The sequence below is a fragment of the Henckelia pumila genome, chromosome 4 (genome assembly GCF_033568475.1).
Source record: "Henckelia pumila isolate YLH828 chromosome 4, ASM3356847v2, whole genome shotgun sequence".
Lineage (NCBI taxonomy): Eukaryota > Viridiplantae > Streptophyta > Magnoliopsida > Lamiales > Gesneriaceae > Henckelia > Henckelia pumila.
In genome coordinates, this window is record NC_133123.1 from 4657803 (window position 1) to 4801981 (window position 144179).

General features: G+C 35.7%; 11 protein-coding genes across 18 annotated transcripts; 8 read left to right on the plus strand and 3 right to left on the minus strand.

Moving 5' to 3' along the window:
• The first annotated feature begins 443 nt into the window (after positions 1 to 443).
• On the plus strand, positions 444 to 14249 carry LOC140863756 (uncharacterized). 3 transcript variants are annotated; one of them, XM_073267396.1, is made up of 20 exons: positions 444 to 593; positions 903 to 1160; positions 4104 to 4160; positions 5155 to 5182; positions 5270 to 5392; positions 5924 to 6035; positions 6611 to 6648; positions 6729 to 6782; positions 7450 to 7518; positions 7657 to 7842; positions 8825 to 8904; positions 9184 to 9306; positions 9372 to 9639; positions 10149 to 10235; positions 10332 to 10499; positions 11046 to 11173; positions 11313 to 11451; positions 12774 to 12898; positions 13001 to 13174; positions 13936 to 14249. In XM_073267396.1, the coding sequence occupies exons 2-20, from the start codon at positions 1066 to 1068 to the stop codon at positions 13970 to 13972; spliced, it is 2091 nt and encodes a 696-aa protein (XP_073123497.1). In that variant the 5' UTR covers positions 444 to 593; positions 903 to 1065; the 3' UTR covers positions 13973 to 14249. The 3 variants fall into 3 exon arrangements, with proteins under 3 accessions (XP_073123497.1, XP_073123499.1, XP_073123498.1); XM_073267398.1 differs by having other exon boundaries at positions 976 to 1160; XM_073267397.1 differs by having other exon boundaries at positions 991 to 1160.
• A 546-nt stretch (positions 14250 to 14795) lies between these two features.
• Positions 14796 to 18576, plus strand: LOC140863471 (uncharacterized). Of its 4 annotated transcripts, XM_073266926.1 has the most exons (10): positions 14796 to 15099; positions 15190 to 15273; positions 15458 to 15598; positions 16001 to 16066; positions 16173 to 16340; positions 16454 to 16771; positions 16880 to 16979; positions 17103 to 17190; positions 18277 to 18388; positions 18455 to 18576. In XM_073266926.1, exons 1-9 carry the CDS (start codon positions 14809 to 14811, stop codon positions 18368 to 18370), a joined length of 1350 nt encoding a protein of 449 aa, XP_073123027.1. In that variant the 5' UTR covers positions 14796 to 14808; the 3' UTR covers positions 18371 to 18388; positions 18455 to 18576. The 4 variants fall into 4 exon arrangements, with proteins under 4 accessions (XP_073123027.1, XP_073123026.1, XP_073123028.1 ...); XM_073266925.1 differs by having other exon boundaries at positions 18277 to 18563; XM_073266927.1 differs by lacking the exons at positions 18277 to 18388; positions 18455 to 18576 and having other exon boundaries at positions 16880 to 16984; positions 17107 to 17180.
• On the minus strand, positions 16987 to 18568 carry LOC140863472 (protein yippee-like At5g53940). Its single transcript, XM_073266929.1, has 5 exons — positions 18448 to 18568; positions 18332 to 18375; positions 17581 to 17689; positions 17447 to 17502; positions 16987 to 17331 (listed from the first exon to the last, which is right to left on the minus strand). The coding sequence occupies exons 1-5, from the start codon at positions 18547 to 18549 to the stop codon at positions 17253 to 17255; spliced, it is 390 nt and encodes a 129-aa protein (XP_073123030.1). The 5' UTR covers positions 18550 to 18568; the 3' UTR covers positions 16987 to 17252.
• Positions 18577 to 21190: 2614 nt separating the features above from the next.
• LOC140866399 (protein CUP-SHAPED COTYLEDON 2) lies at positions 21191 to 23523 on the minus strand. The gene is made up of 3 exons (XM_073271380.1): positions 22769 to 23523; positions 22371 to 22654; positions 21191 to 21867 (listed from the first exon to the last, which is right to left on the minus strand). Exons 1-3 carry the CDS (start codon positions 22953 to 22955, stop codon positions 21301 to 21303), a joined length of 1038 nt encoding a protein of 345 aa, XP_073127481.1. The 5' UTR covers positions 22956 to 23523; the 3' UTR covers positions 21191 to 21300.
• Positions 23524 to 31719: 8196 nt separating this feature from the next.
• On the plus strand, positions 31720 to 34600 carry LOC140865914 (probable aminotransferase TAT2). Of its 2 annotated transcripts, XM_073270754.1 has the most exons (7): positions 31721 to 32191; positions 32856 to 33195; positions 33298 to 33516; positions 33646 to 33705; positions 33872 to 34027; positions 34132 to 34225; positions 34386 to 34600. In XM_073270754.1, the coding sequence occupies exons 1-7, from the start codon at positions 31932 to 31934 to the stop codon at positions 34511 to 34513; spliced, it is 1257 nt and encodes a 418-aa protein (XP_073126855.1). In that variant the 5' UTR covers positions 31721 to 31931; the 3' UTR covers positions 34514 to 34600. The 2 variants fall into 2 exon arrangements, with proteins under 2 accessions (XP_073126856.1, XP_073126855.1); XM_073270755.1 differs by lacking the exon at positions 33872 to 34027 and having other exon boundaries at positions 31720 to 32191.
• Positions 34601 to 35470: 870 nt separating this feature from the next.
• On the plus strand, positions 35471 to 37473 carry LOC140866250 (D-amino-acid transaminase, chloroplastic-like). The gene is made up of 5 exons (XM_073271197.1): positions 35471 to 35800; positions 35880 to 35932; positions 36211 to 36383; positions 36495 to 37168; positions 37246 to 37473. Exons 1-5 carry the CDS (start codon positions 35764 to 35766, stop codon positions 37341 to 37343), a joined length of 1035 nt encoding a protein of 344 aa, XP_073127298.1. The 5' UTR covers positions 35471 to 35763; the 3' UTR covers positions 37344 to 37473.
• Positions 37474 to 41708: 4235 nt separating this feature from the next.
• Positions 41709 to 42619, plus strand: LOC140867132 (homeobox-leucine zipper protein ATHB-52). Its single transcript, XM_073272205.1, has one exon. It carries the CDS (start codon positions 41816 to 41818, stop codon positions 42404 to 42406), a length of 591 nt encoding a protein of 196 aa, XP_073128306.1. The 5' UTR covers positions 41709 to 41815; the 3' UTR covers positions 42407 to 42619.
• Positions 42620 to 52372: 9753 nt separating this feature from the next.
• LOC140866187 (uncharacterized exonuclease domain-containing protein At3g15140) lies at positions 52373 to 56346 on the plus strand. Its single transcript, XM_073271099.1, has 6 exons — positions 52373 to 52636; positions 52766 to 52959; positions 53794 to 53874; positions 55145 to 55270; positions 55626 to 55749; positions 55922 to 56346. Exons 1-6 carry the CDS (start codon positions 52397 to 52399, stop codon positions 56120 to 56122), a joined length of 966 nt encoding a protein of 321 aa, XP_073127200.1. The 5' UTR covers positions 52373 to 52396; the 3' UTR covers positions 56123 to 56346.
• A 2324-nt stretch (positions 56347 to 58670) lies between these two features.
• Positions 58671 to 68426, plus strand: LOC140862797 (uncharacterized). Of its 2 annotated transcripts, XM_073265833.1 has the most exons (7): positions 58671 to 58885; positions 59269 to 60374; positions 62225 to 62365; positions 62559 to 64320; positions 65879 to 66138; positions 66214 to 67022; positions 67102 to 68426. In XM_073265833.1, the coding sequence occupies exons 1-7, from the start codon at positions 58867 to 58869 to the stop codon at positions 68156 to 68158; spliced, it is 5154 nt and encodes a 1717-aa protein (XP_073121934.1). In that variant the 5' UTR covers positions 58671 to 58866; the 3' UTR covers positions 68159 to 68426. The 2 variants fall into 2 exon arrangements, with proteins under 2 accessions (XP_073121934.1, XP_073121933.1); XM_073265832.1 differs by having other exon boundaries at positions 58671 to 60374.
• An 8097-nt stretch (positions 68427 to 76523) lies between these two features.
• Positions 76524 to 78483, minus strand: LOC140894538 (uncharacterized). Its single transcript, XM_073303066.1, has 3 exons — positions 78133 to 78483; positions 77471 to 78044; positions 76524 to 77137 (listed from the first exon to the last, which is right to left on the minus strand). Exons 1-3 carry the CDS (start codon positions 78481 to 78483, stop codon positions 76524 to 76526), a joined length of 1539 nt encoding a protein of 512 aa, XP_073159167.1.
• Positions 78484 to 79690: 1207 nt separating this feature from the next.
• LOC140866302 (anthocyanidin 3-O-glucoside 2'''-O-xylosyltransferase-like) lies at positions 79691 to 81389 on the plus strand. The gene has a single exon (XM_073271272.1). It carries the CDS (start codon positions 79701 to 79703, stop codon positions 81072 to 81074), a length of 1374 nt encoding a protein of 457 aa, XP_073127373.1. The 5' UTR covers positions 79691 to 79700; the 3' UTR covers positions 81075 to 81389.
• The last annotated feature ends 62790 nt before the right edge of the window (positions 81390 to 144179 follow it).

The window sequence follows — 144179 nt, forward strand, 5'->3', positions numbered from 1 at the left end:
TTTTATTATATTTTAATTTCTTATAAACCCGATCATATTACTCAAATCAAACAATATAAAAGTTTTTTTTTTTCAAAAAATAAACAATAATATATATATATATATATATCTATGAAAAATATTATGATAAATACCCGGTTTCCTAAATCACGATCTTTTGAAAAGTTATGTTCTTTTAATCATTAAGAAATCATTATTTTATTCTTTTTAATTTATTTCTGCCCATAATATTAATTTAACTGATTTATTTACTAACGTGTATAAATTAATAATACCATTTTTAAAATAAAATTTTTATATTATAAAAATATAATTTTAAGAAATTTTTCTTATCAAAAAAGTAAAAAAAGATCCCGGCTTTGTTTCGAAATCACGGTCCCTTGGAAAATTTTGTTAAATTTTTTTAATAATTATATAATATTATTTAATCAGAAAGACCTCGATGCTTTTTTTTCTCTGCGGAAACCGCAGGGGAAGAAGATCGTTCACATACATTTGTATATATTTTCAAAGATCTGTAATTGATTTCAATCGATTGATTGGTAGTACTCTGCCGAAAGCTGTGAATCTTGGCTTAAATCGGCATTATTAAGGTCTAGTTCCTCTTATTCTTGTATTGAAATGACCAATTTTATACACCAAGTTAAAGTCGTTGTTCGCTTATTTTTTTGGCGATCTCTCTGTTTTTTTGGAATACAAGAATTGTATTTGTAAGAGAATTTTGATGAAATATGTTGGGCCGTCACTTTAGCATCCCCACTTCACCTAACTAGTGTTATATATAAGAGAGTCCCATTGCATTACAAGGTTACATTCTGAATTTTAGAATTTTTTGTAAATTGGATCTCAAGAGTTGGTTTGGACTTGCTGATTCTAGTTGATCAATGGCTTTTTTTCCCCAGATTTTACGAGCTTATAAGAATTAGAAGAGTCAAATTCAGTTGGCCCACATTGTGATTTTTGCTAAACCATCAGGTTTGGGGTTGCCAGGGTTATTTGGTTGGAAGCTTGGTTGTTTCCTTCGAGTATCTGAAGGCGAAGGGAATTTGTTGAGACGTATGCATAATGGCTGATGCAGCTGCTCTTATAGAGGCATCAGGATCCAGATTTTGTGATTTGGAGCTCATTGGAAGAGGTTCTTTCGGGGATGTGTACAAAGGGTAAGATTTTGAATTAATTTTTTTTCATTCTGTTCCTTTCAAGTTTAATTGCAATGGTTGACACATTCAGCTGGTGTTATCACAACATAATGCATTTATGAGGGTTCTTCGCCTAATTCGAATGCAAAATTCCATTAAACGCGTAAATATTTATGAGGTCTATCAATGTGTTAAGATCGTACGAGCTTGGAACATTTAATAACTTGTAACTTTTGCGAGGACCGGAAGAGAGATAGATCGGATCATTTAACTGTAGTTGCCAAAATCGCAAGGCACATTAAAGTGCTCAAGTGTCCTAGGGCTTTAAGCGCAAAGTGTAAGCTCCACGGAAGTAAAGTGCAATAAATAAATATTAAAAAAACTAAAAATAAATTAATACTTTTTAAAAATTATGAAACATAAGATATCAAATATTGAAATCATCATCTTTCAAATATCAAATATTAAGATGCAAGGGTAAAGGGCTGACGTGTCGCAATGGGCAGAGACGATTGGGGGGAAAAACGACACGATGTTGAGGTTTTTTTGTGTTGTTACGGTAAACATAAGAGAGATCGCACTTTAAAAGGCAAAATTTCACCTCTATCAGATATATATATATTTTTTTGGAAAAAAAATATGTTTTCCTCCCAAGCACGCTTTAATGCGAAGCACAATGAAGCTCAAGCAATGCACTTCTTGCGCTTTTGACAACTATGCATTTAACCGCTATTGACTTTAACGAGGACTGGAGGGGAGTGAAACTTTTGCTCTCTCTCTACTTGCTTGTCAACATGTGTTTCACACATACACGAACACAAGTCCGATGCTACCGATGATTTGATTAAAGTTACGGTGTCTGGTTGCTTGAACAAGGATAGATTAGAAGTTAAATGAACATTTTGGGAGTTCCAATAATTTCTTTTGACATTGTCGTTATCAGTCAAAACAAGATAACTAAGTCAAAGAGCGATTGACAGATCTTCTGCTAATGTGCCAATTGTAAAGCGTCCTTTTTTAAAACTGGATATTTATGTTTCAATAATGCTGACTCTTAGGTTCCAAAAATTATTGGAGTGCAAAATTCATGTGTAACATATCAGGTTATCTGCAAGAAGTTTTTGATGCATTGATTTTATCTTTTTTTGGGATAATAATGTGATTCTCTCAAGTGCTCTGGTGGCGACAATATTTTGAAATTCTGTAATTAGATTGTCGAATTGGTTATTGTAGTTCACCAACATGTTAGAAACTGAAAGTGTATCAAGAGAGTAACATGCTATTATTGCCCATGTACTTGGCGTGGTAGTTTTTTGGAAATTTTCTTCATGATGATTTATTTGACGAAAAAATGGTCTGTAGTTGATTAAACAGAATAAACAGAATAGCATGCTAATTAGTCAAAGCAATTCAGTACGAGGTGTATTTAGTCGAGTGGCTTAATGATCTTTAAGAGTATTGTTGTTTTATTGTCTATTGACATACTCGGGTTCAAGCAAGTCATGCTTGGTCTTCAGAGTTCTAATTATTGTCCAACCTATGTACTTTACCATTTGCATAGTTGCGTGCACTTCACATTCCAACCCGCAACGTGAATCAATTTTAGTTGAATGTATTGCAATTTTTTCTGAAGACAAAGTCTCTATATTTCTTTATAGATTTTCTCTTCTTGTGGTTGTTCTAATGCTAATGGCGGATTATCTGATGTTGACCATTTGAGAATTGCGTGTTTGGAAACTCATGAATAGTATCAAAATGGTGGGATATTTGGCCAAGTACGAGAAGCTAAGAAGCACATGAGTGATCTGCTGGTTGTTTGTAGAGGTCCATTTACAAGATCCAAGTCTATGAGATTTAAAGAGTAGCCTAATGGAATGATTTAATAGTTGGAGGACCAAGCAAACAACATAGGCCAATTTAAGGAGTAAGTGTTGAAGTGAACCAACTAAATTTATGTTCATGACAAGAAAACTTAATTATAAGCTCGATTCATTTGGAACCCAGCATAATGTTTCTACATTTTGAATAGCTTGAAATTGACTGGAAAATGATTTTCATTGATCTCAAATTCATCCAACTGGTGAGCAAAACAGGCATTGGATTTCCCTTAATTATTTTGTTCATGGATCATTGTGAGGATCACAACAAATACATATCTTATATTAGCGATAGTTTTGACCATAGAATTAGGTAACATGTGTTAAGATGTTGTCAGGAGGCAAGCAGGTTACGGCTCTTGTGCATTTGTCTCATTGCCTCCTACTGACTTATACTGATGCGAAGGGAAACATGACACAACATATCAATATATCATGTGGGGAGGAGGAAAAACATTAGCTATGAGTTGTGATGAAATCTAAATTTTAGCCACATTTAGTGTAACCTCTAATTAGAAATCTTGCAAATGTATGATCTACCAATAAAATGAAAAAGTACGTCGTTCTATAAAAGTTTGGAACAAGAGAATTTAGGGTGAGCCTTTCTCATTTTTCTGACCTGAAGTGAAATTTTTTGTACGCTTTGAGAAAAGGGGAAATGATAAAAATGGCAAGAATCAAAGCAAAGAACCTACTCTGTGATGTTCATTCTTTGAATTTTCTTTAAACATGTACCCAGGTCATTGTGATTTGGGCATTCATTTTGATGTAGCAAAGTGAGATGACGCTGAGTTAATGGAATTTAAAAAATTTTGCCTTTGCTTCTATCTGTGATAGTAGCTTGGTTTTGTTCTTGAGTTGTTGGATTGTATATTGATTGCTTTAGTTTTTATTATATAAGAGTAGAAGCTAAGTGGGATATTTAACACATCGTCTTGTTTGGAATCAAACAAAGTGAAGGATAGCAGCAATTATGGAGGCTAACTGATTTTTCATATTGTGGTGGTCTTGATTATTTTCTCATTGCAATTCTGTGGTTTCAAAGTGTGCTTTATAAATGAATCTTTTCTTGGTTATTCCTTTTCAGGTTTGACAAGGAACTGAACAAAGAGGTTGCCCTAAAGGTCATTGATTTAGAAGAATCGTGAGTACATATTGGACTTACATTTGCTAGTATAAGATGTTTGATGTGACTTTTGTTTTTGTTTTTTTGTGTTTTTACTTTGATATGATTTGAGAGAATGAAATTTGCTTATTTGAGAATTTATATTTTTAAGATTTCATTAGCAGGAGATGATCTGACTGTCACTTGTTGCATTGCATCCACCTGTTTGTTCATCTTTCCTTCTCTGCCATCATGAAAGAAATTGTCTGCACTTTCATGTGCCATGTAGGGGGAATACTAGGGTGAAGTGAAATTTGTAACTATAAATTATATATCTTAAGAGAAAAGAAACTATATCATAGATAAGATTACCATCTCCTCTATTTATGGGCATTTGCTAGTTCTCAAAAGGATTAGGCACGCTTTTTAAGAAATGTGAATCTGCGAAGCATAACTTAGAATCAGGATTGTACTGGATCCCCTGAACCCAGATGCAAATGGCACTAATGCTATTGTGTGAGTTGCGTATGTTATACTAGCTGTTGGGATCATTACGTGTATTGTTACATTGGAGATTGTATAATCTCTAAGTTTTTGCTTCTTGAGATGATCCTAAGAGTTGGGCTGCAAAGACCTTTGTTGAGCAGTTGGGATGATAGTAGGTATAAAATACCGGATGCTTCATGAAGGTTATTTCGGGTACGGAAATAAACATTTATTATTTTGAGAAACTTTTCTGAAAAGCTACATCACTGGTTTTGTGTAACTGCTGTCAACTTTATGTACAACAGTAACTTATCCCTTGAGTCTGTTTATAGTGGTGTGCTTTGAACTCTAGCCTGAGACAAGGTTTAAGTTTCATATACCATGTAGCAGCAAAACATGTCAATTCACCCACACTTTAAGAATTCAACACATTGATGATTGGATACTTCTATTAAATGCCTTATTAATTCCTCTCTTAAGTCTTTCATTCATGTTCTCCGCGATGATTTTTTCCTGGAGTATCATCTATTTTCTTCTTCTCGTCCAGGGAAGACGAAATAGAAGACATCCAAAAGGTACCTTCAACATCTCTGCAAGGGATTTGTGAATTGAAATTTAACACTGAGTGAGTTGCTTTTTTATTTCTTTTTCTTTGTTGACAGGAAATTGCTGTTCTTTCAGAATGTCGGTCTCCTTATATTACTGAGTATTATGGGTCTTTCCTGAATCACACTAAGCTGTGGATTATAATGGAATACATGGCTGGTGGTTCTGTTGCTGATCTGGTGAGTCGCTAACATGTTCTTTTATATTTTCCATTAGTTTGTCTTCTGAAAGGTTTTCACTCCAGTTTAGATATGCAGTACCGATTTAATGTTGGCAGGATGGCAATGTTAGATGCCAAGTTGACTTACTGTAGTTAACCCCGAACCTTTTTTCTACGTTTCTATTTTTCATCGAGGGATGGTCATATTTTTTCGATGCCCTCTTCTGAGAGAGGCGTCCAATTGTATTGAACCTAAAAGCTGTATACTCTATGAGCTGTGATAAGCAGCAGTCTCTGATGCAGTGGTCAATTGGGTACTTACTACTTGCATACAAGGCCAGCCACTTTATATGCTTATGCCATGCTTTTACTTTGTGTAGACCCTCTTAAGGTGTGGGTATTTTTATTTCCCTGAATAACCATAAAAACGGAATGTAAATTGCCTCAAAACGGCACATGATGTGTTCTAAACTTTAACTTGCGTCATGAAAAAGGAATGTCACACTAGTCACTGTTCGCAGGTTACTAATACCATAATATTCCTCTGCAGATTCAGCCTAACCAGCCACTTGATGAAGTTTCGATTGCTTGGATTTTACGTGATTTGCTTCATGCAATTGAATATCTCCACAATGAGGGGAAAATTCATCGAGATATTAAAGGTAGATTGGTAGGAGCAATCACTTTGTGCGGCCACGTTGGATCATTACAGTCTTTTGAACATATTAATTTTTAAAAGTCATTATTTGGACTGAATTTTTGCAGGTTTTCAGTGAATGGGTCATAAATTGGCCAAGTTGAAATGAGTTATATATCATCTTGTTGGATTGGGTCTAATTCATTTCATCCCTATGTCTCGGTGATTTAATAATTTTTTTGTAATGGCCAACCACCTTTTCTGGCTAGAGTCACGACCTTTTTCCACCCCGGTTCTAACTCAAGATTCTTGGGACATATTACCCATTATTTGTGGAGGAAATACTTCTTGTTCCAGTTTGCAACTCCTAATCATATGTTCGATGTATTTATAATTTATACACCTGCAACCGTTTATTGTTTCCTAACCTATAAATACGACATTTATGATGCCTACAGTATACCATTCTATTGCTTCCAATCTATCTTCAATTTTTGTATCAGTGTCTTTCCTTCTCATCATTCTATTTGAATTTTATTAAGTCCTTTCCCATCGTATGTGAATTTTTCTAATGATAAGTTTTATAAAACATTTTGACAGCGGCAAACATTTTGTTGACAGAGAATGGTGATGTCAAGGTATTATCCATGGTTATTAAAATTTTTAAATATTGGCTAATGTAGATGCACAAAGTTGATTTGTCTATTTATATGAAAAGGTTGCAGATTTTGGTGTTTCTGCTCAATTGACAAGGACAATTTCAAGGAGAAAGGTGTCGGTTTCTTAATTTTAGTTTTTCTTCTTCTTGCCTTTTATTTTGTTACATATGACCCTTTTTACCCTATATATGTTCCCAGGTTGTTCTTCTTGGCTCTATGTATGTATATTGATTTCTTTGAAAGTGAGCCTAATTGTCATGATTTCGAATAGTAGAATCTGACACAAGATGTCAAATTCAATTTTTTATCATTCAATTATACACGTTCTTGATAGAAATTAAAATGGAAAAATTAAGAGTAAGAAGATTACATGCCTTCGGTTTCCCATAAAAGGTTCTCAAAACAATTTATGCCAACCTTAGCTCGTAAACTATTAAATTGTTAATTTGTTTCTTGATTGACCTATCCACGAAGTATGACACCAAAAATTATAGTGTTACTGTTTTTCAATATTAAAATTGAGAAAAGGATAAAATGATGACTATGTTGACGTGAACTCCTTCGCATTTAATGTGCCACACGATTTGTATGCTTTGACTTGTACTGGCATTGACAGCATCGAATGACCTCTCACCACATTCACATCTCTACCTACATGCCATGATGTTTTTCTCATTTCCACATAATCATGAACATGTAGTCTATAGTCCTACATTCCTTTTTTACTCGAGGTCTGAGGACTGGTGGCTCCTCTATCGGATGTAACTAATAACATTGCAGACTTTTGTAGGAACACCATTTTGGATGGCTCCAGAGGTAATTCAGAACTCTGAAGGATACAACGAGAAGGTATACCCATGCCAACCATAACTTTTCCCTAACCCTGTTTATGTGAGTTTTATAACTTCAATTATAATTTTTTTGACACAATTGGCGCTATACTTCTTTCCTTTTTATTATAATGTGGGAAACTTTGGCTTCAAGCAGGCAGATATTTGGTCTTTAGGGATAACGGCAATCGAGATGGCAAAAGGAGAACCTCCACTTGCAGATCTCCATCCTATGAGAGTTCTTTTTATCATTCCTAGAGAAAACCCTCCACAGCTAGACGAACACTTTTCTCGTCCACTTAAAGAATTTGTTGCCCTCTGTCTGAAGAAGAATCCGGCAGAGGTAGCTTCTTTAGCCCAGTCTTTCCCTCCCAGAGATCTGTCTGTGTGCTTGTGAGTGTGGTGGGAGAACTTTAAATTTTAGGAGATGACTGTTGTAAAATCATGGAATCGATTTTATGTCTTCAAAACAGATTATTTCTGTATCCTTGAACAATATAAGATTTTTTAGAATGTCTGAAGGAACTTACTTTGCTCGCTTTATACATTTGGGGAATCTCCTATTCATTTTAATAATCGTAGTGGTCATGGGTGTTTAAGTTTTCCTGTCATGGGTGGTTTTTTCTCTTGAAGAGTCGAATCTGGTAATTGCAATAATTGACCTGGGATTATCCTGGCATCTCCATGAAATGCTGCTGCCTGTTAATGAATGAATTTCTTTACCATCTGAATGTCACGCTTCATGTAATCCTACCACTTGTCTGTGGATTCTTTCTTGAAATAGATATAGATATTTTGTCGTGGAAGTTGTTGACAGTTAATTTTTTCATTTATCTCTATCAAATATTTGATAACAAGCTGGTCAGTCTCTAGGAATTTGTGCCTTATTCGCTAGTCTTGATCGTCAATGGATCTGCATATCAATCTTTGAACACTTGTTACTTGTGGATGCTTGATGGTTTCTTTGCCTAAGGGTATTAGGGGGAAAATAACAGAAACAGATGCTAGTATTCTTTTTCGTGATTGTTTCTTGTATCAGATTGGATTTGACATATATGACCTTTTAGTATGAACTTTAAATCTCTCTTCATCTGTATGGTTCATCAAGCCTATTGTTTGATACCCTTCTTTGTCTGTTTATTTGTTCTCCGTATCCTTGATCAATCTAACACCCTGCATGCTGCTGACTAAATTTGAAACTATCTGGTTGAGAACTGTTTCATTTGCCTTTGATGCTATTTGATGTTTATAGCTCTCTCTCTCTCTCTCTCTCTCTCTCTCTCTCTCTCTCTCTCTCTCTCTCTCTCTCTCTCTCTCTCTCACAGAGGACAAGTGCCAAGGAACTACTGAAACACCGATTTATCAGAAATGCCAGGAGGAGCCCGAAGCTTTTGGATAGAATCAGGTATATTGATCCATTGTGAGTTTGTTACTGGACACGGATATTGTTTAATAAAGTGTAAGGTGTCTGCTTGCTTTTCTTTCCCTGCATATAATACTGAATTACATTTTTCAATTAGTTAAATCATAAATGGTGGATTTAAATTTGGTGGAACGTGTTATTACAATTGGTGCTATTTGATAACACCAGAAAACTAGAGACGTGCCAAGATCCTTGCATTAACTTCCAAATTTCGCACTGTTATTTCAGTGATTTATGAACTCTAAATTCTTTATTATGTAGAGACCGTCCTAGGTTTCAAATAGACGGAGAAACTCCAAAAAATGGTCCAACTGTGTCAGAGGAGGTTTCTGGAACTGTGAAGGTGGCTAGAGATTCTGGGTTTGAAGACACAATTCGTTCCAGGTCAGTTGAAAATGTTAATATCATTTATGTAACTCTTTGTTGTGCTGACTGGTGTTAAATAACAGTAGTCAGGCATGGGGGGTGAGAAATACTGGATGGGATTTTAGTATTGGTGGATCGACGAGCACTGGAACTATTCGGAGTGCAGTAAAACCACCTCAGGTGAGAGATAGGAAAACTGATTCCCCATTAACTCAATCCTCCTCTAGAAAAATCTCAGACAATAGCAACCAGCGGGCTACTCCTTCTGGAAGTATTCTTCATTCATCAGCGGAGGTCTCTGTGGAGAAAGATGCTAATAATCTTGGGAAACAAGAAAACTATCTTGAAGAAGTATGGCATTTCTATCCCTTTCTGTAGGTCATGTGCTTTTTTAGGTTATTTATTCCTTATTGTTAAACTTGGTCTAAAGCTCAAGAGCTGGATATTTGAATTTACTAAAGCTCAATCTAAATGTTCACGGCATTGACAAAGTAAATAATAAACTTTAGGTCTGCTCTAGGATAAGTATTCTATCCCATCTGAGGGACATCTGATAGCGAACTCTTGCAATCATCAGAACATCGCCCTGATACTCATTGCTGGGGTTGACCTATGCTTTTTATATTGAGTTTTAGGATGAGCTTTAAGATTAATCAATCAAGTTTTCTAACGCAACTTTTCACCTGTGACATATCATTAGGATGGAGACTATGCATTGATGGGCATGTTGTCATTGGTTGCTGGAACCTTTAGTCTCCTCGTTTCACGATTTCACCAAATAATTATGATCAATGCTATCCAAGACTTGTTATGTTTACCAGGATCCCATTAGTCTCCAACTTTTTGTTTTCTCCTTGCAGGATGATGCAAGCGGCACAGGAACTATCATTGTACGATCTCCTAGGGGAAATCAGATGTCTTATATGTTCAGCAACCAAAGTTCCTTGGTTTGATTATGGATTATTTGACATACAAAAGTACTTATTTTCTGTTGCTTCACTCATCTAAATCGAGGCTTCTCTGTTTTTTCTTTTAATTTCCAGTCTAGCAGCACTTATGCCTCTACAGAAGACACTTCCATCAGCGGCACTGTCGTTTATCGTGGTCAACATGATGATTCGGATTCTCCTCGAACTCCAAAATCTAGACTTGGGCTTCAAGAGAGAACTTTTAGTGCGGCTCTTGAAGATAGTGAGACAAACCTTTCCGAGGTTAACATACTTCAATTAACTTCGAACCATTTTATGTCATTAACCACGCTGGAGTGTAGGTTCTGTGGATATTCTTACTCAAAGGTTATATTCCCGGCAGACTAATGGAGATTCATATTCACATACTATGAAGGAAAATCACAATTTTGGTCATTTATATTTGTGTCTTTTTATCTTTAGTCCTCCATATTTTCAAATTTCATTTTTAGACTTTTAGTCCACTATCAATATTTTTCTTTTCATTTCAATTTTAGTATTTTTTCCAATTTGGTGTCAATGCAACTCTAGCATGACGTTAATGTGCTCCCGTGAAGAAAGAACAAAATTGTAAAAAATTTGAAAGTATAATATTAAACCTGATACTTGTCAACACAGAGGATGAAATTTGCGAAGAAGCAAACATATAGGATCGAAACTGCAGTTTTCTCCATCCTATAAATTATATCAGTACTAAGTGATGTAGTAGCATGGAAGTAAAAAATGGCTTTCAGTGTGTTGATGGAATCAGTGTTTTCTAGCGTAACCCTAAACTACTATTTCATTCAGGCCAAGGCCGCAATGCAAGGAGGAAGAAAAGGCAACTTTAGAGATAGATCTGCATTGAGCAAGGCCAACCGAGATGTGCAAGAGAGCAGAAGAACATCACAACCAACAACAAGCTCTGATTCATCACGGTAAGTATTATTCCCGATCAAATGCAACTTCTTGAAGATGAAGGTTGCCTGGAAACTTTCCTCTTGGATAAGTGCATTTTTCCTCTACAATTTTCCAAGTTCTATTTATAGTAATGAAATCTGAAATTCTCCTGTCCAGACATTCTCGCGATTATTTTGATGCACAAAAAGCATTTACAAGATCACGCCCTTCAAGCGATGACGAAGACAATTCCAGGAGTTCTGCAGCAGCTTTGCCTGGCCCATTATCAGTCCTTTTAATACCTGCACTTAAAGATGTAAGCAACAAAATTATTAGTAGTGGTTGTTTCTTGACATTCTTCCCCAACTGAATGTTATTTTCCCGAAATGATTTTTGTTTCACTGTTATCTTACCTCATTACATGCAAGTTTCGAGTTAAATGCACTATGTTGAACTGAAAATTTAGCTTATGAAAGGATTTGGTCATATAATGTTTACTATAGAAGCTGATGATGGAGAAAAAGTATTTCAAGATAGTGCTAAGCTCCTGTCAGCTGAGATGTTTCAAGTTCTGGTTTAGGCATGAACTTGGGATTGTCAAATATTAGAATATCCTGGCATGCATACATGAACATGGTGATGATTTGTGAAACGAGACTTTCTCAAATAATACAGTGAATAGCTATTTCGAGGGGTTTGCATTTTTATTTTAGCTTCGTTTGGAAACTGAATTCAGAAAATTTTCATAAGCAGCTCATGCACATGCTAGCAAATTAAAAGCCTGATAGATAATAAGACTTCTGGGATAGGCTTTATTTACCCTTGCAACAAGATTGGCTTAGCAGGCTCGAAAGATTTCAATCTATGAATATTTGCGTGATTAAATTAGTATTTTAATGGTAAACTCGATTGGAAATTTTATAAAGCATTACTTAGGGTGGTGCAGAGGAGATACTGTAGGATAGGGCAATGGACGATGCAGTGATAGAATTCAAACAAAAGCTGCTCAAAAGGGTTCAAAGTTGTTTTTAAGCATTGATTTTGTGTTTTCGTAAATTCTTTTCCAACATAATAATATCTTATGGAGTTAGATATATATGCTGCAAACGAGTCACTTTTCCAGCACAATTCCATTTTGTGTGTGTATCTGCATCCTATGCTGATCTGATGAATTTAACTTCATATTCACCTAATTTAAAAATTGTATTTTGAGTGAGCGTTGTATTAAGACTCTGTCACTCCATATCTCCTGATTTTGTTGGCCAGGTAAACTGCAAATCATTTACTTTCAACTTAGTTAAGATGTAGTGACTTGTTGAATTATATATCATGGATTCCACTTTTAGTCAGGAAGCCAGGGTCCTTTTTTCGTGATTCTTAAATTCATGGCCGTTGCTTTATCTTTAACTTTCTTATCCCAGAGAAGTGTTGATTCTTGGCGGTCAGTCCTCAAAATCACGTTTGTTGTCCTTGTATCCAAGAGAAGTGTTGATTCTTTGCTGTCAGAACTCATAGTCACTTTTCTTGTTCCATCAAATCCGACAAATTTTTTACCATTTTACAGGAAACACTTCTCTTTGCGAAACAATTGATTAGGTTCCTCCATAACTCTCTTTGTTCCATTTATGTACAATGTAGGTGATCACTGATGATTCAGGAGGATCAGTCTTCCAGAAAGTATCGAACTCTTTGATGGACATGGAGCGTGTTAAACCTGGGTCTTCCGAACTACTTGTCACCAAGTTACTTCAGCGACTGTCTAGGTTTATTTATATTTTAACTTCTAATTGCCGTTTCGGAACAAGTTAGACTTGTGAGATAACATTCATCATAGTATTCATTCTGAATTGAAATTAATTTTCTAGTTCAAAGGAGAATTCTCTGAAAGACCTGCAAGAGCTATCAGCTCGGATATTTGGGAAGGATAATGCTGAATTACCGGCTACGAGTACAGAAGGCGATGGCAAGAAAAAGCAGCAGAGCAAGGAGCTTCCCTCAAATGCCAACATGAGCCCTCTTGCGAGGTTTTTGCTCTCGAGGTTTGTCATTTTTTAACTTGCATTTAAATGTTACAAGCGAAATTCTTGTGTATTGCAGATTCAATTATGAATTTAAAAAGTTATATTTATTACACCATAAAACCAATGTGATAAAGATTAATTGTTTTCCTTGAAAGGGTATCCTGAATACGGTTTAAGTACTGATAAAATTAGAATTAAATGTATTTCTCTTTGTTACCATCAATATGTAACCTTTTAAATAACCTTTTATATTATCTCCTAACCTCTAATAATTAATTTTTAAACGTTGTTCTTTGTTTTATTCTTGGTGGCTGCATTGTTAAAATAAGCCTGTTATTTCTGAACAAAATTGTGTATCACGTGAACCAGAATGCTAGCATCTAAAGTGTTTAAAAAATATAACTGCTGCAACAACGTGAATTTTGTTTAGTGTAACACTTTCAATCAACTTGGGTATTGAACCTCTGGAGAGATTTTTTCAGCTTTTGGTTATGACATGAAAGGTTTGTACATTATTGGTCTGTGTACGTTATTGCTGCGTCGAGAAACTAGTTATTAGAAAACTAGCCAGCCGTCTGTGTTGGAAATTCTGTTCTGCATTTGGAAAGGACGCCTTTTTTCAATGAAGAATGCCCCTTTGTTTACAAGAAACTAATGTATCCTAACTCTTATATATGTATATTTCACGACATAATGCTATGGCCCATTTTATTCCTGAAATTCGATTATTTTGTATCTCCCATATTCTAATGTATACATATTAACCTCTGTACATGCAGATGGCAAGGCAATGCTTCTCGAGATCTAAATACTTGAAAAACGAGGTCAGGGTCATATTTTTTGGTGGATTCCTGTCTTGTTTTTTAGAGTTACATGTACATATCATTCAAGGAAAGCTATTAGGAACGAACGCCTTGGTAATTTTTGTTGGCTATTTTGTTTTGCGATTTTCATCTTCTTTTCTTGCAAGACATCGATCATAATTAGTTTAAAATTTGCTATTTATTGTAAGAGTGGAAGAAGGAGCACATTGTATGCATCAAGATGTTTGTGATAGGAATTTGAATGTTGTTGATTAATTAAAATTTCTCGAGCTCGGGAGTTTTATTACTGATGCGACAATTTGTCAATCTTTTCCGTGCTATGATTGGAGATTTGAACCCTATGATCTGTATTCTGTATCATTATAATTTATAACCATTTCTCCCGGCTGCATTTTATCTGTAGATTTGATCGAAGGAAAAAAGAAAAAAACATAGAAAATGGAGAAAGAGCTTCTCAAGATTTTCTCTTTTCTAAAACGAAATTTCTTTTACGATGTTTTGAAAAGTGAGATGATGCGAGATTAAGCTTTTAAATCAGAATATATATTTTTGAAAATTGTTGTTCGAATATAAACTAAAGGAGAACATTTTGTTAATATGATTCAAAAATCAACCTTAGTCCCTCCATAAATCACTATTTATTTTACCATCCTGAAATAAATAGATGCTTATAATAGTTCACAATTTACAAAATTCATTTAAAATGTATATTATAATACAACAGTTCCCATGTTTTTTATTTTTGAAAAAATATATATAAAATTAAAAATTGAATTTGGGGGAGCAAAAATATATTCAGCACCTGCGAACGAGATTGAAAAGCATAAGATGTCAGTTGCGCTGTCTTCTCTTCGAGGTCATTTCTTCAAGCACCTTACATCCCGCCGGCCCATAACCGCCTTCTCCTCCTTCCGCCGCCGCACCTCAAGCCTCGCTCCGCCCGACCGCCTCTCATCCATCTGGTCAGCTAAACCGCTGCTCCAGAAGCAACGACGGGGCCGCAATTTCACCGCCATTAGTTATTCTACTCTTTCGTCGGCTGGTAGCAGCATTACTGGCGACGATTCACTCACTTCTCCTTACCTTTCAGTCCGAATTTTCTGCCCCAGTCACGCCGCTGTAAGCCTGCTTCATGTACCTCTCGCATTTGCCATGGTTTTCTGTAGTCTGCATTACTTTTGATACGTGGAGGTTATTTTTTATCGCTAGGACGCACTATCGGAATGTCTTATGTGTTTCGGAGCTGGTTCGACTACCATTGATTTTCGAGATGACCACGACTCGGATAAAGAGGTAGCAAATAGCCATATACTCCTGATTGAGGACTTTACTTGTTCTGTCCTGATGGATATATCACAAATTAGAGCTTGTTTCATTGCAGCACAATCTCATTGTTCAATTATACTGTTACTGTGGAGGAGAAGTTTAAACATGCCGGCGGTTAACTGACATAGGACTTCCCACTTTCAATCTACAGATATGGATCTCTAGTATATTTAATGTGAGCCAGGATGTGAAAAGCTGCATTTCGTTGGCTGCAGACTCTGTTGGATTGAAAGAAATACCAAATTACGTAGTTGAGATGCACGATCATACTGACTGGATCAAGCAAACCCAGGTTTATGGGCGGCCCATTCGTTGGTTTTTCTTTTACTCCGTCTTGAATCGTGTATCAAAATCTTCGGGTTCTGTTTCTTGTCATTTAGCGTTCTTAGAAATTTTCATGATTTAATGATGCGTAAATTCAGTCTAAAGCTATCACCTGAGAGAGGATTTTTAAAATAATTATTGATCGGAAGCATGGGTTGGGATGAATATAAATATAATCATGATAGATTGAAGCAGTGTATTTCATTTGTCTAGATTTTACTTGATCTTTTTTTTTTAATTGCACCAAGTCACTTCTAAAGAATATTTGGAATTCACCGAGTATTCTTGCTTTGTGAATTATATAGGTGCATGAATGTTTTTAAATCAACATTAGCTGATAATGTTTTTCATCTACCGTTATTAATTCCAGGAATCTTTTCATCCGGTTGAAATTACAGAGGGAATCTGGATTGTGCCTGAGTGGAGAAGTCCTCCAGTAATATTCCATTATGAGCTCAAGTTGTGCATAGCTTTTTGTTTCCGTTATTTAATTAGTAACTATATGAAATTTCAATATTCTGATGTTCATCACCGCCTTGCAGAATCCCCGGGCAATAAACGTAATTTTGAATCCAGGTTTGGCATTTGGAACTGGGGAGCATCCCACAACAAAATTGTGCCTGCTGCTGCTGCATCGTTCGATAAAAGGAGCAGAATCTTTTCTTGACTATGGTACAGGTTCGGGTATTCTTGCAATTGCTGCACTGAAGGTACTTTCATTTGAACACAAAAGCATTATAAAATTTTGACGAAGTCTGCTGCTTCGATGCTATCAAATGTTTCATCTACTCCTTTTCCAACTTCATGTTGTTGTTTGGTGTAGTTCGGTGCGGATCTATCAGTTGGGTTTGACATCGAAGCGCAAGCAATTACATCTGCAAAGCATAATGCTGCTCTGAACGACATAGGGCCAGATAAATTGCGGCTGAGTCTTGTTCCAAGCCAAAATAATCCTCACTTTGAGAATGAATTTCAGAATGAAAATTCAACTGAGCATGATTCAATTATTTTTGCCAAAGAGAAGTATGATGTGGTTATTGCAAATATACTACTCTATCCTCTTCTGGATTTGGCAGATCGAATTGTCTCATACGCAATGCCGGGAGCTATTGTGGGCGTCTCTGGTATCATATCCGAACAGGTATATTTATGAAACTGATCGATCACTTTCTTATGTGGTGAAATCCTTCGGATTGTCAATCGTAGGATAAGAGTTGTTTTTAACATTTTATCTTCAATTCTTGCACAGGTTCCATGTGTAATTGAACGTTATTCCCAGTTCCTGGATAACATCACGGTATCAACAATGGAAGACTGGGCTTGCATAAGTGGTTCAAAGAAAAGCACTAGTTAGGTTTTATGTTATCATTTCCTTGCTGTGAACACGAGCACCGTGCTTAGTGTTCTGCTGCCATTTTTCTAGTGTCATAAATATTGCATTAGGTAATTATGCTGACGATATTGCACAACAGGCAGACATTCAGCTGGCTTCAAGAGAAACTCTCATGGTCTCAATATTCCTGGGAGGCCAACATCTCATGTAGATTGCTCTAAAAACAGGTAATTTTGATGGTGTACAAGTACGTAAACATTTACATAGTTTTAAATAGCAGAAGATAAATCTATGCATCTTTGGTCTCACTCGTAGCGGAATGAGCATTAGCATTCAATTCCGAGTCTACTCCATCTGTAATACTCACTCTGGTTCCAAAAGAAATTTTTTTTGACAATGTCAAACCAGGAGATTTCAGGTGTTAATTCATTTGAGAGAAAGCAAATGTGGTAGTGTGTACAAATTATACAGATAGAAAGTAACCTTTCAAGAACAAATTTTCCTTCTTTATATTTCTGGGTCTCATGATCTACGGCTTCCTGGAAAGGTTTAGAAGAAATTTGAATTAATCCAAACATTAAGAGGTGCAGATAAAAGAAAATAGCGTTGGAGATTACGTATTTCCACCCAAGAATTTGTCCGCAACAACAACATGATATATCTGCCACTGTATGCATTCCGGAAATCATCATCCTCTTCTCATGATCTCCGACATTTATGTTCATTCTTGGAGCAGAATTTGCAAAGTTATAAGGATACTTGAATTTGCACAAGTAGTTATCTAACACAAGTTCAATGTGGAGTTTTTTTTTTTTTTTTTTCATAAGAATGAGATTTTTGCCTTCGGCTGTATACCACTAGCCTATGAAAGTAGTAATAGTTGGAGATGAAGTTGATCGTTCGGATTCTTGGCTTGTTACCGCACAATTAAAAGCATATCAATACAGCCAGTGCGTCAAGCTCCTATGTGCAATGAGTTTTTGAGCTAAAGATAAGAAAGTGAGTTTCTTGATGAATGTTAATTCATGTAGTTTCCAAATTTACCCAATCAATTAATTTGAGTACACGTAATAATGATTATGATATATTTTTCAAACACGCTGAAGAACATGAATATTAGTTTGGAATCTATTCTTAAATCAAATAACAAATCTCTCCACCAAATTAAATCCATCTTTCACACTGCAGCCTCGACTTACACACACCAAGCACAAGTATTATCTCCAGTTCAAATAAGTTCCTATGATTCAAGAATTTCTAATTAAATGGTTCTTGATTATAAAACGGAATGGTTTTCAATCTATATCGTGCAGAAAAGTTGAATTCGTCGGATGTTTGATGTTTCATCCCCTGGCCGCAGAAACTTACACGGTATGGAAAAGGTATGCCTGTCCCCGGCTCGTATGAAACGCCTGCGACGATATTGTGTGCTGTTAAAATCAAAATATAGATGAGAATTTATCCAAACACATATAAAATTGGACCCGAGAGACGATATCAGTAGCCAAAGCCAAATGGGTCTTGCAAGATTTGCATTTGTAAGCTTCTCCTTCCAGCTCAATTATATTTATCTCCCTCTTATTCATGTCACCCGATCCCGATGGACTTCTTCTAGCTGCTTTATTTGGGGAGTGACTCCACCATGATTAGCACTACTTTATTCTTGATTTGGTGCAATAATGTTTTCACAGGAAACAGACAAAGTAACCTTTCTTTTTCCCGATCGACGACAAAATAAAAGCTTCGATCAATACAATGTCTCTGCGTGTGCGACCCCACGATGAATGAGTTGAGGAGATATGGACAAAAGTTTTCGAGAAATTTTTTTTAAAAAAAAACATCGAAAATAATGACAATATTTCTTTTTCAAGTGGACAAAAAACATATATGAGATAGTCAGGGAACTTGCATGACTACGTATCTATATTCAAATTTTATTTACTGATTTTCATAGGTTGTATTTAAATGGAAATGTTTTAGCTTAGAGAAAATGATTTGAGTCAAATATTTCAAATGACTCCATTTCATAAGATTTGAAATCCATTGTATTAGATTAGTCGATAATAAGCATGTAAAAATGTACATTCGTTATTATGATTCTGAAACACTTAGTTTCAAATTCATCGATTCAAAGTAACCAAAATAATTTGGATCCGTAAGTATATATATATATATATATATATATATATATATATATATTTATAATATACTTGCTAGGTGACCTAATAATGGAATGTGTTACTTGGGTCGAGTGGATGGTCCTAGGCTCGAGTACTACACTACAATTTTGGGCAATCAATGTTATCCGGGGTCCAAACTAGTTCAAAAAGTTGGCTATTTTTCAAAGAAAGGTGTCGAGTGGTTTCTATTTTGTAGGCCGCGGACTCGCATGAAGCCTTCTAAATTGTCAATCATTTCTTGGTACTTTGAACAGTTGATTGTGGCAAACAAACAGCCCCCACCAACTCCCAAAAACTTTATGTACAAGGAAAAAAAAAGAAGAAAAATCTAGGTAATGTTATTTTTACATATATATTTGCGTTGTATGTTTCCTTTTTTTCAAAAAAAAATATTGTATTAAATGTTAATCATCTATTTAGTTTTATGGGGTTGAATATTGTGAAATTACATATTTCTAGCGATGATAGTATACGAACGTAATCCAAATTTAGGATCATATATACAGTTAAGCCTCGGGAACACATGCAACTTCCCGTTCCTATCATTTCACATTAATTAATTACTTTATTTTAAGTGTTTTTCAGACTCTATTTACAATTTTCTAACATTCAATTGCCTAAAAGCTTAAAACATTTAAAATAAACTCTTGCACACAACACACACTACTTAAATGTTTTGTCCTAGCTCACAACATGTAACAATGTGCTGAAAAATGATGAATTTAATTAATAAGAGAATTTCACTTTCACTTTATATATATATGAAAAGGTAAAACAAGTGAAAATTAGTGATATTTAATCATGAACCTTTACAAATTCTGAATCTGGGGATATACATATATATATGCAAAGATTTGATATCATTGTCACAATGAAATTCCAAAAAACTTGCACTAATATGGCAGTTGGCGTGCCGCAGTTAAATCCGTGCATTCGATAGTCTCCCCATTTACTCCCCAACCCTTCCGTACACCTACCTCCTTTTTTTTAACTCATCTATCAACACTTTATTTTTTTCCCATTTTATCAAATATCTCGAGTTCAACTTTACCATTATAGATTTTATGGCCACATTATCCTTTTTGTCAAAAAAATATATATGTACATGCAAGTGTACGCGATACATCAACGACGACCATTAAATTTGCAGCGACCGATGTAACGACATGTGATATTAGACAAAAAAAACTATCATATCGACGGTAGAACGTTGTTAAGCACATCTCTTCACCTCCGCCGCATACGATAAACAGAAACTAGTCATGTACTAAACCAATTAAACAAATCGCACGTATTATAAAATATTGAGGAACAGAATATTACAATTAAATTCGAATGGCCAAAGGGGGGGAAAGAAAAAACAGTAGGTACTTTTGTCTCTTCGCCTTAAAGTAATTGGTTCCCATTATCACAATTTTCCGACATGCCAAGTAGTAAGGACCAGATCGGATGGTGATGTTATGAAATAGTACCGTGTACTATTCTCAACATAATAATTACACCCATAAATATTCGTTAGATATCAAACATGTGACCAAAGAGTTTTGAAACCAGATTTTTTAAAACACTAAAATCAAATTTAAATTAAACTAAAATTACGTTTTATCAGTAATATTTTGATTAGAAAAGAAAATGAAGTAATGAAATTGCTATTAATATAAAAATCTTGGCTCAAATCTATACATTTATGTTACATATATATACAAACTAAACGTGTGAACTTCGAATTTAAAAATTAAATAACATAAGTTTTATTAAAGCTCGAAAACAATAAATTAATTAAAAAATAACAATAATTTAATTGAAAACATGCGACATGTAAGATAATTATTATTGAACTTTCAGGCATCCTTAAAACATCAAAATTTTATCTCTATTACGCCTCACTGTGATAAACAGCTGCAAGATAAATAACGAATTGCGTGTCAAAAACTCGAAAATCAAATACATATTAAAGTGTTTTAACAAAAACAATTAAAAACAGACATATAATAATTAATAATAATATATCCAGTACAACAATAAGATAGATAAAACCTAGAGAAATTGAGAGTTCGCTACATAAATGAACTACAAGATTACATAATCACGCATGCAAACATTAATACTAATAATTCAGATAAAGCTTCAACACTTAATTTGGATTATGCTAATTAGTTAAAAACTCCACATGCAATCGAGCTCTGTGGCGCCAATCTTCTGATTCTGCGGCGGAGCAAATTGGGAAAGAGACACATATCCAGAAGTCGGATCAACGCCGCCGCCGCCGCCAAGCATGGACGGTGCAGCAATGCCGGAGAACAAGTGAGGCAGCTGAAGGTTTTCTTGAAGGGCCCTCAGGCTCGGAAATGCGGAAGCTCCGAGGCCGTGCCTCGGAGGAAAATGGGGAGTAGAAGACGAAGAACACAGATCATGCATGAGTGATGAGTTAAGCGGCGGAGGCGGCGGGAACTCGAAGAGGGAATTGTGGTTGAAACTCGGCGGTGCGGTGGTGGAGAAACAGGGCACGTGCTCCTTCGATTTGCCGTCGGCGCCATTGTAGGAGCAGCTGTCGTGGTCGGTAGAGGTCGCCGACAGTTCGAGCAGCGGCGGCAGCGAAACGGAAGACGGGGAGCTGACTTCTGGATTCACTTGAATGGCGGGCCTCTTCTTTCCTCCGCCTCCGCCGCCGCCGCCTCCGGCGGCGCCACTCTTCTGAAAAACCCTCGAAATCACCCACTCATCCTACAAGCGAAAAATTCCAATCTTGATAGCTTTCAAAGTCAAGTACAATCATATCACACATCAAAGGTCACTTCCCACAAATGATCGGTTCAATCGAAGTCATTAACTTTGATATGATGATTCAAAAGTTTATTTTTTTAAAAAAAAACTCCAAATTCATCAAATTTCCAACAATCCCATCAGCGTCAAGACAGCTAAGCCATTCATACGAATCTCACATATCAACACACCAATGCAAAAACAAATGAAAAAGGCTGAATGTGAATATATCGTTCCATCGTATTCATCATGTGAAATGTAACCTGTCATCATGTACTTGACAGACAAGTAAGACTCTCCGATTCAATAACCCAAATCCGAAAGCTAAGAAAGATTTAATCTTGAACAACTTAACACATAATCATCTCTAATGAGTGGATTACTGCATCACGCATTCCAAAATCATCATCATTAACCAATGATTAATTAATTAACAAGAAAAAGAAAGACGAATGGAAGCGTACTTTGGAGTTTCTAGATAGATAATGATACGCAAGCTTCCCTTCGAGACGATATTCATGCATGACCCAGTTGCTTTTCTCCCCTTTAGGAGCCCTGCCCAAGTAGAAAACTAGGGTTTTCTTCATGCCCACGAGCGAGCAAGTCTTGGAACTGTAGATTTCCCGGTCTTTTCCAGTGGCTTTCCAGTATCCGGCTTCTGTAGCCCGGTTGGTCCTCAACCCGGTCGGGTACTTGCGGTCACGTAGGCTGAAAAAGTACCATTCTTTCTCTCCCAACTTCGCTCTCCCTACACACGCAGACATCAAATTGTAAAGAAACCATGCAAAATTTAGTTCAATATTTTTGCACAACGTAATTATTTACAAGGGAAGAAGAAGAAGAAGAAGAAGAATGTACGTACCGGGGAGATGCCACGGCTCGCACTTGTTGAGATCAACTTCAGCAATGGCTCTGCTGGTGAAATTGCAGTCGAGCACCTTCTTCAACAAGTAGTACGTTATCAGCTCTTCATCAAGCGGGTGAAATCTGAACCCCGGAGGCAAATGCGATTCATGGTGGCTTTCATGGAAGGCCCGGAAATCATCCATTTCAGACAATCTAATCCCCCAATCCAAGAAACCCACAAAATAAAAAACGGATATAGAATTCAAAGAAGTGAAAAGATCCCACTTTTACAAGACACTCATACACATCCTAGGCATGGGGATGCAAATACTCTGAGCCATGAGGCACTGTTATGCGCGCTTTTGTAGTTGAGGGAACAGAGGATTTTTAAGCTTGGGGAAAAGAGATGGAAGGAGTGTAACAAGGGGGGCGTAGTAGTGAATTCATGGGGATTTGATGAAATCGAGTTGCAGGAATAAAGGCAAAATAATAAGGTATGATATGATATGGCTGGAAAAAAAATAAAAAATCTGCACTTCTGGGCTGTCCTCTTCTGAAACCCCCCTCTGCACTCTCTGCACCCCTTATCACATCCATACCATACACCTAGCTAGCTAGGGGGTGTAGACTGTATGTATCATGTATGTATTTTATGTATAGGGTGTGTGTATATATACACACAAGAAGACAGTTTACAGTATGCGTGCGTGTGCAGGTATTTCCTATGTCAGTGAAGAAAAAGAAAGGGATGAAACAGAAAGTAGTTTAAAAAGTAAGGGTTGGGGGGAGAAAATGAGAGAGATTGAATTCACCATTGTCGATAAAGCTGATTCATATATCTCTTGTGTCAGCGCAGTACAACACCCACCTCCCCACCCCCACACCATTAATTAATTTTTTTAATTAATAATTATGGGACAATTTATTTATTTATTTATTTATTTAATTTCCACCATTTTTCACCTTCTTCTTCTGTGATTTTCACTCGTCATCACATCACATGTTATGCACCCTCCCAATTCTTGATTTGTCCTAGCATGTATATTCTAGCTATACTCGGTTTTCTAAAATTCATTTATTCGAGCTTAATTTGATTAATCTCAAAAACCAACTCAAGAAAATAAGTTGTTTGAACTGATGGGAGACAATCAACAGCATCGTACAAAGCATGTAGTGAAAAAAAAATATAGACAATATGTTGAATTATATTTCTATTCGTGTACTTATTTCGAAAACCATGCATAAATGATGATTGATGATAAACTCGAGGTTTCGTTTGGAATTAATAATGCTTTTAAGATTTTCGTTTTTTTTATTTTAAAAAATGGAAATTTTAGAATGACATGAAGAGAATATTAAGATAATTCACAAATTTTGATTTGTTGTTTAATTAATTGGATTAATTATTAATGCTCAAAAAACAAATTTGAATATTATTATTATTATTATTATTATTATTATTATTAGTATTATTATTATTATTATTATATATGTGGCAGTATAGTCATATCATTGTTGACTTTTCACTCCGTCACCCTAACATCACATCTCCTTCCTACTCTATCCTACTCATTTTTTTCCTCCATTCCACAAAATATTGCATCCTAATATCCTATGATCGCAAATATTACATCCTTTTTTTATTTTATTTGGAATATATGATATTTTGTTTGTATCACTCCAATAAAAATTAAGGCATATATATATGTCCCGAAATAATGCATTACATCGAAAATTCGATCTTATTTTGAAACACTTAATCATGATTTGAACCTTCTTAATTATTAACAAGTAAAGCTAAATTAATCGCATACATGGCTAAACTGGTTTGAAGTCTGTCTTATCTCATAGCTTATCTCGTGCATATTGAAAGGTAAAAGATTTGAACAATCTCATTAGTTGGTTAGGATAGTTTAATTTATTGCGTTTGCTCATAATTTATATCCTGCATATTGAAAGATAACCGTAAAAAAAATGACAAATTTTGATAATATTTGCAGTTGGTTACTATGAGTGGCATTACTATTTTCACTGAACAGAGCTAACATTTCACTGCGATTCAGTGGCAGTGTAAAATGTGCATTTTACACTGGAATAGTAAATAAAAAGCTGGAAAATATGGCTGTTAACAATTGCTTTCCGCAATTAATATTATTACAGTTACATCTGATACTTAATTATGTATATACTCCTTGATTTCCATGACGAATTCGAGTGAATTACAATTAAATGCAAAACCAACTTTCCCATCTATCGAAAATCATAAATGTCAACTTAATTTTGGCGCATTAATTAATTCTTTCAGCCAACCTTTTTTAAAAATAAAAATATAGGAAATAATGCTGATCATTGCATATTACAATTACACAAATGAATCTAATTAATTTTGTGATATAAATATTTTATTTTAGTCACTTATTAACATATATTAATTTTTATGCAACAAATACGTATTATTTTTAATTATAAATATGGGTTATGTTCACACGTCTCACGGATAAAGATCCGTGAAAATTTCATTACACTCTTACCGTTTGGTTACTTTATTAGTAATCTCGGTATTACCGTATTAGTTATCTTGTTCAATCTCGCGTTCTTCTCGTCATATTATTTATCTTTTTATTAATTATTTATTTTACATCAATCAAATCATTAATTATTTATCTAACATCGATTCAATCCTTGAATTTAAATTACTATATTATCCCTTATAAATAATATTATTCATATTTTATTTATTGTTAAAAAAATAAAATGGTAATTTATCATTTTTATATAAAATTTAATCAATCAAATCAAACAAACTATAATCCATCAATCAAATCAAATATTATATTAATTATTATTTTATATTTTTTTATTACATTACATTACTTATCCATATATTATTTATCCTATTACCCGAAACAAACGGTTTAATATATGCGTATCTAAAAGCGAATTTTTATATATTTCTTTACAATTTAAACATTTGAACATATCTGTCAAAAAAACATTTGAACCTAGCATTATTTATTTCTATTTGATTTTTTAATCATATGTTAGAACTTGGGACAAAATAGATGTTGAAAATTTCATAACACCCTTTGATTAAGATGCATTCTTATTCATGACAATGTCAGTAGAGTATCTCATCATCTCCTCAATACATTCTTAAATTATATAATTTGTCTTATCCAAATTTATTGTATTAATTAAAATTAAACATTGTACAGCAACTGACGTTTTGATATATGAAATTGAAACTTTATTTTATTCGAAAAAAAAAATTTCTTTTTAACAACTCAGCTTCAGAACTTATATTTTTATTTGCAACTTATTTTTCCCTTAAAATTTTAATTTAAAAATTTGACACATTCCAAAAAAAAAAAAAATGCGACACTCCGTTATATATATAAATATATAACTATATTATAGATCATCTAATAATATATTAAAACCTCAAATGAAATTCACCTGAAGTCCACTGATTCACAAAATATTAATACATTCGGTGGACCATAGAACTTATCAGATGATCCATAATATAGTTTTGTCATATGTATCTGTAAAATATAATATTTTCTAGGAGTTGTTTTGAAGACGAAAAATAAAATCAGAGAGGAAGGAAATAAAAAAAATTTGGAAGATTAATAATGTTAGTAATATTGGAGTATGGCATGCATGTATCTCATCACCAATCCCATCCAAAGAAGTCAGATTGATTGATGCTTTTACATTTTGACGCGTCATTCTCCCCCTCCCATTTTCAGATACCAACCCCCCAAGCTTTTACATCAAATCAAATCATTCCTCCCCAAATATTATTATTTTTTATTTTATAAATAAATACATTATGATATAATATCTTAAATGGAAGTTGAAAAGGCCCCCCCTTTCCCAAATTTCTTCAGGGTTTGAAAACGAGACTGCCTTTAATACTTTTAACAAAATAGGCCAAAAATCTCCACCAAACTGTCTCCTATTTTTGGCTTCTTTGTAGTATTATTTTCATTTTTAAAAAAATTAAAAAAAAAAGACACAGAATCTCCCTGTACTGTTTTTAATTTTGGCATTATTTGTAACCTGCTTTAGCTAATTGTAGCCTCCACAGTCCCAAGCAGACAGTGAAATCTTATATTAAAATTGTATGCAATAAGAGTTTTTTCTACGTATAATTTTATTTTATAAAAAAGATGAGTAATGCTATATATACAATTAAATTTGTACAACAATTTTTACATCACAAAAAATTCAATACAAAATTTTAATTTATCAAATCTCACAATACATTGAATGCAAAATCTCACGATATCATATCAAAATCTCACGCGATAATAACAAAATATCACGACATAATTGTTGTAAATATCGTTGTACGATATATTGGTTGTACCTTTAGCATTATCAAAAAAAAATTTGCTAATAAACTTTTGATTCTTTGATTTACTAAATATGGATTCACAAATCGACCTTCCCCACCTATTATTCCTCTGTCATTGTCAAGTAAGCAAACAATGAAGAATTTGATTTGCAGGGTACTTGAAAATTACAATTTAGGATCAATTTGTCTAGAATCGAAAAATCGGAAACTCACTTCCCTAAATTGAAAATCAAAATGATTTTTACTTTGGCTTCGGACTTCGGTCGTGTTTAGATGGACAGATTTCAAATCCCCTTTTTTCGAATTCTACGACTTAGTTTGGCCGACAAAATTCAAGTAAATTTCAATTATTCAATTTGATCAAAAATTACGACATATTTTCAAAATATTGTCACACAAATCACAATACATGTAATTTGAAATTCATATTAGACGATTTTCGTTTGGCATGCAATGCAAGTGTGTGTGTGTGTGTTAGAAAAAGAGGAAAGGAACAAAAGATGATTTTATTGCACGTGACGACAAGCTGAAGTAAGCCGCCGCCCTCCACCTTCGGCGCATCGTAGTACGAGCCATTGGCCCCAGGTGTGAAAACTAATACCATTTCTTTAGCGTGAGCATTTGGTTAACCCACCTGGTGCGCAGTGTGCACACTGCACACAGTTTCCAGTAACTCATCGTGTATGGTCCATGTGTACCAGCCTACAGTTGCCGGATGGACAGGACCACCTCTGAATTTAATGGGCTCCAAATTGGGCCTATTTTATACAATTGGGCTCAAAAACCCATCCAATACACCCACACACAACCTATGTGATTAAAGGGGTACGTAGTTCAGAGAACCAAAAAAGTAGGCTTGTAAAGTCTACAATTGTTCCAAATGGGCTTTTGTCCCATTTTGTGAGCATATTATTGTCGCAGAATCGGAACTTCCAAAAATGAAAATCTGACTTGTATTTCTTTCGAATAAAATATACTAAATTTACATTAAGATATCATTTACTCATACTTCTTAATAAATTGGGCTAAGTTTACCGATGAGATATTATTTATTTATATTTATTGATGTAGCCAAATAAAATCGTTGAACCACGTAAATTCATGATATATCGGATCTCGGTACGTCAACGTCGCTCTTACAAATCTTGAGAAAGAAATGGTGGATCGTCACTTCCACATGAAGAGAACGTAAAAAGTGTCGAAGAAAACCCGACGAAAACCATCCCACGCTCAAATCCACTCTATCCAAAATTAGGGAGAATAAGAAAAGCTGGCAAGATGTCGAAATGAGAGCTTACCTTCAAATGAGGGAAGATGACCTCATTAACGTTTATAGATTCCTTGATGGACTTGAAGGGTATGGACTAATTATTGGGCGTATGACTTGTAATTGGGCTTGATAGGACTTTTATTGGGACTAAACTTAATTTTGGGTTATTACCCAAATTTATTATCCAAAAAATTAAGTTGTAAAAATATTGGCGCATATATTATGTGTTTCAAGGTGGATTTGTTCAAAATAAATTCGTTAGCTACATTTTTAGGTGTACTTTCTTAATAAATTGATTCATATTTATTTTTAAGATATTATTGTTCTTATTTATTTTCATAAATTAATATATACAATTATAATGTTATATTTTATATGGATTCGAAATTACTTTCCCTTTTTTTGTTTATATGATCTGCGAATGAAAATTTTACATGCAAATTATATTTTTTTTACAAATTAATAGTCCAAATTGAAATGAGCAACCGCCAACCGACGTGTGAAGCAAATCTCCCACTCTTGGAAACATCCAACAACGTTGCCATACAAAAACTAGTAACGCTTTATGTGAGTTGGTAAGATCTGAGGTGATGTGAGAAGAAATTTCTCAGTGTTGTGAGTTCGATTTTCGTGTGAAGCATATTTTCTGCTGAAATATTGTGGGATGTGCTATGAGGGTTTGCCATGTTGCTCTCTCCCTCAGGTCTCTGTCAGGGGCGTACTCAGAAATTTTTTTCAGGGGGGCGCAATTAAGAGCGGAGCCACGTGTTGCTCCATCGGGTGCTAGCTTAGGTGACCACTTTGTTTTCTCTATTTTGTATACATTAAATTTAGTTTATTTTGTCAATATATGTGTTAACAATTTTAAAAATAAAAAGATACAAGCTAAACACATTAAAAAAATTGAGATATAAAAAAAATGCAATACATGTAAAAATAAAAATCTAACTATGTTAAACGATACAATTCATAAAAAAATCGCGAATGCATAATTTATATCATTAAATGACAAACAAAAAATTTAAAATAATGTCATCAATACGTAATAATTTATTATATTATTTGATAAGTTCCTAAATAATTTTATTTTTCAATATATAACACAAATATGAATTAAAATTGATATGTATTATATTATATTTTATTAAATAAATAATACAAATATATAATAAAAAAAATTATGAAAAATTGAGGAGGGGGGGGACCTCGACCCTATATGGGTCCGCCCTTGGTCTCTGTCACTATTCACTCGTGCACATCTATCGATTTAATTTGCATGAGTCAATAAGCCTTTGATTCATATGGAATGGAGTCAACCTGTTTTTAAATACAAATACTAGTAACAAATCAACCACACAAATTAATGCCAAAGTTTACACGCAACTTGTTTTTTAATCAACTTTAATTTTTTTTTAGAAAGAAAGCAAAAAACAAAATTTATCCAAATGATGACACTTATTCTTACTCCATCCGCATAATTTCGCGATATTCAACACAACACACGTCTATTATTTGTAAGTGGATAAGAATTATTATTATCATTATTATTATTATTATTATTTATCGTACTTTTCCGTTACGAAATTGTAAACCACCAAGTCGCAATTTACTGGGGCTCGACTCGGGAGCTGTTGCTTATACTGTACACAGTATCATATTCCTATAAAGAAGAGCTTTTACAAATCATTTTTTAGTTTTTCATTAATAAAATATTTTTAAGAAGTTATCTCAAATATTACCTTAATTTGTACAAGAATTTCTATGTCCTTTTCGGAAATATATTTCGCAGACAACATACATTTTGTAATAAACGATCTTTTAACTTACGACAACGGAGGTATTTACAATCCTTAACCTCTATAATATATAACAGAAGCATTTACATTGATCTAATTTATTATTAACATAATTATGGACTTAAATATTCATAAAGTACATCGTAGATGTGTGCAACCTTTACGTATTAATAATAATTAGTCCACCGTACATATTGTGTGTGTAATGTTATATATAAATATTATGTTTGGTGTGTATATAATATAATTTTTTTTTTCAAGTATTTGATTTGATTTTTTTTTTTTGCAATTTGATAATTTTTTGGGTTTTTTTTAAAAAAATAAAAATAAATATTAGCATATCAAGCTAGTGCATCATTGTGCGGATATGCATGGATTTGGGGATCAACACGATCGATGATTAATCGATAGACATAAAATGTGAATAAAACTTATGAATTTATAAACCAATCTAAAGCAATATTAGTTGATAGCAAATATGAGTAATTGCTCTGAGCACCTAAAACTTTGAGGTGTTACAAATATAATCCAAATACGGAATCTTCTATTATTTTATTAATTGTTTTTTGTGTCTTTGTTATTTTTTTTTTTCCAATGTTTTTTCTTTTGTACCTCACATTCTCTCTCCAAATCTATCTTTTATCCGGTTGTGTCAATGTTGCCCACAGGATAGTGCTTTGCGGGTAACGTGACGACTCATGATTGGTTAAAATCAGTGGATCCCACGCGAGACCCACTAATTTTGACCAATCATGGAGTTACACGTCACCCGCAGGATAGTGCCCTGCGGACGGTATGTACTAAACCCTCTTATCCACTTCTTCTCAAAATTTTCTCTCATCCCTTTTTTTATCTTTTCGTCTCTCATCAATTTATTTTGAAACTGAATTTCATTCACAACTTTTAAATTTTATAGATTTGAAATATATATATATATATAACACAAAAAATGATAAACCAAGTACTTTAATTTTTTTTAAAAATACAATATATTATATTTATATATTATGATTCACACATGCAACGCGTGTACTCCATGGCTAATATGAATAAAATATACGTTAACGTGATTTTAAATAACATGGGTTTGTTTGGACAAGTTCTTTAAAAATATTTTAATTTTTTTTAAAATAAAAATGCTTAAATATGTGTTTGGACAAAATTTTTGAAAAATATTTTTTAAAGATATTTTTAAAAATATTATCCAAATATACTTTTTAAAGAATAATTGAAATTTGCTTTTTTCATATTTCCAGAATCAAAGTAAATATTACAAATCTCAAAACATAAGTGTAAAAACGTTTTTACATAATTATTATCTAAACACATATTTATTGTTAAATAATTTGTAAAAATATTTTATAAAGTAATTTGATAATTACTTGTTCAAATGAAGTCACCTTATCCACCAATTAAAGTATATTTTTAGCATAGAGAGGAAATATTTTAAGCGCGTGGATGTGTCTCTGCCACAACGAGAGTCGTGAAATACAGTCTTTCTCGTATTCCTAGTAGCCTATTAGGATTCTTCTGAATTCCATTCAATTCAAAGATCCGTTTAACAGCACCCAAACCCGGATTCGTTGATTCCGGATAATAGCGTCCCATGCAAAATCTGCAAAACACCAAAAAAGTTCCCAACACTTACAATCTCGTGGCTTTAGATTCACAAACCTCAAAAACACACACACACAAAGAACAGGAAAGACCCAGAAAATCTGTTACTCGAATAATTAACCGACATTGATATATGGATGCTCAAAATTGGGGCGTGGGCCAAGAAATCGAAGTGCCACATAATGTTACAATCAAAGGGATTCTTGATTTGTTGATGGGCAGCATAGATTCCAACAACGACGGTAAAAAGGTGATTTCTTTGGGCATTGGGGACCCGACTGCCTACTCTTGTTTTTACACAACTTCATCTGCACAAGAAGCCGTTGTGGAATCGCTGCGTTCTGCTAAATTCAATGGATACGCTCCCACTTCGGGCCTTCCTCAAACCAGAAGGTAATTTTTTGTATAATTGATAGCGTAGGCGAAGAAATTACTCTTGCATGCAATGTTTGTGTTCGGGATTCGCATTGATTTGGGTGGTATCTGCTTCTTTTTAGGCGTTTCTTGAGGAATTTCCTTCGAGATATATGTGTTACAGTTTTGTTTTTGTTTTTGTTTTTTTGGGGCAGATCGAGTGCCACGTTTTCGATTAGATTTTCAATTGTAGATTTGATTTCTTGATCGTTTGTAATTCTGATTTTAGTTTTTATTCAAACAGTTAATTTCATATTGGGCTCCTATCATATTGTTGCAATGTGGGAGTTTTATATTTACAAGTCCATTCATTTTTGCTGTCAACTTGAAGATGACATAAATTATGATGGGTCCACTGTTAGATATATAATATAAGGAAGAACATGTTGAAATGTTGTGTTGTTGAGATTTGAGACTAAGAACTTTCACCAAACTTCTTGAGTAATAAGATTTTGGTGCTCCTGTTCAAAAAATAAAAAAAAAATAAACAAACAAAGGGGATGGTTATATGTTGTCGAGCTAGTGCCTGTTTGATTTGGTTTATGTTATAGTTTTCTTACGGGGCGATCTTTTTCAATAGCTCATATGGATTCAGTAGGCGTATTTACCAATTCTGACCTATGTTATTCTTATTCCCTAACAGAGCACTCGCAGAATATTTGTCCCGCGATCTTCCATACAAGTTATCGCTTGATGATGTTTATGTCACGTCAGGTTGTACACAAGCGATTGAAATAGCTCTGTCAATCTTAACTCGCCCCGGTGCTAATATATTGCTTCCAAGACCATGCTTTCCGATTTATGAACTTTGTGCTGTGTTTAGAAATATTGAAATTCGGCATTTCGATCTTCTCCCTGAGAAGGGCTGGGAAGTTGATCTTAAGGCAGTTGAAGATTTGGCCGATCATAATACCGTTGCAATGGTAATCATAAATCCTGGGAATCCATGTGGAAATGTATATACTTATCAACAACTTAAGAAGGTATGTACATAATTTTTAATCAATTGATCGTCTGTTTTTTTCAATGCTTTACTACATAATTATATGGTCCCTTATTGATGATATCACATGAATTGAAATTAGATTGCCGAAGTTGCAAAGAGGCTAAGAATAGCCGTAATTGCTGATGAAGTTTACGGGCATCTTGCTTTTGGGGCTAATCCTTTTGTGCCCATGGGAGTTTTTGGATCTATTGCACCAGTTCTTACTCTTGGATCACTTTCAAAGAGATGGTTAGTACCTGGTTGGCGTCTCGGTTGGTTGGTTACAAATGATCCAGATGGCATTTTAAAGAGCCCTAAGGTTTGTTTTCCCCAGTATAGTTCATGCATGCTTATATTCTAAATGCAACATTTGCATCGCAAACACCAAATTTCGAGTGTTGGTTCGTCGACCATAGCTTAAACATGCCATTTTTCTTCATCTTTTCAGTTTGTTGAACGGCTCAAGAAGTACTGCGACATTTGTGGAGGTCCTGCTACTTTCATGCAGGTCATAGCATCACTGTATTGATGATGTTCTGTTTTTCGAACAAGAACTTGATTAATATATGTGCGTGTGTATGCATATATAATAAACACACACATATACATATTATGTCGAGATGTTTTATTAGTTTCCTTAAAGCTCATCACCACTTCCTTTTTCAATGTTTCAGGCAGCAGTGCCAACAATTATTAAGGAAACTCAAGAGCTTTTCTTCAAGAAAACTATAAATATGCTGAAGCAAACTTCGGATATTTGTTACAACAAGATTAAAGAGATCAGTTGCCTTAGTTGTCCTCATAAACCAGAAGGATCAATGGCTTTTATGGTGAGCATTCAACATCTTGAGGATTTTATCAGCGAAATCGAATTTTTGGCATGCGACAAATTCTTTTCTTAGTTACTTTGTGTAATGTATGTTCTATCATGTAGGTGAAACTGAATATTTCACTTCTAAAAGATATTAGTGATGAACTCGACTTCTGTTTTAAGCTGGCCAAAGAGGAATCTGTCATAGTTCTTCCAGGTAATTTTATAACTGGTAATTTGGCTCCACGTCCCGAATTTTTTCGACATCCTGAACAGCTCGATGATTGTTCAGGAAGAACATATTTTTAAAAGCATCACACTTTAATATTTGACTACACAACTCTTGACTTTTGAGAATACCGTGTTGTGTGTTTCAGGGTTAGCTGTGGGTCTCAAAAATTGGGTCCGAATCACGTTCGCAGTCGAGCCATCTGCGCTGGAAGAAGCATTGGAGAGGGTCAAGTGTTTCTGTGAACGTCATTCCTCTCTACAAAATGGATACTGATGATGGAAACATCCTTACATTATTGTTTTTGTAATTAGTTTATTTTAATATAACTTGTGACATAACAGATCATAATTATAAATGCCATTATCCAATGAAATAGAAATTTGTTTTTATCAAATATCTAATTACAACTCTCTGTGCCGAGAAAAAAAATTATATCTTGTCTTTTTATTGTACATATGTTATTGTACAATCAGATTACTTATATTAACTTTAATAACATAAATAATAATAAAAAAAGAAAAAAAGCCGGAGAGGATACGAGATGTTAGAAGACAAACAAATGACAAATCACTAACCAACAAAAGTTATGCAAAAAGAGAAATGCACTAGCTCCGAGTAGGTGAGCGTTTGTGCTTGATTTTTTTTACAACATTTCTTTCGAACAAATTTGTCACACAAAGTTTGTTAAGAATGTGGTTATTTGACTAAAATGGTTTACATTTTGCTGAGTTAGACTAACTTGGTTTATAAACCATTGAGTTAACGACAAGGTTTATCCAAAGCAATACACCCCGTTTGATTTCAAAAGCCAAATCAGAAAAGCATATTTTTTTTTTAAAAAAAAGTGTTTTTTTTATTAACAAAGTGTTTGGGTGACCATTTAAATGTTTAAAAAAAAATTCACTTAAAATTATAGCTTTTTCAAAAGCTAAAAATCGTAACTTAAAAAAGTACTTTTTTTTAAAACCAAATAAAAACTGAACAAACTTGCATTTGGAAATAACAATCGTTGTTCAGAGTTCAAGTTCCACAATGGCCGCAGCAATAAACAAGTGAGAAGAAAAAGGTCTCAATTAGGTAATTGAGCGTATATAATAGTCAAATCAGTTTTTTTTTCCCAAGGAAAGATCCAACTTTTGATTCAAGAAAATACAAATAAATACAGTCATAAAAGAAAAGAACAAAAACTGAAATAGAATCGTATATTTATAATCAAGATCAGAAATATTCAGTTTCACCGGCTTTTGGCTTTCTCTATGGACTTACATACACCCACCTAATCCTGGAAAATGGAATTTCGCGCATCATTGGATCATCATTCTTGGCTTTGAGTGACGACCCGTTTCTGCTTTTTTGTGTCCTTTTCAGTATATTATAATAATTAAAACAAATTATCAAAGGCGCCGGCTTGTATCACGATTCGTTTTTTTCTTACTTGAAAAGTGCACCACTTTGGTCCTTTCTTAGTGAATCGCCATACCCATATCTCTTTTTGCGGAATTCTTAGCTTTTTTTTTTGTGCTATGGCATCTCCCATTTCTGTTTCGGATGAGAAATCTGGTACATTCTTTTTATTTCTTGGATTGGATTTTCTTGAGTGTTATGTGATTATTTTCTCTTCTTCTTCTCTGAGATGCAGCTATTGAGAATGGCGGAGATTTCAAAGTTCATGTGTTTTCATCGGCAGAAGAGGTTAGTGAGGCGCCTTTGCAGCTTCAAACTGAATTCTTTGAGTTGCATATTTAATTTGTCTTTGTATTGGTTTACGTTTCACATCAAATGTTTCGCACATCACAAAAGTGGGATCACTAGGATTTACCTGTTCTTGAATTACTGGTTTATTGATGTTTCATGTTACTATGTTAGTGTTGAATCTATTCCATATCCCCTATGCATTTTCTCTGATTTTGGGGTATATATTGAAAACTTCTAGCTTGATTTCATTTTGTTGGTTTTGTTATCATAATTAGTTGCTTGCAAAGAGGCAAGAGGAATTGCTGGAAAAGCCAAAGCAATATCCAGCTATGTATTCTAGCATATTTGGTGGAATTATTCTTGATCCTGCGATGATGGTTATCCCCATGGATGATCACTTGGTTCATCGAGGGCACGGTGTCTTTGACACCGCCATTATACTTGATGGGTATGGAACATGGCCAATTACTCTGCTTTCGAATTCTGAATTTTGTATCAAAGATTTATGATCGATGTTTTCGAATGCTGAACTTGAATGGTAAATCATTGCTACTCGCAGACACCTCTATGAACTAGACGTCCACCTAGCCCGTTTTCTTAGATCAGCAGCAAAAGCGAAAGTTGTCTCGCCCTTCCCTCAATCTACTCTTAAAAACATTCTTATTAAGCTCACAGCAGCATCGAATTGCCGAAAAGGAACTCTGAGATACTGGTTAAGTGCCGGGCCTGGGGACTTTCTGCTCTCTCCTGCCGGATGCCCGAAATCTGCATTCTATGCAATCGTCATTGATCATAACTTTTCTCAATGTAAAGAAGGAGTCAAAGTAATTACATCTACGATCCCCATGAAATCTCCCCTTTTTGCTACAATGAAAAATGTGAACTACCTCCCAAATGTTCTTTCGCAAATGGAAGCTGAGGAGAAGGGGGCATCTGCCTCTATATGGGTAGATGAGGAGGGATATATCGCCGAAGGTCCTAATGTGAATGTGGCATTCATTACTCATGAAAAAGAACTAATCTTGCCGTTCTTTGACAAGATTTTAAGTGGATGCACCGCGTTAAGGCTTCTTGAACTAGCACCTAAGTTAGTCGAACAAGGGCGCTTGAAGGATATCAGAACCGGAAACTTGACTGTGGCAGAGGCCAAAGGGGCTGCTGAGATGATGTACGTCGGAAGCACGCTTCCAATCTTGCCAATCATCTCGTGGGACGATGAGCCTATTGGAGATGGTAACTCACTTACTCTAAACTTTTTAGCCTCGGTTGTTAAACTTGGCATTGAAATTTGATTTATGTGCTTGAAACAGGTAATGTGGGAGAACTTACTATGGCCCTCTCGGATTTGCTTTGGGAAGATATGGTTTCTGGTCCGGAAACGCAAAGGTTCCCGGTCCCTTATGTGTAAGGATTCGAGTTTTCTTTGGGGATTGAAAGATGGTAGTGCTTGTTTCTGAATGTATGTTCCATTGTGCAAACCAGATTCAGTAATGTACTGATGTTCAATGGAAATGAGAGTAAATAAGCAGTTTGCAATATGTTTTTGTGATCATGGGAAGACAAAAATTATTCATCTTTCGAAAACGAAAAAAGAACAATTTTTCAAAAAAACCGGCAAATATAACATACAATGGTTTAACATTTTCATAACGAAGACGGGTCTAATATTTTTAATTGAAAAAACATTGATTCCAAAATACACTTCACAAAAATATTTTCAAGTATCCTTTAAATTTTATCTTTCAAAATACCTCAATGTTTTTATTGAAACTTGTCGTTAACAATGCTTTTGAGCCATTATTTAATTTAATTCGTATCCAACGACATATATCAAATTTGAGTGAATACAAACATATTTGAATATATTTCAGCTTGAAATTTGGCACAAGCCTAAATGTAGATCAATTTGAGAACGTATCAATGCATTTATTTTTCTAGATAATTGGAGTCTCACTTCATAAAATTGGTGCTTATATAAAATCTTCGACAGATTTCATATGTTGTCAACCCAATCCACAAACTTACAAACGATCCATTCCAATTAGAATCCATCTTAGCTAAGTGATCCGGTTAGAGTTATGGATCACTAAGGACGTGTTTGTAACATAAAAAAATAAATAACTATAGATTTTTTAAATACATTAGTTAAGAAAAAAAATTATAATAATTTATTTTTAATTGTTGCAAACAGTATCTGATTCAATTAGTTGGGAAAGTACGTAATTGTCTATAGGAAAAACTATAATTTTATTCTTATATGTTTGTCACTTTGCGATTTCGATCATCTATGTTTTAATTATCAGTTTTAGTCATATATGTTCCTATTTTTGACAATTTTAGTCATTTTTTTTTTCGAAAATGCTTACGTTTACTATACATGTCAGCTCCACAGCAGCACTACATTGGTGTCATATCAGCGCCACATCGAAAAAATGACTAAACTTGCCAAAAAAACAAAGATAACAGAGTAAAACTAAAATCTGAAAATATAAATGACCGAAATCGCAAAGTGACAAACATACTTGACCAAAAAAATAATTTTCTCTTGTCCATATGATTTCCAATAAATGAAATGCTAATGCTTTTATATATCTTGTTTATGCTTAATAATAATTATTGCATATTCAATAAGAAACAACTCGGTAAGTTCCTTTTGTTTTTCCAACTTCAATAATGCTAAATTATGTAATTATTTGGTGCTAGTTGGCACTCAGGTGCATGAACTAATTATTACTAAATGTTACGCAACAGTGGGGAATACTTGGCTCTCCCCAACTGCATGCAATGTTGACATTAATTGAAATTAAATGCAGCATCGAAGGTTCTATACATACATACGTACACACACATGTGTGTGTGTGTGTGATTTGAGGTCAATTAAGGTAGACAATATACATGTTCTTCAGAATTGTCGATTTCACGAAGCTTCCCAACGGTGGTTACCGATTCACAAGTTGTCGACGGCCGCGAAAGATCTCGACTTATCAATCTTAAGAATTATAAAAATTGTGGTACCAAAAAAAAAGTGCAAAAACATTTTTGGCACTGTACATGGTTAGCAACAATGGACTAACATTATATTATGGATTACGGGGCAAGCATTTGCATTTATGAGACGGATGTTATTGATTTTTTTAATATAGCCAATACAGTGGAGTTTTTTTTTTTTTTTTTTAATTTGATTTTGTATTAATATATGGGGTCGGATTTTATTTTGTGAAAATGCATTTGATCTTTGGTATTTAAAGAAAACAACAAAATGTTCTTGCCTCGATCGCACAGCCGAGAAGTTTCCAATGTACTTATACTGAGATGGTGACATTTTTGTTTTGGGGGGGACACACACAATAAGCCGTCAAAAGACCAACAAATTGAAATTCAAATGCATACTGTTAGTCTCCAGTCTTGAAAATATGCCACTCCTTTTCACTTTACGCTATTGAAAATAATATTTAAAAAATGTAGATTTTTATGAACTTTAAAAAATGCAGATTGGTGTATCCCATTCCCATTCACGAGGAAATGGGATTTACACGAATTTTATTTTGTTAACTAGAAACAATAAACTGTTGAAGAATTTCTAAAATATTATAAAGGATTTTGATGAACTTTAAGGCATGTTTTAAATGCTGTCTTTTAAGAGAAGTTTTTACGATCTTTCTCATGATAAAATGGAGGTAATAAGCTGATTCAAGACATACCATTGAATCTGATAATGCACATATTTATAGAAATGAAGAGACGGTGTCGAAAAATTGCGATTATTATTTCTTAGTGAGACCCGTTCACGAACCAAAGCATTCACTCGTGAACAGTCATGAGGTTTCTGAAGAACTTTCGGGGGCGTTGCCCCCCGAGTCATCAGGTCGATCCCCGTAATTTTCGCTGCGGAGATCATTATTCATCATCGATAACAAAATTTTTGAAAATATTAAATGAATTCGAAAAATTATTCTAACAATACTAAGGCTTTTGTCCACACGAGTTTTGATCAAATATTAGTTTCTGTATGTTACCTTTTGATTTTTTGCTATTTTGTCTCGACTGATGAGTGGCGTGGAATCGAATATGTCAACAATTTCCGATGTCGTTACGTTTTCACTTCAATAAAATAGGACTGACAGTGCCAAAAAAAAAAAAACAAATTAAATGCATCCAAATTAAATTTAAACCTCAAAATAGAAAAAAGTTAATGAAGGGAAAAAATATTTTAAAAAAATAGAGCTAGATATGATTTGAGATTTGTTCCGCGGCTCCCCGGGCAAGCCGTGGATTGTTTTGATGTAAGGATGGATTAAATAATTAATAATTGTGGTGCTTATCTAATGTTGTAGGAGATGAGAAATAAAATATACTTGGCATATGGATAAAATGATGAAGCATAAAAAAAAAAATAGCTTATCTTGAGTTAGCATAAAACGAGGACATTATTTAATGGCTTAATATGATCCAAAGGAGGAATCGAAACATAACCAGATTCATGCTCCAAATGTAGAGCTTATTGTACCATGTTATTTTAAGGTCATTATTGGAGTTAATCCATAAACAGATAAAGTTTTTAAATCAGAAAACTACTTTCCCCACCAAATAAGACTATTTCTAGACTTCACTTTGTAGGACCAAACCCACGTGAACACACTTGTTCATGCATGACAAGTCACCCTCTACACTCTAATTCATTTTATATAAATTTCACTAAATAAGAGGGACATTTTTTATTAAAAAAAAAAAAAGCCCAAATAAAAGAAAAACTCGTAAATGACACCTATCTTGATATATATCTATATACATATAGATATATATATATTTTTAAAAAAATGAAATTATCAAGCCAAATCATGACACTTACAAATAAAATTTTGGCAATATGTACATATATCTCCAAGCTATTGTGGTTTCACACTTGTTCAAAAGTAAATTATGAAGTGTAACGCTTGAAAATTCTCACATCAAAACTCCGATACATGATTTCAAACCATAGCGTTTTGACGAGCGTTTTTCAATAATATTGTTAAAAGTATGTCCAATATCATATACATGCCACATGAAATTTTTTGATATAATAGCAACATGTCAAAATCATAAGTCATAACTAACTAATTTTCACTTACTCATATTATTGAAATAGTTATTTCAAATACTCAAACTAGGAAAACGTTTATATATATAGTACTGTTTAGTTTACCGGCTATTATATTTATACCCAGTTCACCCAATTGAACGCTCAAAGTGTAGTTATTATTTGGGTTAAAAAAAATGTAGACAACATCTTAAATTCAAGGTTTGGCCGATGCTGCATCGATAAATTTTATATAAAATGTTCGCACAAACATCTCATTTAAAAATATAAAATTATTAATGAATATATATTTGCGCGAAGATCTTGTACGAAAATACATGTATCTAATTATTCTTTTTGTGACGTGGGAACCCGCAGCTGCTATCTTCGGTGCGTACTGGGTAAACCCCGAACTAACGCAATAGCCTGCAAACTACGTTAGCCAGGTAAACCACACTAGGCAAGCCTTGTGTGACAATCTAGTCCAAGAAGATGTTGATAGGGAAAATCAAACTCCTGACATTTAGCCAAAAGTTCACCTACTCCACAAACTTAAACATCCTTAGGGGCTTGTATCTCATAATAACACTCCTTGCATCCATATCACCCAAAAAATTTGATTGTCAACCGGTGGCCCCCATTTGGGCCCAGCTGATCTCTATAAATAAAACACAAACAGAATTCCACTAACCACCATCATTGCTTTCAAAAGACCCAAAAAAAAATATATATATACACCGTCATTTCATATCATTAAGCAAATCTTGTCAAAGAAAATATTGAACAAATTCAATTAATACAGAAAAGGATTTTGGAACAAGATGAGTCTCTCAACGAGTAACCCCAAAAACAGCTCATTGATCAAACATGCGAAGAAGAGGCTGAACCAACAGCAAGTGCAGCTCCTCGAGTCCAGCTTCGACGCAAGCAAGAAGCTCGACCCGGAGCGCAAGTTCCAGTTGGCGCGGGAACTCGGCGTGCCCCCGAGACAGATCGCCATTTGGTACCAGAACAAAAGGGCCCGCTGGAAGAGCCAGAGCCTGGAGCTCGACTACAGCTCGCTCGAGTTCCGGCTCCAAGCCGCGTTAGCCGAGAATAAACAACTGGAGAAACAAGTGTCCAATCTCCGTGGAGAGCTGAAACGGGCTCAACAAATGCTGTCGGCTTCCTGCACGCCTCAACTACTCAATCAAGCTTGGAATATTAATCCTCCGGTTTCTTCTCTGCAGTCCAGTTGCTGCGACGAAGGCGGCGGAAGCTCGAGCCTGAATGACGATGTTGTCTGGTCGGGGAACTGGGCCGCCGCCGATCCAGCTAATCTGCAGTACGAAGAAGAACTTTATGCATGTTTGATGATGAGTAGTGGCAAGGACTCAAATGAATGGGATCATGAAAACGATTTCTGGGTATAGAATTAATTAAGGAAACTCGATTATATATGCATTTTTAATTAATTTCTGGAAATTGTTGATTTTTTAGTATTAGTGTTTTTTTTTTTTTTGTTGAAATTCGTTATAAATCATTAGCGTTAGCGATTTCAGTCCAATAATATGGGATCGATGCTTATAATTAACAGTGTTTAAAAACTTGTACGTATACGTTATACCCATCATTCGTTATAAATGATTTTCTCTTTAGTGTTATTATTTCGATTTCCAAGAGGAATTCTTTTTTCGTAAATGTGTGTGTATTATAAGTAGGAGTGAGTTTTCGATATGTTGTACCAAAAATATTGACATAAAAAAAATTCATATCAGTAACCATATCAAAATTTTGATATGAAAAAAATTCATACTGATATGAGTGATACTGTGATACCGTATAAATACTGAAAAAAAAAATTCGATATATCGAAAAAATGTTTGTATATCGAAAAATTTTCGGTATAATATCTCGATAATTTGGTATTTTGGTACGGTATGTCAGTCATAATTATTGACAACGGTTAATGATTTTTTTGCTTGTAAGTGAATTTGAATCTGTTAATCTTGATCTGTCGATGAGAAGAGATTTAGTTTTGAAATCCTTATCCATAATACATAACTAGTTATTGGTTTTTATAAAATAGGTAGGTCCGTAAAATGGATAAATATGATTCTTATATAGAGCGAAAAATAATATTTTCTATATTAAAAATAATATTTTTTCGTGGATCAAGAGTTTTTGTGTTGTAAATTATATTAGTTTAATTTGATATATGATACATAACTTATAATTAATAATTAAATTCTCAAATTGATTACTTTTATTAAATACATTTCCTTATGTGCCATGAAAATATATATTTATGATGTAAATTCACGAAGAAATGTTATTTTCATGTTACCTTGAATTAATTTGTGAGAATATTCTTCATGTATGTATTATATTCATTGTGTTGAAAATAATAATAATAAAAACTAATAATTGATGAGGAATTTAATTTATTGAAAACCCTATTAAAGAATGTATAACCTGTGAATGGATTACGATTATATTTAACAAAAAACCTTGTTCCTGTAAATGTAAATTTGTGTTTTTGTTGGCTATATATTATTAAAATATATATGATTGATCATCATCTGCCTATATTAATAATAACATGTGTCAAAATTGAATTTTTTATTTGAAATATGTATCAATTAAATAATTAGAAATAGTACTCTCATCCACCAATTTGATTATTTATCAGTAGTTATGATACTAAAATATTTTTTACTCATGACAATTCTATTTTTAAAACAAATAAAAACAAAATTTCACAGTAGGATATATCATACGTGTGCAACCATTAAATTACAGCAGTGTTAATACTTAGCAATATCAAATGCGATACAGTAGACATATTAATTAGTAGGTAGCATATCGTCATCGAATTAGATGTCTACATTTTATTTAATTAGATATCTACGTTTTATTTATCTTTCTCTATATGAAAACATTGTCGTTAAAAAAATTATATAATCGCACGTTTAAATTAGTCGATACCCACCACTACATAACGTTCGAACGAAAGATTGATTTCATATAATTAAATTTATCAGTTTTTTTTAGATTCCATTAATAAATCAAAATTTTTGTGAAAAATAACTTGTATTTGACAAAAGCTTTTAAGTGATTGAAGATAGCGCCAACATGCACGTATGAGGAATCTGCCATGAAATTTCATGTGCTAGACATTATGAGACCACATCTATTGAAATTTTCAAAAATTGTCGCGACTTATAAAATTACAAATATCTATTTACTGATAATATGTCTTCATAAATAAACAACTATACCACCACATCAGAGTTAAAAATTAGTCTAAGATTAAATAGAAGAAAGATTCATATAGTTTTTCTTTAATATAATAATTATCTTTGTTATAAAAGCGATTGAACCGTGATATTAGTTGTTCGACGGTTTAAAAAATTAGAGTTGCATGATTACTCATAACTGTTGGTAAAACGACAAATTTACGGTCTTATAATTAAAAAAAATCAAAATCAATATCGCGAGTTTGATTGATGGGGATTGCAAGATATGTAGTAAATGAGATAGGGATTGTTGGTAGAGGTGTCAAAATGGGCTAGGTCCGTTGGATTGATCCGCTCCGTCATACAAAATAGTTGGGTTGAGTTGAAAATTTCTCAACCGGACTAAAAAGTGGGCCGGTTCGCCCTGCCTAATGGTAGGTTGCGGGTTGGTCCGCCAAAACTCGTCAAATTACACATAGGTATGTCGGGTTGGCTCGTTCCGTCACCTAAAATAGGTGGGTTGGGTTTGTGTTTTCTCAACCCGCCTAAAAGATGCAAAGACCGGCCCGACCCGCCTAATGATGGGTTGTGACGGATTGTGGTTGGCCCGTCTTGCTAGTTCGTTTGGACACCTCTAATTGTTTTTAACAATTGCGTCTGTTAGGAAATCGATCGAACTTTGATGCTTTGACTATTATATGAATTAAAATTAAAGATTAAAATTATATTGTTATCATCATTTATAGCTTTTGATAAAGTGACAAATGCTCAACTTTTGAAAAAACAAATTGCTATAACTTTTAAGAAAATTACAAACGCTCAATTCTGATGTAAGCATGAAATAAGATATATATATATATATATATGTATATGTATCCCTTCTTGATCCCCAACTTGCTAGAATCAAGTCGTACCCAAATATTGATGTATTGTATCTGTCGTTGTTGTTTACTTTCTTTAACGCTTCTTGTCAAGTTTTGGTATGCCAAGTTGGAAAATATTTCTGGCGCCGCCTATCAATTCCCTATATATGTATATATTGTTTGCTATTATTGTATATCAAATCTCGATAAAGTATAAGACAAGATCATTAAAATCGTCTTCTATTCATTGCTTAAGCGTGGGACAACTTTATGTTATGGTGTCGTTTTCATTTCAATGTCACGCAATTAATTTATGACATATAATTCATACTCTATTAAAAACCTTTCATTAATCAAATCACAATTAAAAATTCTTACCCTTTCCATAAATCCGGGCCAAGATGAAAAGTGATTCTTCGTTTTTTCACTTTCTTTAAAAATCAAATTTATTTTTTGGTATTTCCTAAAGCCAGTTAGAATACAGATGTATTTTATTTTAAAAAGTGTTTTTTAAGTTGGATTTTAAAATAATTTTATAAGTAAAAGTTGTAATAATTTTGTGTTTGGATAAATAGATTGAAAGCATTTTTTTTAAGTTGAGTTATAAAAAAAAATTGAAAATTTATAAATATGAGATTTTGAAAAACATGTAAAAATTATTTTGGCTTGGTTAATTGCTTTTAAAAGTACTACAAATATATTCAAACACATTTGAAATAATTAAAAAACTTTTAAAAAAACACATTTTTTTTCCTTTTTGACTTCTTAATTCAAACGCACTGATCTTAATCCTAATTTTGTTTATTTTCAGTTTAATTATTTCAAATCATGAAGTTGATTTCATGTTAATTTTTATTTTTCAAATTCAAATCGAGAAGCCAGTTTCATGTTGATTTTAATTCTTCTGAAGTGATTACGATGTTTTGGTAAATGAATGAAAACCTTTTGAGACACTCTTACCACCAGTATTTTTATCAAGCACAAAATACCACTAAAATCAGATACAAGATTAAAAAATATTAGTCTCAGTTAATGTTTGGTATTTTTTTTAAAAAAAAAAAAAACAGTGTTACAAACATTATATGCTTCTGATTTTTTCAAACTTCTTTATCATGTATAAATTTAATCATTACTTGAAAGTATAATATATTACAAACAAAAAACTAAAAGCTAATTGTAGAACTACCGAGGTGCTGACTTTTTTTGTATTTTATTTTTATCTTTGCATTTTATTTTTCATTTTATAGGGGCTGACTTTTTTTCTATATATCGACTTTGATGACTTTTACCCTTGCACAATAATATATCGCTACCTATTATCAATTTTCAAACAAAGAAATTAATTTCCTAGATCAACACCTGCCAAATGTATAACACTCAAATTTAGCAACCATAAATTCATAAGTACGACCATTTAATAAATTGATGTGCTTCAAACATGCATGTTTTCCTTTTGTTATTAATCTCTGTATGCTTATAAATAAATAAATAATTCTAAATTTGCAGTATTTTTGTCATTCTGTATTGTATTGTCAACTATGTTAAATGCTACGTGCAAAGCGTGGTAGTTCATTTTCCACGATTCATTAATTATCGGACCAATAAACATAAACATTTTTTTTAATTTAAAAATGGGATATCGATTTTTTACTGTAAAATCGATTTATTTATCATTATATTCAATATATTGGCCGGGTGAATTGTTACTAATAAATTTTTTTTTTTTTTTTTTTTGTAGGTTATTGCGTTAGTCCAGGGGTTTACCCAGTGTACACCAAAGGTAGCGACTGCAGGTTTTCACGTCACAAAAAAAATAATTTTTTTAAAAAAATCATATACTATTTTATCTATCAAAATTTTAACAAAATTGAATATTTTTCAAAATTTCAGATTTTTATCATCAATTAAATGAATAAGTTTTGATTGAAAATTTTGATTATTTTTTAATGCATGTTAAAATTATTATATTAAAGTTTTGATTAAATAATATAATAATAATAATATCAATTTATGGACAGTTAATATACTCCAAAGTCACTCATTTATGTTATATTTTTTTTCGTCCATTCCAAATATGTAGTCCATTTTTCATATTTAATTTTATATCTTATATATTTACCCATATTAAATTTATATCATTAACTACTTGTATAATTATTTTATTCTATTAAATTTTCATTAAATAAGGATAAAATGAAAAATTGATTCATAAAATTTACTTTATCAATTTTTTAATTTGTGTGAAAACACACATTTGCCTATTAATGAGAAAGAGGGGTACAAAAAAAAATTAACGATGACAACCGTCATTAAAAGGTTGGAGAACATACTAAATATGAAATTTTAATGTTTTATTTAACATTTTAAAAAACCGTGGGAATTAAATATATAAAAATAATATATAATAACTCAAAACCATAATCGAGATTAAAAGAAGACGTTATAATCAATTCAAATACTTAAATATTGTGGTTTAAATATAATTTCAAGGGCATCAGATTCAAAACTAAATTTTATAAAAAGGAAATGGAAAAGACTTAACATTTAATCACATGTTTATTTGCTATTTGTTTCGAATATTTAATACGGTATGCTTAAACATTTGTCTTGATAATTCTTTATTTTTATAAAATTGTCATTTTGACGATAATTTGTTTTCTTCACAAGACAACTTTACTTTTATATATATATATATATATATATATATATATATATATATTTATTGTAACATTTATATTATTTTATATATTAATTATTTGTTGACATTTTTGCATTAACTTTATCGCCCAAAAGCAGACATTTATATTATTTTATATATTAATTATTTGTCGACATTTTTGCATTAACTTTATCGCCCAAAAGCACCACCTGTCACATAGATATTGTCCAATGTGATTTCTGACTAACTATTACGTTAGTTCGTAGAGATTTATCCAATACAAAAAGATAACGACTGTGGATTCTCACATTATAAAAAAAAACCATTAATCTCGTAGGGGTGCCCTCAATTTAAAAAGCAACCGTATTCGGGTAGTCTACATCTTTTAGATACCAAATCAAAGTATATATTCAAAATCTTAAGAAATATATATACTAATTAAGTTCATTTAGAGAAACGCCGCCACAAATCAAGATATTTGTGTGAAAGGCGGACTGAGTGTCATGTGAGAAAATAAAAACCGAATTAATTAATAATATCCCCATATCGCTTATTCGCTTTTGTTGTAAATCCAAGTCCAACAACTCACTAGAAGCCGTTATTATTTATTTATTTTACATGTGAGCTCATTTGTTGCCCATGAGAGAATATATATTTGGCTCATTATGGATAATTTATTTACAAATATAGTATTTTTTGACGTAAATTTACAATTATAGTATCACCATCTCGTTGTAACATACTATTTTATGCTTTACAATTTACATCATTGGTTTACTGAGAAAAACGTGACATAAGAATTTAATCTCACTGTATATATACATATACAATCAACTTACTGATAAAACGTGACACGATAATTCATCCCGTATTTAAAAAAAAAAATGTAATTTACGACGTTCAATAAACACTTATTATATTCGATCGTTTTCTGTCGTATATGTATTTGTGATTCAATATACTACAAAGTTTTATGTATTATATATATATGTGTGTGTATATGTGTTACGTCTTACACGCATACAAATCTCGTGTAATGAGATTAATGTTTTTAATGCATTAAAAATTCTCATAATTAAATTGTTTTGATGATTACAAAACTCGGTTAAATTATTATTAACAGTTTCAAGTGAGAAATTTGCAGATTATAATACTTTTGAGTATAGACAATATTGGAAGCAAGAACCGATAATCAAAAATTGGGAATAAAAATTCAATGGTTCGAATCTGCCCAGGTTCGGACGATCCGAAGCCCACTTCGGACTGTTCGAAGATTTTTACAAAATTAAATAAAGATCGGAGGACAGGCTCGGAGGCTTCGAAGACTACTTCGAACGATCCGAAGACAGTTCGAACGACCCGAAGATTTTTCATGATTTTAAAATTGCTCGGAGGCACCCTCAGAGGCCACGAAATGCACACTTCGGACGACCCGAAGACATGTTCGGACCATTGAATTCTCATTGTATGTATACATGTACAATCGACTTACTGGTAAAACGTGATACGAGAATTCATCCCGTATTTTTTTTAAAAAAAATTTAATTCACAACGTTCAATAAACACTTATTATATTCGATCGTTTTCTGTCGTATATGTATTTGTGATTCAATATACTATAATGTTTTATGTATTATATATATATGTGTGTGTGTGTATATATGTGTACTATCAGGGGACAGATCTAGGATTTCGGTCTTGGGGGGCCGCCTACAAGCTAAACACAAGATTTAAAAAAAAAACAAATTAAAGTATTATATTCAACTAATTAAACATCAATTATATGTTTCGAACAAATTAATATTTGTACATTAAAGGTATTCGACGTTCATTAGAATTTTTAAAGTTTTTTATGATAATATCAATACAAATATTTTTAGCAATTAATTTCAATACATATCATCAATGCATCCAAGAAAAAATCGTCATCTATTTTGCTCTGAAACCTAGTTTTGTTAATATCCATGGCTGAAAATGATTTTTTTCTATAATAGTTGTATAGCTTGTTGAAAGTGTAACCACAAACACGATCACTCTAAAAACAAGCTCTTGTATCTCTATGATGTCTCATTCTCTTTTATTTATTTAAAATATGTTATTTTATTATTTTAAAAATATATATATGTCTATCTTCAAATATATATATATATATATATAAATTATTTTATTTTATACTCAATTCATCTTATTTATATATATATATATATATATATATATATATATATACTTTTTTCATGCATATTAATAATTTTTTTTAGAAATGTCAATTGGTAAATAATTTTTCAATGTTATATATCCTTATTTAATGAATACTTATATAGTGTAAAAAAATTATTGAAAGTAATATATATATTTAATGAAAATCTCAATTAAATATGAACATATTAATTAAAAAAAGTGGAAAAAATATTATTAATTGTCGTAAAAATCTATAGATTTTAGGGGGAAAAAAAAAGAAAAAGTGATTATATATGAAACAACAAGAAAGTGTGAAATTTTAGATGATAAATTTTAAAGATATCAAAAATAATTAAATAGACAAATATTTTAAATATTCGAAGTTGTTTCTTCAATTAATATGATATCTTCTTCCATTTTATTTGTTATTATAATGTCATTTTATTTTTATAATTTTATAGAATAAATTTTAAAATTTTCAGGAAATAAATAACTTATCATTAATTTTAAAAAATAATAATTTAGTTAAAGAAGAAAGGGGGAAATAATAAGAACAAATTATGTATGTGTGATAGAGGAGGAAAAAAGAAAACAAATAGAGAAGGAGAGGGGAAAAATTAAAATTCAAAACAAGTAGGAGTAGAACCTTGTTAGAAAAGGCACATAAAGGAGCTTTCGCCACTAGCCTGCAGAAACTTTTGTTATTTTAAAGGGGCCGTTATTATATATACTATGACCTAAAAATATTAAACATATAGTACTAAAAAAAATTAAATTTTTTGGGGGCGGTCCTATGGTGAATCCGCCCATGTATACTATATTATTAAATTTGAGAGGATTAGAGTAACTAATTTTAGTGTCTTAGTATGTTCTTAGATAACCAAAATTACTTTTTTTTATTTAATAAATAATCATATTTTTTTAATAAATATGTATCTTATTATATAAAACTATCATATACTAATAATCTTTATATTTTTTTCTTTGTCTAAATAAAAAATTATTATTCAAAATTTGTTTTAGAGTTTTAAATTTTAATACAATCTATAAATTTTAAATGAAAAAAATAAAATAAATATGTATATATGTATGTATCTCGTGCATAGAGCTATTTTACCATATTTCGAATTGAATGGTTTTAATAAATTCAATATAGTCAATTAGTCGTTCATCTTCCTACTTTACCATATATATTCCGAATTCAATGGTTTTAATAAACTCCCTACAGTAGTTCGTCTTGGTCCCGATCTAGAACTGTTCTCAACAGTTTGTGTAGCCATAAATCCTATTGTATTCATTGAGATCTGTTGACTTTGTATACCAGTCCGTTGTAAATAAACGATCTTATAATAAGTAAATATCTGTCCGCGAAAACTTAATTTTTTTGAATTGGTAAACTTGGATAAAAGGTAAATAAATAAATAAGAAGATTTATTCGAACGTTATAAAAAAACAATTTTTTATAAAATTAAAGGTGTTAGTGTATACAGTAAAATCTCTCTAAATTAATATCTGATAAATTAATAAACTCTCTAATGTAATTTTTTTTCCAGTCCCAACTTGGACCAATTTATTAAATAAATGATCTCAATAAATTAATAAGATAATGATTTTCGAAAAACTCTTATATAAATATTTGATCCCGTCAATATCATAAATTAATAATTTTATAAAATTACAAAATATAACTAGTACAAGTTAGTAAAATATGATTCTACTGTTGTTTGTACCTTTCTTGAATTCAGATCTGATTGAATTTCATCTCTAAATTTTCTCATTGCATCCAAAAGTTCAGATGCTATATTTTCGAATTGTAACGAAAAATTGGGAAGATTTGTTTTCTCTATGAATATTATATTTTATGTAACTAGTTCCAATAATGTATTATTCTAAATTTTATCATCAATGAGAATTTTAATTACGTTAGCTACAATTTATTCTAATTTCTAAGTGTTACATTACATTTGTGAACAAATCCATTTTCACCCGGATAACATGGAAATATATTTTTAAAAGTAAATATAAGGAAACTCTTAGTGCCACATCAGTTTAATTACTATATATTAGTTAGATCGAACATGTACTATTTAAAATAATAAGTTATTAATTTATCCATTAAATAATAACTCTATAAATTAATAAAATTTTATGATGCCAACATTATATTTATTGGTTTATTGAGGTTTTACTGTACGTGTTTATAACGAAGACAAATTAAATAATTTAAAATTGAGCTAATTGTTTTTTTTTAAATAAAAAATTTAAAACAAAAATGGAGGTAAATTCGATGTGACTTGGGCCAATACAAGAGCCCATCAGCCTGGAGAATCCAAGATGGATATTTATCCATATCCAACATTTATATTCATTATCCACAAAAAGAGTCCAACTTTTTTTGTTTTTGTTTTTTGTTTTAAAAACCAACCAGCATCAAATTTTCCCAGATTCACCATTGTGAATTTGTGACCCATAGTTTTCGCCGCCATGGCGACGTGGAAAGCACCACCTTCGCTCCGCCGGACACTGTTTGCTCCCCCGTCCTTCCCCTTGCCACCGCTCTTGCTCGAACAAAATCAATCCAATCGCAAAAATATTCACTGCAGTTCTTCTGCCACGGAAGAATCGACCACATTCACCCCCATCCAGTCCGAAATCCACAAGTCGGGCAGAAACTCGAGCTGGAAGCCAATGTGTCTGTACAACTCCCAAGGCGTTTGCACTAAGGTAACGAGTGATCACTTGAGTAGTTCTTTATTTACGCATTCTAAATTTGAAACTAGCCGATTCGTAAACGCGACGTGATTTTGAAGATTCTGAAGCGGTTAATCTTTTATTTCTTTGTAATGGGCTTAGATGGATGATCCTTTACATGTACAAAGGTTCAACCATAGTTTCTCAGTAGGAAGTGTTTCGGGCTTGAAGAAATTCCGGGCTCAGGAGTTTGATTATTTCTTAGTGCTGGATTTAGAGGGAAAAGTTGAGATTTTGGAGTTTCCCGTTTTGTTATTTGATGTGAAAAATATGGATGTGTTGGATGTGTTTCACAGGTGAGGGCTTTTCTCATGTACTAATAAAATATATTGCTTATCTTTTGTTGGTTTGTGCTTGTTCTTGAGATTACGCTGTGCTTGTTGAAATTTACTCGTAAAACTTCATAGAACCATGTCATTTTAGTTTTCCATATACGCATACATCTTTAGCTTCGGGGGATCATGTTTTTGTAAAACTGGTTGTTGAACTTCGAGGAACCGCTTTGGCATGTAAATGTTGGTTGTGGATTGAAACTAATGCAGAATATGTCACTGAGTCCCTTGTTCAGTATTTTGTAGAGAAAACTGAGGAATACGCTCATTTACATTGTTTGAAGTTAGAACCATATCTAAAGGCAACCATATTCGTAAACTGAGTTGAAATTACCAAGAGGAGTTCTATTATTACAGAAAATCATGAACTCCGTTGTTTTTTAATTTTACCGATGCACTTCGAGTCCGATATGTTTTTCGCGTGTTATCGTGAAAAAGATCATGTTTTATTAGAATGTTCAAATTTCAAGGGTTATAGGGGTTTATATTACATGTGAGCAAAAATAATGTTCTTGGTAGAATTAAAACCTTACAGAAATGGGAGCTGGAAGCCCTTGAGTTAGGCTATTTCTGTTTTCGTATGTTTTTTGTCTTCTTAAGGAATGAACTTTATTGTGTTTAAATAGATAATAAAGTCACCCGAATACAATAGCAATGATCGGCATATTTTTGCAATTACTTTCTTGATTAGCAAATATTTCTCATGTAAAAAATATTGAATAATCTGCCGAGAAGCCAGATCTGTTGCAACATGTAACTTCCAATTACTGATAATAGCTTTTCTTCTTATCCACGCAGGTTTGTAAGGCCTACAAAAATGAGCGAGCAAAGAATAAATGAGTATATAGAAGGGAAATATGGACCCTTTGGGGTTGATCGGTATGGTCTTAGATCTGTTTTGACTATCTCAATGCTTAAATTATGCTTATTCTGTGTCCGGGTTTTCCATCTTAAGTCTCACTGCTGTGACTTAAAATCATATGACCATCTTGCTCGAGGCAATACTTTGAGATTTTTTGGCTTCCCCCTGCAAGAAGCTTTTTGTTTTGGTGAACCAAACCAACACATATCATGCATGGTTTGGAAGATTTTCAAAACCATGGGGCGAAAGTAGGTTCAATTCTTTACTCCATGACGCACCATTTTCCGTTAATGGAACTCTAGGCAAGATCATAAATTTGCACCTGACTCAACATGTGTGTTAAGAGTTACTGAACGTTCCACCATCGCTTTGCTGAATACGTAATATAAGTTATAACCTCCTCACATTATGTACCCATTAGCCACTACTGTGTTTTTAAAGTTTCTTTGTACTTCTAGCCATTGTGGAAATAAATTTTGAAAAGAACTTGTATGGGGTATATAAGTATATAGCAAAGGAGTTTAGTTGGATGTATCGAAAATCCATGCACATCAAGTTTTCTTAGTTCAGCGGGCATTGCCTTGAGAAATTTGATCAAAAGTTTTTCACGCACTTTAATTGTGGGAATATATGGCATCATGCTTACGTAAGATAGCTCTATACCAACTTACCAACCACCCAATTCTGGGAAGTTAATCCCTAAAAATGTTCTTGATTCTCTGATAGTAATTTCTACGCAATGATACACGTTTTCACTTGGTGTCAAGGGGTTTGCCTTTTCTTAACAATTTGAAGACTCTGTTTCTTGATCCAGTTTATGACACCCCTGCAGCTTGTCTAGGACAGAATTTCTAGTCTAGTTTGACGAAAATTCTGCAAAACGATAGCGAATCAGTGGAGTCCCTGTCTTAGACAAACCAATCTTTTGAACTATACTGACGCTGACTTGAGATTATTAGTATCATTTAATGGATTGCTTATTATTGCTTTTCGATTCAGAATTTTCTCTCAGTGTTATCCTTCTTTCTTCAATGTTCTTAACTGGAAATCCATTATCAACATTGAATCCTCTAGGTTTATTTGTTAAATATTCATAATTTATGGTTGATTTTGGATTTCACATGGCCTTTGCGCGGTTGTTTTTCCCTAAATCTTTCTCTAAAGATTCTCTGCATAATTTTCTCGAAGTAGTTCTCCTATCAGCTTTATTTTCTATCGATATGGTGTTGTATTTTGTTATTTTTGGTAATGGGATAACATCACTGATGTATTATTAATTATTCTCAGCGTTTGGCACGACACAGCTATTAAGTTTGTGGAGGTTATTGAGCAGTTTGAGGCATGGCTGGATAAGCATAAATTGTGTGGGAATGAACGAGGTGGTCCTCTAAATAAAGGAGCATTTGTAATTTGGTAAGATGCTTACTTAAATGTCTGAGTGTGGGTAATCTTAATATTTGAAACGAGATGCACACTATAAACCATTTCATCACCCTGTATAAATCAATTTATCTAAGATAATATATGGTCAATGGAAGCGACATGGTGGTGTTTGTTTCTGTGATTCCATCAACAAACGTGAATGCAAATTTTTTGAAGATATTTTTTTACTCATTGTTAAATTCACAATGTTACATCTATTTTATAGTAAAATTTTTTGAAGGCGATTGTATGTCTCAGTTGGGGCTTATGTGTCTTTTCCAGAAAAGAAACACTATATTTTTGTTTTAGTCATCCATCTGACATGCCATTACTCTTTATGCGCTAGTGGTAATTGGGACTTGAAAACCTCAATCCCCCATCAGTGTGCTGTATCAAACATGACACTCCCACCATATTTTTTGGAATGGATCAATTTGAAGGACGTCTACCTAAACTTCTACAACAAAAGGGTGAGTACATAAAGTTTTGTCTCCAACTTTGTACTTCAAATTTCAATTCTTATTTATACATGCTACACATTGCCGAATTCTGCGCCTAATTGTTATGTCTCCTGTTGTTTTGCCACATTCCTTAGGAAAACAGATAATTTCAACAATTAATTTGTTTCTTGCATGGATATAGGCACCAGGGATGCTCTCAATGTTGAGGGGACTCCAGATTCCTCCATTAGGAAGTCACCATGTTGGAATCGATGATGCAAGAAATATAGCACGAGTGTTGCAACACATGCTTACTGATGGTGCTTTTTTGAAAATAACAGCTAGAAGATCCTCAGATGCTCCTGGTAACGTTAAATTCCTCTTCCAAAATCGTATAAGGTAGCTGTTGTTTTTTTGAGCTACAGATAGGTAAGGGATTGTGTTTCGGCGCGCGAGATATGGTGATTTTCAAACTTGAAGAAGTTGAAATTCCAAGGCGTTTTTGTACTTCTGTTTCAGTGGTTTCAAATTTTTTCCCCATAATATTGAACGTTATATTTGTTCAGATGCAACAAAATTTTTTATACATGAGTGAACATCAAACAAACCTTGACGATAGTAACAAAAATTTGTGCAGAATCATGAAATATGTTCTGGTTTTCCTTCTCTTTTCCTTCAATAATACTCTGATAGTCTATCGATAGCAACTGTTATTTGGTGCGAACCCATTTTTCACGTTGCAAAGTTGTCATTTCAAATCCTTTGTAAACCTATTTGATAATTTCCTCGTTCCATGTTTTCCTCCATTTTTTTCCTCTCTAACCAGTAACCACCATCATTCTTAAATGACAAAATCACTTTATTTCCCCTTTTTCCCCTACTTTTCTTTCGTCGCGACAAAAAAGAATATGACAAATTCAATATTTCCCATTCGAGATCCAAATTTAAAATCAATATCTCCCTATTCTTTTTTTTTTTTTTTGAAGGCATATCTCCCTATTCATTCGACCACAAATGAGCATATTGATCAAGTGACCAAGACAAAAAAATAAAAAAATAAAAAAATTCGCAACACACAACACGTGTGTCTGTCATTAGTATGTGTATATATATCTATGTGCATGCGTTACTTGATGATATAGTCAGTCTTAAGCAATAGAAAAAAAAGAGAAAAAATTAAATTGTGAAATGAATAAAATACGAAGTCTTGACGTAGAAATAGAAGATGGATAACAAATTTTAAAAAAATAAAGTCTTCGAACGTAAGTATCTGTCAAAAAAAACAAAAATATGGATTAAGAAAGGTGATGTTTTCATAAATAAATAAACATCTATCAAGGTTTAAAAAAATGTAACACATGACGAAACATCGATATCAAATTTCAAGTTTTATAAGTTAAAACAGAAAAAAACGTTTTAAATTTTTAGGAAAAAATTGCAATTTTCGTCTTGTATGTTTGTCATTTTGCGATTTTGGTCCTCTATGTTTTTATATTTAAGTTTAGTCCTGCATGTTTTGATTTTGGGCAATTTCAGTCTTTTTTCTTCGAAAATGCTTACATGACACTGTACACGTCAGCTCCACACCAGCACTGCATCGGTGCCACATCAGCGTCATATCAGAAAAAGGACTAAAACTACAAAAAAAAATAAAGATAGCAGACTAAAACTGAAATCTGAAAATATAAAGGACCGAAATCACAAAGTGACAAACATATAAGACCAAAAAAACAATTTCTCAAAATTTTATTCAAATTTTAATTATATCTTACTAATATACATGCTAAATAACACATATATAATAAATTTAATAGTAACACACAATTTTCAAAAAAATTAAAAGTTCAAAAATATCAAAATCATAATTGTTAGTAGCGTCTAAAGTTAGAAAATTTTAAATATTGCCTAAATCATAAGAATTTTGAGGAGAAAAGTTTTGTGATATATATGACCGGATATATTTTTTTAATTTTGAAGAAAATGATTTTTATTTGAGATTTTTTTAATTGATATTATTTTTTTTTAAAAATCACGTTTAATCTTGATTAAATATGTTTAATAACTTTTAATATGATCAACTTTGTTTTACCTATTTTTATCCGAAACTTAGTGTTTTCTTCATGTTAAGTTGACCGTTTTACATATTTTTATTCGAATCTTAGCGTTTTCATCTCGTTTATTTCTGCTTAATCTCGATTTAATCTCTCCTTTGTTTTTTTTTTTTACAACACTGATAAAAAGCATAGAAATACAAGTGAATCACAAGAGGGAAAATTTGATAAAAAGGCAAACAAATGAAAATACCCAAAGTGGCGGTAACGTTAGGTGGGAAAAAGCACTAAAAATTGAAAAATCAGATTCATGCAGCTAATCTCACCCTCCCCCATCAGCGCGTGTCACTCTGTACAAATATAAACTACCAGTCAACCACCTCACTAACCCAACCAAAAGCCCAACACCCTTTGGTGAGGACTGAGGAGGGTACTGCAAGAAAATCTACTTCTCCTATCAGAAATGAAAATTTCCAAATTTTTTTGACAAAATCAATCAATTAAACAACACATATTTCTTCTCAACTTAAAATCTTAAACAGTTCATCAATTACCTAGAAAATGAAAGTATTATCCTGTTATGAAAATGTAATTGTCGTCGGCTCACGATTTCATTTTTTAGCTTTACCTTGTTCTTAATAATATGGAATTTTTTTTGAAACTAACATTCTTTACTGTATTTCAAGTGTTTTAAATATATACTTAAAAAAAGTAAGTTTTACAAAACAAAATAATTTGACCAAAAATAATTTGTTAAAAAATTTCATCGTGTCCGCCTCTCCCTTGTATGTTGGAGCTTGGAGCCACGCGCTTGAAATCCGAGTGGGTAAAGACCCCAAAAATATGTATATATATTCTCCCTTGGAACCCTTCTTTCTATACACCTCCGCCCCAGTAGTCTTCTGTTACAGCTTTCTCCAACAAAACAAGCCAAGCCCTAAGGGAAATTGGCATCTTATTGAAAATGGGAAAAAACTGAGAAAAATCTATATGTACTCTGGAAATCTGGTCTGAATCTGCGATGCTGAGTTTTGGTCTGAACAGATTTCGGGTCGAAACATTAATCTTTTAGGGTTTTTTTCTCTGCTTCTTCTGCATGATCAATTTATCGGACGGTCAGTCCCTCTTTGCCTCATTATATCTTATTTGCTCGTTTTCTGGGATACTTTGAACAACAAAAGAAATTTGATATCCAATCAACCTGTACGACCTATATATTTCGTCGCGTGGTGTGGATTATATAGGGAGACTGAGACAGAGACATATAAAGGAGATAGGTTGGAGTTTATAATATAATTTTTATTTTTGTGTTAAGAGGTATTTGATATGCGATTATCGCGGTCTGAATCAGTTGTGAATATTGGGAAGAACAAGAAATTTAGGAACAAGTTTAAGGGTAAGAAAAAGCACAAGAGATTGGACGCAATCTGTGAAAAAACTTACAATAGGAGTCACCAAGGGTTTCAAAATGTTGATTCGAATGAGCTTAATGATGCAGAGAAGGAATTGGAACTCAGAAGGAGCGGTAGAGCTCGGAGAGCTCCTGTATTACTCGATTCATCGCCTCGGCCTCCAAAAAAGAGGCAAAAGGTTAATGGTCGTGGTAGTATCGACAAAGTCAGTGGAGAATTGGGGCTGAAGTATGAACCACCTTGCTCAAGTTCTCGGAATTTGGATGGACAGAATGGTGCTTGGGGATCAAGATTGAGATTCAAGGGAAAATGGACAAGTCTTTCTGGGAGTTCAAGAGGGGAGTCTTCTTTGAGGGGTAAAAGAAAACTATTTGATGATTTTGATGGATTTAGAGAAGACGTGGAAATTCAACGTAATGATAAGAAAGTGGAATTAGTAGATGAAAAATCGACAATTGTTAAGTCGAAAAGGCCGGGACGAATTAAAGCTTCCAATGTTTTGGCAAATGAGGAACTGGAGATCGGTTCGGCAGATGGTGGAAAGGATGATATAGAATACAATAGGGATGAGGTGTTTGAAGGAATGAAAGAGGGAGAGAGGTCACACCTGGAAATCAAATTGGAAGTTAGAAATGACGTTGGATTAAACAATGGTAATCTGGCTTCAGATTTGAGTGCGAGAGAAGTGGCTGCCAATCAAAAGAAACCAGAATTGGGAGAAGGTCACAACAATGTTGAGGTCGAGATCAGGGCTGAAAATATTGAGATTGAAAACCTAGCATGTGATATTGTGCCTGAACAACAAGACATTGATGAAGCTGCAAGTCAGCGGGCAAACGGTGATGGATATCATGATAAACCTCTGGAAGATGAGACATACGAAAATTTAAATGGGAAAGATAATCCTTTAGATGATGTGGATAGAAAACCAAGAATCAAACTAGGGAGACGCTGTGGTTTATGTGGGGGAGGTACTGATGGCAAGCCTCCAAAATTATTTATACTGGATGGGGTGGGCAGTGACAATGAGACCTATAGCGGGTCACCTGCTTCAGATGAATATAATTATGATGTATGGGATGGATTTGGTGATGAATCTGGATGGCTCGGACGGCTTTTGGGTCCTATCAATGACCGTCTTGGCATAGCAGGAATTTGGGTTCATCAGCAATGTGCTGTATGGAGTCCAGAGGTATGTTTGGCATTAAAATTTTGTGTGCATAATAGGCCACCCTTTTCATGGTTACCTCTTTCTGATACAGCATTTTGAACGAAAATTTCATCCTTCTATTGCTTTACATTCTATTTTTTTTTGTAGCCATCTCCTATCCGCCTGCGTAACAAAAAAATTTCAAGTGTGCTAATAATGATGAAAAAATGTTTCCTTCCCTCATAGATGGAAATTGACACGGGAAGGGCCGTGTGCTGTATTAAACAGATGGGGTTGTCTATGTTTCTGTTTTTATGTTAATGGTTCATTTTTCGCACCACAAAAGGGATACAGTTAGTCTTGCTACTTTTGTAAATAAATATTTTGTCAGTATTATCATTTAATGCCTCACGATAAAATTTTTCTTTAAACAAATGAACCAGCTGAAGATTTTTTGCCTATCCATTGTCTTTTGAGATCTATTTAATAAGGACAGAGTTCCCATGCAGAAAGGAATGGTTCATAATAATTTGTATATGCCTGTGAAATAAGATTATTTTTCTCTGTTTTGGAATCCTAGGGTTTTTATTGTAGTTTCTATAATCAAGAATTCACTAATATCTATGCTGCCTAGCACCTTTTCTCTTGGTACCAATAGTAAATTACACGCCTACTTATGTTTGCTCTTGTTTATGATGGATTCGTCGTATCATGTGAGCCTTGATGCCAGCTTAGGTTCTGTATTTTTTTGGAGGTTCTCATTTGTTTCCTTTGATCCTTGAAGATGCTTTGTTTCTTTCCTCTTTCATCATACATATATATCTTTCAAGTACATTCGGCAATCCTTATTCAACTTAACCAATAGTTGTGCATTCTTTTTTTTTTTTTGGTCAAGATCAGTCATCCACATTTGCAAGATTGTTCAGAAGGATGTCTTATGCCTCATTGCACAATTTAAATTTATTTACTGATTTCTATTGTGGCACTTTATGAGAAATTTGGTTGGTTTGATGGATGGATGACCACATAACCTATTTTATTTTGGTTGATTTGTTTTTTTTTTCTCGTGCTGCTGTTTTGTTATTTATCAATTTATTTTTTTACTTGGGATCCATGATTGCTAGCATTCTTGTACCACACGAGTATTTGTCAATATCATTATGAGTTTATTACTTTTCTGAACCAATTACTTTTCTGCATTTGGTTGCTTCATTAGAGTTCCAGTCTTCATATTCTCTCTTTCCTAAAGTATTGCCTTTCCAGCTTATTTTTCGGATTTACACTGCTTTGTGTGAGAAAGAGCTGAGCTCTCTTCATTGTTTGTATATTTGGGAAAAAAATTGAGATGGTATTTGTTTGGACTTTCCAGAGTATTCGACTAAGTATGTTTAAAAGCTGATGTTTTAGATAAGAAAGGATGTAGTGCAGTATATTGTTCTGGTTGCTAAAAAATAGCCGGGAGAGGAGTGGTTGTATGGATTTTAACTCTGTGATTTGCCTTGTGAAGTTTGAAAAAAGCCAAAAGCTTTGCACATAGCAGTCACTGCCCAATGGTTTGTTTATGACGGTAACCGTGTTATTTACTGCTTTGTTGCAAACTTTGCATTTATGTCTATGGTTCATGATATGAGCATGCACTGATTTAAACCATCTCACTCTTTGCTTTAGTTCTCGGTGTGAACCTATCCAAATTTTTTGGGACTTTGCATTGAATCGTCTCAAATGTTGCTTAATGGTGGTTTTTGTGCTACCTACCTACAATTTTGGGTCTCTGATTTTTTTTAGCAGATGCATGCTGAACATATTTGGCTTTTGATTTCTTTTGTTAGAGTGCTTGATTTTGTTTCACGCGGAGAATTAATTTTGTGCAGCTACTCTGACTATTGTTTCAGGTTTATTTTGCTGGTTTGGGATGCCTGAAAAATGTTAGGGCTGCCCTTTACCGGGGAAGGATGCTGAAATGCAATCGCTGTAAGAGACCTGGAGCTACAATAGGGTGTCGTGTTGATCGATGTCCTAAAACCTACCACCTTGTGAGTGTGTCATATCTAGTACACTACGCTACCCCAGCATTTATTACCATATTGAATTTTGTTATCACTCTTTCTATCTTCATTCTTTGCATATTTAATTTCTTTTTTTCTTTCCCTATTTTATGCTGGATGCTTTATTATTTCTTTAATGATTTGCTCTAATTTATAATACGGTTGATTGCTTAATTTTTAGCCATGTGCACGAGCCAAAGGTTGCATCTTTGACCATCGCAAGTTTCTAATAGCCTGCACTGATCATCGGCATCTCTTCCAACCTCATGGAATACAGAATGAACGTAGGTTGAAGAAAATGAAGGTTAAAAAAATGAGGTTGGAAGTACGAAAGATGTCAAATGATGCACATCGAAAGGATATTGAAGTGGAAGAAAAGTGGTTAGAGAACTGTGGGGAGGATGAAGAGTTTCTGAAACGAGAAAGCAAGAGGCTTCATCGAGATTTGTTGAGAATAGCACCTGTTTACATTGGAGGTAACAACTCCCAAAAAAGAGAAACCCAATTTGAGGGCTGGGAATCTGTTGCTGGGCTGCAGCATGTCATCCAGTGCATGAAAGAGGTTGTCATTTTACCACTGTTATACCCAGAATATTTTAAAAATCTGGGTCTTACTCCTCCAAGGGGAGTTCTGTTGCATGGATATCCTGGAACAGGTAAGACATTAGTTGTGCGTGCGCTGGTTGGTTCCTGTGCTCAAGGGGACAAAAGGATTGCATATTTTGCACGCAAAGGTGCAGACTGTCTTGGCAAATATGTTGGTGATGCTGAGCGCCAACTAAGACTTTTGTTTCAAGTAGCTGAGAAATCTCAACCCTCTATAATTTTTTTCGACGAGATAGATGGTTTAGCCCCTTGCCGCTCTAAGCGGCAAGATCAAACACATAGTTCGGTTGTATCCACTCTGTTGGCGTTGATGGATGGCTTAAAGTCCCGAGGTTCAGTTATTGTAATTGGAGCTACTAATCGTCCCGAAGCAGTTGATCCTGCCTTAAGGAGGCCTGGAAGATTTGATAGAGAGATTTATTTTCCACTGCCTTTGATGAAGGACAGAGAAGCTATTCTGTCTTTGCACACTCGGAAGTGGCCGAAGCCAATTGGTGGATCATTGCTGAAGTGGGTAGCAAAGAAAACTGTGGGATTTGCCGGTGCTGACTTGCAGGCTCTTTGTACACAAGCAGCTATAATTGCGTTAAAGAGGAGCTTCCCCTTGCAAGAGGTTCTCTCTGCTGCTGAAACTAGTGCATCTCGGGGTCAATTTCCTCCGATTCCTTCCATTTTGGTCGAGGAGAGAGATTGGTTACAAGCTTTCTCATGTGCGCCACCTCCATGTTCTCAAAGAGAAGGTGGAACTGTTGTAAACGACGTGGTTTCTTCACCCCTTGACACCCATCTAGCTCCTTGTCTTCTGCAACCACTGATGAGATTGCTAGTTCTCCTGAAACTAGATGAAGACATTTGGTTGCCGCTACCTCTCAGTAAGGCTTCTACATTGGTTAAAAATGTGATTGTTTCTGCTTTGGACAGGCGGAGAGTGCAGAGTGATAATTGGTGGTCACATTTCGATTTGCTTCAAGAAGTGGATGTGATAGATGAGATTATGAAAAATTTATGCGTTGCAAATATTCTGGTCGGAGAAAATAGGATTTGCGGTTCTGATGTGATAGAGGACAATACTAATGAGACTTATGGTGCATTTTACCCTCCCAACCTTCAGAACATGGGTTCTCACACTGTGATTCGAAGAAATATGTCTTACACAACATACAATAAATCAGGATTTCACATGCTGATTTCTGGAAATCCAAGAGCTGGCCAGAGGCATCTCGCATCATGTCTCCTACACTGTTTTGTTGGAAATGTTGATATTTGGAAAGTGGACTTGCCTAGTATCTCTCAAGAAGGTCATGGAGACATGGTTCATGGGTTGACACGAATATTGAGTATGTCTGATTTTCCATTTCAACCACTAACATTATTTACATCATAGCAGGAAGCTGCTAAAGTTTCATCAACTCATCGTAACATCTATAGCCTGCAAACTTTCTTTCTGAAATCTCTGTTTTGTCTTCTATACAGCACAGTATATGTTTCTGAAATTGCAGTTTATAAATTAATTTCAGGATGCTTATCATGTGAGGTTTTTTCAAGCTTAGAATGAGTCGTTGCTCAGTTAGTTATAGCGTGGACTGCAACTGGTTGTTCTAGGTATCCAGAACCTGCCTTGAATAAAAAAAGTTGCTTTAGTTTGGTTTATTTTAAAGTTTTTATTAGTTATACTCAGCTGCATGTAGAAGTTCGAGGATTTGGTAAAATATGAAAGTGTCTTGAATCTGCAAAAAAAAATAAAAATTGAGTGGTTATTGGATTACGTCGTCGTAATTATTTCGTTTTTTTATATTTTATATGCAATAATTACCAATAAATTTATGCATATTATAAAACTGCATCTGCCAGGCTCATTGCTTTATATTTTAATAATTTTTTAGTGTGGGAATTGAAATAGTCTACGTCTTTCATGTTTCTATATTTGGACTGTTGATATTTACTTGCCTTAGGCCTTGTCTTTTCTTGTTGGATGTCATAATCTTATAATTTTTTATTTAGAATTTTCCTCATTTCGCTGTGGCTTGATCATATCTGAAACTGTAGCTGGTGTATGGTTTTGTTAATACCTTGGTTCTCTTGCTTGTACCTTTAGTACTCTCTCCCTTATTCAGATTTGTGGTGCTAGGTTATATCAGGTATTATGCATAGTTGGTATCTTAATTGATTTGCTGTCCCGATTTGTTAAGATACTCGGTTGCCTTTGTGTGTGTCCATTTTTGCCATGTATATTGTGTTATCTCATTTTTTTTGGGGAAAAAGATCTTCGACTGCAGGAATGGAAAGAGAATACTGTGACATTGCATTGAGATGATAGTTTGTTTGCTTGATGGCTAAAGTAGTCTATCAATCTGGCTTAGTTTGTGCGAAATTTAAATACATATATGGCCTATCTCTACTCTAAGGAGTAGCTTCCCCCTATTATTTTTGGTCTCGGGGTACCATTTTTCAGAAGCAGGAATCTGCTGAGTTCAAATTTGAGTTTTCCTCTTCTCCATACATATTATTTGCATTGCCTCCTCTTTTCTCCATACAACTCTATAGTGAATTGCATTTGCCCTTGTTATTTTTTGTTTCTCACTACCCTGTCCATTCATTTACCCTAGTGCTGATACAAGACCAGGTAACCAGAATCTAGTTCATTACACCGGCCTGTTTTTTAGAAATATTTATATGAAAAGGTCAACTCATGTTTCCCATTTTCTTCTTGAAGAAGCAATCATTAACTTGCGTATCAAAACAGTTATCAGTGTTTGCAATATTTTTTGGAGGAAGTACTAGTTGAATCAGTTGATAGTTCGATGTGATATAAGATTGTTCTAATTTTTTTCTTTTTTTCTTTTTTTAAAAAAGATAATCCAAGAATATGACCACTTTCATTGTTTATCATGTCAGTGAGATGCGCTGGTACAAATTTGTGTGTGATATATATGCCAAGAATTGATTTGTGGGCTATCGAGACGTGTAATGAAGGCAGAGAAGGGAACTGCGATTTATCTTCAACAGAACCTCAATCCCCTGAAAAATTATCTTTGGAGGGGAAGTGTGAAATTGACATGGAACGTGACGTGTGTCCTGTTAAAGTCTCGTATCTTTGGACCTTATTCATCGAGCAGGTGGAATCCGTGTGTGTAAATACATCCTTGATAATTCTGGTATGCTTCTTTTGCTGGTCTCTGCATTGTCAATTATGCATTAAAAATTCTTATCTCACATTTTCCTTTTAACAGGCCACGTCGGAATTGCCTCTTTCATTATTGCCTCATAGAGTTAGGCTGTTTTTTGGGAGTGATGCTGCAAGTAGTATCTTGGGCCCTCTGGACCATAAGGTGCCGCATTTCTCTGTGCAGCTTGACGGGAAGTTTGATCATGATAAGACGATCAATACATTTGTTACCAGATTGTCAAGGGATATGGTGCAGCACTTCCTTGTCTCAATTTATGGTAGATATCATACTTGTAGGAACTCACTGGATGAGAAAACTTATGATGTGGTTGAAGGTGTTGTGGATAGAGTTTGTGATGGTAAATCTGGTCCGGTCCATTCCCTCGGTCCAGTTCCATTTGTGAATAAAAGTATAAAAGGAAAATCAAGCTTGCTGTTCGCAATCTCGATTGTAGGCTATCAGATTTTATGCTATCCTCATTTTGCTGAACTTTGTTGGGTCACATCCAAGCTGAAAGAAGGTCCTCATGCCAATATGAATGGACCCTGGAAAAACTGGCCCTTCAATTCTTGCATTCTTCGTCCTATCAATTCGACAGAGAAGGCACTGGCTGCCTCTGGCTCCAGCAATATCAAAAGTAAAGAATCTGGTTTAATTAGAGGACTTGTTGCTATTGGTTTATCAGCATATAGAGGTGAATACACCTCTCTCAGGGAAGTCTGCTGTGATGTTCGGAAAGTTCTAGAAATTCTTGTTGAAAGAATTGATGATAAAGTTAAAGCTGGAAAAGACAGAACCCAGTTTTTTCATCTCCTATCACAAGTTGCTTATCTTGAAGACATGATTTTCAGTTGGGCATATGCCCTACAAAGGTAATGCTATTATATTTCTATGTGTTTGCTGTGATTAATTCAGTTGTCATCTTCTAAGAAATGGTCTTATCATTTCCAGTTTGGAGGTGGATCCCTGTGTTTCAGCGGTAACCACCAAAGTTTGTGTGGGATCATTGCATAGTGATGATATCTGCAAGCATGGTACTTCTCAAGGTGATAGCTCCGGTATAGAAGGTTGTAACAAAATTATGCACGAACCAGAATTGCTTGAAGAAAGTCTGCAGAAAGTTGCTGCTAAAGAAGGTGGACCTACTGATACAGCTACAATTAATGATAATCGGTTAAAAGCCGGTGATGAAGTTTGCCATCCTTCCCATAATGAATGCAGTTTGCCACCAAATTTTATTAATGTAGAGTGTCCAGAGGCAGAAATTGACAGAGATAAGACAGAATTGGAAGGGAATGCTGAATCGTTCAAACTTCCTAATGGTGTTGCGGAGAATGGCTGTCATACCCTCGCAGATGGTCACCGTGACTCTGGCAAAGAGCATGGTTTTGAGTTTTCTTCTGCAAATGCCACTAACCTGGCCTGTGATCTGTCCTTGACTAAAGTTCATATCTTGTGCAAAGATACGACTTTGAAGCCTACCCGTTTCACCAGTGATTCTGTCACGTGCATTTACCAATGTTGTCCTGACTGCATTGTCAACCTCCAGAATCTACTGCTGAGAAATATAAACATCGAATGGCAACATAGAGGAACTGACACGACTTTGGAGGGTGTTCATGATTTTCTTTCCTCGGTATCCGCGAATCTGCACTCGACACTGAGCAAGCTATCTAAGGATGAATTCTCGTGTGCTGGTAGAACCTTGGACACCAAGTATAAGAAACAACTCGAGTGTCAAAAATGCAGGGAAACACTTCTTCCTGAATGTAAAAGCTTGGAACCAAAATTGATGATGAACTGTTGTTGCCATGCAAAGACTGAGAAAGTAGCTAGAACAGATCATTCCCGAAGTTCATCTGGGCTAAATTTTAGCTTTGTGTTCAGGGATGGGGTGCTGGTTAGTTTAGATGAAGGTATGGATGTTTCATATCATTGTAAATTTGAGAAATTATGTCTTTGTTTCCTGATAGAGTGGTTGGTAATGAGCAAGCAAGAAGCCTTTTGATTGATGGCATGTCGCCTATGGCTTCAGTACACATTGGTTTTCGCAAATTTTGATAGACTTGCGGAATATATACGTGCAATGGAACTTCAAGGATGTAAATGCATATGCTTCAACATAAGAATGGAGTAATTATATTATTGTACAGTGGGTTAAACAAATTGAGTTGATTTGAGTATAACTGGCATGGCTAAATTTTTTTTGTTTGAGTTTGAGCTTGGCTCGAAGTATTTTAGCATTTTTGTTGATTACTCTAACTTTTCTGTAAGAATAAAGCGGCATATGGTTCGGAATAAAAATCTAGATAACTTGGGTTTGGAAAAAAAGTGTGAATATGTTATATGTTTGATTCTGGGTCGAAATGGACAGTTTTGAATATTACTTGAAAATTTGAAGGCCAATAAATTTACACGTCGCCTATTTGACTGGAGCAAAACTTCTTGGGCTTGTTATTCCGGTATACTAGGCTTGGATTATGTAATACTGCTGCCAATTAATTAATTAGTACACTTGGAGCAACTGTCAGCACAATCAGAAGAATTAGCTTCAATGTGGAAGTTGGAAGTTTGGAACAAGACAGTAGACGGATTGAATGTTATAACTTATAACACACAACTCGGGTTGATTGTTTGGTTCAAAACATGGTTAATAAATGTGCGTTTGTTGTTGTTTTTTTTCCTTGGGAAAAACGTCATTGGAGAGAGGTTTGCCTATGATTAACGTAGACAAGCAAGAAAAACATATAATTGGACGACGATTTTGGGTAGCTTGAACTCAATCAGGATTATCTGGTTATAACATTACCACATGTTTGAGTGAAAATCTCGACTCTCTATGTTAAAAAAATTGATGGTGCACAAGACTTCCATAAATTAAAAAAGATAATGTTGAAAATGATAGATGATATCTAAAAGAACCAAAGTGAGAAGAGAACCCGACTGAAGGAATCTAAAACTCGATGCAACATGATGTAGTTAAAGTTCCTTCGGGTCTGAAACTAACATAGATGTCTGTCTGTTCATGACATTCTTTCGTGATTATGACGATTTCTAATTATTCAAACGAATGGATATTATCAGAAATACGTGTCATATGACTCCTATCATAGGAAATGATTTAGTAATTATAATTTATAAAAACTGAATCAATTATCATTCCAACAATATATACAAACACAATCAATTGAGAAATTCTGAGCGTGGAAAAATTCTACACGCCGATTTCATACTCATTTCAGTCGAAATTATTTTCATCAAAATATTTGTGGTTCAGATATTGTTATACTACGGATACAATATACAAACATTCGATTTTCGAGTTAAAAAGATTCAAGATATTCGGGGTTGTTTTCAAGCGTACACTTTAAAAACAACATTATTAAGAATCCATTATATCATGGAGAAACATTCGCTTAGTCCATAGTTTCTTAAGGAAGCGAGTGTACACGCTTAATTGGAATTGCACCTATCATTTTATATTTTACTCCCACTTCCCATTAGCAATTTTTTTTTTAAATTTTTTAAAAAAGTTTTTTGACCATTTTTATATTGTAATTCTTCCTGTTTTCTTTTTTTAAAAAATATTTTTTCCTCTTTTTTATTTTGTCCATTTTTAAATAATTTTTATTTCGTTATAATTCATAAATCTATACTATATAATCATTTACCAATTTCATAAAGTAATTTTGTTGAACAAAATACAAATTGATAAATATATTTATTATTTTCTTAAAATAATATTGTTCATTACTTATAACTAATCTTTCATATTTAATTTTATACATTTTAAAATAATTAAAATATTAATTTATATAAGATTTAACATAAATTATTTCATGTGTTTGGAAACAAAAACACTCTAAAAACTAAATTATATATATATATATATATATATATATATATATATATATATATATATATATAGAGTTTTTTTATGGTGCCCAACACTATATGCCCACTTCATGTCCACCATGTACTAGTCAACTCATCTATTGTACCGATCAACTCATCTATTGTACATGGTGGGTATAAAGTGAGTATATAGTGTTGGGCACCATAAAAAAACTCATATATATATATATATATAATCAAGAAAATCGAGCCTTATATATACGTACGTCCCTTCATCTATTGTAAAAAAAATTAAATGAAATAAAAAATAAAAAATAAAAATAAAAATAAAACATAAAAAATGTTTTTACCCCACAGGAGGGGATCCGTTCCCCTCTGAGTCACAGGTTATGGAGATGTATCGGCAAGAATCTTGATGTAGCCAAAAAATACAAGTATTGGTGCATAAGGTCTGTAGTCGAAACCTTGCAACGTAGAACACTCACGTAGAGTAGGTGAACCTTGTAGCGTAAGGTAAACACGTAGCGTAAGGTAAATCTCGCAACGTAAGGTAAACACGTAGCGTAGAGTGAACCCTGTAGCATAAGGTAAACACGTAGCGTAGAGTGAACCCTGTAGTGTAAGGTAAACACGTAGAGTAAAGTGAACCTTATAGCATAAACTGAAACTTCGTGGATCGTCATCTGCGTCACAAACAAATGTCAGAGGCGCCGGGCGGTTCCCCGACTAGGCACTCCGACGCTCAAGTCAGCCAAGAGCACAAGGATAATCTCCCAAAATAAGAAAACTCAAGTTAGAGAGAACAATGAGAATCTACCTTGGATATAAGAGAGACACATGTATTTATAGATGTTTTAGGAGTGCTTTGCGGGCTTGGGCCCTTGTGTCTTGGGCTCATAAACTTGGGCTTATTTTATTAATTAACAAATTGGGCTTCCATCCCATCATAAGCCCCCACTCTCGAGTGAATTCATGTAATGAAAACGTTCGAGAGTAGATTTTGTGAGAAAATAGTAGAATTTATCTTAAGAGTCCCTCGTTAGATGACGATCTTGAATCGAGTGAAGTGTAGCCATAATAGGTCTTTGACTTGACATGATATTATGTATCTACGAGAGCTGTTGGATGACATACTCATGAAACTGACGTTCGCATGAATATTATCTTTCGCGTATTTGTTGATGTATGTCGCGCTTTGTAATGCTTAACTGGAGTGTACTTGAGAGGAGATCAGTCTCTCAAGATTTTGTCTCAAGGGGAAGTCTTAAACCCACCTTATAGGTGGTGAGGTATCCCGGGACTGTTCGTCATTGGCCTCTTACGGAGTCGTTGTTTTTGGGTTTATTAACCTTTAAAGACTACCTGGGTCAGTGACGTTGTCGTTAAGCTTGGAGTTGACAATATATGAACAAATTTGATGAAACTGCACAATGTAAGGTGAGGAGTTGACAATATATGAACAAATTTGTGACTCGCTTAAAACAGATCTTAAGAATAAAATCTTTTCAAATTCGCCACATTCCATGATCGGAGGAGTATTCTTTCATCGGTATGTTGGAGCCGATAAGTGCTCATCTTGATGATTTCAATCACTTTATATGGGTCTTCACATTTTGGATCGAGCTTTCCGACCGGGTGCAGAACATCCGCTCTTCTTATAACGAGATCTCCTACTTGGAAAGATCGAGGTTTAACTCGATTATTGTAAGCTTTAGCCATGCGAGCCCTATAAATTTCTGCGCGGACTGATGCTTTTTCTCGTAGTCATCGATTAAATCCAAAGAGTGTCGAAGTGCTTGATCATTCTGGGACGATTCATATTGTTTGACCTGCCAAGAGGTCTCTTCTATTTCTGCTGGAGCTACAGCCTCAACGCCGTAAGCTAGATTGAATAGTTATTCTCCCAAGAAGTTTTTAAGATGCTGCAAGATTGTTCGGTTAGTAACTTTTGTTTGGCCGTTAGCCTATGGGTTGTCGACTGATGTGAAAAACTGATGAATAAACAGGCCTTGGCACCATTGTTTTATCTTTGCTCCGGAAAATTGGGTTCCATTGTCTTAGATCAATGCTCGGAGAATTTTGAACTTGCACAATATGTTTTTCCAAAGAAAACCGATGACATCTTTTTCGATGATTTTTGTCAGTGGTTCCGCCTCGACCCATTTGGTGAAATAATCTACTGCAACAATAAAGAATTTTCTTTGACTTGTAGTAGGAGGAAAATGGCCTACAAGGTCCATTCCTCACTGGGCAAAAGGTAGTGGGCTATCCAATGGTTGTAGCAATGTTGCGGGCTGGTGGTGAAGATTGACATGTTCTTTGCATGACCGACAATGTTGGACGAGTTCCAAATCATATTTCTTCATGGTAGGCCAAAAATATCCGTGATGTAATGCTTTAGCAGCTAGTGATTTCCCCCTAAATGATTTCCGCATATTCCTTCGTGAATCTCATGGAGAACGTAATCTGCTTTACTTGAAGTGAGACATTTTAGGAATGGCTGGGAGTAACCTCGCTTGTATAATTCTCCATCTATGATGGCGAATCTGGCGGCTCGCACTTTTATCTTTCGTGCAGTGGTAGGGTCTTCATGGCTTCTTCATTATTGAGCGTCAGGAATGTTATCTTTCGACTATCGATGTTGGCTAAGGAGCTTGCTAGTTTCGCTAAACGGTCAGCCTCTTCATTTTCATTCCTGGATACTTGTTTTATCTCGTAGTTCTCTAGCCGGGCATGAAGCTCGTTAACTCGAGTCAAGTATGTGTGCAACTTTTATTCTTTAGTTTCATAAGTTCCATGGACTTGATTCACTATTAGCTGGTAATCACTGTGAACTATCAACGTTGTTGCTCCTATCGAGAGAGCCAACTCGATGCCAATGATGAGCGCTTCGTATTCAGCATCATTGTTTGATACAGGTAATTGAAATCTGACAGCATATTGGAACTTGTCTTCCCGAGGGCTTTCTAGCACTATTTTGGCTACACTTCCATGCAATATGGAGGATCCATCTACATACAGTGTCCAGGTTGAGGCTGAGGATTCTGCGACAGCAGTTGTCATTTCAACGAGAAAATCAAATGCCTCCGGTCCGGCGAGCACTTGCTTGAGCGGATGATTGGTCAGTACTACAATTTGATGAGATTGGAAGTGTGAACGTAACTTTCTTGTTGTAGTCAATGAAGCTAATGCTAGTTTTCTATGTTGGTGTACCGAAGTTTTGTGTAAGGACCCGATGCTAATTACCCTATTATTTGGCTAGATTTGATAATAATTAATTTAAAGTGGTGAATTAAAATAATTAAGCCAGATAATTAAATTGTGTGTTAAAAATATGTATTAGAAAATATCGGTGTATAGACGGTATTAAAATACATATTTAATTTTTATGGCACACAGGAGTTGAAATTAAATTAACCGGGTCATGTTTGGACTCAATTAAATATAGAACACACACAAAAGCATACAATATATTATTGCAAGCATCTCTCTCTCCTCTCATTTTCTCTCTCCCCGTAGCCGATTCCCTTGCTCATTCTTCTCTTCTCCTTTCTTTCAATTTTTCATTGCCTTTGACCGGCGATATCTCCTCCGTCGTTGCTCCAAAAATTATTCCGAGTGTAGTTTCGGAATCCTCGCGACGAGAGCTTTTTTTTAGTACCAATTTTGTAAGGTTTTCTTGCATCGCTCGAAACCCGAATTTGCCCAGTCGTCGCCTTCGCCGCCCCTAGCCGCCGTCCGATCGCCGCCTGAGCTAGGAGGAGTGTTATTTCGGTTATTTGGACCTTTAATTTGGAACTTTGAGGTATATTTCGAATTAGGGTTTGAATTTGGGAATTTTTGGTTGAATTCGAATCCAAATAATTGATATATGATTATTTGTTGGTTGTAGGTGTTATATTTGAGCCGATTGGAGGTATAGATCGAATTTCCTATTTTTATGGAATTATTTTCGAAAATTCAGTATGTGTATATTAGGGATTTTCGAATTATGGTGTTGAATTATTGAATGTTTGGGTCTTGGAATACCTTAGAATTAATATATAATAGTTCTGGTATTTTGGAAATTTATCGAAATTTTTCAAAATATTAATTTGGGTATTTTTGACCCTAGAATCGAATATTTGAATTGTTTGGAAGTTAAATTATATGTTAGGATTGATGGAATGGTAATTGACTCAGGTTTGGAGTAATTAGGATTGCACCAAGTTTGTAAGAATTACTCTGGTAATTATTTGGAAATTAAGGTACGGATTGATCACTATATTACAGCCTTTATGAGGATATGTAAAATGTCTAATTGCTATTTGAGGTATTGGCTTGTTTATATGTTTATATGATGATTGTTATGAATTATGCATTGCATTCATATTGAGCCATTATTCTCTTATTTCTGAGATTGTTATCCACTCTTTAATAAGTTGTTTAGACATCAGAGCCGAGGGTGTGTTGACTCTCACCTCTGATACTAGCGTAAGGGCCGCGCAGTTCTGCAGACTGTCCCCCTTGACGCGTACTGATGCAGGGCCCCACAGTGTTTGAAACTGTCCCCCTAGCACAGGTGGCCACAGATTAGCTATTGTTCTTTGGATCCAGATTTTGATATCCGATGTTCCTTGGTACCATTCACTTGCATTGCATTAGTTGTTTTACATATCATTTATTTTGCTGTAATTTATTTGATCTTCGTGCTGGGGTTTGACCCCTGTCCCTCGGGACTGCTGTGGTTTTGTTGTTATTGCCATGACAGGTAATACAGGTGGTTCTGTTGCCTCTGGTGGTACATCTGCCAGTGGAGCCCAGGAAGGGTATTGAGTCGTTGTGAGTTCCCAGTTATTATATATTATTATTGGAGTCCTTTATTTGCCGGGGAGATGCCCCGTGTATCTGTATTGATATTTTTACGATGTTGGGATTTGCTTGTTGTTGTGTGTAGCCTTGCCGGCTTGCATGTGTTTAGTCCTGGCCAGTGCGGCTGTAGGTTTGTGTGTTGTCGAATTGGACACTATTTTCGAGCATTGTATTGCTGTCTGAGTTTTTTGATTTCCCTGGTATGTCCGATTTACGGGGAGGTCATGCCGAATTTTCGGTAGGCCCGAAAGTAAAATTTTAACTCGTTTTCGCTGTTTACATTAATTAATCCTGATTGTATGGTCTTTAAATACTAACCAGGAATGGGCCCTCACATTTTGCTTCTTGCAATGTTTGGCTTATGTAATACACGAGTTTGTGCTCTCTTCCTTTTTCAACTACCAGTACATCACTAACTGCTTCGGATGATATTGCTAAATAAAGTAGCAAAGTATCTCTTTCACGAGGTTTGGTTAGGAGTGGCAGTGTTGATAGATATCTCTTCAAATCTTCAAATGCTTGTTGACATGATTCGGTCAATTGGAATCTCTTTCCTTGTCGTAATATTTTGAAGAATGACAAACCTTTGTTTGCAGAACAAGAAATGAAGTAGTTTAAGGCTGTTATTCTTTCAGTCAACTCATGTATTCCTTCAACGCTCCGTGGGGGTTGCATGCCTAGAACAACTTTAATCTTTTCGAGATTCGTCTCTATTCCTCTTTGTGAAACCATGTAACCCAAAAACTTTCTACCCCGCACGCGGAAAAGCGCTTTTCGGGGCTCAATTTCATCTGGTACTTTCCCAATATTTCAAAATACTCGGAAAGTTCCTCCACATGTTTGTTTGCTTGGATGCTCTTAACTAGCATGTCATATATGTATACCTCCATGTTACGTCCAATTAAATTTGCAAACATTTTATTCACCAATTGCTGATATGTGGCTCAGGCATTATTGAGTCCAAAGAGCATTACATCATAGCAATAGATTCCGCGATCAGTGATAAAAATTGATTTTTCTTGATCATTGGGGGCTAGGCCTATTGGATTGTACCTTTGTTACGCATCAAGAAAGCTAAGCAGCTCGTAGCCTGCAGTTGAATCGACCAAGATATCTATGCGAGGCAACGAGAAAAGATCTTTTGGACAAGCATTATGTAAATCGGTATAATCTATGCAAAGAAGCCACTTTCCTCCGGGTTTTGGAACCAATACGACATTTTCTAGCATTCTAGGTACGAATCCGGTCTGATATATTTCATTATTAAAAGCTTTTCAACCTCTGCAGCAATATGTTTGCTTTTGTATTGACCAAAAGATCTGTTCCTCTGCTCGACTGGTTTCATTCGCTGATCTACATTAAGATGATGAGGTGCTAATTCTGGAGGTATACCTTGTAAAGCCTTATCACCCCAAGCAAAGACATCGACATTATGCTGCAAAAAGTTTTTCAAATATTTTTCTTCTTTGACTGGCAAATCTGATCCGATCTTTAGGATTTTCTTTGGATGTCCTTGCACTATCTCTATGTATTTGAGGGTTTCTGTGGCTTTCATTCTCTCTTGCTCTTCCGATTCTCCCTCGATAATGTGTATGTTGTTTCCATCCTTATCATAGTCAAACTATTGCTTCTTTCTTTTCAATGAGTTGCCACAAGGACCTGACTGTCTACGACTTCCCATAGAGTTCCTTATGATAGATGCATGGCATTCTGGCAAGCCGACTATCTCCAATCGCGTCACCGATTCCGTCAGAAATTTGAAATTTCAATTTCATGTGATACGTAGATGATATTGCTTGAAACAAATTCAGACTTGGACGTCCAAGTATGACATTGTAAGGCGAAGGGGCCTTAACAACTAAGCATTTCACCATTTTGGTGGTTCGTCGAGGATATGATCTTAGATAAAGTGGTAGTGTGAGTTTCCCCGCTGCTTCAACTGTTTCTCCCGCAAAATCGATGAGAGGAGTTTTCACTTGCATTAGTTGTGTGTTGCTTATTCTGAAATTACCCGTAAAAATTATCTCTGCTGAACTTCCGGAGTCCACTAGTATCTTTTTCACCCAAAAATTAAAAATTATGGCAGAAATTATGAGGGCATCGTTGTGTTCATCTCGAGAGGTTTCCAAGTCTACATTTCCAAATGACACCTCTTCACTTGGTCTTGAAATCTCATGTACTATTTGGGTGAAGACTGGGCGTGAGTATGGATGATCTCCTCTAGTTGCACGTGCCAAATTTTTCCAAGCATGATTTGTATCACCACAAGCAGGCCCTCCGGCTATGACAGATATTGTGCCTCATGTGGGCATATTCACTTCTCTCTGTTTGGGTTTTTTACTTGTATCCCCTCGCTCTTTATGTTGTTCGCGCTGACGGTTTTTGTCGTGGTTTTTGTTATCCCGTTTTTTACTGCGAGACTTATCCACGTAATCGGCCAAGTATCCAGCTTGATTAACCTTTCTATCTTAGCACGGAGGCTGAAAAAATCTTCAGTAGTGTGCCCTTTATCCTTATAGAAATGACAATACTTCTCCGATCGATTTCGTTTAGGGTTATCCTTCATCGGCCGTGGGGGCTGCAATAACCCCTGTTGTTCAGCCACAATCATTACGTTTATCAGACGTGCATTCAAGAGGGTGAACTGGAGTTGTGGGTTTGAGGCATTCTCCTATCATCTTTTCTCTTATTTTTTGGTTTCTCTTCCTCCCTTCTTCTCTTCCCCAGGTATCGTGCTCGATAGACTCTTCTATGTGAATGTATTTTTTTGCCCTTTCAAGTAATTCTTCTAGGCTGGTTGGGGGCTTCCCTGCAATCGACTCTTTGAAATTTCTGTGTCGGAGGTTCTGTTGAATTATTCCTGCTAGCAAGTCATTGTTAACATGAGGAACTTCATGGACGGCTTGTGTGAACCGTTGTACATAGTCTCGTAAGACTTCTTCTTCCTTTTGAATAATTGTAAACAAATATGCTGCGGTTTTCGGATACTTTTTGTTGATTGAAAATTGATGGAGAAAACGTTGAGTTAACTGTTCCAGGTTTTCAATGGTTCCCGAAGCTAATTTGTTAAACCAAGACAGTGCACGCCCTGACAGAGTGGTTCGGAATATCTTGCAGTAAGCAGCATCACTTATGTCATATAAATTTGCTTTCGCATAAAATTTGTCGAGGTGATCTTCCTTCATATTCTGGAAGATTAACGATTTTCATTCCCTTGGGCAATGATTCAGCTAGGATAGCAGTAGTGAATGGGCTGCGTCTGGCAGGTAGAATTGCCAAGGATTTTTCTTCATCATTCATTGTGGTGCTCTGAGCTTGACTCTGAGCCTCATCCTCTCTATGGGTTGTATTCTTCTTGGAATTAAGTGGTGGAGTTTTTGCTTCATTTGTTGTTTTCTTTTGTGCGTCATCTTTCGGGTTAACGGTGGATAAACCATTTTCGTCGGCTATCTTCTCGGCCTTGTCATTTTGTTGGGACTCCAAGAATCTTGTCAATGCTTCACTCGCAGCGCGGGCGGCGGTCGCCTCTAACATGGTTCTCAATTCTGCATGTGTAATATGCATTGTCGATTGATGTGGTAGTCCATCGTTTTCAGTATCTTGAGAGTTGTGTGGCTGATTATCCATTCTCAGTGACGAGGTAAACAGTTTCCCACAGACGGCGCCAAGCTGATGTAGCCAAAAAATACAAGTACTGGTGCATCAGGTCTGTAGTCAGAACCTTGCAACGTAGAGCACTCACGTAGAGTAGGTGAAACTTGTAGCGTAAGGTAAACACGTAGCGTAATGTGAACCTCACAACGTAAGGTAAACACGTAGCGTAGAGTGAACCCTGTAGTGTAAGGTAAACACGTAGCGTAGAGTGAACCCTGTAGCGTAAGGTAAACACGTAGAGTAAAGTGAACCCTGTAGCGTAAACTGAAACTTCGTGGATCGTCACCTGCGTCACAAACAAATGTCAGAGGCGCCGGGCGGTTCCCCAGCGTAGGCACTCCGATGCTCAAGTCAGCCAAAAGCACAAGGATAATCTCCCAAAATAAGAGAACTCAAGTTAGAGAGAACAATGAGAATCTACCTTGGATATAAGAGAGACACATGTATTTATAGATGTTTTAGGAGTATTTCGCGGGCTTGGACCCTTGTTTCTTGGGCTTATTTTATTAATTAACAAATTGGGCTTCCATCCCATCAAATCCAAAAGAGAGTAAGAGGGATCAAAGCAGCAGCGGTGCAGGTGGCCACGTGATGATTAATGCCCAGACTCCGACCACTTCTGGTCATGCACGCGTCCGAGGCAACCCTAGAGGGCTGGGAACGAAATATTTCGTGCTAATTACAAGGTCACTATCGGTAGATTCGATCCTACCCCATGGGGTGTAGCTTCGATCCTATCCTATGGGTATTACCCCATGGGGTAGATGACAATCACTGGTTGGTTTAAATCATGTAGATCTCACTGAATTATATGGGGTCCACATGATTTGAACAAATAAAATATATCCACTTGTCTCATGGGGTAATACCATGGATAAGTTGTAATTTTCCATCACTATCCCATAATAAACCTAAGAGTAATCATTTACTAATACATGGGGATCTATTAAAAAATAATAAATTTCACATGTATTGATACATGTCAATTAGGTTGTCCCCTTCAAGTAGAATTTGACTATTCACCTCGGGGCCAATGCGTGACGTTGGGCCTGCGTCATGATGTGGGATCCGTTCCCCACTCTGCCGTCACACCTTCTACATATGTCTAGTACTCCCGGATGATCATTATATATTTGCCTCCAAACTCAACATACTTCCATGCAAAAAAACAAAACAAAAAACTAGAGAGAATGAATAATTCAGAGAAACCAAAGCTGCACATAGCCATGTTTCCATGGATCGGCATGGGGCACATAATCACCTACGCCACTCTATCCAACGACCTCGCCAACAGGGGCCACACAATCTCCTTTCTTCTGCCCAACAAAGGATTGCTTAAACTCCAAAACCAAAACATTTACTCAAACTTGATCAAATTCTACACTGTCGCAGTCCCTCATGTCCCAGGCCTCCCCCTCGGCGCCGAGACAACCGCCGACATCGACTACAGCGCCAAGGACCCGCTCGCCATAGCCTTCGACGCCATGTCCGATCAAGTGGAGGAGCTTCTTTCGCTTCTAAAACCCGATATCGTGCTTTTCGATTTCGCCCACTGGATCACCAACCTCGCTGCCAAGATCGGCTTCAAAACTGTTTGCTATAGCACCGTTTCCGCCTCGTGCATGGCTATCGGGGTGGTTCCCGCCAGGCACTTCCCCAAAGATCGGCAGATGACGGATGAAGAACTGGCGGAGCCTCCTCGAGGGTATCCTTCTAAAACAGTCGTCTTCCGCCGCCACGAGGCACGTGCTCTGTCTTTTATCTGTTCCACTTACGGAGACATCACTTTCGACGCTCGCATCTCCTCTGCGTTGCGAGACTGCGACGCCATCGGTACCCGAACTGTTGGCGAGCTAGAAGGCCCCATGTGTGATTACCTGGCCGGCCAGTACAAGAAACCTGTTTTTCTTTCTGGCCCTGTTCTTCCGCAGGCTCCCAAAACTGTTTTAGAAGACAAGTGGGACAAATGGCTGAGCAAATTCAAGCCAAAATCCGTTCTTTATTGCGCGTTCGGAAGCCAAAACACCATGCGAAAGGAGCAGTTTCAGGAGCTGGTACTTGGTTTCGAGATGACGGGGATGCCTTTCTTCCTCGCCCTGTCGAAACCACACGGCGCAAACTCCATTGAAGAAGCTCTGCCGGAAGGATTCTTGGACCGGGTGGGGGACATGGGAGTGGTTCACGACGGGTGGGTGCAGCAGACTCAGATTCTGAACCATCCTTCCGTGGGCTGCTTCGTGAGTCACTGCGGGTTCGGGTCCTCGTGGGAGTCTTTGCTTAGCGATGCTCAAATAGTGGTGGTTCCATGGCTGGGAGATCAAATCCTGAACGCGCGGCTGCTGTCGGAGGAGATGAAAGTGGCTGTGGAGGTGGAAAGGGGCGAGAATGCGTGGTTTTCCAAGGAGGATCTGTGCATTGCCATTAAATCTTTGATAGACCCAGACAGCCAATTGGGGAAGACGATCCAGCAAAATCATCTTCGCTGGAAGGAAACTCTGTCCAAACCTGGATTTTACGATCATTATATCGATAACTTCATCGAGAATTTGCATCAACTAATTTAGGTGATTCCATATATCGGCATGCATGCAATGAATGAATGGATCGACAACTTCTTCATCGGGTTTCATTTGTAATGACGTAACAATAATTACTTTCTTTTCATTAGTTCAATATGGTTGATATGTTCTTAAGACATTACTCTCTCATGATTAAGGTTTGATGTTGTGTAAGCTTGATTGGGTCAATGTTTTTTTAGTTATAAGAAAATGTGTGTGTGTGTGTTTTTTTTATTGGTTTTGATGTGATTTTTTTATTTTTTTTATTGGGTTTCAGCCATAGTTAATTTTTTTTTTTTTTTGGATCTTTAGCCCATTGAATTTATGTAACCTATTAAATTTAATTAGCACATTGAATTTTTTTTTATCCCATTAAATTTAATTATTCCATTAAAATTAAACATTCATGTGAATACATGACTCATTAATCAATTTTTCTATTTCTCCCTTACCTCAAAATCGATTAATAGCTATGTATCTCCTTAATGAACAAGTTTATTGTTGAAAATTTGTTAATTCTTAAGTTTATTTATTTGGATAAGTCAATTTTATTTAGGGAAAATTGCTTTTTTGGTACTGTATGCTTGTCACTTTGCGATTTCAGTTCTTTATATTTTCAGATTACAGTTTTAGTCCGCTATCTTTATTTTTTTGGCAATTTTAGTCCTTTTTCCGACGTGGCGCTGACGTGGCACAAATTCAGTGCTGATGTGGAGCTGACGTGTACAGTGCCACGTAAGCATTTTCGAATAAAAAGAACTGAAAGTGCCAAAAATCAGAACATGCAGGACTAAAACTGAAATGTAAAAACATAGAGGACTAAAATCGCAAAATGAGAAACATACATGACTAAATTTGCAATTTTTTCTTTTATTTATGGTGATACATTTTTTTGAATTCTTAGACTATTATTGAGATTATGTTTATGTTTGTGTTTTGCATTTATTTGTGTTATCATCGATTTATAGTTTGTATTGGTTCTATCTCAATACCTATATTGTTCGAATAAAATGGTTCCCAAACATTTTTTTTTCATCTTGTATTTTTTTTTCGTGCTTTTTGGGACTTTATTGTTACATGTTGAACGTATAAAATCGGTTAGTTTTCTCAAAAGTCAATTGTATATTTATTTCATAATAAGTTGATTTTTCTAATGAAAGTACAATTACGACGAACAATCCATCAAAAGACAATCAGTCCAGGGTCAAAAAAATTCCTAGCTACGTCCCCGTCACTTGTGTTGTCTTTTCTAAATTTGGAGTCGTAATGCTTAATTGTATCATTTCTCCGCACTTCAAAATTTCCCTCTTATTGTTTTGTTTTCCAAATTGTGATCGCAAAAATATGTGTTTAAATTGAATAATGGAGCATTTAAGGAGTTTTAGGTAATATATTGTGACATCTACTTTACTTTTTTAAGTGCGAATATAGATTGTCGGATGGATGGCCAATATCAGAAATGCATTCGTCGTACAGTAGCGAAAAAATAATAAACATATAACACTTTCTAGAAATGACCTTTTTTTTTTTATTCAAATCTATTACCTTACGTTTCCTGTTTTGACTACCTAGCTATTGCTCTTTGCTTAAAAAATAATAACAAAACGACGTAGATCCTTTGAATGATTTGTTTTGTTATTTTAAAATTAATGTATTTCCGAAACAACTTTCTTATTAACGTTTTATATTTGATCATGATAAAAATTTATTCCAATTTTTATAGTTAATATTTATTTTGTTATAAAAATGTGCAAAAAACATTTAAAAATAATATAAGTTATTTTTTTTTCCAAAGGTATAAGTTATAATATTTGATTTTACCATAATTTCTGTTGCAAGGGGCGGGGTGTTGCAGTTGCTTGGAATTCCGGAGGGCTTGTGAAGCCGTGCGCTCTTCCATGTTCGCGTGAGCTCGGGAATCCCCTTCGAGTTGGGTCGCACGCACCCCCTCCCAATCTCTTGAGACTTGATGTTGATGCAGTTACTAATGGAGCTTCCGACTTTCTTTTGGCGGTGCAAGCAATCACTTGTTCGGAGGAAGATCGTGTTATTCAAAATATGCAAACTCAAAACGTGAATATTACAAAAATAATATTACAAGAAGAAAGAATGATCGTATAACAATTTAATAGTATAATGAATACACAAATACTGAAAAATATAAAGCAAACAAGTAAGGAAATAGTCAAGCAAACCGAGGCTTGTAACTAGTACACAGTTTCCTTAAAACAGATTCGTCCACTCCACAAGATGCTTGAGGATCAACACGTACAGACGTCTGTTTCCCAGGATACAACGGAAAAACCAGTAGCAAACTAAGCACAAATTCACTACTCCGGCGAACTTGAATCGTACCTTCACTTTATCACCAAAATTTAACGGAGGCCAAAAGAAGAGCTAACAATATGAAATGCAAGAGAATTATTGAGTGAGATCTTGAATAATGTGTGTGTGGATTGAGAAAATGGACACACTATTTATAAGCTTCAAAAGGCACACCAAGAGTCATAATATTAATTAACTCAATTAATCTTTCATTTAACTCAAGAATGTGAAAAGCCAAAAACCTCAAATTAATTCAAGAATGTGGAGAGCCAAAGGACACTCTCACATTCATGATCCATTATTTTCATTCAAAAAATTTATTTCCAACAATCCCCCACATGAATGAAAATTGCTACGGATTTTGGTAATAAAGCTCTACAGTTGAATCCTGCAAAGGATAGGTAGGTGTTACCCTTTGAACCTTCCATTGTGAAAGCATAGTAATGTACTGGTTGACAGTAAACGCGATATCTTTGAACTGTACATCCGTTCGTGTAAATTAAGATATACTTCCCACATGACTCTCCCTGATACAATTCAGTTCTCATGATTTTGTTCGTTTTGGCCATGAACACACGCCTGGTTCTGTAAGAGGGTCTAGAATTGAGCATTACAATTCCTTCGAAGCGGCCCCACTTCTCTCTCACATAGGTAATTCTATATTGAATTTCATCAGAATCATTAAAAGCAATAAGCTTATCCTCAACATTCACTGTTTGCAATAGGAATAGACTAGGAATAACTCCCACAGTGATCTACCAAACCAGTGCGATTAGGTTGTTCCATTGAACTTAGTTCTTGGGATCTTCAGTCAGCATAGGTTGGGTTTTCCTTCGCACCAATTTATTTCATAGGCTTCAGTCACATTTTTTTTTGATGATTTTTCAACTAACTCTCTATTTAACCCTTTGGTTAACAGATCCTCTATATTATTCTTTGACTTTACATAGTCAATAGAGATAACTCCAGTTGAGAGTAGTTGTCTAATGGTATTGTGTCTACGACGTATATGTCTAAACTTTCCATTATACATCTTGCTTTGTGCCCTTCCGATTGCAGATTGGCTATCACAATGAATGCAAATAGCCGGTACAGGTTTCACCCATCCTGGAACATCTTCTATGAATATACGCAACCATTCACCTTCTTCAGCACACTTATCAAGTGCTATAAACTCAGATTACATTGTGGATCTGGCTATTACAGTTTGTTTAGAAGATTTCCAAGCTATTATTGCACCTCCTAAAGTGAATACAAACCCACTTGTAGATTTTGAGTCTTTCATATCAGATATCCAGTTTGCATCACTGTATCCTTCAATAACAGTAGGATATATAGTATATTGCAGCCCATGATCACGAGTGTATCTTAAATACCTCAGCAATCTGATAATTGCTTTCCAGTGTTCATGTAGTGACCCTGCATAGAATCACCTACTAACTGGAAACTAATAGTATGCATTAAACTTAATACAACAAAATTCTTAACAGAGTAAAAACGTGCGGAAACATAATCCATAATTTACATAACAGCTTAGGAAAACATATCCAGACTTAAATCTGTAGTGATACAACCATATTGAAATGCTTAAAATAAACTGTCTAAAACATTTATACAGCTAAACAAATCATGCTGTATAAAATCCCCTGAAAAACTCTGGCTCCCTAATCCTGCCTCGAGCTACCGGCTCCGTCCATCCTGCGACCTGCCCCGTGGAATGAGTGTCCAAGATAACAACTAGGACGTGAGCGCTAACGCCCAGTACATAAACATGAGTAAACATATGTATATGATGCATGCAACATGATGACTGGTAAATGGTCATCTGAAAAGTCATGCTCAGTACCGGCACCACATGAGTGCTGCCACCGCACGGATCAACCTCTGGGTGCAACCACACTCGTCTAATACACCAGAGTAGTCAGACATACATGTCCCCGCCGTCGCGGTACTTTCAGTGACAGACTATCGAGTATAGAGCTGAGCGACTCTATAATCAGGTATAACAAGGTATAGCCTCAACGTGTATGTGCACATGATATATGAATATAGAAAACGATAAAACATACATCATGCCACATAATAATGCCAAATAAATGCAACATATAAACATGTATACTCGCTGGCAATCTCAGTCAATGTGTATGTACCTAACACCGAAGTCTGAACTAAGCTGGAAAAAAAGACAACCCCTAGCTGTCCTAGGTCAACTCCCGACCCGACCTGGTCTCAAGCCCGACCCGACCCGACCCGGCCTCTTGGTCCGACCCCGAGCTCTTCCTTCCCGAGCTATTCCTTCCCGAATTCCCGAGCTACTCTTTCCCGAGCTCCCGAGCTACTCTTTTCCGGGTAAAGATATGAAGTGAGATGGAAGTGATGTAAAAAATAACTGATTCTCCAGCTCCTATTTATAGACAAATATTTGGGGTGATCGGGATTCTTGAGCTGACGTCGAGACGTCCGAGCTCCTATAAGCACGCCACGTATCAGATGCTTGAGCTGAGTCACTACCATTATTGACAGCTCATGCTTAGGCGCCAACTGTCATTCATGCAAGCATCCACACACCTGCCTGCCTGTCCTGGAGGGTTCGGGCTTCCCTAATAGCAGTTCGGGACTCCCTAACAGCAGGTCGGGATTCCTTAATACCAGTTCGGGATTCCCTAGCAGCAGGTCGGGATTCCCTAATAGCAGTTCGGGATTCCCTAGCAGCAGGTCGGGATTCCTTAATAGCAGTTCGGGATTCCCTAGCAGCTTTTCAAACTTCCTTAGTAACGAAATTTCCTAACAGGCTAACAGCAGAATTCCCTAGCCATAGAATCCCTAGCAAGAGAATTCCCTAGCTAAAGAATCCCTAGCAGCAGATTCCCTAGCTGCTCATGTTTCCCTAGCTGCTCATATTCCCTAGCTATATAATCCCTAGCAGCAGATTCCCTAGCTGCTCATGTTTCTCTAGCTGCTCATATTCCCTAACTGCAGTTCAGCAGCTCAACAGTTCAGCAGTTTAGACTGGACCCTTAATCATGATTATCATATTATTATCTTAAAATGGAATCTGGGTTACTACAGTTCAGCTTCTGGATTAATCGTGAATCTGCTCAATTTGTTTACTGCATAGGCTATGTCTGGTCGTGTACAACTCATTAAGTACATCAGACTACCAATGACTCGAGAGTATTCTAATTGGGAGATACTCTCATCCCGATTCTTCGATAGATGTTGGCTTGTATCTATTGGGGTTCTAGTCAATGCAGAGTTATCCTTATTGAATTTGTCAAGTATTTTTTCCACATAATGTGATTGACTTAGAACCATCCCTTCTGATATTCTATGGATTTTAATTCGAAGGATGACATCGGCTAATCCCAAATCCTTCATGTCGAATTTTGAGTTCAGCAGTTTCTTAGTGGATTTGATCATCTTATCATTGCTTTTGATGATAAGCATGTCATCTACGTAAAGATACAAAATGACATAGCCACTTTCAGTCTTCTTTACATATACACATTTGTCACACTCATTGACTTTAAATCCACTTTCTAGCATGACTTTGTCAAATTTTTTGTACCATTGTTTTGGTGCTTGTTTTAAGCCATACAAAGACTTCACCAATTTACAAACCTTATTTTCTTGCCTAGGTGCAAAAAATCCTTCAGGTCGTTCCATGTAAATTTATTCTTCTAAATCTCCATTTAGAAATACAGTCTTTACATCCATTTGATGTACTTCAAGATTCCGCAATGCGGCAATTGCAAGTATCACTCGAATGGAAGTTATTCTCGTGACAGGAGAATAAGTGTCAAAGTAATCAAGCCCTTCACATTGATGGTAACCCTTGATTACCAATCTAACTTTATATTTATCTATTGTTCCATCTGATTTCATTTTTCGTTTAAAAATCCATTTATAACCTAGTGGTTTGCTTTCCGGAGGAAGGTCCACTAGTTCCCACATATGATTTTGCAAAATAGATTCTATTTCTGAATTTATAGCCTCTTTCCATTGAGGTCCTTCAGATGAATTTACAGCTTCCTTGAAGTTTTGAGGTTCACTTTCCATCATGAAAGTGATGAAATCTGGACCAAATGATTTCTCAGTTCTAGCTCTTTTGCTACGTCTAGGTTCAACCTCGTAGTTAACCTCTTGTTCTTTTTCCATTGTCTCATGTAATCTTTTGGATGAACTTGGTTATTCCGTAGATTTGAAAGGGAATACATGTTCAAAAAACGAAGCATTTCTTGATTCCATTATTTATTCTTATGAATGTCAGGAATTTGAGATTCATACACAAGGAATCGATAGGCACTACTGTTGTGTGCATATCTTATGAAAATGCAATCAACAATTTTTGGTCCAATTTTTACCTTTTTCGGAGTAGGTACGGCTACCTTGGCAAGACACTCCCACACTCGCAAGTATTGATAGGAAGGTATTCTTCCTTTCCATAATTCATATGGACTTTTATCTTGTTTTCCGAGGTACCTTATTTAAAAGATAATTAGCTGTTAGAACAGCTTCTCCCCACATGTTTTGTGGTAAACCAGAACTCAATAATAGTGCCTTCAACATTTCTTTCAAAGTGCGATTCTGTCGCTCTGCGACACCATTTTGCTGAGGAGAGTAAGGTGCAGTTCTTTCGTGTCTGAACCATGTTGAACACAAAACTCAGCAAATGGTAATTTATACTCACCTCCACGATCACTTCTTAGTACCTTAATTTTCTTGCTAAGTTGGTTTTCAACTTCACTTTTGTAATGGACAACTTTTCAATAGCTTCATCTTTACTTTTAAGAAGATATACATAACAATATTTTGTGTTATCGTCAATAAAAGTAATGAAGTATTTGTTTTCACCACGTGTTTATACTCCTTTTAAATCACATATATCAGAGTGTATCAAATCAAGGGGTTCACATTCTTTTTCAACTGTTTGAAAAGATGATCTTGTTAGTTTTGCCTCAACACAAGTTTCGCATTTGTGTTGTGTATCAATTTTGAATGTAGGAATGTTTTTCAAGTTAATTAATCTATGAATCGTATCATCATTAACATGTCCTAGTCTACCATGCCACAAATTGGAATACTCAAGCAAGTAAGCAGAAGATTTCATCTTATTGATCACGGGCTTAATTGTCATTACATTGAGTTTGAACAAACCATTGCTTACATAACCTTTTCCTACAAACATTCCACTCTTAGACAAAAAAATTTTATCTGACTCAAACACAATGCGAAAACCATGCTTGTTTAGCAGCGACCCAGACTTCAAGTTCTTACGGATGTCTGGTACATACAACACATTGTTCAAAGTCAGCTCTTTTCCAGATGTCATCTTCAAAACCACTTTGTCTTGTCCCTTGATTTAAGAAGTTGCAGAATTTCCCATGAACAGCATTTCCCCGTTCTCGGATTCCTCAAGATTTGCAAACATCTCTTTGTCAAAGCAAACATGGCGAGTGGCACCAGTGTCAATCCACCACTCCCTAGGGTTTGAACCAACCAAATTCACTTCAGAAATGACAGCACAGAGGTTCTTGCTTTTTGGAACTTTATTATTACATGTTGGACATATAAAACCAGTTAGTTTTCTAAAAAGTTAATTGTATATTTATTTCATAATAAGTTGGGTTTTTCTAATGAAAGTACAATGACGACAAACAATCCGTCAAAAGACAGTCAGCTCAGGGTCAAAAAAATTTCTAACTACGTCCCTGTTACTTGTGTTGTCTTTTCTAAATTTGGTGTCGTAATGCTTAATTGTATAATTTCTCCGCACTTCAAAATTTCCCTCTTATTGTTTTGTTTCCAAATTGTAATCGCAAAAATATGTGTTTAAATTGAATAATGGAGCATTTAAGGAGTTTTAGGTAATATATTGTGACATCTACTTTACTTTTTTTAAGTGTGAATATAGATTGTCGGATGGATGGCCAATATCAGAAATGCATTCGTCGTACACTCACGTACAGTAGCGAAAAAATAATAAACATATAACACTTTCTAGAAATGACCTTTTTTTATTCAAATTTATTTCTAGAAATGACCTTTTTTTATTCAAATTTATTACCTTACGTTTCCTGTTTTGACTCCCTAGCTATTGCTCTTTGCTTAAAAAAATAATAACAAAACGACATAAATCCTTTGAATGATTTGTTTTGTTATTTTTAAATTAATGTATTTCTTGAAACAACTTTCTTATTAACGTTTTATATTTGATCATGATAAAAATTTATTCCAATTTTTATAGTTAATATTTATTTTGTTATAAAAATGTGCAAAAAACATTTAAAAATAATGTAAATTATTTTTTTTTCCAAAGGTATAAGTTATAATATTTGTTTTTACCATAATTTCTGTTGCAAGGGGCGGGTTGTTGCAGTTGCTTGGAATTCCGGAGGGTTTGTGAAGCCGTGCGCTCTTCCATGTTCGCGTGAGATCGGGAATCCCCTTCGAGTTGAGTTAGGTCGCACGCACCCCCTCCCAATCTCTTGAGACTTGATGTTGATGCAGCTGCTAATGGAGCTTTCGATTTTCTCTTGGCGGTGCAAGCAGTCACTTGTCCGAAGGAATATGGCAGTTATAACGGCGCTATTGCTACAGATATTAGTCGCTTATTACGTTGTTTTCAAGATGTTTGGGTAATTCATGTGCGTCATTCGACGAATGTGATTACCCATTCTATTGCACATTTTACGTTTTTTTCTCAGGATCTTGTTACTTGGGAGCATGAAAATTTTCCAACTTAGTTAGTAAATCTTGTAAGTTGTAACTGAGAATATTATCATGGGTTAATAATATTTACAAGCTTTACTGATAAAAAAAAACTACGTTAATGAGCAATTAATTTTTTTAAATATAAATCATCCTAGTATGATAATGAATTCCTTCAAACTTCAAAATTTTAAACAATTTTATGGACTTATCTATGTTTTTTTTTTGAGTTGGGGGAGAAGGATATTGTTACATAATTGGATCTCGAACGCGAGATCTCGTCCCAAATTTAGGATCTTATTGTCAGACGGGCTATAAATTTTCTACGAAGACTTGGACTACATTTTAAAAACAAAATAATAATAATAATAAATGGCCGTACCTAGGGTCACTTTCGGTATACCGTATAAAAAATATTGGTATAAAAAAAATTCATATCGGTACCGATATCGAAATTTTAAAATTTTTGTATAGAAAAAATTCATATTCATATCTTCTAGATACCAAAAAAACATTCGATATATCAAAAAAAATGTCAATATATCGAAAAAATTTCGATAAGTTATTCCAAAAAATTGGTATTTTGGTTCGATTTTCCAGCCCTATGCCCGTACCTACATGCGCAACTCTCCACCTTCCACTATTGCTGGCGACAGGAAAATTAGGATTAATTAGATCCTATCAATATAGTATCGTCACAAGTATAACATTTAAATGCATAGATTTATCAATATATATGGTGTTATTATTTTTATCAGTAGATCCCATATATATTAATATATTTTTGCCCTTATATACCTTATTAAGACAATATATATTCAAGTAGGATGAAATTTTCCGTGGATATCCGCAGGCTCGCTGTTAGTGATGGAGTTTTGTCATAATTTCGTAAAACAACACAATTTATATTAATTTTTTTAAAAAAAATTATTATTTAAAAAAAAAACCACTTTCATCTCGTTTTAACTCTGAATGCAGAAAACTTTTAAATATGATTTAATATAAAGTTAAATCTATTTTGCTCATACTTAATTATATTACTCAATAAAACCGTTCAATCATTTATCATATATATCCAAATAAGTACTTAGTTCGAAAGAATATTAAAACTACTAAAATTTTATTTATTTATTTATTTAAAAAAAGCAAAACAATTTTCATCTAAATTTTTTTATACAAAAAGAAAAAAATTTAGGTGATGTTATTTACATTCTATTTCGCATTGCGTCGATTCTATTTTACCAATAAATTATATATATATCTAGTGGAGTAGGCATGATGAGAGACGAAGCTAAGGGTGCGATTCACCCACTCTACTTTTCCAAACCATTAATTTTTTCATTAATCTTTAAAAAAGAAAAAAGAAACTAGTAGTACTCCTACCAATGTTTAATTAAAAACATCTTTTACTATTAAATTTTATTTTAATATCTCATCGAGGGACAGAGATTGAAATGTAAACAAAATATGGGCGGTTGTATATCCTACTGAGAGCAAGTACGAGACTATGTTGCACCTGGAGAAGAATCAACTGCATTCCATTGAAGACACGGCCCGTTAAGGAGAATTTCTAGGAGCACTTATCACTTTTTCTTTAACAAAAATTTAAAATTTTTCAGTAGAGTGCAGTTGGTTCTGCACCAGGTACATAACGAAAAGTTGAGAAGTGCTCCCTAAACTCTCTCCCAAACACTATCTTCATGACCATTGATCATGATAGGACCCATATGAAAGCGCCTGAATCCCATGTATTTGTAGCATAGTGTTGGGGTGAGTTTTTGGCATACCGTATCCAAAATATTGGTATGAAAAAAATTTATAACGATACCGATATCGAAATTTTGAAATTTTAGTATGGAAAAAATTCATACTGACATCGTATAGATACCGACAAAAAATTCTATATACCCAAAAATGTCTATATATCGAAAAAATTTCAATAAAATATCCCAAAAAATCGATATTTTAGTTCAATATCCCAATCCTAACATAATATCACCAACCCCAAACCGATGGGTAGGTGGCATCGAAGAACACTTGGATCCATATACATGGTAAAAGATTTTAATTGACTCAAAATTATGTGGGTCCCTTGATTTGTGGGGCGAAATTCCAGGAGCATCGACCAATTGGCCTTCCAGTAGCATCGACCAATTGGCCAATTGTTGGCCACACAGTTACAATGGCCCCCGCCCCCCAGGCCCCATCTGCCCATTTAGTTTTAACTTTCTGGAAAAAAAAAGGACAAAAAAAAATTGTGTTATTGCGGTTCTACACCTTCGGAGAAGTTCTCAGATAGTTTTTTAAAGACTTTAAATGAGCGAATGAAATTACGACAAACAAAAGCAATGTTAGGCCATTATATCTTAACATTATTTTCAATCAAATCAAAATTATTAAATAAATTAATTATTTTATATGATTTTTTTTACTTTCAATCATTAGATATTTTGTTATTTATCAAGATGATACTCATATATATATACTCATATATATATATACTCATATATATATATACATATATATATATATATATATATATGCTCTTTGATGTTTATTTTATTTATCTATCATTTTAATGGTAAATAAAATATTGAAAGAAACCCTTTATTTTATATAACAGAATATAATGTTGGGAATTAATTGCTCGTCGTCGTAAATCGTTGATGTGCATTTTAATAAGTTGACCACGTTATTTTATATTAAATATTGCAGAACAAAATCTATTTATTTTTTACTGACTGAGAAAAAAAAAAGAAAAAGGAAAAAAAGAAAAAGAAAAAAAGAGTTGCTACTTGCTTGTATTATAATTAAAATATTGTGGGATAAGATCTGAGGTGACGTGAGAAAAAATTCCTCAGCGTTGCGGGTTCGATCTTCGTGTGGAGCATATTTCCTGCTGAAATATTGTGGGATATGCTTGAGACAATAAACATCTGACTTATGTGAAATTAGATTCCATTCGGAGTCAACTTTTTTTTAATATAAAATTACTACAATTGATTGAGATGGCATACGTGTCCGATCCAAATGTTTACACCACATCTTGCATGTGTGGGAACACACAAATCAATAAATCGTTGTGAATTGTGATGTCCGGTTGCCATTGAAAATGTCTGAAATAGACGAATCCAAGAAGCAGCAGCAGCTTCAAAGCAGTTTTTGTGTATACATAAAATTAGTTCAAAAATTATGTTGGTTCAACACAAAGGGGGATATTTTCTTTTTGGTGCACCACCATTATCACGGGCCCAATCAAGTTTTTTGGGCTTTTAAAAAATGAATCAAGCATGGGTTGAAGTTTAATAATTTATTAATCACTTAGTTATATGTGTACCAAACTATGACTAAAAGTCTAAAATTTTTACCCATAGAGTCCAACGTAGTTATTCTGGGATTAAAAGTTTTGGTTGAATGCGTCGGCGGGTAAAGCAGTCCAATGAGAAGTCAAGTATACGATGGCGACATAACATAACAATACCATAATCCCAGAATTTTGATTGGTTTGATTGGTTTACTAATTTGCCACTAGTTTTACTCCAACGAGACAAAAAGATGGGTAATATTACTACATGTATATGGATGCTTACATATTGGGTTACACATGTCATTTAAAATTACATGATTATCCCTCCACTTGATTTGAAAAAAAATCTTTCAAAAATGCATGTAAGAAAATCATGTAATTTTAAATAACATGTGTAACCCAACATGTAAGCCTCTGTGTACATGTAGCATTACCCCCAAAAAATTGCCATTATTCTAGTGGCATGTTATAAAAGTAAAACTCAGCTTTACCTTTTTTTTTCTCTCTCTTTTTTTCGTTTAGAAAGTATTGTAGACGGCTTCTTATTTTATGTTTCGATGCCAATATTATGTAATTGCTTGACTAAGAAAAACGACTCAGTTCGATGTATATATATTGCATTTACTAGTACTACTAGTCTATAAATGTCTTAGGTAGTGTTTAAAATAACTTCTAGGAAATACTTCTTAGATTTTCGTTAATAAAATTTCACAAAATTTTAATTTTTTTTAACGAAAAAGCTGAGAAGTGCTTCTATGAAGCTTTCCCAATCACTTCCTTAATCCTCTACATAAATTTTTTGTTAATGTGAAGTTTGTACATCAGCGGGTACTCTAAAGTAGGTAATAAGGTAGTGTTTGAGAGGGTTTTTAGGAAACACTTCTTAGCTTTTTCTTAATAAAATTAATTTTGTTAAGAAAAAGTCGAAAAATGCTTCCAGAAGCTCTCCCAAATATTGCCTAAATACTGTATGCTAGCTTAAGGGAAAAATTGTTGATTTCAATATATTGGGGAGAGATATTTTTTAAAAAATAAAACACAGTGGATCTGGATCTGTTGGTACTTGGCCATGACTTCCTCTAATAAATATCAAATAATCTATTTTTTTAAAAAAATATATGTAATTTGTGTTATAAATCATGATAAAAATAGAGAGATGACTAGAGAGAATTAATGAAATGAGAGAGAATTCATATGAGTCAATACTCGGGTGCAAATTTTATTGAACTCCATCACCTCTATTTATAGAGAAAATAATATAATACAAATCTTTACAGATATTATATTGACATATTTATTTAGACTACAAATCTTCCAAATCTAACTAGATAAAGATAATCATCTATAATAACAATATATTTTACATTCCCCTAAGATGATTATTTGCACAAGCAACTGATTCTTCAAAATCTCTATTTGGCAAGATGGATTCTCGGGAGTTCATCGGGACTCGAGTGCTGCCTTGTTAAAACCTTGACGGTAAAACCCCATGAAAAAAATCTAAACGAAGGAAAAAGAGTATAACACCATATAATTTCTTTGGATATTTTCCCGACGATGGATGTGCCTCATTAAAACCTTATCAGAAAAAATCCAGTGGGACAAAATCCTAATAAAGGAAAAAGAATACGACATATCGCGATACTTGTTAATTGCCTCATTAAAAATCTTGTTATGAAAAATCACGTGGAAAAAATCATAGACAATGGAAAAAGTGTACAACTTTGATTAGGGATGGCAACGGGGCGGGTTCGGGGCGGGTTTTGCCAAACCCGAGACCCGCCCCGCCAAGAAATATTGGACCCAAACCCAGACCCGCCCCGCCTCGCCTCAAAACCCGACGGGTCCAACCCAGGTTTGGACCCGAACCCGTTCGGAACCCGCCCCGGACCCGTTGAATGGACCCGCCCCGCCCCGAAACCCGTTTGACCGGGTTTGAACTCGTCCCGTCCGGGGCGGGTTTAGCACGGAACCCGACCCATTGCCATCCATAACTTTGATTGCTCCCCCTCTTGCGAGGATCACTTGAAATTATTAACTCGTCTTATTCTAATCTTGTGCACTTATTTTCCCAAAATTGATTCATATGATGATTTTGCCATATATATGGTACTTCTAGGGATGAAAATTTTACCTGCGGGTTTGGGTACCCGCGGGAAAAACCCGAAATGGGACGGGTTTGAGGAAGTATTTTCGGGTTTGGGTTTGGGTTTGGGTTCGGGTTCGAGGATTTTAAAAATCCCCGAAATATATCGGGTCGGGTATGGGGATGTTATCCCCATCCCCGAACCCGTCCCGATAATAATAATAATAATAATAATAATAATAATAATAATAATAATAATAATAATGATGATGATGATGATGATGATGATGATGATGATGATGATGATGATGATAATAATAATAATAATATTTTAATTATCAAATTTTATTAAATCTAAAATATTATTAAAAAATAAAATTAAAAGTATTATTATTATTTCGTTTATATATGTATTTTTATATATTATATATAATACATCCGTTTATGATAGCGTAATTTTTTTATAACATAAAAATATTATTTGAATCTCATTCATGTTACGTACACATATAAAATATTATATTAGTATATATATATATATATATATATATATATATTATTTATTTTGATAAATTTAGAAACAATATATAATCTTAATAAATTTTTGATACATAGTATTTTATTTAAAATAATAATTTTTATTTATAGAAATAGTTTGTATTTAAAATATTTTTATTAATTTTAAAAGTTAATATTATAATAAAAAATTTGACCCAAAATATTTTAGATATTTTATTATAAAATTGAATAATAATTTTTGGGATAATTCCTAAATATATCCCTGTATCTTTTTCATTTTTCGTATTATATCTCTTTCACTTTTCATGTTTCAAATAAATCCCTGATTCATTAAATAGTTTCTTGAATTTGTCCTTAAAACTAAATAATGCCCATTCTACCCTTTATTTCCTTATTTAATATTCAAAGGCTTAATCCCATCATGCTTCAGTCCGTAAATTAAAGCAGAATACCTCTTTGACCACACTGTGCCGGGTTATGTCCACCGGGTTTTACAGGTTGTTCCTCACAACCAAACCACGCGATCGCAACCGATGGTTCCTGACACAGACTCCTTCAGCAGCAACTAGCACAACCGTATTTCGTTTTCTACCTTCAGCGTATAGTAAAAGCTTAATTTTTTAAATAAAATAAAATGATAGAGAAGAGCTTCGGAAATTTATTCAGACAACATATTATTACATAAATCAACCTTCTTTGAAGAGAAGAAGATAACTAGTTTAGCTACTCATAGTAGCCTTGTTCTTGAAATACATAAAAGTAAAACTTAATACAAACTTAGAAAGAGAAATATTACAATGTTTTATTTGTAAGAAAACTGAAGGAAATGATCGATGTCTTCAGCTTCTTCAAAATCCTGTATTTATAGCCGAAGTTTCACTCGTTTCACCGAGAAACTTCAGGGAATCTTACAGCTGTCTTGAATTATTTATGCCATTATTGATGACATCTTTTGCTAGTGGGAGAGTCACATGCCTGATGACATCTATTACTAGTGGAAGAGTCACATGCTTGACTTTTTCTTTTGGATTTATTCTCCTCACATGCCTTCTTTATTGTTGTCGGGGTATCTTTTGCTTTTACAATGGGCCCCTGGGAAAACGCGGTTTTGGTGGTCTCTGTCCACCTTTACTTGTCTCGGAAAAATATTTTTGATCCGTTCGGGGTTTGAAGGTTTTTTCGAATTCTGGCTCCTTCTGGTTTGGACATTCTGGGCAGATATTCTCTGACCATCTTCCGATATGAGCCATGTTACAAAATTTTCGGCGAGTTTCTTTACTCCCCGGCAGCTTGTTGTTCCACAAAAAGTTTCTCTACTTTTCGAAGAGTTCTTGTGGGGACCTCGGGTTGCTAATCTCATCTTAGGGCAATAAACGATTAATCAACAATTAATCATATAATAAAAGAATATTCAAACCAAATTTTTTTTTTCCAGAACCCCACGCGCGCCCGTGCCCCACTTCAGGCGCGCCCGCGCATAGGTTTCGGACAGAATCTGGTACAATGATAAACATAAAAGTTGTAGATCTTTGTCTTAGCTTTCCAATTCCGCCAACCGCACCCTAATAAAAGTTTTCAGTAAAAAGTTATGCTCATTCTACCAAGAAGGGTCGGTGCAGAAATTTACAAAAATTATCAAAGGCTACAACAAAGATCAAAGTTGCTAGGGCTATTTCAAATCTGAAAAATTGCATATATAATCTCAATATGTCCGAAGCATAAACACATGCATATCTAGACATAACAATAATCGTATACATATTTCTAAGATGCAGTACAATAAACTCAATTCTAAGTTTTCTAAGCTCAAACTAAATCAACACTTTCTAACATGCATTTGACAGTAATCTATTCTTAGCCCGAAGTCACCACATGCTAATCTTTCTCAATCTTGAGCTATCCAAGCCACATCTGACTCGCTCATGCCCCAAACCTGGTGCAATGTACACATACAAACAAAACAACAGCCGGATAACTCCGGTGAGAATAAATCTCAGTATGAACAACATGCATATACATCAGTTAAACATATGATATCTATATGCCAAATGAATCATAAATCTTCAATCATGTAATAGGAGGTAAAACATGATAGTATGTTCATCTTTAATACCAAGTATATAAACTCATTCAAATCTTGAATGTCATAACATAACATGCTAGCATTTATAAACGCATATTCTAATCTCTAGAAATCTCTAGGTTAATGCATAAATGCAATGCATGTGCCAAGGAATAGGCTATCGAATCTGATATCAATAAATCGTAATTCTGGGATCCCGGGGAAATAAAATCTTTAACTAACCACCGACTCTCCCAATCGAGGTGGCGTCAAATCTCTCAATCCCCTGACGTTGGTTCAACTATAGTGAGTTATCTAGCTCTGGAAATAAATCTATATTCCGTGCCCTGAGTCATCTGACTCTGGAAGTAAATCTACATTCCGTGCCACTCAACTACAGTTCTCCAAACGTCATCTGCACTCTAGGCCTTTCAACCCTCTGTACTTTTCAGGCTGGAGTTCAAGATGAATGCAACATAATCTGAATGCATCAAATCATACATAAGCTAAAACAACATCTTGAACACATCAATCATATAATCATATGATCATATAATCACTCAAAGATACCGACAAATCTGTAAGCATCACATGGAATATGTAAGACATGTTCAATACAGAACATAATATAAATCAAAGAAGACAAATAAACATTGACATAAATATTCTGGAAATTCAAGAAGATATCTATCTTGAATAATCTATCACATTTATGTAAACGTAAACAATAACATATATTAAACATGTATGTATGTGATTTTAGGCAACTCGATAATCAGAAACAACCTCGAGTTATTCTGCCCATCTTATTAATGTCTATTCATACCTGCATTTCTGATTCAAATAGCTGACCCTCTGTCAATTCTTGATCAACTACAAGCTGTCCAAATCTGACATCAAATTCTGCTTATTTCAATCAGTGCTACTTGAAGGTATTCTTGATTCAACTTCAAACACTTCAAGTCATTCGAACTTGAACTCGTCAATTCAACTTCGATAATCTTCAAGTCAAATCTGAAATAATGTATAACATATCTAAACATCAATTTCCAATCTGAATCGATGTTTCTTTAAAGCTGATACATTTCAAATCTGACTAATACAATCGGAATTCAAACCGACGTCGCAACTATTCGACTTCGATAATTCTTTCGATTCAAATATCATTCTAAACTCAATTGCATATTCAATTCATCCACTAAACACTTGAGGATGAGCTTTAGAAATTGATAATACATATCAATTCAAAATCTTGAACCGGCGGCGTAACGATATGATTTCGGTCTATCCAAAAGCTTAAACATCATTTAGACAATCATATCAATCACATATCATCACCACTTCTAGCAGCAAATAACGTGAACATCATCCCATAAAAATCAGAATTGCTATAATTCTTTCAATATTCCAAAACATGTCCAAACGACGATCTTTTCTCGATCCGTCTTAGATATACTATCATCGTATATGCTAGAACATGTTTATACAATCAAATCTTAATTCTAACAACAACATAAAATTCAAACATGATAGAACTTCATAAAACTTACGTCCCTGCTCGCGCGCACGCGCAGGCCAGGCCTTGGGGGCTGCTGCCCCATTGAGCTGCGCACGCGCGAGGGGCGAGCACTCGGAGCCGTGATCGCAAATATACGATCAATCGGAAATTCTACCGGGCGGATCAATTTTTACCGGAGCTTTAAAGGGACAAAAATGGCTTGGAACACTTATTTCCCCATTCTCTCGTTTGTTTCTGATATGGGCTGAATAATTCTGATGAATTCCACAAATTACACGTATATACATAGCAAGTTGCAAGGAAATTGCACTTTGGTCCCTGAACTTTGGCATAATTGCAAATTAGTCCCCGGACGAGCGATTTAATTCAATTTCAATGCTAAATAATTTAAAAATAATAGAATTTAATTATAAACTATAAATATTCTCAAATTACATATTCTCTAATTAAAATTAAATGATTTCGGACCTTATCGCATTTTAGTCCTTGAACTGCTCAATATTTGCAAATTGGCCCTTGCTCGGATTTCATCCTCAAATTAAATCCTTGATATTTATAATCTTGGAATTTCCATCTTAAATTCCATAAATATCAATTTCAATATTTTTAATCTTTTAATTTAAGAATTCCGGATATTAAAATCTTAAAATCCGAAAAATCCTCAAATTAAATATTTTTGACCCGAAATTAAAATCTCTAATTTCCATAAATTCTTAACTTCATATTTTCTCTTATTTGGAATTTAAATCTTAAATCCCGTCATTAATAACTTAATATTTTCGGGCCTTAACATGAATGATCCGTTCACAGAATTTTGATAAAATTTGAAAGAAAACTTGACCTTATCCATCTCGGTGAGACAAACCCAAATACCCCATGTCCTTCTGGTTGAAATTTCATTTTCTCCAAAAGTGGACACCAATGGTTTTCTTCAGAAATAGGATCCTTGATAAATCTTTGATTATTCATGTCAAGTATCCTAAGCTTGATGAAATGAAAGGGCTCGTGTGATCCTTTTCCTGTTAGTTCTGGAGCTGCACTAAAGAAGTATAACTCGAGCACATCTCCTCTGGACAAATGATCATTATTTGCCCATGTTTCTTGGACTGCTTCCTGAATCCATTTTTGTAGTTGTGATATTTCCTGGAAGCCTGGTGAAGTTGTATAAACTGAGGCTAGAGCTCCAAATTGATACCATAGCTTTACATCCTTAGGATTGACATTGTTTTTGTAGTAGCCCGGTTCCATTTTACAAGATTAAGTGATTTTAAACATGTTAGAAAATGACATATAATTTTAAAAGTGTCAAAACATGTTTAAGGAGTCCTTATTTGGTTAAAATAAGTGGAAAATCAGATCCGAAATGTAGTAGCCCGGTTCCATTTTACAAGATTAAGTGATTTTAAACATGTTAGAAAATGATATATAATTTTAAAAGTGTCAAACAATGTTTAAGGAGTCCTTATTTGATTAAAATAAGTGGAAAATCAGATCCGCAACGTCCGAAAATGGCGGGGTAGGTCCGGGGTCCCGGAGGACCAAAACCAGTTCGGAAGCATGAGAAACAGTTCGGAGCTACCGGGCAGATCGAAGCTTCCGATCCGAGATAGGAGCTTCCGATCCGAGAACGGAGCTTTCGATCCGAGAACGGAGCTTCCGATCCGAGAACGGAGCTTCCGATCTCAACCAGAAACAGGTGTCAAGGAGATTGAAACACGTGGCCAGATGCAAGAGATCGGAGCTTCCGATCCTACGATCGGAGCTTCCGATCTCGGCCATCCAAAACGTGGCAAACATGCACCGATCGAAGCTTCCAATCAGGAGATCGGAGCTTCCGATTGTGGCCTATAAATAGGGGTCCGAATCCCTCATTTTTAAGTGCAATTTTCCCTCTCCTCTCTCGGTAATCGCTCTATTTAAGGGCTTCGGGACTCTTTCTTTAAGAGTTGGAGTAGGAAATAGTTTATTTTATAGCGAACAGTGTCCGCAGTAGCAGCCAGGCGACGGAGCTCTGGCGAGGCGTGTAGGAGTCGTAGCTAGGCTATGTCCAGGCTCTGGGGCATGCGACATCAGCGGGCTGACGACGGACGAAGGTATGGCTTTGGTTCCCTATAGTAAATAGGGAGTAGGCTATAGTTTAATTAAGGCTTTTAGAGCCTAGTAGGTGATGTTTGGCATGCTAGGTAATGCATGGTTATTTATGCTGTAGTGCTGCATGGTAGGCTTGGACCTAGAGGGGGAGCTTCTAGGATCTGCCTTAGTAAGGTACGGAAGTATTATTTGAGATATCCAGATTGAGTATGCATGTATTATGTGTTTGCATGGATTATGTGATTGCATGTTTTATATGCCTTTATATACAGCAAATATGATTGTGCGTCTGATGTACGCCTTTAATTTCATGTAGCCTAAGATCAAAATTGTTGGCGCTCCATGCATTTCTAGTTATGTCATGACTGTATGTTGCATATATGAGCATATTGAGCTTTTACCTTAGAGGTATCCTGTAGTAGGGTGCTCACCCTACGAGTTTGTGGATGGTTGAATACGTAAGTCTTGTGTCAGGTCACCTTTATGGTTGGACACATGTACTAGTATCAGGTCACCATTATCCACTGGGTATATGAGCCACCTCCTGATACGACGACGCAGCGTGCTATATACCCTGGGCCCGGTCTATGAGCTTGTTTCTTGACCTGAGAGTCTTGGTACCCAGTTCACTTGCATACATGCACACATAACACCGTATACTCATACTCTCGTACTGAGCATGTTAGGCTCACTTCCGGTTATTTTCTGTTGGTTGGATGCCCTATTCCATGGGGCAGATGCAGGTAGTTCTCCCGGAGACAGGGAGGTTAGGTGGTGACCAAGGCTGGATAGCGGGGTTGACCACTAGGTTTTGCTTACCTGGTATTTGACTTACTTTAATTCCGCAGTTTTTCTGATTAAGATTATTTTATTAATTAATTGCATGCTTAAGTTCTGATTAGTAGGTGATCACGGTGCGGGTCACTACATTTATGGTATCAGAGCATGCAATAAGATTCTTTGGGACATAGTATTGATTTTGGGTTATCCTTTGTAGGATTACAAGTTGTATTCAATAACGATAGCAGTATCAGGAATTGGAATAGCAGGATGTCTAGGCTTTTCCAAGATCGTCATTGCCAAGGTTTGCAGCGGAGGATCGTATTATGTGGATCCCAGCAGGATGGAGCTGGAAGAGAAAATTCAGTTTTCAACGCCAGGCACTTCTCCAGGTTGAACGGAATGTGTGACATGTAGTCATCCATTCTAAGTCGACCAAGGAAGCCACCCCCGGAAGACTCTCCTCTAGTAGTTGGAGAGATTGACGGGAAAATATTGTCTCATCTACCAGATAAGGAACCCAACAATATTGGAAGGATCCGGTAGATTAGCAAGATTTTATTCTTTGAGATCTTGTGAGGTAGAAGTTCTGCTGACATGAGTAGCAGACGGGAAACTTCACGTTCAAGATCAGTAGACGGAATGAAAGACTTCCGCATGAATTTAAATAATGTATTTGGTTGTAAACAGTATTTCAGTTGTAATTAGATGTATTAAAGATTTCAGTATTTGATGTACTCAGTTATTGTTGTATTGTACATCTTTCAGTGTAATCTTTTGATTAAGTTATGTATTACATGGGATTGTAATAAAGATTGTATTAGAACCTGGATTTGTGGTTCAAGTGTTGTAATCTTTGAGATTAACTTGGTTATTTTGAATAAAAGACTGATCATTGTTTTAAATGAGTACTTGGGAATTTTGCATGTTTTCAATGAATAGTTCTAGATGTTTTACCTAGAATATTCTTTTAAGCCAAGTGTTTGCCAGGGATGATGTGACTCATCAAGACGCATGAATTTTTGTTCTAGACGTATTTTCTTAGAACAGTTGGCTGCTTTGATCCTTTTGGGTATGACTTTGGATAGGACAGATACCAGGTGTGGTATCAAGGTTTAGTTATCGTTTATTTGAGATAAAGATGTTCCGTTGTCAGAACAGTCTTGGAATGGATTTTTCCTTGACAAGTAATTGTTCTGAGTAGATAAGTTTTTGATCTTGATTTGTGATATCGGGATTTAATCCAGGAGATTAGTTGAATTGATAATCAACAGGATTTAATTATCAGATGCTTGCAGACTCGGGATTTGAGTTGTGCCTCTACAGAGAATTTTCCTTGACCAATGATTTTGGTCCAGAAAGAAATGATTGCATAATATCAGAGACTCAGGGATGAGTTATGCCAGGTTGCTTTTGACTGTCGGGTTCCGAGATGGTATAGTAAGTGCGACCTTATGCCGGTGTACTCTGGAAGGATTCTTTTGTTCCAGTTTGGCATTATAGGAAGACTTACCTCAGTCTCGTTGTTTGTATAGTCATAGCAATGGGTATAACTATCAGGAGAATATTCAGGATTTATTTGAGTCTTCTGGAGTTATACTTGGTACTGGATTAGTTCCAAGGGATTTGAGTTATCGTCTGACTTCATCAGAGATACAAACTTTCGTTTCCGTGGACAGAATAGTCTTGGAAAGGATTCCTTGACAAGTGAATATTCTGGACGGGTAGTTCTCGCACGTGATACTGGGGGAGAACCAGGAGGTTTTACCAGTATTGTCTGATTCTATCAGAGGTATTTTAGTGATCAGGATCTTGATTACGAGATGAACAGGAAATTCTAAGTGATGAGTTTACTTGGGTAAATTTTCCTGTAAGAATTGGAATTCGATCGATGGATTGTCAAGCAAAGAAGAACTTTATCAGGGCACTGTGATGACTTATACTAGGAGACGTGAACTGTGATCAACGATAGACATGGGAGAGTATATTTCCATTGATATTCTGGAAGTCTTTTGTACTTCAGGAAAGGATGGAAAATTTACTCAGTCTAGAGATCATTGCAACAATTACGTTAAAAATATAGTTTGGTGTCAGTTTGATAACCTTGAAAAGATACTCGATTCTATTGACAGATGTCATGAGCCTGCTAAGTTACAGCATGGATTCATCAGTATAAGAATTCACTTGGTTAGTGAAAGCTGGGCACTTAGGTGTTCATGTATGTTTCGAAATGGTCAGTTAAATTGGTGCAAGTTTGGTGCCAATGACTATTTGCAACTATTTGTCTGAGGTAGATACAGATGTTATAACCCCGTGACGGAGGAGCTAAATATTCTTTTGCATAAAGAACGATTGGAATTATTCAATTTTTGGTAGACTGATAAGATGAGTATAGTACTCAGATATTCAGTTCTCAGGAATGATTTGAAGTAATTCTCGGACTTCAGTGACAGAAATTGATCTAGCAAGCATTTGATTTTTAATAAATACTAACAGGATAACATCAAGTGTTTAGACATGGAAAAAGGACAGCAGCTGAGATTTAAGGTAATCAGATCCAGCGAGATTGTTGTCACTGATTTTTCAGGATGTCTAATGGATGCATTGATAAGTCTGATTCGATGAGATCGATTCAGGGGTTTTTGCTAGGTTGTATTGGTTTTAGGACTTTGCCTAAGAGGGATGAAACGGTTTTGTTCATCCAGTAGTGCAAGTCAGGATTCAACAAGAAATGATTATCCGTGAGAGGATAAGCAATATTCTCATTTTCAGGTGTTATCTGAAGTTATGAGATGGGTGTCAATATAAATTGGCACTAGAGATTGCACTAATCGATTTGTTAATCAACAGAATAATTGTATTGATATTTTCCAAGAAGAAAACCTGAGACGTTCAAGAAATCAAGAATTGTGGACAACGACGTTGTCACAGTTGTTATGACAAGTGTTAGTCATAAAGTATGCGAATCCTTTTGGTGTAGAAAAATTTGCGTCTGAGGTTCTTTCTGGTGGAAAGGAATGAAGAAAAATGTGTATTAGTATGCTTCTATATGTTTGGTGTATCAGTAGGTCAAGGCAGAACACTGACAACTTGGAGGATTGCTTCACAGTTTATCCATTCCTGAGTGGAAATGGGAGTTGATCATGATGGACTTCGTGACCCATTTACCGGTAAGATCGAGGAATTGTGATGCTATCTGGGTTGTGGTGGACCGACTCACCAAGTCAGCACATTTCATTCCTTATAACCGAGACTTTAGTTTTGATAGGATGGCACGATTGTACATCCAGGATATTGTTCGATTGCACGGAGTGCCTGTGAGCATCGTCAGCGATCGAGATCCCAGGTTTACTTCCAGGTTCTGGGGGAGTCTTCAGCGCACTATGGGTACTACTCTTAGTTTGAGTACAGCATATCACCCAGAGACTGACGGGCAGTTAGAGCGCACGATTCGTACTCTTGAAGACATGTTGCGAGCATGTTCTATGGATTTTGGTCCAGCATGGCAAGATCAGTTTCCATTGATTGAGTTCGCGTACAACAACAGTTACCATCGCAGTATTGGGATGGCTCCGTTTGAGATGTTGTACGGGCGACGATGTCGTACTCCACTGTTCTGGGAGGAAGTGGGGGAGCGACAGGTTGAGGGACCAGAGTTAGTCCAGCAGGCTTTTGATATTGTTTGACAAATCAAGAAGAGAATTAAGGTTGCGCAGGATCGACAAGCTAGCTATGCGAATGTCAAGCGCAGACCTTTACAGTTTGAGGTGGGTGAGAAAGTATTCCTGAAAGTCTCACCATTTCGCAAGATTTTTGAGATTTGGTTAAGATATCTCCTAGGTTTATTGGTCCATTTGAAATATTGGAAAGTGTTGGAGATCTGATTTACAGGTTGGCTTTACCCCCGTATTTGTCTAAGTATCCACGACGTGTTCCATGTTTCACTGTTACGACGGTATGTGGCGGATGAGTCTCATATCTTACAGCCTTCTGAGGTACAGTTGGACTCGAATTTGACATATGTGGAGAGACCTTTGCGTATCATAGGTCACAAGGAAAAGGTGTTACGCAACAAGACCATTCCTCTTGTTCTAGTTCAGTGGCAGCGCCGAGGCACTAAGGAGGCCACTTGGGAACTTGAGAGTCGTATGCGTACAGATTATCCAGAGCGATTTTGAATTGTTGTATTTTCAGGTTGTAACTTATAAAATGAATCAGTTTGAATAAATGATGTTTATTCAATATTTTACTGCATTCAGTACTTAAGATTGTTCGAGGACGAAATATCTTAAGTAGGGGGAGAATGTAGTAGCCCGGTTCCATTATACAAGATTAAGTGATTTTAAACATGTTAGAAAATGACATATAATTTTAAAAGTGTCAAAACATGTTTAAGGAGTCCTTATTTGATTAAAATAAGTGGAAAATCAGATCCGGAACGTCCGAAAATGGTGGGGTAGGTCCCGGGGGTCCCGGAGGACCAAAACCAGTTCGGAAGCATGAGAAACAGTTCGGAGCTACTGGGCAGATCGGAGCTTCCGATCCGAGAATGGAGCTTCCGATCTCAACCAGAAACAGGTGTCAAGGAGATTGAAACACGTGGCCAGATGCAGGAGATCGGAGCTTCCGATCCTGCGATCGGAGCTTCCGATCTCGGCCGTCCAAAACGTGCCAAACATGCACCGATCGGAGCTTCCGATCAGGAGATCGGAGCTTCCGATCGTGGCCTATAAATAGGGGTCCAAATCCCTCATTTTTAAGTGCAATTTTCCCTCTCCTTTCCCGGTAATCGCTCTATTTAAGGGCTTTGGGACTCTTTCTTTAAGAATTAGAGTAGGAAATAGTTTATTTTATAGCGAACAGTGTCCGCAGTAGCAGCCAGGCGATGGAGCTCTGGCGAGGCGTCTAGGAGTCGTAGCTAGGCTATGCCCAGGCTCTGGGGCATGCGACATCAGCGGGCTGACGACGGACGAAGGTATGGCTTTGGTTCCCTATAGTAAATAGGGAGTAGGCTATAGTTTAATTAAGGCTTTTAGAGCCTAGTAGGTGATGTTTGGCATGCTAGGTAATGCATGGTTATTTATGCTATAGTGCTGCATGGTAGGCTTGGACCTAGAGGGGGAGCTTCTAGGATCTGCCTTAGTAAGGTACGGAAGTATTATTCGTGATATCCAGATTGAGTATGCATGTATTATGGGTTTGCATGGATTATGTGATTGCATGTTTTATATGCCTTTATATACAGCATGTCATGACTGTATGTTGCATACATGAGCATATTGAGCTTTTACCTTAGAGGTATCCTGTAGTAGGGCGCTCACCCTACGAGTTTGTGGATGGTTGTATACGTAAGTCTTGTGTCAGGTCACCTTTATGATTGGACACATGTACTAGTATCAGGTCACCATTATCTACTGGGTATATGAGCCACCTCCTGATGCAACGGTGCAGCGTGCTATATACCCTGGGCCCGGTCTATGAGCTTGTTTCTTGACCTGAGAGTCTTGGTACCCAGTTCACTTGCATACATGCATACATAACACCGTATAATCATACTCTCGTACTGAGCATGTTAGGCTCACTTCCGGTTATTTTCTGTTGGCTGGATGCCCTATTCCATGGGGCAGATGCAGGTAGTTCTCCCGGAGACAGGGAGGTTAGGTGGTGACCAAGGCTGGATAGAGGGGTTGACCACTAGGTTTTGCTTACCTGGTATTTGACTTACTTTAATTTCGCAGTTTCTCTGATTAAGATTATTTTATTAATTAATTTCATGCTTAAGTTCTGATTAGTAGGTGATCACGGTACGGGTCACTACACGGAACGTCCGAAAATGATGGGGTAGGTCCCGGGGGTCCCGGAGGACCAAAACCAGTTCGGAAGCATGAGAAACGGTTCGGAGCTTCCGGGCAGATCGGAGCTTCCGATCCGAGATAGGAGCTTCCGATCTCAACCAGAAACAGTTGTCAAGGAGATTGAAACACGTGGCCAGATGCAGGAGATCGAAGCTTCCGATCCTGCGACCGGAGCTTCCGATCTCGGCCGTCCAAAATGTGGCAAACATGCACCGATCGGAGCTTCCGATCAAGAGATCGGAGCTTCCGATCGTGGCCTATAAATAGGGGTCCGAATCCCTCATTATTGAAGTGCAAATTTCCTCTCCTCTCCCGGTAATGGCTCTATTTTAAGGGCTTCGGGACTCTTTTTTAAGAGTTGGAGTAGGAAATAGTATTTTTTATAGCGGACAGTGTCCGCAGTAGCATCCAGGCGGCGGAGCTCTGGCAAGGCGTCCAGGAGTCATAGCTAGGCTATGCCCAGACTCTGGGGCATGCGACATCAGCGGGCTGACGACGGACGAAGGTATGGCTTTGGTTCCCTATAGTAAATAGGGAGTAGGCTATAGTTTAATTAAGGATTTTAGAGCCTAGTAGGTGATGTTTGGCATGCTAGGTAATGCATGATTATTTATGTTGTAGTGTTGCATGGTAGGCTTGGACCTAGATGGAAGCTTCTAGGATCTGCCTTAGAAAGGTACGGAAGTATTATTCGAGATATCCAGATTGAGTATGCATGTATTATGTGTTTGCATGGATTATGTGATTGCATGTATTATATGCCTTTATATACAGCATGTCATGACTGTATGTTGTATACATGAGCATATTGAGCCTGTATCCTTGTGATATCCGGTATTGGGATATTTACCTTGTCAGTAGATGGTTGGACACATAGGCTCGTGTCAGGTCACCAATATTAGTTGGACACATGAGCTCGTGTCAGGTCACTAATATTTGGTTGGACACGTGGACTTGTGTTAGGTCACCATCAGGGCATCTAGGTATGTCTGTCACCTCCTGTAGCGATGACTCAGCGAGGTAAATACCAAGGCCCAAGTTGTTCTCTATCAGATATTCTTGACCTTGTGTCTTGATACCCAGTACATTTGCATTCATGCGCATATAATAGTGTATACTCATACTCTCGTACTGAGCATGTTAGGCTCACTTTCGGTTATTTTCTGTTGGCTGGATGCCCTATTCCATGGGGTAGTTGCAGGTAGTTCTCCCGGAGACAGGAAGGTTAGGTGGTGACCAAGGCTGGATAGCGGGGTTGACCACTAGGTTTTACTTACCTGGTATTTGACTTACTTTAATTCCGCAGTTACTCTGATTAAGATTATTTTATTAATTAATTGCATGCTTAAGTTCTGATTAATAGGTGATCACGGTGCGGGTCACTACAGTTTTTTAGCCAAACACTTGGATATATTCCTGCAACATCAACCCTGCAAGTGATCGGGTTGATTTCACTTCTTGTACTTAATTTCTTCCATCTTTGTTGATAAACCTGAAATGTAGAAATGACAGATGGGTTAGTATCAATCTTAGATTTTCCTTTGTCAATGTGGGGCCTAAGATTGATCTCTTTCTCTTTTACCCCAGAGGCGGAGGGTTGGCTTGATAAGTTATCCTCATCAATTGTTGCTTTATCTAGATCATCAAAAGCTGATGATGGATTAGCTCTTGTTTCTTGAGTATTAGAATCCTCAACATATTGTTTTACAACCGGTGGCTGTATTTCTTGTTCTTGTAAAACCAATGGTTTTAACATTTTTTGTTTTTGAGAAACCAGTGGTTTTTCTATGGCACACATAATTGGTCCTTGAATAGCAGCCCATAGTTGAGTTTGAGCTTGCATACATCCTGTGATTCGATTGGATACTTTGATCCGATCAGCTTGTTGTAACCTGCCCGCCATATCGGCACTTATGAGAAGCTGGTTGAACTCAGTTTGAAGCAACCCAAGGTGTTTCCTGAGATGCCTCTGCATTTTCATGATGGAATCTACGTCACTGCCTTCCATCTCTTATTAAGAAATCTGCAAGAATATTTTCATGAGATTTAATAATAACAATATCAAAAATATAATTTTGACATAAAGCTTGCCATCTTAATAACCTAGCTTTCTCAGGTTTAGATTCAATCTTATTCCTTAGGAAAGCTTTTACCTGAGTGTTTTCAACTTTCAATGTGAATTTTTTAGCAAGTAAAAATAATGGCCATTTTTTGAAAGCTCTTTTAACTGCATAAAATTCCTTCTCGTTGATATGCCATCTGATAGCCTCAGATTTTGAAAAAAGACCGCTACAGTATCTGCATGGTATTTCTCCATCCAGAGTGATCTTAGTAAGCACTGCTGCCCATCATTCGTCACTAGCATCCGTAAATAACACCAGATCATCTTCATCCACGGGTATAGCCATTTTTGGGAGATTCTTACATATCTCCTTTAATTGGCTCACCCCTTTAGTATGGTCATCGGTCCATATAAACCTTGCATCCTTTTTTAACAAAAGACTGAACACCTTTCTGTACATTGCCAGATTGTTTATGAACATTCCTGCAAATTTAACTACTCCTAGAAAACTTTGGAGTTGTTTTACATCTTTGAGTTTATCTGGAAAATTCTTTACCTTTTCCACAATATGGGGTTGTAGAATTATTCCAGTTTCATCAATCTCAATCTCAAGGAATTCAATTTTTCTCGTTGCTATGACTGCTTTCTTTTCAGATAAAACCAGTCCTTCTTGTTTACAAATTTTAGAGAAAATCTCTAAATGTTTAATATGTTCATTTATGTTTTTGATGCTATAAGAATATCATCAATATAAAGAAACATGAAGTTGAAATAATCTTTAAAAAGATTATCCATCTTTCTTTGAAATATTTGGGGTGCATTAGCCAATCCTATAGGCATAACTTCCCAAATATAGTTTCCTTGTGGTGTAGAGAAGGCTATGAATTTCTTACTGCCTTCTTCCATTCGAATCTGGTAAAATCCATACTTACAATCAAATTTTGAGAACACTCTAGCATTTCGTACACAGCTATATCTCTGTGATTTAGAGTTACTTTGAGAAGCTCCATATCCTCTGTTTGGAGTTCTTGTTCTGTTGTTATTTTCAACATGGTTTCTCCAAACCTTCTTAAACATTTGTAAGAAGTTATTTCCTAACAGGATATCAGCTCCTGTATCGTGGAAATAGATTGGTGGTGTCTTTACCTTGTACCAAGTGTTGGAAAACGTGTTCAGATCAATTAGAATTGATACCCGGTGCAGCGGAATTTTAAAAATTTATTTTATTAATATGGAACGATTCCATATATGGGTATCAAAACTTTTACGATTAAATTTGTTCAAGTAAAAATAAAATCACAATTAAATTTTTACCTTGAAATCTCGAAGCGAGATTATGGACACCAACAGAATTTAATCTGCTCTTGTTGTATATCTCAGGAACTGATGAACGAACGTTTCTTCAATCAGGTCCACGAATAGAAAACAAAACCCTCTGATTAACTGCACTAGAAATCAATTAGAAGTTTGCGTAGAGAATAAACAGATATGATCTGTTAATTCAGATTGTAATTTTTCACAAAAATCACAACCCGAATTTTCTCCAAAAGGGACAGAGGATTTCGAAAATCCCCTTGAATAATATAGGCTGAAATTCGAAAATTGCAAGACTGAAAAAATCTCATTGAATTTTCGAACACTGCAGTATATTTATAGATAATTTCTAGACTAGATTAAGTTATAACTGTATTTGGACTCTAACTCCTTTGGGCCCACAATCCATAACTTAAGCCCAACAAGCCAAGACCGTTGTTCTAAAAATTAATATAAAATTCATCGTGACTCCGATTGATAAACTAATTTCACCAATGTGCACAGAAACCATTTCTGCATCTTTTAGAGTCAAGATAATTTTTCTGAATCCGAATTCAGTGATTTCCAAAAATGCCCATCCCTATGTCATTTTAGGAAATCGCACTCCCTTTAGTTAAGAAGTCCAACTTCTCTTTCATTAAATTTAACTCTTTAAATTTAACTATCTCTACGGGGTTTTAGTAATACATTACTTGTGTAACCCTCAATGGTTCAGGAATACAGCTAGCCGTGGGCTCACAACTCCTTGTGACTCGGAACAACAATTTCCGACTTACCCATCGAATCATGGTAAGAGCGCCTAGCAACATCGCCCCATGATTCCCTAGGTATTACTGATAGTGCCTGCAAGAACCAGTAGATTTTAGTTAGCGTACAGTACGGTCCCTTCAACCAAATATCCCGATCGAATCAACAACCATTGGTGCATCGAGAGTCGTTCGAGATTCGATAACTATGCACAACATCTTGGAGATCTATTAGTGACATCGCATGTGTTACTAGGAACACCAAGTAACCTAAAACACATCATGTACTCTGGCCAGAGATTCGTCACACTAATATCTCCTCAGATCGCATAGGAAATCCACACTCGCAAGTATGTGGTGAATCCTTGACAACAAAGCATCGACTCCTATATGTGTCGTAACTGTACCCAATCCCGACACCTGATGACCCCAATAGAGTCGGTAAACGAGTCAAAGTACAGTACTAGCATATAGAGTCTCAATGATTTTTCAAGTAATAAGGACTAATGGTGTACAACCAAAACCGCGGACTTTATCCACTCGATAAGTGATAACCACTTGGAAAGTCCGAATAGGGTAGTTCGATCATTCATCATATGAATATCCATTTACATGCTTTGAACATCTCTATGTTCCATACCAATGAAACGTGGTACTCGGCATCGCAAATGCTAGTCTCAATCTCGAGCGATCCTTATCCTTATTTGCGGACGGCTCAATTGACTAGGAACTTTTTAGAATATACAGTGACTATAAGATGTGTTTCATGATAGCCATCCCCATGTGCTACCACATCTTACATACACTATAGTATATTCAAGGTCTTTATCAAAACAACAATAGTATATCACAATATAACAATATGAAGAAAGATAAAGTCAATGCCATTATAAAAGTGTAAATTATATTAAACAAAAAATTGTTTTACATAGAGTCATAAAAACCCTTAGCCACAAGTTGGCTAACCGGGCACCCACTCTTTCAATCTCCCACTTGCCCTAAAGCCAACTAGTCATACTACGTAATCTCATTGCTTCGCGATGTTTGTCAAACAATGGTCCTGGCAAGGGCTTAGTAAGCGGATCAGCGATATTGTCTGTAGAGGCCACTCTCTCGACACTGATGTCTCCTCTTTCCACGATCTCCCGGATGATGTGGTATTTCCTCAGTACGTGTTTGGACTTCTGATGAGACCTTGGCTCCTTTGCCTGAGCAACGGCACCCGTGTTGTCACAGTACACCGGGACTGGACCAACAGCTTCAGGAATTACACCCAACTCTTGGATGAATTTCTTTATCCAAACCGCCTCTTTAGCAGCAGCTGATGCTGCAATGTATTCTGCCTCAGTGGTGGAATCCGCTGTGGTGTCCTGCTTGGAACTCTTCCAAGAGACAGCACCGCCATTGAGCACGAATACAAATCCAGAGGTTGATTTCGAGTCATCCACGTCACATTGGAAGCTAGAGTCGGTATAGCCTTCCAACTTCAATTCTCTCCCTCCATAAACCATGAATAAATTCTTAGTCCTTCGCAAGTACTTAAGAATACCCTTCATGGCTTTCCAATGCATTTGACCGGGATTGGCTTGGTATCTGCTCGTGACGCTCAGAGCATAGGCCACATCCGGTCTGGTAGATATCATCTCATACATGATACTACCTATGGCTGACGCATATGGCACGTGTGTCATCTTCTCTATCTCTTCGTCAGTCTTGGGACACATAGACTTGGATAGAGAAACTCCATGATACATAGGTAGATGTCCTCTCTTGGACTCATCCATAGAAAACCTTTTCAATATGGTGTCAATGTAGGTTGATTGAGTGAGTCCTATCATTCTTTTAGATCTATCTCTATAGATCTGAATTCCTAGAATATAGGATGCCTCACCTAAATCCTTCATCGAGAATCTACTTGATAACCATATCTTTGTTGACTGCAACATCCCTACATCATTCCCCATGAGTAGGATGTCATCAACATAAAGTACTAAGAATGTTACCGCATTCTTAACTACTTTCTTGTACACGCATGGTTCCTCCGGGTTCTTGATAAAACCAAAATCCTTTATTGTTTCATCAAATTTCTGGTTCCAACTTCTTGATGCTTGTTTGAGACCATAGATTGGTCTCTGAAGCTTGCATACCTTATGCTCGCTTCCCATGGATGTGTATCCCTCAGGCTGCATCATATAGATCTCTTCCTTAATGTTTCCATTAAGAAATGCAGTCTTTACATCCATTTGCCATATCTCATAGTCATACCATGCTGCTATGGCAATAAGAATTCTTATGGACTTGAACATTGCGACTGGTGAAAAAGTTTCATCATAGTCAACTCCTTGTCTTTGAGTATAACCTTTTGCCAGCAATCGTGCCTTGTAGGTCAATACCTTACCATCAGGCCCAAGCTTTCTCTTGTAGATCCATTTGCACCCAATTGGAACAATTCCATCGGAAGGATCTACTAAAGACCAAACTTGGTTAGAATGCATCGAGTCTATTTCCGATTGCATAGCTTCAAGCCATAAATTCGAATCCGCATCAAAAATTGCTTCCTTGAAGTTTCTTGGATCACATCCAATGTCAGGTTCACTTTGATCCCCTTCAAGAAGAAGACCATATCTAATAGGAGGCCTAGAAGTCCTCTCGGATCTCCTAGTAATAGGCGTGTCTTGTGATGATTCTTGAGGTGTAGGATCGCTATTTTGTATCTCGGGTTCTTCTCGAATTTCTTCGAGTTCCATCATCTTGCCTTTCTTATCCAATAAGAACTCCTTCTCCAAGAAGGTGGCATTCCTTGAAACAAACACTTTTGTTTCAACAGGATGATAGAAATAATATCCGATTGAATTCTTTGGATACCCTACAAAATAACATAAGGTGGATCGACTATCCAACTTATCTCCCACTGTCTGCTTCACGTAAGCAGGACATCCCCAAATCCTCAAGTACGAATACTTAGGAGCTTTGTCATTCCATAACTCGTATGGTGTTTTATTTACTGCTTTAGTGTGGACGTTGTTTAACAACAATACCGCCGTTTCAAGCGCGTAGCCCCAAAACGAAGGTGGGAGCTCAGTGAAGCTCATCATGGATCGAACCATGTCCAACAAAGTTCGATTGCGACGCTCCGAAACACCATTAAGCTGAGGTGTCATAGGAGGAGTCCACTGAGAGAGAATCCCATTCTCTTTTAGATAGTCCAAAAACTCGGTACTTAAGTATTCTCCACCTCGATCCGATCGAAGTGCCTTAATACTTTTACCTAGTTTGTTTTCTACTTCAGCCTTGAATTCTTTGAACCTTTCAAATGCTTCAGACTTATATTTCATTAAATATAAATACCCATACCTAGAATGATCATCAGTAAAGGTAATGAAGTAGGTGTTGCCACATATAGTACCAATCCTAAATGGACCGCAAACATCTGTATGGATCAAATCCAACAGATTTTGACTACGCTCAGGTTTCCCTTTGTAAGGAGATTTAGTCATTTTTCCCTTTAGGCAGGACTCACAAGTAGGTAGAGAGTTAATATCAGACATATCAAACATGCCCTCTCCCACTAGCTTGTTCATTCTCCTTGAGGAAATATGACCTAGCCTAGCATGCCAAAGGTTTGCCGGGTTTTTACTATCGTCCTTCCTTTTAATTGTTGTTACCGGTTTATCAACATAATTAATTGGAACGTCTTTTAATTTTAAGCTATATGGATCGTTTTCAAGTTGTCCATTTCCAATCAAACATTCATTCTTGTAAATATTGCAAATCCCATTCACAAAATTGCAAGAAAAACCATCTCTATCAAGCATAGAAATAGATATAATGTTTTTGACCAAATCCGGAACATATAAAACATCTCTAAAAAATAACTTAAAATTGTTCTGCAAAACTAAATAAATGTCTCCTATAGCTTTGGCTTCGACTCTAGAACCATTCCCGAGCCTTAGCTGGGTCTCACCCATCCTTAGCTTACGACTTCTTGTCATCACCTGCAAATCATTGCAAATGTGAGATCCACATCCGGTATCCAATACCCAAGAAGAAGTATTAAGCGAAACATTTATTTCAATGTAAAACATACCCTTTGCAGTTCGCAACTGTTCGAGGTATTCCTTGCAGTTACGTTTCCAATGACCGGGTTTCTTGCAGTAATGGCAAACGTTTTCATCTTTTATCCCAATTGAAGCCTTGGCCTTTTCCTTCTTATTTGGTACAATCTTCTTGGGCGGGGAAGAACGTTTCTTACCCTTTCCACTTGGTCCTTTCTTAGAGTTAGAAGAGGAGCCAACCAAGAGTACCGATTTATCCTTCTTTAGTGTGGCTTCATATGTGACAAGCATATTAACCATCTCTTCAAGGGTGGCCTCTATCTTGTTCATATTGAAGTTCATCACAAAACCGTCAAATGATGAAGGAAGTGATAGAAGCAACAAGTCCGCGCTAAGTTCATGCTCCAAAGTCAAGTCGAGTGTTACCAACTTTTCAATGAGCCCAATCATGTGCACCCCATGCTCACGGACCGAAGTCCCATCTCGCATGCGGCTCGTCATGAGCTCTCTGACGGTGGCATACCTCTCCGACCTTGACTGAGCTCCAAAGAGTTCCTTGAGGTTCTTGTGAATGTCAGCAGCATTCACGGCATCCTCGAATCTCCTTTGAAGCTCATCAGACATCGAAGCCTGCATGTAGCATTTGGCCTTGATATCATGGTCCCACCATAAATCAAGTTTGGCCAACTCTTCCGGACTTGTATTAGCCGGGGCTTCCTTCGGAGGCGGCTTCTCTAACACGTAGAAAGCTTTTTCCGAAGTAAGAATAATTTTCAACTTACGGAACCATTCCGTATAGTTTGCGCCAGTCAATTTGTTTTGTTCGAGAATTGAAAACAGTGGATTGCGAGAAGTCATTGTAATAGTATACTGAAAAAGAAACAGACAATAATCAATGATTGTTTAATTAATTTACTAAGACATAAATATGGCGAATTTTAATTTTATGAATTACACTCCCACTATTTTAACGATTTCACTACCCTCTAGTGAAAACGGGAAACTGTTTTTCTTAGTGAGAACATGGAGTCCAATTGACAAATCATGATCCCGAATAATATCAGCCAACCATAATTTTCAAAAGGTAGAGCCCAATTACTTCCAAAGTAACCCCCATGTTTTTACCTCATGTCCAATAAGGGCCCAATAATATGACGCCGTTTATTGTGACATGTCAAGATAACCCATCAATATTAAGTTGTGATGAACGGTCGCCATGTGGATCCCCAATAATATGAGCCAATCCCATGGGAGTTCCACCCAACTTACAACATGTGTCGATCCAATGTACAGCTTTTCGACGAACGGGCCCCCCCAATAATATGAGCCGGACCGTATCCGCGGGTAGCATCTCATACATTGATCGTTGATGGAAGGTAGGAATATTTAAACAATATTTAAATTTCCTTTTTATTAATCTTGATATCAATTTTAAATCATATTTAAAATGAGGGATTTTTAATTTTGAAAATTTGTCTCATCATGCAATTTATGTATGCTTGCGGGATTCATACAATTTAGTCTAAACATACATACATCAATAATATCATATATTATTTAAGGATGATCGATCCCATTAACTAATCGACCCGTGGTTGCCAATCACGAGTCTAAGTCCAATCCTAGGTGATATGCAAGTATGCAATGCAATCCTATCACATTGTGCTTCCAATTTACATTTTTTCGGTCTTCATTGTCTGCTGGGCCCACCATTTCTTCAAATCTTTGTCTCCCACTAAGTCTAATAAATTTACAATAAATTTCGATGACAAATATGGGATACATTTTTAGGGGTGAGAACGGGCCATAAATCAGGCCCACTTTTATTACATATGACAATCATATTGGGCTATAAACCAAGACCATTAATAAACACCAACAACCATAAGACAAATGTAAATCACCTAACATACACCTAAAACATTGGTCATGGCAATCGATCATCTTTTATCCATTAATTAATTCAATAATTAAATAATTGGATAAACATGCAAAGACATCATAATTTAAAAGAGAAAATCATATTTTATCTTATCCATCCATAAAATCATATCTTATCATCAATTGTACCAAAATAATTAATTCTATAAAATTTAATTTAACGGATAAAATTTATAAATTTTCCAAAAATTCAAATTTATCCAAAAATCAATTTTAAAATTTTCGGACTCGAACAATTCGATCCGATGCCTCGTGAACCAATCAAAAACAATTTTCGATCGGATCAAAAACTAGAATTTCAAAAATTAAAATTTTAATTAAAAATTAATAAATAATTTTTCCGGGCTGCCCGGGACAATCTCGGGCAGCCCGCGCCCCAAAAAGGGGCCCGGGCTGGGCAGCCCGCGCCCCAAAAAGGGGCCCGGGCTGGGCAGCCCGTCGCTGCCCCTTGGGCAGCGACAAACGCTACCCTGGACAGCGATGGACTCGTTGCCCTTGGGCAGAGACGATCGCTGCCCGATTTGCCCATTAAAATTCAATTTTAAATTTTCGTTTTGTTTCAAAAACCGAGGCTTAAAAATTTTGTACAATCGATTAATTTAATCGTTTGATCTGAGCAACCTGTCTCTGATACCACTGTTGGAAAACGTGTTCAAATCAATTAGAATTGATACCCGGTGCAGCGGAAGTTTAAAAATTTATTTTATTAATATGAAACGATTCCATATATGGGTATCAAAACTTTTACGATTAAATTTGTTCAAGTAAAAATAAAATCACAATTAAATTTTTACCTTGAAATCTCGAAGCGAGATTATGGACACCAACAGAATTTAATCTGCTCTTGTTGTATATCTCAGGAACTGATGAACGAACGTTTCTTCAATCAGGTCCACGAATAGAAAACAAAACCCTCTGATTGACTGCACTAGAAATCAATCAGAAGTTTGCGTAGAGAATAAACAGATATGATCTGTTAATTCAGATTGTAATTTTTCACAAAAATCACAACCCGAATTTTCTCCAAAAGGGACAGAGGATTTCGAAAATCCCCTTGAATAATATAGGCTGAAATTCGAAAATTGCAAGACTGAAAAAATCTCATTGAATTTTCGAACACTGCAGTATATTTATAGATAATTTCTAGACTAGATTAAGTTATAACTGTATTTGGACTCTAACTCCTTTGGGCCCACAATCCATAACTTAAGCCCAACAAGCCAAGCCCGTTGTTCTAAAAATTAATATAAAATTCATCGTGACTCCGATTGATAAACTAATTTCACCAATGTGCACATAAACCATTTCTGCATCTGTTAGAGTCAAGATAATTTTTCTGAATCCGAATTCAGTGATTTCCAAAAATGTCCATCCCTATGTCATTTTAGGAAATCTCACTCCCTTTAGTTAAGAAGTCCAACTTCTCTTTCATTAAATTTAACTCTTTAAATTTAACTATCTCTACGGGGTTTTAGTAATCCATTACTTGTGTAACCCTCAATGGTTCAGGAATACAGCTAGCCGTGGGCTCACAACTCCTTGTGACTCGGAACAACAATTTCCGACTTACCCATCGAATCATGGTAAGAGAGCCTAGCAACATCGCCCCATGATTCCCTAGGTATTACTGATAGTGCCTGCAAGAACCAGTAGATTTTAGTTAGCGTACAGTACGGTCCCTTCAACCAAATATCCCGATCGAATCAACAACCATTAGTGCATCGAGAGTCGTTCGAGATTCGATAACTATGCACAACATCTTGGAGATCTATTAGTGACATCGCATGTGTTACTAGGAACACCAAGTAACCTAAAACACATCATGTACTCTGGCCAGAGATTCGTCACACTAATATCTCCTCAGATCGCATAGGAAATCCACACTCGCAAGTATGTGGTGAATCCTTGACAACAAAGCATCGACTCCTATATGTGTCGTAACTGTACCCAATCCCGACACCTGATGACCCCAATAGAGTCGGTAAACGAGTCAAAGTACAGTACTAGCATATAGAGTCTCAATGATATTTCAAGTAATAAGAACTAATGGTGTACAACCAAAACCGCGGACTTTATCCACTCGATAAGTGATAACCACTTGGAAAGTCCGAATAGGGTAGTTCGATCATTCATCATATGAATATCCATTTACATGCTTTGAACATCTCTATGTTCCATACTAATGAAACGTGGTACTCGGCATCGCAAATGCTAGTCTCAATCTCGAGCGATCCTTATCCTTATTTGCGGACGGCTCAATTGACTAGGAACTTTTTAGAATATACAGTGACTATAAGATGTGTTTCATGATAGCCATTCCCATGTGCTACCACATCTTACATACACTATAGTATATTCAAGGTCTTTATCAAAACAACAATAGTATATCACAATATAACAATATGAAGAAAGATAAAGTCAATGTCATTATAAAAGTGTAAATTATATTAAACAAAAGATTGTTTTACATAGAGTCATAAAAACCCTTAGCCACAAGTTGGCTAACCGGGCACCCACTCTTTCACCAAAGTGTTTGACCTGCTCCTCCCATAAGGATCTCTGCTTGTTTTATTCATTTGCAAAGAATTAAAATTCTTCGAGAGAAATATCGTCCAGCAATTTTTGGCAATTCTTCCTCACATTTTTCAGGGAAGACTCCTCTTTTTGCTGTACAAATTTCTGCTCCCGAGTCAATATAAGCTGCAAAGTATTCAGCCTTATATTGTTCATACAACATACCTATCGGAATGTATATGGAGAAATGACTTGTTGTCATTTTTTAAAGGGATTACTAAATGGCCCTGCCATTTTTAACAGACTGTGTTGTAACTCAGTAATCCACTTAAGACTATTCACCTTTAGTTTTCCTAAGGCTTCAGAAGGTAGAGTATGGTTACTCCTTTTCACTTCTTCAATGCGTTCTAGTAAATCATGTTCATGACTTACTGATTTCAACAGTTGCTTCTTCCTCTATTTGTAAACAGAGTTTTCGAATCTGATTAAAGGATTGTCCCTTATCCAATTCTCTTGGTTTTCCATCTCGTAGAATTCTTATTGAATCCTCCAAGTCTTTTCTTTTGCCATAAACTCTATTCCTTTTTCAAGGCGTTTCCATGGTTTATGGTCCTCCAGAAACTCTAGGCCAAGAATGAGCTGATCCACTTCTTTTCCTGGAATTTCACAGATTTGAACTTCTAATTCTCCAATATTTATTAATCCTTGGTAAGTTCCTGTTACCTGCTGCTCTAAATAGTAAATCGAGTTACAAGGAAATTGGTTCCTATGAATTGTAATTTCGAATACTATTTTCACTTTTTTCCATCCTTCTGGAGATCTAAGTTTTCCTATTATTGAAAACTCATTTTCTTCTGGTGGAATTTCCTGAATAGGAGATTTTTCCCACCTTCGACTTGTCATTCGGTCACCTTGGAAAGATAACCTTTGGGGTTCTATTTTAAGATCTCTGTATAGAACCGGTTTATCTTGTATTTGAATGTCTGTTTCTTGAATTAAAGGAAACTCGATTCTTTTCGGGTATATTGCTTCAGCAAATTTCCCAAAGATTTTTGGAATTTCAATAAACTCATTTCTAATGAATAATTCAGAATGATGAGTATTAGAAAGAGCATATGAAATTTGATAAGTAATAAAATATGGTCTATTACCTTCCTTCATTAATCTTTTTTCCTTGAAGTTTTGATGCAACGTCAAGGCTCGACTAAAGTCTCTGTCAGCTAAATTGTAGTCTATTCTTGGATAAATAACTCCTACAATTTTCCCGGCACATAGATTTCCTGAGATCGTACCCAGAACAGCATCTTGGATATTCCCCATTCTTTTATCACATACTACGATATCTATGGGTGAATCTATTTCTTCTTTAAAAGTTGCCTTGATCATTATTTGGATTGCTCCAATATGAATCCAAGACATCGTTCTTGCTACCTCACTTTTCAGCTTCTGCAATTCCTCTCTTACTTCTTCAAAAGGAATTAACTGCATCTCTATTTAATTATTTGTTAACTCCATAGGGATTGCCATTTCCCTTCTGGATACTTTGTAAATCAAATGATGTCTTCTTTGTCTAAGCCCTAGGTTGCCTAAGACTCTTTTTACTTATCCTGCCGAAAATCCTTGGTACTTCTGTAATGTCGGATTTTCTCTCATAATCATTTGGACCATATTATGAGATATCGTGGTTTGACTAAAAAATACAGCCAAACTCTCATGTGTTTCGTGTCGAAACACTTCTTCTTTATTTTGATTCTGATTCTGATTCATCTTCAGATTCATCTTGGCTAAACAATATCTCTTCTTCGTATATACTTTCATCTGAGGGGATATCCTCAAATTGATATACTTGGACTAGATCTTGAAAGAAGACCGCATCATCCATATCTGGTGTTGCTTCAAAGAACTTAACTCCTTTTTTCTCGTTCTCTGGACAGTTCGTAGATATATGGCCTCTAGCTCCACATGTCCAGCAATTTCAATCCTTGAAACTTTCACTTGCTCTCGTATGAGTTCTTCTGAAAGTTTTTCTAGATGGTGTTCTTCTATATGGTTTCCAAGAACTTTTCATTCTTTTATTGTAGAAATTATTTCTGAATTTCTTCCTCTTAAATTCCTGTGATCTATTCCCTATAACCGTAGGGAGATCATTTTCTCTACAACATAGAGGAGTATGCTTATTAATACCCCTTATTTTTTTGTAGTTCTTTTGTAATGCTGTCATATGACACCATTCTGCCAATTTTCCTTTAAAAAAGGAGGCGCGTCTTGCCAATGTATCAAGATTACCTGGAACGTATTCTTTTATCAGCATTTCTCTCCAGGGCTTGACATTTTTGCGAAAAATAGCTGAATGGCTACATTTTCTTCAACTCTCGAATTCCATCTGTATTTGGTGAATAACATAATATATTCATCAACTAAACAGATATCATGTAATTCAAGGCTATACAAAGCTTGAGTATATCTTCTCTTTTTCTCTGTATCTTGATTATTGAAATAGTCTACCCCTGTAAATTGTGCTTTAAAAAGGGTGGCCATTCTTCCTCCAATCTTGCTAAGTGATTCTCCTGCTAAGATTGATTCCTTGGTTTCTGGCATGGCCATTTCCCAAGCTATCTTTACAGATCCCATTAGACTCATTTCCAGAAGTTTGATAAATCCTTCTTTATTGAGATCTAAAGTTCCTGCTGCTATTCTCATATTTGATATCCAATCATCTATGAGATCTTTTTTGTTTTTGAAGTCCAGAACATCCAGGTTTAACATAACCCCATAAGGATGTATCGGGTCTAAAACAGTTTTTCCATAAGGAGTTTGATGTATTGGTATATTGCTCCTTCTTCATCTAGTTTCTGCTGAATGTGAATTTTCTCCAACATGGAACTCACTATGTGGTTCTTCTGTTTAACCACATATCTAGGGGGATTTCCTATGGGTTTTTTACCCTCAGGAGAATTCATTTTTAGATCTACTACTTTGAGATTCGCAAACGAATCCGCAAGATCTTGTAGATCCTCGAGATTTAATCTTTCTAAAGTAGTCATCAGATAGTGTTTTTCTCTGATACTGCCTTTATAAGATTAATCATCATTTCATCATCAATTAAAGGTTTTTGAACCATTTTGGTTTTACCTTTCTGATGTAACAGAGGTTCGGTACCAAACGAGAGTGGTAACCTTCCTCCTGTATTTCCCTTTCTAGAACTAGAAGTGTGTTCTAGATTTATGATTTTGGTTTGAAGATCCTTTAGAGTTACAAGAATTTCTTATTGTTTCTTAAGGATTTCTCCAATCTGCCGAGGTATTTCATACAGCTGATTGCTGTAATATTGTACCGTCTTTTGAATTTCTCTAAGATCTCCGAAGAGTTTATAGGAATCTGGGGTAATCTCTAAAAATTGAGAGTTAGAAATCATCTTTCTTTATCTCTTCAAATTTGAGAGCATTAATCACCACCTGTGGTAAGTAATATATTGTGAATAAAATAACTTGTTTATAGGATTTTATATAAATAAAATCCTCTTGATTCAAACCTTCGTTTGAAGTCATCTTTTGTAAAAAATCTTCTCCTCAACAAAGAAAAGTATGAATTAACGAATAATATAAAGTCTGAATAAAATTAACTAGGCTCTGATACCAATTTTTGAGCCCAGAGAAAATATTAATTATAATTGTTAGAATAAGGGTATTATAGGCAATTTTTAGTTTGAGGGACATATTAAGGAAACTATTTGTTAAATAAGGGACATATTTAGGAACGAATAAAGTGTTAGTATATTTTTGGGAAAGTTAGAAAACTTTAAGGACGTATTTGGGTTTTATCCCATAATTTTTATATTCTTATATAATATAATTTACTAATTTATATACATATATATATTATAATAAAATTCATTTATAATATAGATATATATATATATATATTTATTTATTTATTTATTTATTTTTGGGGATGGGGACTTGGTCCCTGCGGGGATGGTATTGGGAATCTCCGATAATAATTAATGAGGATCGGGGTGGGTATTGGGATCAGTTTTGAATTCGGGGACAAGGATGGGGGAGACATCCCGTCCCTGACCCGCCCCATTGTCATCCCTAGGTATTTCTAGACCAAATATATGTTCTTCTTCAAGTTGGCAAAAACATTATTTTGAGCATCGAATCCTTCGATGATGTTTCTATATGTAACACTATCAAATCAGTACATCCATAACAAGTGCAAATATTTTCTCATAATCCGCTTGAAATATGTTGAGAAACTTGCTAAAATTTACTCATATTGTCACATATCATTGTTATTGAAAATTTCAACAAATTGTAGTTCAAAATAATCATCATTTTGCATAATAGCAAAACACACGAATGATTATATCATTTCGATCCCAAATAATTTGTGAAATCTCATATTTTAATATACTTGTTCACGCTTCTAGCGTCCTGTTTCATTTACTTGCAAGTAATATAAGATGTGGTCCTGCAGGCCAGTAATTTATTTTCACAACGATCAGCCTTCATTATTCTTTTCACATTGAGATATTCACACATTTTCTTTAAAGGGATTCTTCGGCACTAAAAACGATTTATAAACATTGTTCAACTTCAACATAAATGAAGCTAAATAGTATAAATGATCTTATACACAAGATCAAATAATATATTTCGAGATTTAAACTTTGAACATCATGTTCACTTTATATTTTATTGGGATCGATCTCAAAAATATTCTTGTAGCTTCTAATTCCTCCCCCTCAATGTTGAAAACATTGTTTTACAAGAATAACAAATGAGAAATTTGCGTCACAAAATCTCATTGCTTAAGATACTTGATCATAGAGTATTTCCAACATATTTACAATCTCTTTAAGAGATTTATTGTAGTGCATTTACCGCACAAACATTAACTTTCAGTACATAATCATTTTGCATAATATTTACAATATATCTTTTAGTTATCCCCAAATTTGACGCATTCATTTTCATGGTTTAATAGGTGATAGGAGGCAAAATAAATCAACTAAACCAATATATTTATAATCATAAAATTGATATGCATATCCTCTTTTTTTGATCAAGCTTGTCTTGGTTATATATTCTGGAATTTTTTCTCAATACGTATTTTCTTAAACTAACATGTTGCGCTTTGTGGGCCCACATTATTTATTCATTCCAAATAATATGGAGATTCTTTACCAATTTGATCTTTTATGATAGTGATATCAATTCGATAAGCCAATGAGAATTCATAAAATCTTCTGGATCTTTGATTCAAAAACATCCACATTTATCGATCTAAGATCTTTTTGGATTATTCATTAACATCTTTGTGCACTATCAATAGTTTTTCAACTATTTATATAATTTGAATGTTCAATTCAATTCATTATGTCAAACTCTGAAAGTATTTGTATCAATGATACTTTTGAAGCTCTTTAGTTTTTTCTAGAAATATTGATTTGTAATATAATATTTAAACCAAATCAATATCTACTAGATTCAAAAATACATATACGTCATTATTGTGTATCACTATTTTATAATATCAAGCACATCATCTATTTTCATCGTCACTGAAATGATTTTCTAGATTTTTCAAACATCCAATCAATATACGATGAAACATATGATTTGAGTAGACATCAACGGTCTCCACAAACTTTTATATCTTACTTGATAGCTATAAATAAATATTTTACGTACTTCACGTACGATAGTGATGTGAGATACCGATGTACGTTAAGTACAATACTTGATTATGACGTATATCTCAATAATTTGCCTCATCCATGATTCATATCTCTTTTCATATTGAAAAAACATATTATTCTTTGAAGAAATAATCAACAACAGTGTATCAACTGTGTCCATTGGCACTGTCACATTCATTTAAAAAATTGGACCACATTAATTAGAAAAGTTTCATAATTGTCTTTCTTTGAACAAAATATTATAAATAATATATTATATTAAAAGATTGAAATTGAGAAATCGGACTTACCTTTTCAAATTCTTATAAGCACCAAGTAGGTTTTTTTACCTTCAACAATGACATTCAATATATCACAAATTTTATCTCACATTAAATTTATGTTTCTCCATGTAAGATAATAACATATAATAAAAATACTTTATCATGCATTTAAAAAGTAATATCTATCTTGATCCCACACAAGGCTGTGCTTCGAATCTCATCGAATTCCATCCCGTAGCATTTGAATAAACTCTAGCTTTCGTGTTTGATTTAGGCAGTGTTTCCTAGCATTTTTTCCGAACACTAGACGATTTTCGAGTCGATGGATATCCTGTTTTATGATTTTATGCGACATTATATTGGAATCTATTAAGTACGAGCTGGTCAGCTGGTTACAATTGTTATGAAAAAAGTTATTTTAGTTTAATATGTATATTTTTTATTTGACCAATCCAATTTAGCTATTTGAAAAGAGTAGAATTCAATTTTTTAAAAATAATATATACTTTTTTGACAGGTTAAATAATATATACTAGTATATGTAATCAATAAGAGATCATAGTATTTCTCATCAAATTTTTTTTAAAAATTAAATAATATATACCGTTGTATCGTGTATGCATTAATCACTTTGGGAAAAATTATATTATTCGAGAAGTAAATTTTTTATCATATTATTAAGACACACAATTTGAATTTTGTAAAAAAAAAATCAGTATGTTTTACACTTAATTTGAATCTTGAAAAAAAAATTCATTGAAGTATTTTATTTTAGCAAAGACAAACAATTGTGGTTTTAAAAAAAAAAAAATTTCTTAAGTTTTGGGACAATCTTCTAATATTTAACATAAGCGTGTAACTTTCTACATAATATTCTATGTACATATATGATTATCTTTAAAAAAATAATATTTTTTATACAAAAATTCTGATAAAACGGTCTTACGGGTCAATTTCGTTTAACGGGTCTTTTAATTGAGCCACCCTTATTGAAAAAATATTAATTTTTATTCTAAAAGTATTGTTTTTTTATTGTAAATATGAGTATTATAAATTCTGCTCATGGATAAAGATCAGTCATACTATCTCACAATTATTAGACTACATGATTTCATATTGTTAGGTTATTTTTTTTATCAATTATGATAACTAATTTTGTCAAGATGACAATAAATTTAGGGCCAAAAGATCTGAGTGTTCTATATTTACAAGCAACACATATTTCGTCAACATTTTCTACAGAAAATGTTGATAAGATAATTATAGTCAAACAATCAGATAATTTGATTTGGGATTTATATAATGAAAATGGCTTGCACAGCCGTGTGATAGCATATTTAAATTACATGGGGATACGTGGTGTTTTGTTGTGTGAGTCTCGAATGTATGATAATCATTTGATTACTGCTCTTGTTGAACGATGTCGACGTGAGACACACACGTTCCATTTTAGATGGAGTGCAGCAACAAGAGAGGAGTGAAAAAACTATTGATGTTCGTAGATCATCTGCTTGTGAAACCGGTGGTAATCTGTATAAATATAATTGTCATGAACAGTCGTGATATATTTTGTTGTTTTTGGAATTTGATTCATATATTTATTTATCAATTTAGAGTTAATATATTCGTGTGTTGACATTTAAAGTTATTATTTATTTTATCCAATGTGAGACCTCGGTTCTAAACATCTAATTAAGGAGTAAACAATAATTAAGCATCCAAGATCTAAGAACTAAAAGCAAAGCAAGGGAAAAAAAAAATTTTAAAGGGGGCTGCGCTCGGGCGGCCAAAAACCACCGCTCGAGCGCGCCCTGGACAGAAGCGCTACTGACCTCAGAGTGGGGTGCGCTCGGGCTGCTAAAAATTGCAGCTCGGGCGCCCCCTACAGCAGAAACAGAGACAGCAGAAATCATGCTTGCAACTCCATCTAAAACTATTCCAATGCAATCAAAATCAACACATACATTAAAAATGCAGTTCCTCCGATTAATACATGAAGTTCTAGAGTTTAACAACTACTCCAAAATAGAACATGCCACGATAACAATACGGCAAAGCTTGCATGTCAATACAACATAATAACGAAGTTCGATATCTAAACATGTTCTAACAACACTAGGTAGACATGCTGACACGACTTCTAAACCGAGTCTCACTGCTACAACTTTCTCTTGGAGCTAACCATGCCTCTTCTGACTTGATCCTGCCCCACCTGTTGCCAAGTACACATACAAAACAAAGCAACAGCCGGATAACCGGTGAGAACGACATTCCCAGTAAAAGCAACGTAACAATTTATACAAAATCATCGTGCTTTCAATACAACAATTAAATTAATAACAACGTAATGAATGCATGTCTTTTAAACCGGGATATCAATCTGATAAACGAGGGATTGCTGTTGTGCTTTTGGGATCCCGAGGATAAGATCACGTAACAACTCATCGACCCTCCCAATCGAGGTGGTGCCACGTATCCCACTCCTCTAGACTTTGGGCAACCATAATGAGTATGCTAGCACTAGGCGAAATACTACAACCTAGGCCACTCAATCATAGTTCCCAAACGTCTAAACAAAAAGGGCGGTTCTGCCCGCTGAAAACAAGATTGGCTCAAGATGAATGCATAACATAAATATAACACATAAGTTATTTAACAAAAGCCAATACAATCAAACAAGACACAAGTTCCTCATGCTAGAACAAGTGTAAATGCAAGTATGTGATTTCAAAAGGGAAAACTCGAGAACCACAGTCCCGAGTATGCTATCCCGCTACGATGACTGCTTTTACCTTTCAATGCAGTAGCTTCCAATTCTGGATACGCTACAAAAGAGACTGTATCAACAACTATACAATCTAACAACAACAAGGCAACGGTTCAAGGAAATGCTCTATATCGTTCTTCGTTCAAATCTCTGAAACGATCAAACAGCTGCTAACTCAGGGGTTGAAAACTCCAAACGAATCTGTTCAGGTACAAGAGATGATTGATCAATAACTACGATCAACTTACAAGCCAAGTTCATAACTCAAAAACGGTTCGAAATCTCCAAAACTCAAACCGACGGCATACGGCTATAAACTGAACAAACCGACAACGCAGACAGCAGTTCAATAGCGATATCAACTCAATTCAATGCTAATACAACAACAACAAGACAAACCCAACAAATCTCAAAATCATGATTTTCGAAAATAGCTTCCAAAAATCATAACAATTCCGAACGTCGCTCTATTTCAAAACCGACAGATAATAAACGATCAGAACTCTGTCAAGAACAACATACTCGAATCTAGAACGATTCTAACAGCATCCAAAAACTAGAATGTATCGGATCGAAGAAGAACTTACGATATAACAGAGCTCTCACTGCAGTGATCACTAATCTGCCTTCAGAAATAATTTCTAACGACCGGATCGAGCTCGGGAGGAAATCTGGAAGCTCAAAACTCCAAAGGGGCGGCTCTAATGGAGGTTCACGGTTGGAGAAGAAGATGGAGACTTCTCCAATCAAAATCCATGTGTAGATAATATATAAAAATCAATATTTGCGTTTTAGTCCCTGAAAAATCCAATTTTTGCAAAAAGGACCCTGATCAAAATCAAACCGGCTCGAGAACTCTGCAATCTCCGATTAACTCAAATAAATTCATTTAAGATAAAAACGGGGCGTTACATCCAATCAAATTTAGTAATAGAAAGATAAAGGTTATTGGGTGGATGGTTGGAACTTGGATGCGAGGCGGATTATATTTATTAATAGGGTAGATGGGAACACGTTATTTTTGAAATTAAATTTTTTTTTACATTAAAAATAAAAAAAAAAACCCCAACATTTTCTGTAGAAACTGTTAACGAAATATGTATTGCTTGTAAATATAGAACACTGAGATCTTCTGGCCCTAGATTTGTTGTCATTCTAACAAAATTAATTATCATAATTGATCAAAAATAACCTAACAATATGAAATCATGTAGTCTAATAACATGACAATAAAAATAGTGATATTTAAATAAATAAATAAATATATATCTTGATTTTTTTAATATTCTATATAAATATAAGATATATAAAAATATAAATATATTTATAGATATATATCACGATATAAAAATATATTATATACAAATATATATATATATATACGGATATATATACATGATATAAGATATATACATGGCACCGTCCGTCACCCAGAGTGGCGGACACTCGATTATAATAATCGAGCGTCTGTTATTTACAGTGGTGTTTTACATTAATAATGTAATTACCTCCGTCTCACGTTATTTTTGAAATTAAATTTTTTATTTACATTAAAAATATAAAAAAAAAAAAAAAAAAAAAAGAAAAACCCCTTGCTACCCCATCTTCTTAAGTTCAGCAACCAAATACCGGGTGTAGAATATTAGCTACATGAATATTAGCTATCTAAGGGGTACGTACAAGCATAATCCAATGCTGGATCTCATAATACATGCATCCGTCCAATCTCCCAGAATATTCAATGATGTTATAAGCTTCCTCAGTATATATATATTATATATATAGTTATTTCATGGAAAAAACAAAGAAGAAATGAGTTTTTAAATGTAAAAAACTATATATATTCCTTCGCAGTGGGAAGATGACTTAATAATGTGTCGAGGGCATTTTCATTTATTACTTATTAAACCAAAGGGAACCAAATTTTATGTTTGCGCTAGCCACAGAAAATGCCGGAAAAATTGATTTACTAGGAAATATATGTTACCAGGAATACCAATTAATTCCATGTTAATTGCATGATATGTTCAGCATATTGAGCAAATACAACAGAAATCCGTTCGCCTAGTTCACGAAGATGCATAGCACGCGCGAGGAATAAGTTGATATAAACCTAGATCTCTACGCTAATGATTATGGAGGAAGTCGGATTAAAGAAGAAAAACAAAAAATATATATATAGATATATGATAGGAAACAGGGATAAATATCATACCGTACTTGTATGTTTTTATGCATTTCTTTGTTGTAATTTGGTTCTCATTTTGATATGATTTTTCGTGAACATGAAAAACAAACACGAACTAATTGATTAGTCGTGTCCTCGATTCAATGAACAAAAAAAATCGAATAGTTTTGTTTTGTCCTTTGAAACAAGTAAAAACGTGATTTCACCCCTAAACTATGAAGTTTAGTAACAAATAATCACGAGATAAAAAATTAAATTTAAGAAAACTTCAAAGAACTAGTCCTTGACAATCCACAATGAAAATAAATCGACAAATGTTGGGATCGGATACTGTGATGAACTGAACTACTTTTTCGATACCACTGCTACTGCAACATTTTACCTAACAACTTTATTTGGTTTAGCTGAGGCTGGTCAACTGAACACAGTCTTTCTCGCGTATCGATGTTAAATGAAAAACAAGTAAATTGTACGGAAAGATGCCAACTAATAGACTAAACTTGTGATTGAATAAATTAGGGAGTCGGTGAAAGTGATCGACTGAAAGTAAGAAGACAAAGATTTGTTTTTGGATACTCGAAGATTCAAAGACTCCTATGTCACCCTTTCTTTCACCTCCAAAGGATTCACTCTAGAAGATTTTGACTATTGCAATCAACTTGCAACAGCCCACTCTAAGACTAGAACTTACACACTATAGTCTATCTCATAACTCATAGAAACTCAAGAATTCAGCCCTCGACTGATTCTTGTTACAATAACAGTGTTTTACAAAACACACAATTGATATGATATAATGAGTTTACAACTCGATACACTTATTACAAATGATCCTACACTTAATCTGATATGACTTTAAGTGTGTGCTTGTGTTCTTCGACTTCCAACTAAGCTCGACTGAGCACTTGTATGGGTAAACTGAAGGAGTTCAGTTTACCTCTTAATAGCTAGAATATATGCACGAGTCTTATGTGATTCAGATGATTTGCAAAGCCCTATAGATGCGTATCTATACTATGCGGACAACATCTCTTGCAAATTCAAATTAAAGTCGTTAGCTTGTCTTTTCAGCCGACATTCTCTGACATCGTCATACATTGTTGTCGTGAAAACCCATTTCCCTTGCAGTGGATGACATACGACAGGGGCGAAGAAAAATCGAAGGGAGAAGAGAAGGAATGAGGTTGGATTATTTTGGGGATTAGGTTTTGTTTCTTATCTTTTTTCACGAAAGTTTTTTTTTATAAAAAAAAAGCATTGTCGTAGGCTTTAAAAAAATAGTTCATCTGCATATAGTTCATCTGCAACGCTTCGCTCATACACAACGCTTTTAAAAAGTGTTGTTGTAGATAGTAAAAAATTGCTCATACACAATGCTTTTAAAAAGTATTTTCTTTAATCCAAAAAAGTGTTGTTGTAGATAGTAAAAAAGACGCTCATACACAATACTTTATAAAAAGTTTTGTTGTAGATAGTAAAAAGTCATGGCCATAACCAAATTCAGTGACGAACATACTTCACCAGTGCCACAATCAAGGATCTTTAAGGCCTCTATCGTGGATTCGCACAACCTGATTCCGAAGTTGATGCCCCAAGCCATCAAGAGCATCGATATCACACAAGGCGACGGAGGTGCTGGGAGCATTAAGCAGATAAACTTTGCTGAAGGTCACTTATCCATTTGATATATATTACTTTTTTTAACCTTTTTATTTTGTTCATATCTTAAAATTTGATATATGTGTGTGTATCAAAATTATGTTCATGTTAAGACTATTATCATGTCATCCATTCTTTCATTTGAGCTAACAAAATGCTCATTACACATATACAACTGTATTTACATCAACTTATGATTGTTAGTTTATCCAGGAAGTCCAATTAAGCAATTGAGCACATATGAGTATTAATGAGGAAAACAACAAGAAAGGACTTTTCATTTTCTATATCTACTGATAAATAAAGAAATATTTAGTGGACTATCTGTAACATATAAAAGTGGGTTAATGAGATCCTAGCACATGGATAATACCCAAATCATGTATCTAATGGCTCGTATTTTTACACATAGACGTAATTAATTATATATTATTGACGTGACAAATTATGGGACATTAGATCTATTATTGGGGTAATACCCATGTGCTAGGTTGAACTCAACCATAAAAGTGTCTGAGGTAAATGCTCATAAATGCAATGGCTAGAAAAAAGTTCAAAACGTGAAACATTTCTTTCCTCCAATAACATTCCAACTTACAAAAATCAATGCATAACTAATATAAGGAATTATTAGTATTTCTCATTTTTCCAGAACAAGCACCAGACAGATTTTCCAAGAACTCAAAGTAAAAATAGAATGCATTCTATTTAAAATGAATCATAACAGAAACTTTCATATAAAGTAACCATAACTGAAACTTGTTCATTCAATGCCAATATTTCATTTCATAATCCATGGACTAAACAAAATATTTTCCAAAAATTAACTACTTCACTCACCAAAAACAGCCCCCAATTATATGACACACAAAATGAGTGCAAATTTCCAAAAACCATATAATATTCCACGGGGCTATAACAAGTCACCAAAAAGTTCACACTTCATTCGCCTTCACTTATGAGGAGCCTTTTCTTTCTTCTTTTTTGCTGTCAATCCACATTCATTCTGCCCTCCTTCATGTACGGTTGACATTGAAAGCACGTGAGAATGATTGATGCATGGTTCGACACTTTGTATGTAGGTTCCTCCAAAAAATGGTGCAGGTGCCCTTACATTGGCCATATTTGAGGGGATTTGACACTGTTTAAACTGCTCATACATGGATAGAGGAGCCACAGACCTCGATGGGGGCATTTTTGTAGTTTGTTGAGACATTTCTTGAGACATTTTGTTGTCTTTGCTCTGTGAAAAATTCTTTTTTTAGATAAAATACAAAATAGAATCTGATATTTAATATTTGAACTACTAAACACGAAATAAAACATTAGCTTACACTACTATTGCCATGATAGATATTTGTTTTTTTTGCCACATTTTCTCCGACGTTATTGACATCAAACTTTACATTTCTCCTCACCTGAAACAACATTAGTGAGAAACATTACGATATAAAAATAATAATTGAAACACATACATGTAACTTGGATGGTGGTTGACTTATGAGTTCTCCGATCAGCTGACTTATAGGTTGTTCTTGTGACTGTTTGATTGGTTCGGATTCCACGGGATGTACTGGTTCAGTTCGAGTACAAGCTTTTTTATTGTGACCCTTGATACCACAGATGCTACAAGTTACTGTTCGCTGATGCCTCCTCATTTCATGAACATTTCTTACTGCCTTTGCATTGCTTTTTCTTTTTTTCTTCATTGTTTCAGCAGCTTCATCTCTTTCCATTCTTCTTGCTCACTTGGGCCTTCCAACAGGTCTCCCAAAGTTTGGTGGAAGTGCAGGGATAACTTCTGTTTGTTGCCATTCACTTCTACCGTTTAGTGGCATCACTGTATGAGCATAAACATTTTTGTATGTGGCTAAACTATAACATTTATGCACGTAATCGAAATAATCCCATCGTTGAGCTAAAATGGCAGATAAAGCATGGTTACATGGAATCCCCAGTCTTTGTCAAATTCTTCTCTATTAGTTTTTTTTATTCGAGGGCAAAACAATCCATCCCACTTTTCTTCAGCTCTATCCTTGTTAACTTGCATTTTAGTCATAAAGTACTCAACAAGCCATTCAAGCATCGACAATATTACCTTCTCCCTCGCATCCAAAATACTGCTGTTAAAAGATTCACAATAATCATTCAATAAAAAGTCACATATAGAGTTGGTTGTGAAGTGTGATCTACTCCAATGCATTGGTGGCTTGTCATTGAACCAATTAGCAGCTCTTGAATCAATATCACTCATTTCTGCCATTTTTTTGCTGAATTCATTCACTTTTGTAGCTGTGGCACATTTCCATAATGCATTTTTAAATGCTTCACCTCTAAAACCAGCCGTTTTAAATTTCCCATGCAAGTGCCTAACACAAAACCTATGGTTAGTCCCTGGAAAAACTTCATTGAATGCTTGTATCAACCATTTTTGCTTGTCAGACATGAATGTCCATTCATAGAGCCCGTTTGGATTCTGTAGTCATTTTTTAAAATAAGTGCTTTTTTAAGCTATAAATTTTGGCTTCTGAAAAAGCCCTTTTTTGACTTAAAAAAGTGCTTTTTTAAGCACTTTTTTACTCATCCAAACACCTTATCAGCTGAAAAAGCACTTTTTTAAAAAAAAAAAAAGTGCTTTTTTGGCCTGGCTTCTCATTCCAAACGGGGCCATAATCTCTTTCAATATTCAAATCTAATTTCAACAAACTCAAAAACCAGCCCCATGTCTCACATGACTCACTATTCACAACGGCAATAGCAATTGGGAAGTTACTATTATTTGTGTAGTGACCCTGCATGGAATCACCTACTAACTGGCAACTAATAGCATGCATTAAACTTAATACAGCAAAATACTTAACAGAGTAAAAACGTGCGGAAACATAATCCATAATTTACATATCAGCTTAGTAATATAATCCAGGCTTAAATCTTTAGTGATACAACCATATCGAAATTATTAAAAGTAAACATTATACAGCTAATAAATCGTGCTGTATAAAAACTTTCAAAGCTCCTGCTCCCTAGACCTGCCTTGAACTACCAGCTCCGTCCATCCTGCGACCTGCCCCATGGAATAGGGTGTCCAAGATAACAACTAGGACGTGAGCGCTACGCCCAGTACATAGACATGAGTAAACATATGTATATAATGCATGCAACATGATGACTGGTACAGGGTCATCTGAAAAGTCATGCTCAGAACCGGCGCCATATGAGTGCTGCCACCGCACGGATCAACCTCTGGGTGCAACCACACTCGTCTAGTACACCAGAGTAGACAGACATAAATGCCCCCGCCGTCGCGGTACCCTCAGTGACAGACTATCGAGTATAGAGCTGAGCGGCTCTATAATCAGGTATAATAAGAAATAGGCTCAACGTGTATATGCACATGACATATGAGTATAGAAAACGGTAAATCATACATCATGCCATATAATAATGCCAAATAAATGCAACATATAAACATGTATACTCGCTGGCAATCTCAGTCAATGTGTACGTACCTCTAGGCTAGTTCAAGTATAATAGATCCTAGGTTCCAAGCCTATATTCAAAAGTTCACCGTATCACTACATAAATTCTATAAGCCTTAACTAAGCTAATAAGTACTCCCAAAACTTAAATAGATTCCCGGACCATACCTTCGTCCGTAGTTAGCCCTTTGGAGTCGCTAGTCCCGGATGACTATAACCACACCTTGGTTATTCCAGAACCTCTATTATAACCGATAGGGCCCTCAAGTGTATATCTCACACTATATAACTGAAGAAGGAAACTCGGGAATTCGTAATTGAAAATGAACTCTGAACGGCCCTTTTTATAGCCAAATTTCTCGGCCAGGATCGGAACTTCCGATTTCGGGATTGGAGCTTCCGATCCAGCTCATTGCGTGCATGTCTGCCACGCTAGGATCGGAACTTCCGATCTACGATCGGAGCTTCCGATCTGCTCTATGACCGACACTTGTCAAAACTCGCGACTGAGTCATCGATCATTTTTTACAGCTGGGGATCGGAAATTCCGTTCCAGGATCGGAGCTTCCGTTCCGATCGGAGCTTACTATCCGGGATCGGAGCTTACTATCCGGGATCGGAACTTACTATCCGGCCCAAAATGAAAAAGCCCAAATTTTACTTCTGAAGTCCAATAACATTCCGAAATTGGTTAAATACCAACCCTTAATCATGTTTAACATATTATTATCTTAAAATGGTATCTGGGTTACTACATTCTCCCCACCTTTAGATATTTCGTCCGCGAAATAACATCTAAAGACAATAAAGATAACAATATGAAACATCAAACCATGTCTTATTACAACAACGGTAATTACATCTTATATGGTAATCAAAAATACAAAGCAAACAACTCAGGATATTCTGCTCGCATACGACTCTCAGTTTCCCAAGTTGCTTCTTCAACGCCTCGGCGCTGCCACTGTACCATCACAAGTGGTATAGTCTTGTTCCGAAGAACTTTCTCCTTCCTGTCTAGGATACAGATTGGTCGTTCAACAAAAGACAGATCTGGCTCTAGCTGAATATCAGTAGATTGAATCACATGAGATTCATCAGCTATGTACTGTCGAAGCAACGACACATGAAAAACATTGTGTATACTGGAAAGAGATGGCGGTAAAGCCAAACGATAAGCAACATCTCCGATCTTCTCCAGTATCTGGAAAGGCCCAATGTAACGAGGAGACAACTTGCCTTTCACACCAAATCTCATCACCTTCCTAAAAGGTGATACTCGCAGAAAAACATATTCACCAGGCTCAAACTGAAGTGGCCTGCGGCGAATATTCGCATAACTGGCTTGTCTATCTTGAGCAACTTTGATCCTATGCTTGATCAAATCTACCTTGTCTACAATCTGCTGCACCAATTCAGGACCCTCGACTTGCCGTTCCCCGACTTCATTCCAGAATAACGGAGTACGACACCGTCGATCATACAATGCCTCGAAAGGTTCCATATCAATACTACGATGATAACTGTTATTGTAGGCAAATTCAATCAAAGGTAACTGATCCTGCCAAGATAAAACAAAATCCATGACAGAAGAACGTAGCATATCCTCCAGCGTACGAATAGTGCGCTCTGACTGCCCGTCAGTCTCCGGATGATACGCCGTGCTCAAACTCAGAGTGGTACCCAACGCCTGCTGAAAACTACCCCAAAAATGTGAAGTAAATCGCGGATCTCTATCACTGACGATACTCACTGGAATCCCATGTAATCGCACAATCTCCTGAATATATAAGCGTGCCATGCGATCATAAGAATACTCCCGGTTATAAGGAATAAAGTGTGCTGATTTCGTCAAACGGTCAACAACGACCCAGATAGCATCACACTGACGTGACGTCATAGGTAAGTGGGTGACAAAATCCATAGTCACGTGCTCCCACTTCCATTCGGGAATCTCAAGATTTTGCAATAATCCACCTGGTCGTCGATGTTCAGCTTTGACCTGTTGACAAACCAAACATCTCGAAACAAACTGATAAACACTTCGCTTCATTCCCTTCCACCAGAATCTAGTTCGCAAGTCCTTATACATTTTCATACTTCCAGGATGAACTGATAATCGACTCCTGTGAGCTTGAGATAGAATATCATTCCTGAGCTCCGCAACATTAGGTACAACCACTCTATTGGATAGGCACAATAAACCATCTGCCTGAAAATGGAATCCAGATGTATTAACTCCATTGGCTAGACGTGCCAATCGCTGAGTCTTAACATCAGATATCTGAGCATCTCTGATCCAAGAATACAATACCGGCTCAGATAGAATAGTATACAAACGAATCACATTCCTCCCTTTCTTGTGCTTGAGCGTAAAACTCAATGAACAGCATTCTTGAATCATATGAGATATTTCATTAGTCTGAAGTGCAGACAGTCTCACCTGCCGACTCAAGGCATCAGCAGTAAGATTAGCAGAACCTGGATGATATTTGATTTCACAATCATAATCCTTCAGGAGATCCATCCAGCGTCTCTGTCGCATATTCAATTCTGCCTGAGTGAATAAATACTTCAAACTCTTGTGATCCGTAAATATCTCAAATTTCTCGCCATAAAGATAATGTCTCCAAATCTTGAGCGCAAATATAATGGCGGCTAACTCGAGATCATGCACTGGATAATTACTCTCATGCAACTTCAATTGTCGAGAAGCATAGGCAATAACATGTCCATGCTGTGTCAAAACACATCCTAACCCCTGACCAGAGGCATCAGTATAGACAACATAACCTCCTGATCCAGAAGGTAGAGCTAGCACAGGTGCAGTAGTAAGACGTCTACGCAGCTCGTGAAATGATTCCTCACAATCCGAGGACCAAATGAAGGCAACATCTTTCCGTGTAAGCTGAGTCAAAGGCCTGGCCAACTGTGAAAAATTCTCGATGAACCGACGGTAATATCCCGCTAGACCCAAGAAACTACGAATCTCAGCAACCGTCGTCGGTCGAGACCAGTTCAGCACTGCCTCTATCTTACTAGGATCAACAGATATCCCTTCATTAGAAATCACATGACCGAGAAATACTACCCGATCAAGCCAGAATTCACACTTGCTTAATTTCGCATATAGCTGCTTATCTCGTAACGTCTGTAGAACAATTCTCAAATGATGTGCATGCTCATCCTTATTATGAGAATAAACAAGAATATCATCTATGAAAACGATGACAAATCTATCCAGATAATCTCGAAATACCTGATTCATTAGATTCATAAAGACTGCCGGTGCATTCGTCAAACCGAATGGCATCACCAGAAACTCATAATGCTCGTATCTGGTCCTGAAAGCAGTCGTAGATATATCTGAGTCTCGTACCGGAATCTGATGGTATCCAGATCTCAGATCTATCTTCGAATAAACAGAAGTACCCTGTAGTTGATCAAACAGATCATCAATCCGCGGCAAAGGATACTTATTCTTGATGGTGACATGATTCAACTGCCTGTAATCAATACATAATCGCATCGATCCATCCTTCTTATTGACAAACAAAACAGGTGCTCCCCACGGAGAAACACTCGGACGAATATATCCCTTATCAAGTAGATCTTGCAACTGCTGTTTCAATTCCCTCATCTCTGACGGTGCCAGACGATAAGGTGCTCGGGATATAGGCGTAGTTCCTGGTACTAGATCAATACCAAATTCAACCTCTCGAACCGGAGGAAAACCAGGAATATCATCAGGGAATACGTCAGGAAACTCGCTGACAACTGGTAGCTGATCAATACCCGTACTACTCATGGACATATCAACTGCATAGATGAGGTAGCCCTCCCCACCTGACTCCAAGACATGACATGTCTTCAGAGCCGAAACAAGTAGCATCGGAGGTCGCGCACCCTCACCATAAAAGTACCAACTATCACCCTCAACGGGATGAAACTGTACCAGACGCTGATAACAATCCACAGTAGCGTGATACAAAGTCAGCATATCTATTCCCAAGATACAGTCAAAATCCGTCATCGCTAATATCATCAAATTAGCCGATAACACATTACCCTCAAACTCCAGAAGGCAACCCATCACTAGACGCTTAGTTACTACCTTCTGCTCCAACGGAGTAGATACAACTAAATCCATATCTAATGATACATAAGGTAATCTATGTCTCTTAACGAAGCGACTAGAAATAAAGGAATACGATGCTCCCGTATCAATTAATACAAGTGCAGGAATACCACATAACAAGAAGTTACCTGCCAACATGCGATCGCTTCCCTCAGTAGCCTGCTCCTGAGACAGAGCAAACACTTGCCCTTGAGTCTGGGGACGATAACCAGAAGAACTCTGTGGTGCTGGCTGCTGACGTGGAAAAGTAGAAGCCTGAGATCCAACCTGGGATCCCGATCCACTAGCAGAACCCATGCGCTGAGGACAATCTCTCCGCAGATGTCCCTGCTGACCGCAAATATAACAAGCACCAGTAGCTCTCCGACATGAAGCTGCGGGATGCTTCCCACCACAATGGCTACAAAACTCCTCCTTCTTCTTCTTCTTTCCAAAACGGAACATACCTCGTGAACCATGAGATCCAGATGAAGTAGTAGGAGTAGAAGAAGACGTAGGTCCGGATTGCACAACAGATTGAGCTCGAGGCTCAACAAATCCACTAGGCTGTGCTGGCATCATCAACTGTCCACGCCTGTTGCTGGTCTCCACAAGACGGCAACGGTTCACCAAAGTCTCATAAGATACCGGGTCATCACAGACGACAACCTAAGAGTAGATATCTTGGTTCAGGCCTTGCAGAAAGATATCATATTTCGACGCATCACTCTCATTGATATGGGGACTGAAAGGTAGCAGATCAAGAAATCGCTGCTGATACTGATCAATAGTCATTGATCCTTGCCTCAAAGTAAGCAACTCCATAGATCGTGCTTGGCGAACAGCCGGAGGAAAATATAATTTCTGAAACTCCCGACAGAAATCCCCCCAAGTCACCTGTCCTCTCTCAGTACGTGCCTGAGCAACCTTGGCATCCCACCAAAAACGTGCTCTATCCTCTAGAACGAATTCTAGAACTTCCAGTTTCTGCTCCTCAGTACACTCAAAAGCTCGGAACGTGCTCTCAAGTTTAGACATCCAGCTTCTAGCTTGTTCAGGATTCTCGCCTCCCACTAAGGGTTTCGGTCCTACCTGCATAAACTTATTGATAGAGTAGCGACGTCTACCCTCATGATGACGATGTTGATCATCCTGATGATGATGGCGACGATGATGATGACCACCTCCCTGGCCAACACTACCGTGACTCTCGTCAGCCATATCCTGAAAAGAATTGCACATTAAAATCCCAAATGCGCAAAAATTTACTCAAGACTAAACTAAATCCCAAGTACTAATCCCAAAATCTATGCATGCTCTGATACCAAAAATGTAGTGACCCTGCATGGAATCACCTACTAACTGGCAACTAATAGCATGCATTAAACTTAATACAGCAAAATACTTAACAGAGTAAAAACGTGCGGAAACATAATCCATAATTTACATATCAGCTTAGTAATATAATCCAGGCTTAAATCTGTAGTGATACAACCATATCGAAATTATTAAAAGTAAACATTATACAGCTAATAAATCGTGCTGTATAAAAACTTTCAAAGCTCCTGCTCCCTAGTCCTGCCTTGAACTACCAGCTCCGTCCATCCTGCGACCTGCCCCATGGAATAGGGTGTCCAAGATAACAACTAGGACGTGAGCGCTATGCCCAGTACATAGACATGAGTAAACATATGTATATAATGCATGCAACATGATGACTGGTACAGGGTCATCTGAAAAGTCATGCTCAGAACCGGCACCATATGAGTGCTGCCACCGCACGGATCAACCTCTGGGTGCAACCACACTCGTCTAGTACACCAGAGTAGACAGACATAAATGCCCCCGCCGTCGCGGTACCCTCAGTGACAGACTATCGAGTATAGAGCTGAGCGGCTCTATAATCAGGTATAACAAGAAATAGGCTCAACGTGTATATGCACATGACATATGAGTATAGAAAACGGTAAATCATACATCATGCCATATAATAATGCCAAATAAATGCAACATATAAACATGTATACTCGCTGGCAATCTCAGTCAATGTGTACGTACCTCTAGGCTAGTTCAAGTATAATAGATCCTAGGTTCCAAGCCTATATTCAAAAGTTCACCGTATCACTACATAAATTCTATAAGTCTTAACTAAGCTAATAAGTACTCCCAAAACTTAAATAGATTCCCGGACCATACCTTCGTCCGTAGTTAGCCCTTTGGAGTCGCTAGTCCCGGATGACTATAACCACACCTTGGTTATTCCAGAACCTCTATTATAACCGATAGGGTCCTCAAGTGTATATCTCACACTATATAACTGAAGAAGGAAACTCGGGAATTCGTAATTGAAAATGAACTCTGAACGGCCCTTTTTATAGCCAAATTTCTCGGCCAGGATCGGAACTTCCGATTTCGGGATCGGAGCTTCCGATCCAGCTCATTGCGTGCATGTCTGCCACGCTAGGATCGGAACTTCCGATCTACGATCGGAGCTTCCGATCTGCTCTATGACCGACACTTGTCAAAACTCGCGACTGAGTCATCGATCATTTTTGACAGCTGGGGATCGGAACTTCCGTTCCAGGATCGGAGCTTCCGTTCCGATCGGAGCTTACTATCCGGGATCGGAGCTTACTATCCGGGATCGGAACTTACTATCCGGCCCAAAATGAAAAAGCCCAAATTTTACTTCTGAAGTCCAATAACACTCCGAAATTGGTTAAATACCAACCCTTAATCATGTTTAACATATTATTATCTTAAAATGGTATCTGGGTTACTACAATTTGGATCAATTCCTACAGCAGATAGTAGTATCCCACCATGCGGTCCCTTCAAATGACACCCATCGACCCCAATAAAACGCCTACATCCTGACAAAAATCCTACTTTCAACGCATACAAACACATGTAAAGCCTGTCAAACCTGTTTTCGCCAGTCACATCATTAGCTCCAATCACAACAGTGCTCCCAGGGTTCGATATCTTCACCTCATTTGCAAAATCCCATAAAAGTGCATACTGCTCACAAGCTTGTCCTTCAACTA

Coding starts and splice junctions, on each gene's coding strand:
- LOC140894538 (XM_073303066.1), bottom strand. CDS start 78,483: ATGGATAATCAGCCACACAACTCTCAAGATACTGAAAACGATGGACTA. Junction 78,045..78,132: donor ATGATGAAGAAAAATCCTTG/GCAATTCTACCT, acceptor TTAATCTTCCAG/AATATGAAGGAAGATCACCT. Junction 77,138..77,470: donor TGAATGCACGTCTGATAAAC/GTAATGATTGTG, acceptor TATCTGTCATAG/CCGGAGGGCCTGCTTGTGGT.
- LOC140866250 (XM_073271197.1), top strand. CDS start 35,764: ATGGCATCTCCCATTTCTGTTTCGGATGAGAAATCTG. Junction 35,801..35,879: donor TGTTTCGGATGAGAAATCTG/GTACATTCTTTT, acceptor TCTGAGATGCAG/CTATTGAGAATGGCGGAGAT. Junction 36,384..36,494: donor ACCGCCATTATACTTGATGG/GTATGGAACATG, acceptor TGCTACTCGCAG/ACACCTCTATGAACTAGACG.
- LOC140862797 (XM_073265832.1), top strand. CDS start 59,097: ATGCGATTATCGCGGTCTGAATCAGTTGTGAATATTGGGAAGAACAAG. Junction 60,375..62,224: donor GTGCTGTATGGAGTCCAGAG/GTATGTTTGGCA, acceptor CTATTGTTTCAG/GTTTATTTTGCTGGTTTGGG. Junction 64,321..65,878: donor TGGGTTGACACGAATATTGA/GTATGTCTGATT, acceptor TTATCATGTCAG/TGAGATGCGCTGGTACAAAT.
- LOC140863472 (XM_073266929.1), bottom strand. CDS start 18,549: ATGAATAAGAGGGAGATAAATATAATTGAGCTGGAAGGAGAAGCTTAC. Junction 18,376..18,447: donor CTACTGATATCGTCTCTCGG/GTCCAATTTTAT, acceptor ATATCGTCGCAG/GCGTTTCATACGAGCCGGGG. Junction 17,690..18,331: donor GCATACCTTTTCCATACCGT/GTAAGTTTCTGC, acceptor TTCTGCTCCAAG/AATGAACATAAATGTCGGAG.
- LOC140863471 (XM_073266926.1), top strand. CDS start 14,809: ATGTCAGTTGCGCTGTCTTCTCTTCGAGGTCATTTCTTCAAGCACCTT. Junction 16,341..16,453: donor TTGCAATTGCTGCACTGAAG/GTACTTTCATTT, acceptor TGTTTGGTGTAG/TTCGGTGCGGATCTATCAGT. Junction 17,191..18,276: donor GTAGATTGCTCTAAAAACAG/GTAATTTTGATG, acceptor TATATCGTGCAG/AAAAGTTGAATTCGTCGGAT.
- LOC140867132 (XM_073272205.1), top strand. CDS start 41,816: ATGAGTCTCTCAACGAGTAACCCCAAAAACAGCTCATTGATCAAACAT.
- LOC140865914 (XM_073270754.1), top strand. CDS start 31,932: ATGGATGCTCAAAATTGGGGCGTGGGCCAAGAAATCGAAGTGCCACAT. Junction 33,517..33,645: donor GCATTTTAAAGAGCCCTAAG/GTTTGTTTTCCC, acceptor TCATCTTTTCAG/TTTGTTGAACGGCTCAAGAA. Junction 34,226..34,385: donor ATCTGTCATAGTTCTTCCAG/GTAATTTTATAA, acceptor TGTGTGTTTCAG/GGTTAGCTGTGGGTCTCAAA.
- LOC140863756 (XM_073267396.1), top strand. CDS start 1,066: ATGGCTGATGCAGCTGCTCTTATAGAGGCATCAGGATCCAGATTTTGT. Junction 9,640..10,148: donor AAGAAAACTATCTTGAAGAA/GTATGGCATTTC, acceptor TTCTCCTTGCAG/GATGATGCAAGCGGCACAGG. Junction 13,175..13,935: donor GCGAGGTTTTTGCTCTCGAG/GTTTGTCATTTT, acceptor CTGTACATGCAG/ATGGCAAGGCAATGCTTCTC.
- LOC140866187 (XM_073271099.1), top strand. CDS start 52,397: ATGGCGACGTGGAAAGCACCACCTTCGCTCCGCCGGACACTGTTTGCT. Junction 53,875..55,144: donor GGACCCTTTGGGGTTGATCG/GTATGGTCTTAG, acceptor AATTATTCTCAG/CGTTTGGCACGACACAGCTA. Junction 55,750..55,921: donor TAAACTTCTACAACAAAAGG/GTGAGTACATAA, acceptor GCATGGATATAG/GCACCAGGGATGCTCTCAAT.
- LOC140866302 (XM_073271272.1), top strand. CDS start 79,701: ATGAATAATTCAGAGAAACCAAAGCTGCACATAGCCATGTTTCCATGG.
- LOC140866399 (XM_073271380.1), bottom strand. CDS start 22,955: ATGGATGATTTCCGGGCCTTCCATGAAAGCCACCATGAATCGCATTTG. Junction 22,655..22,768: donor CGAGCCGTGGCATCTCCCCG/GTACGTACATTC, acceptor CTGCGTGTGTAG/GGAGAGCGAAGTTGGGAGAG. Junction 21,868..22,370: donor ATCTATCTAGAAACTCCAAA/GTACGCTTCCAT, acceptor TTTCGCTTGTAG/GATGAGTGGGTGATTTCGAG.